This window comes from Malaclemys terrapin, chromosome 1 (assembly GCF_027887155.1).
Source record: "Malaclemys terrapin pileata isolate rMalTer1 chromosome 1, rMalTer1.hap1, whole genome shotgun sequence".
Classification (NCBI taxonomy): Eukaryota; Metazoa; Chordata; order Testudines; family Emydidae; genus Malaclemys; species Malaclemys terrapin.
In genome coordinates this window covers 38,444,469-38,585,818 of record NC_071505.1, presented here as the reverse complement: position 1 = coordinate 38,585,818, position 141,350 = coordinate 38,444,469, and the positions used below count along the sequence as shown (strand labels likewise).

Sequence of the window (141,350 nt, the reverse complement as noted above, 5' to 3'; positions counted from 1 at the left end):
AATAAATAACTGGCTACATTTTGGAGGATTAACAACTGGCTAAATTTTGGGGGAGTTAAACCTAGTCACAACAGCAATACTTTGGAGGGGGAAAATGGCAACAAATCAGCAAATTTCCGATTTTTGTCTGTCCTGGCACACAAGCCTCCACTAGAGGTCAGCCAAGCAACTTTGAAAGGGAATAGTGAATAGAAGGAAATAGACCATTAGAAAAAGAGCTACCTGAACCACACACATTTTTTTCTATAATACAGTTTCAGTAGGGCAGTGTTAACTTTCCTATGGGTTCAATCCGCTTCACTCTGAAGTCAATGGAAAGATTCCCACTGACTTCAGTGGGAGTTGGATTAGGTGCTATGTTATGAAGGGACGATAGTGATGATAGGAGAAAATTAGACATGGAAGACACCTATAGCTTACCTAGTTCTTCCCCCAAGGGACTCTGCTAGTAGTTGATCTAGTTAGTTTTTAAATTTCTTGAGCACTTTTTGAGAGTGATTATTCCACAGTTTAATATACTATTCAATGGCAAAAACTACATCAAAGCAGAGTTGCGGTTGCTTGGTGATAGGTCATTCCCTTGCAGAACACTGAGCTGAGCAACACCAGGAAATGCACAGTAAAGATTGCCCATGCAACATTAACTCCGCCCTGCTTCAGCACGGCCCCATTTTCCCTGTTAATATACAGACCTTTACTCTGCCAACCACACAGCTGCTGAAATGTACAAGTTGTTTATTTCCTTTTATAACCCATTCACTCTCACCCATTGCATTCCATCTAACACTAGTAAACACTAGTAAAGGACAAAAAGAAAAAAAAGTTTCCCACTAATCAATTGCTAATACGTGGCAACAGAGTCCATGCAGTTGCCCTGACCATAGCATGAAATTCTCCATTTTTTTAAACTGTGACCATGCCCTGAATTATGCATAATGTTGCCATGACAAAATGTATCCATAACTATGTTACAGTGGAATAGTGTTGGGGTGCACTGGCAGTGCTTTGTCTCCTTCACCTGAGCTCCCAATCTCATCTCCCCTACCATACATCCCCATTTATCCCTCTTCTCACTGCAGCCCCAAGCCCCTGTCTTCCTATTCCCCCTCTCCTCTGCCCCCTAATAGCCCTCCCCAGAAGTAATCACATGTCTAATTATTTTCACCCGAAGACTTTGATTATATTCCCTGCAAAATAAAATTGCCACCCGTAACTCCAGCCATTGAGTTCAAAACTCGTTTTGCCTTAAACAGAAGCCCCTGGCTAATTTAGTTATGTTAGCTGAAGGGGGAGTTCACAGTCAATTAGAAGTCTGTGATTCATCTAAAGAGACAAGATGGGTGAAGTAATATCTTTTATTAGACCAACTTCTGTTGGTAAGAGAGACATGCTTTCGAGTTTACACAGAGCTCTTCTTCAGGTCTGGGAAATTCAGGGTTGGTCTACACTAGAGAGTTAGGGCAACTTAAGGCAGCTTATGTCGACCTAGCTATGTCAGTGTCTACACTACAGCCTTGCTCCTGCTGATATAAGAGCCCTACTACAATATCATAATTTCATCTCCATGAGAGACATAGGTTTATGTTGGTGTAGTTAGGACGATGCAGTATCTGTGTAGACACTGCGTTCCTTACATCGGCTGTTGGCTGTCATTCCCCTGCTGCCTGTCTCCGCTCCAAGCTGGGCTGCCACCCAGGCTTCTGGCTTAGGCTGCCACCTGGGCTCCCCACTCCCCACAAGGAGCCTTGCTTCCCCTCTGGGTGAGGATTCACCTGCTGGAGATGAGAAGCCCTGGTGGCCGCCTCCTGGCAAGAAGTGCCCTAGGATACGCCAGGGAAGGATGGTGGAAGAGATGGGGTGAGCCATGAAAGTCCCCACTTTCCCCAGCAGCCTGGGTGAACCTGTAGAAGGATCATTAACGGGTTTGTCTCTGGGGGGCAGCTAGGCTCCTGGTGGAGAGTTGCCCTGGCTCTCAGCCCCCCACTGCCCCTCCTCAGTTGGTGGAAGTGCTCCTGGTGAGGATGCACACTACTAACGGGAGGAGGGTAGTGTGGAAGGAGGGTGGTGCACTGGCTGTAAATTGACCTAACATAGGGCGACTTAAGATTGTAGTGTAGACATGCCCTAAAAAATGTACGTTTTCTTAAATACTGTTCTCAGTTCAGGTCCACCAAGGATTTAGTGGGTACCATGCATTACCATATTTAAAACTTAATCGATGGAGACCATTTTGACTTGCACCACATCAATAGTTTGATCTCTAGCTCTGAGCAAAACAAAAACAAAACTCAACCTGGAAACTTTTTTTTAAATGGCTATTGGAGGGGTGGGTTATCTCTGGAACTCCTGGCTCAAATACCTCCAAATTTGGATCACTAACCCCACCTAGACTCCTCCTGAGGCACACCAAATTTCAAAGAAATTTGAGTGAGCATATCAATTTTACATGACTTAAAAATGTTCACCTTTAAACAGATGTCATGACACAAACTTACTATAGTGATACAACCTTAACTACAATGCAGCTAAAGTTTTCCTGATGTAGAATATCAGGGTTGGAAGGGACCTCAGGAGGTCATCTAGTCCAACCCCCTGCTCAAAGCAGGACAATTCCCAACTAAATCATCCCTGCCAGGGCTTTTTACTCTAAAATCCTCTTAATCCTATTTTAATTAATAACCCCTTCTACTGCACTTCTTCCTCCTTGGCATTTATCCCTTTCAAAAGCACAGAGAGAGATTGTCCTTGTTTTCACTTAGCTAAACTGCAGTTACTTTAATCCTCTTCTGTAACTCCCTCCACCCCTGTAGTTATAATTGCTGCTTTACTCTGAACTTCTTCTAATTTCTGGGTATCTGTCTAGTACAGAGAGATTCAGAACTAAAGGGAGCACTTTAGGTGCAGTCTCAGCAGAGCCTTATAGAGAGGGAACTCTCTTTTTAAAGACAAAAATAGCTTTAGCAATTAGAACATAGCTTCTAAAATATGACAGTCAAATGGGTTTATATTTGAAAGGTTTCTTAGTGAGAAAGGGCCAGTCTGAAGGTCTATATATATTATAGTGACCAGCAAAAGCAAGGAAAACCAGTGCTATGGCAGACAATGTGCGTAACAAATGCTGCTCCATTTTTTTCCTAATCACTAAGGATTTGATATTTTGCAAGAAAAATGCATGTGTGAGAGCCACTGCCACACCAGTGCTCTCCATAGGAATATTTTGCACAGCCAAGTTTTTTTTCTTACATATATGCATACGGAAACCTTTAATCATAGGGGATCAAAATGAAAGGCAACCAAGTACTCAAGAACTGAATTATTACAGATTCATAGCGTCCAAGGCTAGAAGGGGCCATTGTGATAATCTAGTCTGACCCCCTGTATAACACAGACCATAGAACTGCCCCAAAATAATTCCTAGAGCATGTCTTTTAGAAAAACATCAACTCTTAATTTAAAAGTTGTCAGTGATGAAGAATCTATCGAAATCCTTGATAAATTGTTCCAATGGTTAATTACCCTCTCCGTCAAAAATGTACGCCTTATTTCCAGTCTGACTTTCCAACTTTGAGTCACTGGATTGTATTATATCTTTCTCTGGTAGATTGAAGAATCCATTATTAAATAGTTGTTCCCCATGCAGATATCTATACTATAGACTAAGCAAGTAACCCCTTAACCTTCTCTTTGTTAAGCTTAATAGAATGAGCTTCTTGAGTCTATCACTATAAGGCATGTTTTTTAATCCTATGATCATTCTTGTGGTTCTTCACTGAACCCTCTCCAATTTAATCAACATCCTTCTTGAATTGTGACCACAAGAACTGGACACTATATTCCAGCAAGGGTCACACCAGTGCCAAATACAGATGTAAAGTAACTTCTCTACTTCTATTTAAATTCCCCTGATTATGTATCCCAGGATGGCATTAGCTCTTTTGGCTACACCGTTGCACTGAGAGCTCGTATTCAGTTGCTTATCCGCCACAACCCCCAAATCTTTTTCACAGTCCCCAGGATAGCGTCCACGATTCTGAAAGTCTGGCCAATGCTCTTTGTTCCTAGATGCATACATTTACATTGAGCTGCATTAAAATGCATAATGTTTGCTTGCACCCAGCTTACCAAATGATCCAGATTGCTCTAAAGCTGGATCATTTGGTTTACCACCCTCCCACAATTTTTGTCATCTGCAAACTTTATCAGTGATAATTTTATGCTTCTTCCAGGTTATTGATAAACTTGATAAAATATGGTCAAGAACCAGTTGCTGTGTGACCCCACTAGAAACAGACCCACTCAATAAAGCTCCTTTATTTACAGTTATATTTTGAGACCTACCAGTTAATTAGTTTTTAATTCATTTAATGTATGCCATTGTGACAGGGCAGAGCAGCTCCGCATTGGTACTGCAGGGGGTTAACCCTTCCTTCCTAGCAGAGGAAGCCAAGCCCCGGAAGCTCTGCTGGGCATGCTCCAACTGGAGAACAGGTATAAAAGCCTGCAGACCTGCTCAGTTTGGGCTGACCACCAGAGGGGAAGGAAGCACGCCACCAGCTCCCAAGGAGGGACAGCCTGCGCTCCAGGATCTGGAGGCTAGCCAAGCGGGATGCACCCTGAGGCCCAGACGGAGTACGTCACAGGAGGGGAACAGACCGGAGGATCTCCCGGAGCGGAGAACCCAGCATTTATGGTGGGAAGTGACCCAGGGGAACTTTAGAGGAAAACGGCATTAGAGCCGCATAGGTGCTTGGCGTGTTTTGGGTAGATCCCTGCCAAGCTGGTGGCAAGGGGAACTTGCCACTACCAGGGTCTTGGGTTGGGACCTGGTGGCAAGGGCAGGCCCGGGTCCCCCTACCACCAACCCCCCCAGCATGGGAATCATATGGACTCTGGCTGCTAGGCCACACTACCTTGTCTGAGAGGAGTGATTATGTGGACATCGGCCAACCTGCACTGCTCCAACGCTGGGAGCGATTTATATGGACCCTGGCCATTGGGCCACACTGCCCTGACACTTGGGCAAGTTATATGGACTCTGGCCGCTAGGCTGTACTACCTTGCCTGTGAAGGGGGAGTTATATGGACTCTGGCCATTGGGCCACACTGCTCCAACGCTGGGAGCAATTTATATGAACTCTGGCCATTAGGCCACACTATCCTGACCAAGGGGTGATTGCGTGGAGAGAGGCCATTAGGCCGCATCGGGCTGGCAACAGAGAGACGAGCACACGAACTTGGGAGTGGCGAGGTTCCGACACCCCATCTCACCCCTGCCACAAAGGGGCAGTGCGGTCCCATGAGTGTGAACATAATGTAACTAAAATATGCTTCATGCAAAAGATCTCTTGTAAGGTATCATTACAAAGCTAATAATCTACTGAGTGTGGTCATCCTATTTGTATGAATGTATCATTCTCGTACCTGAAACTAGAAATAGGAAATATAACTCTGAGGGCCTATTGTAATTATGCAAAGTGTGGGCCATTAATGGTGGTTTGAAATCTTGATGGCTCCCATTAACCAGAACAATTGACTGTAGATGGCTCTGTTTTACTTGTAAGGCTTCCTGTATATCTGTGTGCTGGTAAGTGGGTAATGAAGTCTTACAGTGACATGTGATCATGTCACCTGAACTGGAATCCATCTTTAAGCTGGTGTTTTTCCATTTAGAAGGAGGGGTGGGAATCCAGAGAGGGACAAAGGATTCCCACCTTATGCAAAAGATATATAAGTGGGTGGAACAGAACAAAGGGGGCTGCAGTCATGAGAAATCCCCTAGCTACCACCTGAGCTGGAACAAGAGCTGTATCAGTGGAAAGGATTGTGCCCAGGCTGGGAAGGTGTCCAATCTGTGAAAGAAATTTATTGAAATATCTCTGAGGGTGAGATTTTATCTGTATTGAGTTTTACTCTATTAGGCATAGGCTTGCGTGTTTTATTTTATTTTGCTTGGTAATTCACTTTGTTCTGTCTGCTATTACTTGGCACCACTTAAATCCTATTTTCTGTATTTAATCAAATCACTTTTTACTTATTAATTAACCCAGAGTATGTATTAATATCAGGGGGGGGGGGGAACAGCTGTGCATACCTCTCTATCAGTGTTATAGAGGGCGAACAATTTGAGTTTACAGGGTAAAATGGATTTATTTGGGGTTTGGACCACAGTGGGAGTTGGGCATCTGAGTGTTAAAGACAGGAACACTTCTTAAGTTGCTTTCAGTTTAAGCCAACAGCTGTTAGGGGACGTGATTCAGACCGGGGTCTGGGTTTGCAGCAGGCTAGCAGGTCTGGCGCAAACCAGGCAGGGCACTGAAGTCCCAAGCTGGGAGGGCAGGGAAAGCAGGGGCAGAAGTAGTCTTGGCACATCAGTTGGCAGCCCCAAGGGGGTTTCTGTGATCCAACCTGTCACATACAGCAATACTATTACCTTTATCAAATAAATTTGTTACAATCATTCCAGGGTACAAAATATATCAGAAGGACAGAACAGGTTGTGCGGGGGGGGGGGGGGGGGGGGGGTGGAGAGAGTAGCACTATATGTGAAAGAAAATGTAGAATCAAATGAAGTAAAAATCTTAAATGAATCCACATGTTCCATAGAATCTCTAGGGATAGTAATTTCATGCTCTAATAAGAATATAACATTAGGAGTCTATTATTGACCACCTGACCACGACAGTGATAGTGATGATGAAATGCTAAGGGAGATTAGAGAGGCTATCAAAAGAAAGAACTCAATAATAGTGGGGGATTTCAGTTATCCCCATATTGACTGGGAACATGTCACCTCAGGACGAAATGCAGAGACAAAATTTCTCGATACTTTAAATGACTGCTTCTTGGAGCAGCTTGTTCAGGAACCCACAAGGGGAGAGGCAACTCTCAATTTAGTCCTGAGTGGAGCGCAGGATCTGGTCCAAGAGGTAACTATAACAGGACCGCTTGGAAATAGTGACAATATAATAACTTTTAACATTCCTGTGGTGGGAAAAACACCTCAACAGCCCAACACTGTGGCATTTAACTTCAGATAGGGGAACTATGCAAAAATGAGAAGGTTAGTAAAACAGAAATTAAAAGGTACAGTGACTAGAGTGAAATCCCTGCAAGCTGCATGGACACTTTTCAAAGACACCATAATAGAGACCCAATTTAAATGTATACCCCAAATTAAAAAACACAATAAAAGAACTAAAAAAGAGCCACCGTGGCTTAACAACCATGTAAAAGCAGCAGTGAGAGATTGTCAAAGCTGCTTCCCCACTTTGAACTTTAGGGTACAAATGTGGGGGCCTGCATGAAAACTTCTAAGCTTAACTACCAGCTTAGCTCTGGTCCGCTGCCAGCATCCCAAAGCTACTTCCCTTCCCTGGGTAGCCTTGAGAGACCTTCACCAATTCCCTAGTGAATACAGATCCAACCCCCTTGGATCTTAAAACAAGGAAAAATCAATCAGGTTCTTAAAAAGAAGGCTTTTAATTAAAGAAAAAGGTAAAAATCCTCTCTGTAAAATCAGGATGGGAAAATAACTTTACAGGGTAATCAAACTTAAAGAGCTCAGAGGACCCCCCTCTAGCCTTAGGTTCAAAGTACAGCAAACAGAGATAAACACTCTAGTAAAAGGTACATTTACAAGTTGAGAAAACAAAGATAAACTAACACGCCTTGCCTGGCTGTTTACTTACAAGTTTGAAATATGAGAGACTTGTTCAGAAAGATTTGGAGAACCTGGATTGATGTCTGGTCCCTCTCAGTCCCAAGAGCGAACGACTTCCCAAACAAAGAGCACAACACAAAAGCCTTCCCCTCATCAAGATTTGAAAGTATCTTGTCCCCTTATTGGTCCTTTGGGTCAGATGCCAGCCAGGTTACCTGAACTTCTTAACCCTTTAGAGGGAAAAGGATTTTGGAGTCTCTGGCCAGGAGGGATTCTATAGTACTGTACACAGGACAGCTGTTACCCTTCCCTTTATAGTTATGACAGAGATAAAAAGGCATCTTTTAAAAAGTGGAAGTCAAATCCTAGCGAGGTAAATAGAAAGGAGCATAAACTCTGCCAAATTAAGTGTAAAAATGTAATAAGAAAAGCCAAGAAGGAGTTTGAAGAACAGCAAGCCAAAAACTCAAAAGGTAATTTAATTGGTAAACATAACAGTAACAAGTCACCGGGACCAGATGGCATTCAAGTTCTGAAAGAACTCAAATGTGAAATGCGAAACTACTAACTATGGTTTGTAACTTGTCCTTTAAATCAACTTCTGTACCCAATGACTGGAAGATAGCTAATGTAACGCCAATACTTAAAAAGGGCTCTAGCGGTGATCCCGGCAATTACAGACAGGTAAGTCTAACGTCAGTACCAGGCAAATTAGTTAAAACAATTGTAAAGAATAAAATTGTCAGACACATAGAAAAACATAAAATGTTGGGCAAAAGTCAACATGGTTTCTGTAAAGGGAAATCAAGTCTTACTAATCTATTAGTTCTTTGAAGGGGTCAACAAACATGTGGACAAAGGGGATCCAGTGGACATAGTGTACTTAGATTTCCAGAAAGCCTTTGACAAAGTCCCTCACCAAAGGCTCTTACATTAATTAAGCTGTCATAGGATAAGAGGGAAGATCCTTTCATGGATTGAGAACTGGTTAAAAGACCGGGAACAAAGGGTAGGAATAAATGGTAAATTTTCAAAATGGAGAGAGGTAACTAGTGGTGTTCCCCCAGGGTCAATCCTAGGACCAATCCTATTCAACTTATTCATAAATGATCTGCTTGGCACGTATCGTCTAGACTGAGCACTGAGTCCCAGTGGGTAGATAGAAAGATTAACCTAAATAATCTATACAGAAACCTGTGTAACCCCATAAGATTGGGTCCCTAATCCATGAACTATTAGAACTCATTTACAAAACTTTTCTTAAACATTACATAAATTACGTCTCATACTATAGAGTTAGAATTTATAATCCCTGTTCCATGATGAGATAATGTATCTTAATTAAAACTAGCTTTAGAGAGGTTTTTCCCCTCAAAAATCCAATTTAAATAAAAAATAAATCGGATTTAAAAAAAAAGTCATTGATTTTTATTCACTCTGACAGCAGGGCATGGGGACGGGGGGAAGGATTGGTCCCCAGCTAGAGTGACGAAGAGGCCAGGGGCAAGATGAGCACAGCGGCGTATGCGGGGAGGATTAGTCCCTGTTGACTGGAGCAAGGCAGGGACTGGGGGCAAAAGCACAGCTGGGCGGGAGCTAGGGTTGGGCCCTGGAGCAAGGGAGGGGCCAGGGGAAAACTGCAAGTGCAGCAGGGCTGGGGGGGGGGGTAAACAGGATCCCCCCTCCACCCCTGCCCACGTAGAGCGGGTACCTACCTTCTCCCTGGTTCTAGCCCATTCTCTGTGTCTCTCTGCACTGAGCTGAGGGTCGGGGTTCACTAAGCACAGGGCTGGTGGTGCAGGGTCTGGGAGGGAGTTAGGGTGCTGGAGCAGGCTGGGGTCATGGGCAGGCAGCTGGAGGGGGTATGCCCTGATTCCACGCCCTTTCCCAAGGCCCCGCCCCTGCCTCTTCTCCGCCTCCTCCCCCAAGCAGCGAGCGCTCTGCGGCTCCGCTCCTCCCCCTCCCTCTTGCCAGCAAACAGCTGTTTGGTGGCCGGGAAATGATGGGAGAGGGAGGAGCAGGAAAGGGGCATGTTCCAGGGAAGTGGCGGGGGAGGGGGAAGCTTGGCTGCTGGCGGAGCCTGCCCTGCAGCAGGAGCCAGCAGGACCAAGCTTCTGCCCGCTGCCCCTGCAGGAGAGAGTGGTGGGCAGGGAAGAACAGGATGGGCTGGGGCCCCTTTGAAGTGTGTGTGGGGTTGGGGGGGGAGAGAAAGACAGAACTTTAGGCTGTCATTCACTTTTTGAAGCCACTGAAAGCATGGTGGCTGGTCCTGGAAGACACCTGAGGAGGGTTTCCGGGGCAGGGACGCCAGCTGAAAAGGGTGCTCTTGGTGCTACGAGCAATAGAAGCTGTTCCCTGATATTGGATTAGTTCTGCGTTCGAAGACACCGAACTGCATCAAAAAGAATAACAGACTCCATCAATTTCTACTTCCAGCTGGAATATCCCTGGGGCTCCAAAACTTTGACAAGCCGCTTGGGTCAAAAAGGGCCAACAATACTCTAAGGGAAATGGCCCAGGTCTTGTTTACCTTCTAATTCTGCCTGTTTAGCAAATTAAACCTGGAATTCCACTGATTTAAGTCAACTTTTAATTTGACTTTAAGCAAGAACAAAAGCTTTTAAAACATAGATGGGAAAAGCTGCAGTGAAGTTTGGTGAAGTCATCTAAATAGCCAGTAAACTTTGGGCTCACAACGTGGACTGTTTCCTTTTCAAAAGAGATGGGGACACAGAATCAATACGTTGTCACAGCTTAGTTACAGTAAAGACAGTTCAAGGCAGATATAGCCTTGAGCAGCTGTGCCAATTTACCTACACAGCGCTGCTCTTGAACAACTCTGTGTACTCCTCAGTCTGCACAAGCCTTAGCTGAGTCCCCTTCAACTCATCTCCTTGTAACTGCCCTTTCCATTTGCCCAAACAGGCTGTGCACTTCAAGTCCCCCAACAAAGAACACGTTTCCTGTCATCATTAGCTTAGCTGTTTTACCACTGTAGGTTATACAGGTACCTTACCATGGGCGGTGGGTATAATAGGCCAGGGGAAGCACCTCCGGATACCTGGGCCATGGTGGCCCTGCCAGTACTCCACTCCTTCCCCACGATCCCCACAGGGCCGCCCAGAGGATTCAGGGGCCCCTTCCATAAAAAAAAGTTGCAATACTATAGTAACATGTATTTGGAAATGTAAAAAATAACCAGTGAAATACATTCAAAAATTAATTTTTAATAATTTGAAAATACATGAAATACATTATTTAAATAATGTATACATAACATTAAAGCATTTAATGTTATGTATACATTTGCAATTACATAATGGGCTGTCACTGGATGATGGTGATGGTTGGTGCCAATGGGCTGTCGCTGCCTGGGGGTGGCGCTACTGTTGCCCAGGGCTGGGTGGGGAGCTGGGCTCTGGGTTGGGAGCTGGGCTCTGGGTTGGGAGGTGCCCAGCTCAGAGGGGCTGGGCTCGGACCTGGGGATCAGGGCTGTGGGGGGGATGGGGTCGGGGGGTGCCCGGCTCAGAGGGGCTAGGCTAGGAGCTAGGGGTCAGGGCTGGGGGGGGGATGGGGTCAAGGGGTGCCCGGCTCAGAAGGGCTGGGCTCGGAGCTGGGGGTCGGGAGGTGCCTGACTTACCATGCCGCTTACCACCCTCTCCCAGAGCCTCAGCGAGCTGTGTCCAGGAGCTCCTGCCATTCAGCCCGCCGGAGCTCGCAGCCCCCCCCAGATCATGCGGCTCCAAGCGGGAGGACCTCAGGACCCGCCCGAGCCACGCCGCTACAGGGCTGTCCAGGGCCGCTCCTAGATGCTGAGGCCCCGGGGGATGGGGAAAGGCGGAGGCGGGGGGAGCCTCCGACATTCTCATGGGGGCCCCTCCCCGGGCGGCCCTGGATTCCCAGCACCCACTGCTGCCTGGTGAATCCCTCCTCCAGGGCCGGCTTTAGGAAGTGCGGGGCCCGATTCGAACAGTTTTGACGGGGCCCCGGCAGGGATGACTGGAGAAAAAAAAAAAAACACATAAAAAACACGTGGGGTTTGTACTCACCGGGCGGCACTCCTAGTCTTTGGCGGTGGGTCCTTCACTCGCTCCGGGTCTTCGGTGGCACTGAAGGACCTGCCGCCGAAGTGCTGCCAAAGACCCAGAGCGAGTGAAGGTGAAGTGCCGCCGAAGACCCGGAGCGCTGCCGGGTGAGTAAAAATTAAAAAGGAGCCTCTAGCCAGGGAAGGGATTCTCGGCCACTTGCCCCCACCTCGGCGGCCCTGCCACTGGGCGCGGGGCCCTCTTAGGCGTGGGGCCCAATTCGGGGGAATTGGTGGAATTGGCCTAAAGCCGGCCCTGCCCTCCTCTCTTCCACTCCACCCCACCCCACCCTCTCCGGAGGTCCCCGCCCCTCACCACATTCCTTCTCACCTCCACCCCCCCATGAGAAACCCCCCACACCTGACATGTCCCTCCTCACTTTCACCCCCTTTCTCACAAGGCTGCCTGCCGCATCCCTACTCTCCCCGGAAGCCAGTGGGGACTCAGCTCCAGCTGGCAGGGCTCGGGCTGGCTGGTGGCCCAGGGCGGCTCGGACCAGAGTTCAGGCTGGTGTGGGGGCCAGCAGCCCAGGCTGGACCGAGCCGGCCTGGGCTGGTGAGTGCTCAGGCCAGTGCTCGGGCTGGTGCTCAGGCCAACCCTGGGGCTCGGCCCAGCTTGGAGGTCGGGACAGTTCGGGTAGGACTCCTCTGGCTGCAGTGGGGCGGAGTGGAACTCAGAGCTCCAGCGTGCGAGAGGGGAGAAAGGGGTGGGGTAGTGGTAGGGGTGGGGCCTTGGGTGGAAGGGGCGGGGGCTAGCCTCCACACAGGGAGGTTTCACCCACCGCCCATGTACCTTACTCTATCTAACCTGATTCCTCTTTGGGAGCAGCCATTTTGTAGACACAAGGAAATCTACTTGAAATCAAATATTAAGGAATTTCAAAAACTTCAACTTGTCAATGTCTAGTTAAGGGTCAAGAACAAATATTGCCACTGTATCCAACTGAAGGTTTGCTCGCCTTCCAGAGATAAAATTATAGCTAAACTACTGCTGTAAAGGACACAGGAGATGGGTCATGTTTTTTTTCTTAATAAAACACAAATGACCATGATTGGGAAAATATTTTCACAGTCTAGTTGTAAGTATTTTGGTGCCACAGTAAATTAGTGAGATGGATCTCTAAGAAGAGCAGTTCTCAAAGTCTCTTTATAAATACTTGCTTTCATAGCTGACATCGCAGTTCACAAAGGCCTTGATCCTCCAATCCATTCTCCACAGGAGAACCCTTCCACTTGTGTGGAGCTCCATTGACTTCAGTGGCACTCTCCAAAGGTGTAAGGTATACCCAGACAGATTGGCTTGGAGGTTAGGGGCCACAGTTTGGCTATGGATATTTTTATAAGTGTAGGGCTGTCTGGATCCAGGATTTTGATACAAGGCCTACTCTAGCTGGAGAAATGTCCAGAATTTTTGGATTTGTTCTGTTTGCTGGAACAGGGCTCATGGTGGCTTAAAGAATTTGTAACATTCTTCTGAGCAATCTGAGTACAAAATTAATTTCAGAAGAAGAGATTCCCTTATGACTGTCCACCTATCTAGTGCCAAATCACAGTATCATCTAAACATTCTATCAACACTTATCTAGTGGCTGATACAGAAGAAAAAGTACTACATGCTTTCTAGACAGATGTGAAACATCAGCAATACTGGAAATAGCGTTTTACCTTAAAAGGCTTTGCAACTTTTTCTGGTTTTATCAGATAAACTCCACTTTCAGCATTAGGATTTTCAGCAAATATTTCTGTGCAATTACGTCCTTTAATTGAAAAAAATTACAGGTGAGTTTTTTTGGTTGGTTGGTTGGTTGGTTTTGTTGTTTTTAAAGCTGAGTGAAGTGTTGGGGGGGGGGAAGGGTGCTGTATACTAGCGTTTTTATTACAGCTGGTCAAAAATTTTCCATTGAAACTTTTCTTTGACAGAACATGGCTTTTGATTAAATGGAAATTTTTGCCCCAAAATTGCTTGCATAGAAAATGTTCTGTTTTTTTCATAGAAAAACTGCATATTTGTAGGGCAGGGGAAGATAGTTGTTATGAAAGCCAAAATATTTTGAAGAAAAATGTCAGCAAAAATGAACAATGTTTGTTTTCATCAACAATTTTCACAGTGGAAAAAATTATTTCCTGTCAATCTGAAAACGAGACTACTTATTTTATGAGCCTAGGCGAAATGTTTCAAACATGGTTTATGTGTCAAAGTCCTCTAGAAAAGCCAAGATTTTTTTGGGTTGAGAAGTTTGACATTTACTGCCCTTGGAAATCTGCCAGTCCCACAAACCTTAGGGCTTGATGCAAGAAACCACTGAAGGACTTCCATTAATTTCCTTGAATAAGGCCTTTAGAACACCTAGTTTTCACTGCTGTGGGTGCTATGGAAATAAGTAATAATAATTTATGTAAGACCCATACAATAGAAAAAGAAAGACGCTAAGTTGTATTTTGGCAGTGCTTCCATTCTTAAATTTAACATTACATTGGTCTTGATGGCTAAAACAAATTTAGCTTATCACGTTCGTTATGCAAATATATTTATTTAACTTTGTACTGATAGCTGATTAATATTTGAATTAATAACAGACTAGTGGCTAAAATATTTACTCAAATTCTATCTTACCAGTAGCAGCCTCTGTGGTCATCACCTGCAAAGAGATTGCATAGTGTTTATTTTACACTAAGCTATAACATTAGTGGTACAATGCATAGAAATTGTGCTTAACTCAACAATACAAACAGATTAAAACTAAAAGACTTCCTTCTTTTAAAAGGATTTCTAAGAGAAGGAAGAGCTCTGAAAATGAAACATTCACCATCTACGTTTAAGATTTAATATATGAGAGAGACAAGATGGGTGAGGTAGTATCTTTTATTGGATCAGCTTCTGTTGATGAGCGAGACAAGCTTTCAAGCTACACAGAGCTCTTCTTCAGGTCTGGGGAAAGTAATCAGTGTTTCCAGACCTGAAGAAGAGCTTTGTGCAGCATAAAAGCTTGTCTGGTCCACCAACAGAAGTTGGTCTATTAAAAGACATTACCTCACACACCTTGTCTCTCTCGTATCTTGGGACCACTATGGCTACAAGCCTGCAAACATTTAATATATGAAGTATTTTTAATCCATGCCCACTCATTGCAGCACTCTGTGCACCTTTAGTGGTGGCTGGGCCAAACATAGAGGCTCATAAGCTTGTTACAGCCTGGGCTAATAGACTTGGCTCTCTTACCTTAGGCAGCAGAGGCTCATGCTTAAAGTTCCAGAGGTCCAATGTTCAACTCCCACTGCCAATGACCCACCCAAGGGAAGGCAGTACCAGGTCGGTGAACATCTGTATGGCCAGCCACCACTGGGTTACAGATCATCACTTGACACACAAAGTGGCTGCTTGGTCTAATGAACATGGGATTAGACTGGGAGGCAGGATTTCTCTACACAACCACTAGATTTGAGCAAGTCGCTTAACCTCTCAGTGTTTCAGTTTCCCCATCTGCACAATGGTGATTATAATGCTTACTCACCTTTTGTAAAGCTATTTGAAATCTATGGATGAAAAGTACTATTTAAGTACTAAATATTGTTCTGATCTATTATTAAAATGTTCAATTCACTCTCTAAGTCAGTGTCAAAACATAAAAGCATGAAATAAGTCAGCTTCATTGGTCAGGGAAAACGCCAATTTTCATCAATTTGGGCCAATAAACCTGTGTTTTTTTTTTATACTTATACTGAATTAATGGTAGACCTCACCTTTGCATTTGCTTGCTGAAAGTACAGGCTTAATAAGAATATTGCAATGCTGTTTAGTTAGCAAAGAAGATTCAGTTTCATAACTGAAACAGAAAAATTTCAAGAAATAAATTCAAACTGTTGTGTTCCTTTAGTTAAGACGAGCAGGGGCCAGTGGTCTCTACCATCCTAGCAGAGGATTAGCTGCTGCACATGATAGTGGGCTAAATTCATCCATGGTGTTAGCTTATTTAAGTCAGTGGGGCTCCTTTTGAACCACTGCTTTTATTACTGACCATTTACTCTTGAAAGTTGGAAGATCCCATGTTCAAATACTTTCCCTCCCTCCTGCAGAGGTGGGACTTGAATCCAGGTTTTTGACCTCCCAGGTGACTGTGCTGACCACTGGGCTGAAAGTTAGAATGTGAGCAGTCCATGTGCCTCCTGCTGGATTTTGAATGGTACCTAAGCTAGTCAGTGCACACTGAGCAAACCTACCAGATCAGCTCCAGCAGGGAGTGTAAGATGGGAATGCCTAGCTTCCCCCAGTTTATGGGCCACGCTGGGGCTTAGGCATCCAGAGTTACTCTAGGACTAGAATGAGGCAGCAGTGCACATGCCTGGAAGCAGACACATAGGCACCTATAGAACTTTTATCTTGAAAATTTAGGCATCAAGTGAGTTTCAGTGCTCACAGGGTTAGGCAGCAGATGAGTTGGAGTTTTGGGGAGCTCAGTGAAGCCTAAAACTGGGACTTAGATGCCTAAATTGGAGATTTAGGTGCCTAAGTCCCTTTGTGGAGCTGGGCCTTACTGCAGATTTAGGTATGCAACGTTTCCCTTCAACTTGATTTTCTTCTAAAAAGTGAATCAAAGGCTTGATTAGTCAAAATGATCAGCCTGGAATTTCATTAAAAATGTTGCTGTTGGCTAGCAACAAAACCACCAGGATAGAGTTCCTGACATGAAACTTCTTACGTCCCATTAGAAGATATAGCACAGTGGATCAAGGCACTCCCTCCACGCCACCAGCTATATGGCCATTGTGCTGAAAATGTGACTGTTGGTCCTGTATCATTGACATGTTGGCAATACTGCCTCCGAGATAAAGGGAGCATGGCGTTAACAGTAGTTAGGGTGACCAGATGTCCTGATTTTATAGGGACAGTCCCTATCTTCATGACTTTATCTTATATAGGTGCCTATTACTGAGGCATAAAGCACAAAATCTTGTGGTTCTCCAGACTGAAGGGGAAGCCTTCATTTATTCCAGAAATGGATGGGTCGGTAGAGCCTAAATGCTGCAAATGCAAATTACAGCATTGGTAGATTTTGACTAATATCATTATGTGTAAATTGGCACAGAGCCAGGCAATTTACCACCACCAGAGAAAACACTTTGTGCTTGAACATATTTATTGTCCACAGAGAGCCCTTATCTCCCCATTCCCCAGGCAGGGTTATGCAAGCAAAGGGATTTTTAAAAGGTCTCGTGTCAGGGTTTTATAAACATAAAAGCCAGCACTGCCCAAAGACTGATTTCCAGGGGTAAAGTTTCCTGGACCTTTTCATAGTTTTCTGCTCTTAATTACTCTATAGGTAGAGGAGGAAAGCAAGTGGTTATGGACCTACATTAGCAGGATGGTAGGAAAGCTGTATGGCTATGAGGCAGGTGAGAAAGGAACCTTGATCTTTGGAAGGATGAGGGCAAGGGCTAGAGGAGACCTGCTATGTGGCTAGTATGGGATCATGCTATTTGATCCTTGAATGGACCTGTAGGTGTTGCATTGCCTGCCACCTAGTGGAATCCACAACTCTGAGTTAGGTACCCAGGCTCCCCATACAATGAACGTGGAGTTTTGGGCAAATGAGAATGGAATTCATGGAAGCCAGCAAGCAGAGCAGGGAGCTGTTTAAGCTAGTCAGTAGCAAATACTGGAGAGAGCAATGGGGCCTAAGTTCTGCCCCTCAAAAGGAGGGGAGGGTTGTACCCAGTGGTTAGCACACTCATCTCAGAGGTGGGACACCCAAGTTCAAATTATCACTCTGCCCAACAAGGAGCCAAGACTTGAATCCAACTCTCCCAGGTGAGTGCACTAGGATAGAGAGAGACTATAGGCTACTGGCTGTGATGGATGCCTTTCTCTTACCTTCCTTGCCCCTGGTTTTTTAAGGGTAGGGTAGGGGCTACTTAAGTGGCTGGATTGGCTGTCACCAATCTAACTCTAGGAGAAGGTTCATGGCAGAGAATCCAGAGTGAAAGTAGACATCGAGTGGCCCAGATCCATTATAGTTAAAGATACACCTCTACCCCAACATAACGCAACCCCATATAACGCAGTAAAGCAGTGCTCCGGAGGGGCAGGGCTGAGTGCTGCAGCGGATCAAAGCAAGTTCAATATAACGCGGTTTCACCTATAACGCGGTAAGATTTTTTGGTTCCCGAGGATCTGTCCATAAGCTCCACCCTTTTCTCTGTATTTCATGCCTGGCTAGCTTCTAGTGAGTCCCTTGCTTACATGCTTAACTCTCCCCCTACAATGCACAGGGAGCCCAGGGAGCTAACACTGAAAAAGTTGCACTAAAGATGGGTGCCTCACAAAAATAAGTGTGCACAGGGAGAGTAGAATAATCAGGAAGCAGGAGTTTCATGGAGAAATGTGTCTCTACAGCTGCACCTCTGGAGAACCAGGTCACAACTAGCTTTCCCTCTGACTTCTCTACAAAGGCATGACTGAGCAGGCCAGCTCATGCATATTTAATTTAGTAACTGATGGCAGAAGTTACAACTGTAGCAAATAACATGATGGCCAAACCTCCAGCTACTCATTATTTTCAGTCTCAATTTGCCCTTTCTTCTTGCTAGAACACTCTGCCCCATGGCCAGCGACACCTTGATCTCTGCCCAGGAAGTGGGCACCTCCAACCAGCTGCCACAACAAATAAACTCTTCATGCCAGGTTGTGAACCAGATTCTCCATCTGCACAGTGAAAAGTTTCAAGCTGAGACTTCCAGCCTTGCCCCCTGAGCTGCTGGAATCTCTGCACCTGCTTCAGCTGCTTTAGGGAGAAGTTGGGGGAGATAATATTGCATGCATCTTATCCTAAGATCCTCAGAAGGCAATATGAAAAGTATTCATATTTTTAATCTCATAGCAATGAGCTAGGAGCCCGTAAATACAGCTACTTCTAAAGAAACCAAGCACACTGTAAGCACTGTAGTAAAGAATGCAATAGCATGACAGGAATTAAAAGCATTAACAAGGAAGGCAAAATTGCAGTTTTATCTGGTGGTTCACTTTAAAAAAAAAAAAAAACATTTTTTAAACTGAAAACAAGTAAACATGAATTAATGGCAAAACAGGCAGCTGTAAGTTTACAAGCTTATGAATACAGGTTGGTGGCTACATCTTATTTAATCATGACAGCAAAACACCACTGGCTTTATGCTACTGGAAGCATCCAGAGACTTGCCGTGTCTTAGTTTCTCATCTGAAAACTCTGCAAGCTGCTACAAGGTTACATCTGCTCGGGAGTAGTTCAGTTTTGGGCTATTGGGACTAAAAATGGAACCTAAATTTTTCTATAGCAAAATTTGAACAGCTGGTATAAATGAACACAAATCCCTTCACTTTAGCTGAGCTACACTGATTTACACCAGAGGCTCTGGCCCTATGAAGAACCTCTTGGACATTTTATTTCCAAATGCTACATATTAATAAATTGTATGCACATAGTATTTTACATCAATGCTAATATTTACATTTAACATCCCTGATTTGTACATACAGGAAAAAAAAAAGGAAAAAGGAAAAATTGCTGCCAAATTACTTTAAAGAGGGCTTAGCAGTGCCAAATGTCTCTGAAGTCACCTCAGTTCTACTCAATCAATTTAGCACTCCACTCTTAGCTGACGCATTCTAGCTGAAGCAATTTTAACCCGATGCATCATTTACTGAGCCATCCTAAATGCTGCATTCCAGATAGCCCTGATGCAACTATCTCGGAAAGCCTGAATGTGCCAGAATAGGCACTGTCTCACAGGGTTGCTACCCCAAAGAAGGGAGAATGGAATCATGGAAAGTCTGTAGGTCCAAGATAGTCCCCGGATCAGGGATTTCCACTGGTGAAGGGTGAGGAATTTCTGGACCACTCACCTGCTCTTGACATCAGCAGTTCACATTGAGTAGGCAGAGAAACGAGCTGTGCAGTTGTACCTTTCCATCAGTTAGCAACAGTATCCTGCTGGCATCAACTAATAAAGATCGTACTGTGCTAGGCACTGCGCATACCCAGTAAGAGGCAGTTCCTGTCCAAATACCACAAACCCTTTCACAGACGGGAACCGAGGCACAGAGAAATTAATTCTCACAAAGTCATACATCAAGTCTGAGGCAGAACCAGGAATCTAGGATCAGATTTAAAATATATATATTTTATATATATAATTTAGGTATCTAAAGATGCAGATAGGTGCTTAAGTGCTTTTGAAAATCCCACCAGGCACCAAAATAGCTTTTAAAAATCCAGCACTGAACTTGAGCTCCTGGGTCCAAGTGCTGCCTTAACCACAAGCCTGGTATCCAAATTCAACCACCGAGACACTCAAATAGCCTCAAATTATTTCTTACTGGAAATATTTGTTTTTCATGCTACAGGTGGTCATGGCACCTTGGTTTATCTTAACTTTCTTCCTGAATGCCTTCACCTGTTGGAAGAATTTAGTCCAAAGGGGAAAGGGTTTGTGACATATTTAGACTGACACAGATTCACATGAATGTATCACATCACCTTGGTCTAACCGTGATCTTGTTTGGTCTGAATCTGGTCTAAAAGAAGTAAGTGAGAGTTGATCTGATTTAGAAAGAATCTGAATCAGTTGCAGGCAGAACACTATTTTTGCAAACTTAAGTCAACAGGGTTTTTGCAATGCTCCTCACATTGCCAGCAGCTTTCCTCTTCCCTTTCTTGCTGGGGTGATAGGTACATGGTATTGACTTTGTTTAAACAAACAAAACAAGCTTGGTTGCCTGGTCTGTTTTCAGTAATCTCAGATTCACATATGGAGTGTTAATCCCTGTTGGCAGTCGTTTCACTCATGAGACCAGCAACTGCGAGAACTCACTTGTACAAAGATGAATTCTTTCCAAAAGCAAGAGGAGTTGTACCTGCTAGTATTTTCCTGAGCCGCATGTATACCAAAGCCACTCCCTCCTTCGACTACATCATTCTACCATTGGTCTGATACACGTACAAGTAGATGGTTTTGGATTTATTACTTTTTCTTCAAAGAAAGCCAAAACAAAAGCACCTCTTAAGACAGGGATCTCAAATTCAATTTACCTTAGGGCCAGTGCCAGTCCTCAAATCCTCCCAGAGGGCCAATGTCACTCATGCTGCCCAGAACCCACCTCCCCAAAACTCCACCCCCCCACCTGCCTAAGGCTCTGGGACAGAGTTTGCGGGCTGGGAGAGGTGTGGGGATGGGGAGCAGGCTGTGGGAGGGAGTTGGGGGTGAGAAGGGGTGTGTGGGGAGGGGGTGCAGGCCGTGGGAGGGAGTTTGGGGGTGTGAGAAGGGGTGTGTGGGGAGGGGGTGCAGGCTGTGGGAGGGAGTTTGGGGGCTGGGGGAATGTGGGGATGCGGTGCAGGCTCTGGGAGGGAGTTTGGGGGTGAGAGGGGGTGTGTGGGGAGGGGGTGCAGGCTCTAGGAGGGAGTTTGGGGGTTGGGGGAGCGTGGGGAGGGGGTGCAGGCTCTGGGAATTTGGGGGCTGGGAGGGTGTGTGTGGGGGGGTGCAGCCTGGGAGGGAGTTTGGGGGTAGGAGGGGGGGCAATTTCTTTTGCTTTGTCCCTGATGGTAATCATGCAAATCAAGTTTAAAACAAAACTTAAATACAATCTCCACTTAAAAATATAAAATGCTATAATTTAAAAAAAATAATGATATCAACTTCTGCCCTCCGGACTAAAAAACCTGAATTAAGGTGCCTGAATTGGCTTAGTTCTAGAATACATTTTCCCAGTGTGAGATATGTAAGAACGGCCATACTGAGTCAGACCAAAGGTCCATTTAGCCCAGTATCCTGTCTTCCGACAGTGGCCAGTGCCAGGTGCTTCAAAGGGAATGAACAGAACAGGACAATTATCAAGTGACCCATCCCCTGTCATCCATTCCCAGCTTCTGACAAATAGAAGCTAACAGCAATTGAAGGACCTATCCTCCATGAATTTATCTAGTTCTTTTTTTGAACCGTTATAGTCTTGGTCTTCAAAACATCCTCTGGCAAAGAGTTCCACAGGTTGACTGTGCACTGTGTGAAGACATACTTCCTTTTGTTTGTTTTCTATGACCAATCAGTATCTATTTCTGACTCCCTAAATACTACTTTAACAAAGAACAGTTTCACACTGCAGATATATAATTAAATATTTTTAAACATTCATAGCTCTCCCTTTCACCTCAAACATATTATCAGTATCCATCAAAATACAGAACCAAAACTGCGTAAAGTCAACAAGAGGGGAAATAGGAGCTTCATTTGTTTATTCTCAGACATTGCCACCCCAGATATTAGCAAATAAGAATACTAAAATGGCAGCTTTCAAAGTAACATTTCCAGAGATTGTGATGATGATGGATGGATTGAAGACTAAATTACACAAGTCACATTGAATAATGTTGAACAAGTACACATCTGCCAGTTTAATGTAGAAAGGACTGTGTCAACAGCATAAATAATCATAGATAATGAACGCTTATATTAAGTACTGGATAGTTTATAGGGAACAAGCTAAGTTGGCAAAGTGATCTTGTTTAGGTCAACTGACTTACAAGCTGCAGTCCAAGATTTTAATAAATATTTGTACGTGTGTATCACACACAAACATGTTAAAGCTAAATATATTTTTCTGCTAGGACTTTCGAGTGCAAATAAGTATAGTCCCCCTCAATTCTGATTTCTATACTGCATATTATAAAAAAATTATACTCAGTTGCTTTTCCCCCCCACCCCAGTCTGCAAAAAAATTCTCTAAAAAAATGACTGATGTTAATATGAAGGTTCACAAGAAAGGAACTACTCAGTTAAAGGAATCATAGCTTCAGATAAGCAATGATAAGCTTACTCCTCCATTAAAGAGGATCAAACATCCCTGCAGAGTAAAAGCATTAACCACATTTTGGGAATAAGTACTGTTAATTCATCATCAGTCAAAAATATATCAGATTTCTGATTTGTTATTTTTGTCGTCACATAAAAACAGTTACATTTGGATGTTCAAAGATCACTGTGTGCCTACACCTAAGACATCACTAATTACAATGTTGTGAGGAGAAAAGAAAGTTGTTCAGCTCCCCAAACATTAATCTAACAATGTACATGGACTGTTGATTGTCATTGGTCCATTAAACCTATGATCCATGATTGTGTCAAAATAAGCACTGCTGCTGAAGTGTGATTGTAGATACATCCAAATGAACTGTTTCAATGACTTAACAGCACTTTGATTTTGCCTTGTTTGATTCTCCACTACTGAAGAAGGATCAGCATCTCCAGCTTACAGTGAAAAATAAAACAAGGCCATTATGAAGATCACGTAACACAGAGTTCTGAAGCCCAGAGTGGCGGTTTACTGCTATATGGAAGTCTGCTGCTGGTCACTGGAGCACAAGTGGCAGCTGCTGCAACTGTTTCCTCCTCTTCTTGATCTTCCTGTACCTCAGTGAGATCTTCTGTCTCTTCAAATGGATTTTCCAAGCGTTTCAAAACCTCTCTTACCTAGGGAGAAAACCGCAACGTTGCAGTAAGAAATTAAAAAGTAAAAACTGAACCTTCAATAGGTTCAAATAAATCTGAAAAACTGTATTTAATGGATAAGCAGCCTATGAAGAGCCACAAATGAAAGATGAAATAACGTGATACACTGGTGTTATCTAAACTGAAAATGGAGATCTGCAATTATTTTATCATCTATTGTAGCCTGCATGGAACTCCGTAGGAGTAACAGCAATTGGCAGGCTTATATTATTCAAAATAAAGTACCTGAACACCTTTACATTAGAATCAATACTATACATATGTTAATTGTATCTGGACACTGTAATATTTAAACATAACGTTGAGCTAAATAGGATCAAAAGTTATCACATTTTAAAACTCCATTTGGCAAGTAGGGTTTTAAGTACAAACTAATCCTCAACACTCTTGTGAGTTAAGTATCCATTTTATAGATGCAAAAATGCCCACAGTTCCACAGCCAATCAGTGCAGAGCAGGGGTTGAAAAATCAGAAGTTCCTAGTTCCTTGCCTCATGTTGTAGTCACCAGACCACCTGTAGCTCAAAAATAAAACAAAATAAAAAAAAAAAAAATTGGCCCATCATATTATATTTTTTTCTCTTTTAATCTTGCTGCATGTTATACAACATGTAATCTGGACTGTAAAATTCCTTGGAGGATTTTCTGAAGTATCATGCATATACAGCAATGTTGAATAGTAATACTGTACCTCTGTGAAGTCTCCATTTTCAGCTGCTTCAATGGCATTCTGAGCAATGTAATTTCTCAAGATATATTTTGGATTGTTTGAATTCATAATCTTCACACATTCAGCATTCCAGACAGCAGCATTACTAACACTTTCTATCTCTTTTTCTAATCGGACTCTGAAAATAAGCAAGAAGAAACAAATTAAGAATTTTGTTTGCTTCAAGATTCTGTTTTTAAAATTTGGACCCATTTTCTTGAATTAGCAAGCATAAATGGGAATTTCAAGATGAGAACATGGCCTAGGATCCTCCCTGTTGGTCTGGAAAGCTCAGCCATTTTTAAATTTAATCTACAAAAACTCTACCTCTCACCTCAGTTAAGAGCCTGTTGTTTCACAGTCCATTAGATGCAGCAAATTGAAGTACAGCACGTGCTAAGTGCCAAGCATACACATTTCTCTTGAAGACTTCACATTTTTGAAAATATCATTGCTTATTTGAAGCCTTGGCAGGTAAAACATACCGCATAAGTCATCATATGAATGTTCCTGCACTTTCAGGAATCAACTCTGAAGCTTTTCTATGCACTTGATTGTATAGTTAAGTTTCTTGCATTCTTACAATAGTAGAGAGATGGGATACAGTCAAGAATCAGATCTATGACTGGTACTTACTCCTGGTACAGTTCTCAGCGGTAGTGAAGAGGATCAGTCACGGGAAGCCAGCTGTGACTGCCATCACAAGGTAAAGCACGACTTCGCCTGCCCTAACTCACCCTGCTGGAGTACACTATACCAACCCTACCAGCTCTGGGCCAGCAGAAATTTCTACCTTCACAGGAGGATTTCTCTGTCGGGAATCTCCAGCTATCTTAGTCTTTTGGCACTTCTATAAAGCACCAAGTGGCCTTAGGGGTAAAGAGAATGTGGGCCCCATTGTCTTGCTTTACTTTATGCTCCCCACATGCTTTTCTAAATTCAAATACAATACATCTTGGCAGTAAGAGTATTGAATATTATCTATTATTGTGTGGATTTTTCCCTCAGGCCAAGAAGTATTAGCTGGGTGAACTACCCTAAAGGTTGGACAGCTCTGGTGTAAGTCATGTTTTGGTAATATATTTACTAACTATCCAAACTAATACAATCAAGTTTAGGTATATGTTAGAATTAACAAAGTCAAAATACACAATTTCATCCAAATGTCTGTATGTCTGTGTACCAATGCACCAAACTGGATTTAATACTAATTAACTTATGAAATTGCCACGGAAAATTATTATTGAACATGTGGGTGTTTTATTCTAACTTTTGTAGCTTATTCACATTCTATTTTTTTTTTTTTGGCATCACCTACATCTGTTCTATGTTGTAAAGCTTTTGAGCCTGGGGCCATGCTGTCTTCTATTTGTAGAGGGCTGTGTACTGTTGCTCAGTATAGTAGAACCTCAAAGATATGAACACCAGAGTTACGGACTGACTGGTCAACCGGACACCATGTGGAACTGGAATTAAGCAATCAGGCAACAGCAGAGACCAAAAAAACCCCCCAAAACGAACTCCTCCGCTCCCCCCCAGCGAATACTGTACTGTGCCTATATTGCATCTTAAAGGTAGGCACATCTGGGCTGCCTGTCCCCACCTCCACCCCCTATTCGTCACCCGGGGGGCAGTCGCTTACAGATAGGAGGTGAAGACGCTGAAGTTCACAGGCACAGCTGTGAGCCCCCAAGCAGGAGCAGCACTGGGGTCTGCACCGCTTTCCTGTAAGCCATGGGTGCAGGTTCCCCATACTCCCCCTGTGGTCAGCAGGGGGACAAGCCTGCAAGCTCAGTCCCAGCCTGGGAAAGAAACTTCCTGAGCTCCTGCTGGAACCTGAGCCCAATCTCCTGCCTGCATGCTACACTCTGGATCAGCAGCTCAATTTTAAGGGGCCATAGCCTGCACCGTGCTCCCACTGACGCTGTAGTGCCCCAGGGTGCCTCATTCATCACCCTTGTAGTGAGGTGGCTAGAACCATCTGTCTATCCCCATCCCCACTCGCTGGGCAGCCACTTACAGGTAGCAGATTACTCCTGGGGGAATTCTGCGCCACTGCGCATGCAGAATTTAATGTTGTGTGCACAGAATTTCCTTTTTCTCCCACAGAAATGGGCTGTAGAGCTGCTGCCCGCCACTAGGGGCTGCTGGACCCGGCAGAGCCCAGCTCACAAATAAAAGATGCTGCTGGGGGCAGTTGGAAGGGGGGAGGGTGCGAGTGTCTGAGCAGGGGGGCTCTGTAGCTGGGCTCTGGGGTGTCTGGCGGGGAGACACCTCGCAGCTGGTCTCTGGGGGTGGAGGGAGTGCGGGTGTCTGGGCTGAGGGCATGCCCCACAGCTGGGATCTGGTGGGTAGGGGATGCAGGTGTCTGGTCTCCCTTCTGGGCTCTGAGGGGGCAGAAAAACAGGGGTTTCTTTAACTCCCTACTCCTGGGGGAATTTTTTTTTTTGGGTCAGACAGTCGCTGACAGGTATTTTGAAATAAATTACCAAAATAATTGAAACTGGCCTGATTATATAGTGTTATTTTGACAAATAAAATATGCAGAATTTTAAATACTGTGTGCAGAATTTCCCCAGGAGTAGGAGGTGAAGACGTTGAAGTTCACAGGCAAAGCTGTGAGCCCCTGCTCTGAGCAGTCCACCCTGAGGAGCATCCCAGAACCTCTTGTGCAGTTACGAACATTTCAGAGTTATCGACATCCTCCATTCCCGAGGAGTCCGTAACTCTGAGGTTCTACTGTAGATATGACAGCACAAATGTATTGCAGGCAATATTTAATAATCTCACCTGTACTTCTGCAGCCATTCTTTCCAGTGTCTTTTATTTCTACTCAGTAAGTCAGCTGCTGTTAATTGCTGCAGTTTAGAAAACTGTTCTATGCGTTCTAATTCTTTATTTATATTAGCTTTTGTTCCAATTAATGCAAACAGTTGAGGATTAGACTGAGCCAACATTAGCATCATGGAAAATTGTCTGCAGGGAAGAGGAAAATTATATCAGACATTAAACTCACAGTAACAGGCAAGGACTGGCTTTTTGTAGCCAGACTACTTTAGCAAGCAAGCACAGTAACCTTGTTTTTTGTCAGCAAAGCTAAATACCCTGTATCCCACAATAAAGACTATATCTTATTATTCAAAAGTATATTAATGTTACTGTTATCTCCCTCCTCCCATTTGTTTAATCCACTTCTTGTGTTATGTCAAACCTAGATTGTAAGGCTGAGAATTCACAGCCATCTAGGGGATTTAGATGCACAATTTCCCCCTGAAATTAATGAGTTGTGTGTCTAAATGCCCTAGTCAGCTTTGAAAATTGCAGCCTCGTGTTTGTAAAGTGCCAAGCATAATGGGATTTCATTTTTACATGGGGACCCTAGGTACTACTCTAATACAAACATAGTATCATAGAAAAGAAAGCAAACACACTTTAGAAGAGTGGGGAATTAACACAATGGTATTGCTATATAATCATGCAGCACACAGTAATATAATCTCAGACTTGTTATATTTTATCCTATTCTGCCAGAAAGGACTATAGACAAAACATACCTAAAATATGTAATTCAAACTAATTTATTGGATAATGACTAATGTACTCTGCTAAAAAGATATGCTAATGGTTAACAGGACTAATTTATTAGAGGACAGGAGTTACTATTGTTAATGGATCCAAGTTATTTTGGTGTGGTTTTTATTAGGTTTCTAAAAGCTGTACACTGTTGGATTGTATTAGTGTGAGCTGTCCAACAGTTTTATCACTTATTCAGCTGCCTTCTCCTCCTTCTCCCAGTTTAAGTAAACATTTGTTTTTGTCATGCCACATCAATACAAGTGGAAATCTCAAAATCATTTTCTAAACTTCTTTCATTAATGCACACACAGAAAGTAATTAAAGGACAAAAAAAAACCATCAGCACCTAGTAGCTAAAGGACAACTCATCACTAAAGATAATTAAATATAATAGGATAGCATACATGGGAACATTATCTAGCGGTTTTGATTGTTCAGTCTATATAAATTACCCTCCAAATTTGATCTACATATGCCTAAAGCAACCATCACTGGAGTGCTGTGGTATAACAGTTGTTGCACTCAGTGTAGTACAGTACTTTTTTATTCACACTGACAATTCTGAGGAAAAAGGTAAATGTAATTATGTTGGCTTCTGCAGCACTAGGCACACAAAATGTCTGCCAAATAAACAGGGAAACAATTGATCCTAGAAAAATATATAAAATCTAGCATACTAGAAACAATGGAGAACACTAAGGCCTGGTCTACACTAGCAGGTTATGTCGAATTTAGCAGCGCTAAATCGAATTAACTCTGCACCCGTCCTCACAAAGCAATTTAGTTCGACAGAGGTCTCCTAAATTCGACTTCTGTACTCCTCCCCAACGAGGGGAGTAGCGCTAAATTCTACATGGCCATGTCGAATTAGGGTAGGTGTGGATGGAAATCGACGCTAATAGCTCCTGGAGCTATCCCACAGTGCACCACTCTGTTGACGCTCTGGACAGCAGTCCGAGCTCGGATGCTCTGACCCGACACACAGGAAAAGCCCCGGGAAAATTTGAATTCCTTTTCCTGTCTGGGCAGTTTGAATCTCATTTCCTGTTTGGACATTGTGGCGAGCTCAGCAGCAGTGGCAACGATGCAGAGCTCTCCAGCAGAGATGGCCATGCAATCTCAGGATAGAAAGAGGGCCCTGGCATGGACTGATCGGGAAGTCTTGGATCTGATCGCTGTGTGCGGCGATAAGTCCGTGCTTTTGGAGCTGTGATCGAAAAGACGGAATGCAAAGATCTACGAGAAGATCTCCAAAGCCATGACAGAGCGAGAATACAGCCGGGATGCAACGCAGTGCCGCGTGAAAATCAAGGAGCTGAGACAAGGCTACCAGAAGACCAAAGAGGCAAACGGATGCTCCGGATCCCAGCCGCAGACATGCCGTTTCTACGAGGCACTGCATTCCATCCTAGGTGCGGCCGCCACCACTACCCCACCACTGACCGTGGACTCTGAGGATGGGATATTGTCCACGCCCACTTCCTCTGAGATGGTAGTGGACGGGGAAGATGAGGAGGACGAGGCAGTCGACAGCGCTTACAACGCTGATTTCCCAGACAGCCAGGATCTCTTCATCACCCTCACAGAGATCCCGTACCAACCGTCCCCAGGCGTTAACCTGGACCCAGAATCAGGCGAAGGATCAGCCGGTAAGTGGTTTAAACATGTAAACATTTATTTTGAAAAGAATATTAATATTAACTGTGGCTTTTTCATGATTAGATTGTCCTAGGCACTTAAAGTTCTAGTCTTTGGCAGTGCAATTGCTGCAAAAAAATCTAACAATGTCCGGTATATCTTGATTGGTTTGCCCTAGGCGCTCTACTGTTTAGCCCTTGCCAGTGCAGCTACAGTAAAATTCGGTCAATATGTCCGGGGATAGAGCAGAAATCCTCAGGGGACATCTCCATGAAGCTCTCCTGGAGGTAATTGGAAAGCCTTTGCATGAGGTTCCTTGGGAGAGCAGCCTTGTTGTGTCCTCCGTAGTATGAAACGTTTCCACACCAGGCTACCATCAAGTACTCCGGTATCATTGCCTTGCACAGCATGGCGGCATACTGCCCTGGTCTTTGTAAGCTTTCCCGAAGCATACGTTCTTTGTCGCTGTCTGAAATACGCATCAGAGTGATGTCGCTCATGGTGACCTGCTTTGAATTAGGGGAATGTTAGTATTGGGACTGCTTCCCTGTTCCTTTACAGAACTGTAACCGCCAGTTTACAGCCATGCGTTGGAGGCGGGAGAGGGGCAGCATAGAGGGATCTTTCCCGGGGACAGCCGCGAGGGGGTGGGACAGGGGCAGAGTTCATGCTTGCCGGATTGCTGGCAGCAGGAACTGGCCAACGCTAGGAGCATTGCTTTGAACGTGAAAGTAGGGCAGTGCTATTATTAAAGTTTTAAGCTGCCACAAGTCTACGGCTTACTGTGTCAGCCTGCTACCCAAATTCCGCTGTGCTGTTCCGATTCTGTGATCTGCACTGCAAGACCCCAGGGACTGAATGCGAAGGCCGAAAATTCGACCTTGTCCTGAGTGCGCATGTGATAGGTGCTGTGAATGGTCTTTTTCACAGAGAAAGACTATTTTCTTTGTTCACCCAAAAAGTTATCTTTCTGAGGAATTCACTCCCTTTTTCCCATCCCACAGCTGTGGCTGTCTCTCGACCTACCCTCTCATCAGACCCCCAGAGGCTGTCGCAGATTAGGCGTAGAAAGAAAAGGACATGGGACGACATGTTCTCAGAACTTATGGGCTGCTCCCGAGCCAAGGCAACCCTGCAGAGTCAGTGGAGGGAGAACATGTCCCAATGCCAGCGAGCACACAGCGAACGGGAGGAGAGGTGGCGGCAGGAAGACCAGCAGGCGACTCAAACACTGCTTGGACTAATGAGGGAGCAAAACGGACACGCTCCGGCGCCTTGTGGATGTTCTGCAGGACCGGAGGCAGGAGGACAGAGCCCCGCTGCAGTCTATCTGTAACCACTGTCCCCCGCCACAAAGTCCCATACCCCCCTCACCGAAAGTACCAAGAAGGAGGGGCTGCAGAGCCCGTGAAAACTGTCACTCTACCCCTGCAGACTGCTCAAGTGGCAGAAGGCTGTCATTCCCCAAAATTTGATAAGTCCTTTTCTTCCCGCCTCACCCAAGCCCCCATCCCAGTTTCATCCCCTAACTGTCCATTTGCTAATAAAAAATACGTTTCTGTTAATTCCATCATGTTTTTTTAGAGGACAGTCTGTTTTAAGGGGGGGGGGGAAAAGGTGGTTGGTACACACGGGGGCAGGTTCAGCAGCAGGTCACACACACAGTGCAGTCACTAGGCACCCTGGTCAGTCTGGGAGGTGGTTTTCATTGTCTGGGGGGGAGGGCGGGAGGGCTATGTGACTTTGTGGTGGGGGAGGGCGGTTACAGATCTTATGCAGCGGTCCTTATCCTGGATCACAGAGCCACGCAGCAGGGAATCTGTAACCGTCCTCCCCCTGCCACAAAGTCACATAGCCCCCCCACACAGAGTCCCGAACAGGAGGGGTGGCAGGCTCCATTCAAGCAATCAGTCTGCCAGTGCGGACCACTGTAGAAGCAGGAGCCTGGCATTCGTTGAGTTTAGAAGCGTCCTTTGCATCAGTACACTACACCCGCTCCCCACCACAGTCTGCGTCCCAGTTTCAACACTTTACCGCGAAAACAGTAATAAAGAAAACGTTGTTCATTAACAAATTTTCAGTGATTTTATTTTTAAACGTGGGTTGGAAGGGGGTGAACGGGGTATGAAACTGGAGAGGATAGTGAACAGTAACTGGGTAAAGAAACGGGGGCAGGTTCAGCTTCTCTGTAAACCAACAAAATTGTCACAGATTACCCTGCTCACTCAGGAACCTAGCTTTCAAAGCCTCCCGAATGCACAGCGCGTCCCGCTGGGCTCTTCTAATTGCACGGCTGTCTGGCTGGGCGTAATCAGCAGCCAGGCTATTTGCCTCAACCTCCCACCCCGCCATAAAGGTCTCCCCCTTGCTCTCACAGAGATTGTGGAGCACACAGCAAGCTGCAATAACAATGGGGATATTGGTTTTGCTGAGATCGGAGCGAGTCAATAAGCTTCTCCATCTCCCCTTGAGATGTCCAAAAGCACACTCCACCACCATTCTGCACTTGCTCAGCCAGTAATTGAAGAGTTCCTTTTCACTGTCCAGGGTGCCTGTACAGGGCTTCATGAGCCTTGGCATTAGCAGGTAGGCTGGGTCCCCGAGGATCACTATAGGCATCTCCACATCCCCAACAGTTATTTTGTGGTCCGGGAAGTAAGTACCTTCCTGCAGCCGTCTAAACAGACCAGAGTTCCTGAAAACACGAGCGTCATGAACCTTGCCCGGCCATCCGACGTAGATGATGGTAAAACGTCCCCTGTGGTCCACCAGTGTTTGCAGCACCATGGAAAAGTAGCCCTTTCGATTAATGTACTGGCTGGCCTGGTGGTCCGGTCCCAGGATAGGGATGTGAGTTCCATCTATGGCCCCACCGCAGTTTGGGAATCCCATCACTGCGAAGCCATCTATGATCACCTCCACGTTTCCCAGGGTCACTACCTTTGACAGCAGTACATCAACGATTGCCTTGGCTACTTGCATCACAACAACCCCCACGGTAGATTTGCCCACGCCAAAGTGGTTCGCGACTGACCGGTAGCTGTCTGGCGTGGCAAGTTTCCAGAGGGCTATGGCCACTCGCTTCTGGACAGTCAGGGCTGCTCGCATCCGGGTGTCCTTGCGCTTCAGGACAGGGGACAGCAACTCACAAAGTTCAAGGAAAGTTCCCTTCCGCATGCGAAAGTTTCTCAGCCACTGGGATTCATCCCAGACCTGCAGCACTATGCGGTCCCACCAGTCAGTGCTTGTTTCACGTGCCCAGAATCGCCGTTCCAAAGCATCAACATGACCCAGTGCCACCATGATGTCCATGGCGCGGGGTCCCGTGCTTTGTGACAGGTCTGTGCCACTCTCAGACTTCATGTCCTCATCGCGCTGCCGTAGCCTCCTCGCCCGATTTCTCACCATCTGCCTCTGGAAAAGGTGGCTGATAAGGTGCGAGGTGTTGACAACGGCCATAACTGCAGCGATGGTCGCAGCGGGCTCCATGCTCACAGTGCTGTGGCGTCCGCGCTGTCACTCAGCAGAAAAGTGCGCGAACTGATTGCCCGCCGGCGCTTTCAGGGAGGGAGGGCGGGAGTGACGGTTGGATGACGACAGTTACCCAAAACCACCCTCAACACAGTCGAATTACTGTCCTTCGTGTGAAAACACACGTTCGACTTTGTAATATCGATTCCACATATTCGATTTAAGTGACATGGAAGTACTCTCGTAGTGTAGACATACCCTGAGGGGTAGTTTCACTAGAATGCTCTTTCTACTTTCCACTGTTTCTGTGAGGCAAAGCAGCTGTAATCCTGATGCAACTGGCCACCCTGAGTAAGGTTTATAGCTGCTCTGCTTAATGGTGCAGAGCAGCTGGAGCGTACCAGTGAATCTGGCCCTAAACATGGAAACTGGATAGTTCTGGGGATTTGTAACAGTATACAGAGCATCTAATATATTTAGCACAGTGATTGAAAGATTGAAAGCTGAGATAGCTCAGCTTGTTAACAGTACATGTGAAAGGGGTTTTGGTGATTTAAATCCAGTTCTTAGTGAATTGTATCCTTACCACAAAACTACCAAATTTGACACACCTCAGCAGAGAAGCCAAATGTGGAAAAAGACAACTAGTCTCTCAAGCCAGGGTTAAAATGTCCTGGCAGGGCAACACAGGAAAACTTGCACTGCTGTTGATCTTATATTCTCGGTCTGTGGATAGTCAGACTGTCACTCCAGCACCTTTAATGATCACTAAACTCATTTAAACATTAAAAAGCAAACAAAAACCAGCTATATATTGATAGTATGCCTGAAAACACGATTCAAAATTGTCATTGTTTACTTCAGTCGTACCTTGGATCCATCTGAGGCCTGAAAGCAACTTTTAGTTCTTCCATGGAAGCACACTGTGTGGCAATCTTTTCCAGGAAATCTTCCAATTTTAGAGGATCCAAACTGCCCAAGAAAGAGCTCAGCAAACGGAAAGTATTTGTAAAGTCTCCACCTGCACACAAGATTTTATTGTTCAGACATAAGACAGTCTAATTTAACTTCAACTTAAAGTTTATAGTCTAATTTGTTTCTATTAAATACATCCAACTTTTTGAAGGAAGGTTCATTTGTAGTCAGTGGAATAGGATTCTCTGATCAGTTATTTTTCTAATGTAGGAAACAAGAACCAAGTTATGTCCTGTTTTCATCACTAACCTGTGAGATGCATAGTTTCTAGAAGTTCAGACACCAATTTATCATCATCTTCTAATTCCAAATGAATGAGACCTAGCTTCTTCCTCATCTTCTGCAAATAATGCCTCTCAAATTCTGCATCATACTCCTCTTTGAGAATGAGTTCACTGATCTCCAAGGGCAGTTCTGGGACTAAAGCTTCAGCAAGCTTCCCTAGATTCCACTTGCAGATCTCTGGCTGTTTGTTATAAGCATAGCGCCCTGCATTATCTGAACCATTGCAAATGTGTTCTGGGTCATATCTACAGATAAAAAAGAAAGGGTTAGCAGTCTTCTTCTAGTTAACTGAGAGTGACTACTGTGTTAGATCCTTTAGGAGACTAGAGTGCTTTTAGTTCTGACATTCCTCCAAAACTATGAATCTAAGCATGTGCTTGCATTTTCTTTCCTTAGAGTAAACCCAAGACCTTTCAAATACAGAAAAGAACCATACTAGAAAATGAACAAGTTATACATATACAGATGTGACAACTATAGAAGGTTAGAAATGGTTATGTCAAGGAATATAAAACAATTAGGGCTAACTTAATTGGACTCATCACATATAAGGCGCAATAAATCCACTTAGGAGGATGTTGAAAAGGAATGAAAGCAATCAGGAAAAGCATGAGGATTATTTTGCACAGCAAACACACAGTTGTACATTCCAGGTAATTAAACTGTACTGACCTGTCCATAAACCCAAAAGGGCCATAGTCAATAGTAAGTCCTACTATGCTCATATTATCTGTATTCAGCACACCATGACAAAATCCAACACATTGCCATTCAGCAACCATCCTTGCTGTCCGCTTTGTTACCTAAGAAACAAACACTTCAACTTTGATTACGACTTAGACATTTCTATATATTTCAAGGGATCGATCATTTTAACCTAAACAGTGTTATTTTACAAGATAAGACTGCATTATACTCTAGGGCTTGACATTCAGGGGGGAAAAAAATCTACTTTCACTGAAGTATGTCCTTCTGCTCCACTAACCTAGTTATCTCCCCAAAAGCAAACAGCGATTTAGCCCAAGTCCCAGCAGCAGCAATGTTTTATCAGCATCTCCCCCAAACTAAAGGTCTGCTCCTACTGAAATAAATATCAATAAATAAAATTCATATTGACTTCAATGGAAGCTGGATCTGGCCCTCAGGATGTATAAATAAAATAAGTTTCATTAGCCTAAATGCTGTGTGTCTGTTTCCTTTGTTCATTATAACCCTATTTTCTACTCCCAATTTTTTCCCCATGCCATTTTCTTTCCTACTACATCTATCTTAACTGACAAACCAGCCCATACAACTTGGCCCTATGAGTCACAATGGCTCCCTTATGGTAGCCTGCCAGTGAATTTGTTAATGGCGAGCTGGAAGAAGTGGGAACCAGAGAACGGAGGGAAAAAACAAAAACAGATGCAAGAGGCTAGGAGTGAAAGAACAAGGGAAGTGACTACTAATACATGATGAAACTAAGGGCACCTGTCCAAGAATCACAAAGAGGACTTCTAACAAAAGGTGGTCAGAACCACTAGACTCAGGAAACCCCTTCTAGCTAAAAATTATCCAAATTGAATAAACCTTCATTATTCCAGTCTTTGCAACAAATATCTCCTGTTGCCCACTTCTAATTCCAGAACAAGAGCTATATGATTTCCCCATAAGAGGAAGTGCAAAATTTTTTTTTTTTTTTTTGGGGGGGGGGGGGAGAGAAAAGGGGAGGGGAATAAAACTTACAAAGATTTAGAAAAACAAAGAAGTGTTATACAAGGATCATCAGTGCTAGACTTTTTGGTAGGGGAATATCAGATTCCTTACCTATGCTAACGAAACAATAAAGATGCAAAGTTAAGCAAAAAAGTCAGGAAATGCCAAAATTGAAGTTTCACGTACAAGCTGAACTCTTCCTCATTGTATCCATGCATTATAGTTTTTAATTACTTTTCCATAGTATTGTTTCTGCAGTAAACAGGTTAGATGAGGTATAGTGCATAGAGAAAGGGATGCAATATTTTTAAATAACTTATCAATTTCTTCATTTCAGTACTATCTGCCAACCAAAATTAAGTCTGTTCTAAGAAAAAGTTATTTTCACTTTTAAAATAAAACTAATTTGTAAATCTATTATTGAACTGCTATCATTATAAAATCACATGACATGAACTATGATTTTCAAATCCTCAAAACCTGTTCAAATCAAAACCTATTTGCACCAGAGCACTGACTTCTCCTCCGAAATAGCTATCAACTTGTCAAACATCAAACTTCCTATCCTTCCTTCTAGAGCTGTCTAAGGTAGCAAAAGTGTTTTTATAACAGGAAAGCCATCTTTACACAAACCTCATTCTCAAAAATGGCAGAACTGTCTTTGCTTAAACTTTCATCAAAATCAACCAACTGGGGCAGAAATAAAGCCTGGAAAATTTCAGCCCCAGGAACAAAGTTCCAGGAAGTTAGAGAAACAGAAAGAAGGGTTTAGAATGCCAACATTTTGGAAACCTTAACTTTATGCATTCCCCTCACCACCATTTTTCATGTTCCTCGCTGGCATGCATTATAATGCTTTCAAGCAAAACACTTTATATGGTTTCCACACTGCTCAGATAGGCGGTAAAAAACCATATGACACAAGATACTCCAAGTAGCTACATGTGCACAGAACTGATTAGTAATACGCTATAAACAAGTGCAAGTGGCCATACTCTGCACTATGGCTCTATGCCAGAGAGATGAGATACCACCACAAAGTAAAATGGAGCACAAAGATGAGATCCAGGCTACCAAAAACAAAAGCCCCCATCATAATGATAAAGAAATGTGAACTGCACGGTGTCACTGCATAAAATGATTTGTTATTCTAGCAAAGTTTTGTTAGTTTTTTTTAAACTGCCAATGAAAAGCTTCTAATGCAGTTAAAACATGGATCATTCAAGAAGTGTACGCTGATTAGAATGAGGTGGTCTGTGTTCTAGCTTCATTTAACACTTCTCTCCATCACCAATTTCTACACTTATTGATTTTTACAATAAGAGCTTGGGAAATATGTTATTATACGTAACAGAAACCCACCACTTTAAAATGCCTGTTTACATTTTACCCTTGTTAAAAATGACGTCTAAAACTACTATAACAAAGATTTGAAAAAGAGAGAAATCTGTTTTCTCTATACACAAAGTGATATCAAATGCACACACTTTTGCTATTTCTCTTATTTAGTTGGTTTCCTTCACAGTGTAAAAGAGGTGGCAAAAGCATTTTATATATTATAGGCAGGGCACAAAGTGATGCCTATTAAGGTTGTCCAACACTTCCATTATAAGACCCTATTTTCAGTTGCTTGTAACTGCCAAAACTTTAACAGTCTGGTCTGAAATTTAAATGTCAGGTGCCTGCCTCAGGCTGAATTTTTGTGAAAACTATCAGTCATTTCCAAGGAGAAAAATATGTTGTTTTGCCCTTGTTAAAAAATACTGGTGACCTTTTCTTTGAAAAGTTCTTGCACCCCTATGCTTTGGAGCAGAGACATGAATTTTGGAAGAGGGTGGCATATGTATTAGATGTGCCTTTTGCAATCCCCCGTGAAAACATGCCCAAGTTTGGCCAAGTAATAAGCCTATGAAAAGTGACAGCTGACACTTGGAACAGGTTACCAAGGGAGGTTGGGACATAGGGTATATGTGAGGCATGGGTCTAGGAGCCAGGTGGGAAAGCATGTGTGGGAAATTGGAAGCCAGCAGGTGGGAGCATGAAACAGACTGGATGAAGAGCAAGGTGGTGGAAACAGGGACTGGCTAGGCAAGTTCACTGGCATTGGTGGTGGGAGCCTGGAGGAGCGAGACTAGGATTTACTAAGTCAGCAGGAACAAGATGTTTAAGGAGTGGAGACTGGGATGAGGAGTCTGGGATGGAAATAGACAGGACTGGGACAGTGACAGGTTGGAGAGAATGGAATGGGGCCAAGTTTGGGTGGAATGGGCATAGAGCCTGTGCCCGCCCACTTGAACACAATCCCCTCCAGAGCCTGGAATACAACCCGAGATTCCTAAGCCTCAGTGTTCCTAGGCTGTCACCACATATCTGTGAAACCCACTGGCAAAGTGCCCTCTCTATTGCTGATCCACAGAAATGACGACAACCTATTACTGCTATCATATATTCTATTAGCTCAAGCAACAGAGTCTGTTGGGAATCAAGCAGTTGCAACCCTGCGGATGATATTGGTGTCTATGATGGCATGTGATGGAATTTGTGTTTTCACTTCGCTTTTTTAAAAACCCAGGAAATAAAACACACAAACCAAGTTAAAAGAAGATTAAGATTGCAAAGTCACACATAGAATTCAGGAAATGACAGAATTAAAGTTGCCTATGCAATCTGAATTTGGCACCCTGGTGCAGATTTCATTATAATCTTTAGTCTTTAATTACACGATCCCATACTATTTTCCCCCCCACAGGGCACCTGCCTCATTCAGGACACAGGATGGACCTACTCTAGGGATGAACCAGGATTGTGTAGCAAAGGAAACTCTTTTGTAGGAACCTTGCTTCATTTGTGCAGAAGTAGGAAGATGTGTAGTGAACAAGGAAGGAGACTGCAGGAGAGAAAGGACAGTCATGGGCAATGTCTGTCCTGGAGAACTGAATTTATAAATGTCTAGGCCACAGAGTCCCTGGCATCATATAAGAAAGTCACTTAAACAAAACTTTTCATAGGGGGTCACTAACTGTGTTCCTCAGTGCTGAGCATTCACAACTGCAACTGAAGTCAGTGGGAGTTGTGCTATATAATACTAAGTACTCTGAAAAATCAGCTCATAGGCATCTCAAACTGAGTACCCAAAAGGAGTGAACTTTTAACCTTAGTTCCTATGCCTCAGTCCCCCATCTGTAAATTGGGGATAATTATATTCCCCCATCTCACAGGTGTGTTGTGAATATAAATTAATGTTTGTGAAGCATTCAGATACAATAATGATTAATGCCACAGAAAAACCCATGAGGAAATTAATAATTCTGTCTTCAAAGCAAGGTTTGAATAGTGTGCAGCTAATAAGGCCTGGGGCCACACATTAATTGACAAATGAGGAGAAAAAAAATACTGAATAGCAGTCACCAAGGGAGCACCATCCATCCTGTGCACTGAATGAGACAGGGGTCCTGTGGAAAAAATAGTATGTGATCACGTAACTGAAGATTATCGTAATGCATGTGCACAAAGGGGACAAATTAAGTTTGCACAGGCAACCCGAATTCCGGAATTTCATAACCTGAGAACCTGACATGCAATCTTAATGTTTTAATGTAGTTTTTTGAGTGCAATATTATATATAAAATGACTAAGACCATAATAATTGGCAGGTGGGCCAGAGGTAGATCTACTATCTCAAACTAGTTTTTAAACTTTTTCCACTGACTAGATTTAAAGTAAACTGTCTAAGGCTTGAGACCTGACAAGAATCAATGATTAATCCAGTAGGGGGGGGGGGGGGGGAAATCAATTTGCGGGATCTTGTCAGAACACAGTTCTGTTTGTAGCATTTACAAAAATTATTCTAAAACTGAATTTTTGTTGTTCATTTTAAGCTTCCCAAAGTAGCTGCTGGCTAGTTCCTGCTAACCTTGACAGCTCAAACAAACCCTTCTGGAGCAGGGAACCAGGTGTCAAGTAAGTGAAATGGCTTGTTTTGTTTTACTGGCAAATTCCTCTTCTTTCACATACACCTCCTTATGTTGCATCATGTGGCTGGGCTAAGACTTTTTATTCTTCCTTTAAGAAAATCAGAAAAGCCCAGGAGGCAAGTCCTATGGCCGCTTTCCAGCTTCCCAATTTAGGTATAGTATTTAAATTGAGTGTACTGGACAGAGCTCCAGAAAACACATAATATTGGAATGTACAATTACTGAAATAGAAACAGAAGCATTTCATCTTCCTTAACCCCTTATTTTGCTCATTGAAATAAAGGAAGATACACTTATTTCCACCACCTTACAAACAACTAAGTAAACGGTGTGAAAAGCGGGGTTAACACAAAATCAGTGTTTTGATGCATAAGCACACAACAGTCAGGAAACTTAAAGTTATAATTCCCACAACAACTTTAGCTCATCAACATTACATATTTCTATTAAGGCATAAATTTAGCAGTATATATACACACCAATGCTACATATCTGCTAACAGCTCAAGTAATGATTATTGAGGAAACCATAACTGAATGTTCTGACTTTTGAGCATTTAAATTGTGAACATTTAATTTACATTCTTCTCAGTCAACATCCTTTTTTCCACCTTTCATATTACCAAATGAGAAGAGACCTTTATTACATTCTAAATCATTACCTCATCATCAGCCAATCAGGGTCCAGAACTCCCCAACACTCTGATGCACTCAATTTATTATGCGTAGTCTTTTACAGCTCTTCAAAAGCCAGGGGAATCTTGATTTGCTGGTAAGGAGGTAACTAGTCTCTTAGATACATTTCAATATACAGTTCTATCAGGAGTGTTTTCTCCAAAAATAACAATTAAAAAGTCAAGATAACCAAAAGAAAAAACAATTATAAAAAGTTCTCACCCCATATTCTTCACAAGATGAAGTTCTTGTACCCTACTTTTACAAATACTATAAAAGGAAAGAATTATCAGCCTCATACCTCTCTGAAGAAAGCAGCATTCCTCTGAACACTGTTGTCAGAGTAAGCCTGCTGGATTTCTGGATAGAAAGTGCTGATCACATAATTAAGCATCTGTATACGAATATCATTTCTGTTAACACTGGGACCTTTGCGTCCTGTGTGTTCATCTGTAGGTTTAAAAATTTCAAAAGATCCAAACCTGTTTTAAAATAATTAAGACACTTCTTATTCATTTATATCACAGCAATAAGAAACTACCACTTAGAAATTTTATTACCATAGTACCATCTCCTTAATTTAGGCCCCAGTTCTGCAAATGACAGAGATCATCAAAATAACAGAGCCCCATTGAAGCGTCACGCAGCAAAGGTGTGCATCCATGTGCTGCCAATTGAAGGATCAGGGGCCCTAGTGAGCATTAATGGCTAATTCTTAAGAGCGTCTTAAAAATATTCAACGGAAGACAATGATTATATGGTGAACCTATTTTAAAATGTAACAGCAAATTGAAATAAAATACTGCCTATACAAATGAAAGACATCTTGCAAAAAATTGGAAAAGAGATTTTCCAAGCTTTATATAATTTCCAACTCCTCAGCCTTTCATTAGGAATTTGTTACTTTGTAATGGATCACAGATCTTCCATAGAGTCCTAATATGGTTTCAAGCAGGAACTACCATCCATCTCCAATATGTAGAGTTACATTTATCACAATAAGAAGAACAGGAGTACTTGTGGCACCTTAGAGACTAACAAATTTATTAGAGCATAAGCTTTCGTGGACTACAGCCCACTTCTTCGGATGCTGTAGTCCACGAAAGCTTATGCTCTAATAAATTTGTTAGTCTCTAAGGTGCCACAAGTACTCCTGTTCTTCTTTTTGCGGATACAGACTAACACGGCTGCTACTCTGAAACCTGTCATTTATCACAATCTAGATTTTGACCCTTTTATTCCTTATCCTAAAACCCTTCATTAAGTGGCCTTTAAAATAGTCCTCTCCCACATAATAGCCACCCACCAGCATCAGGAGTATCATAAAGAAGGCTTTTCTTTGCCAGGGCTTGAAAATAATTTTTTTTAAAATGTATGAAGCTTAAAAAATTCGACAAAGATGCCGGTGCATCCCATGTACTGGATGGAAAACACAGAGTTCCACCAGTGTAGCACTGAAGAACTAAAATCCCAGAATGAGAATCATACATAGATTGTCTTGTTAGGGAAATAGTGTATTTCAAACAGGATGCTGGTTTTAACAAGAAAAAATTTGAAAACAGGCTTTTCTTTACCTTATAAATGTGGAAGCTATTCTCAGGACAATTGTGCATCTTTCATTTTTTGGATTTCCATCATAGAATATGTCCCGAACAACTTTTGAATCAGATGTTACACACGTTCCAGCCCTTGTTGTAGGTATACCTAGATGAAACATGGCCTCACTACACAGGAATTCTCTTATACTTGACCGCAGAACCTTTCGACCATCAGCTTGTCTATAAACCAAAACAGTAATACTATTTAGCTTTTGTGTAATACTTCTCATTTCTAAATCTCAAAACACTTTACAAAAGCAGGGTATCATGACCCCCATTTTCTAAATGGAGAAACGAAGGCCCAAAAGTCAAGTGACTTGTCCCAAGTTGCCCAACATCTCCTCTAGCATTACACATTGTAAATTGAAACTATCTTCTTAATGGTAACATTTATTTTTGGTATTAATACCAACATTCATAGTAGAAATAAAGTTAACATATATAGCCTCCTTCCCAATCATCTCTTCTGTATACTCCTTAAGCTTATCCCAATATTTAAATTCTGTAAAACACATTGTTAATGGAACACAAGGGCCAGCAGAAGTGTTCCCATCATTTTTAAATTTTAATAAAGAGCTTTTAAAACATGTAGATAGTCTTCTGCGACTTCTGCATTGCAGAACTTTACCTAGTATTGTAACTGCCTATAAACAAAAGTGAAACTGGCTTCCTTAATTTTCATTATCCAAACTGCAAAAAAACCACAAAATATAAACAAGTGAAATGAGTTGACTGAATTTTTAAAATTTAGTCACTTAATCTAAGGTTTTATTAGTAATGTCTACTACCAAAGTTGACTGCGTCTCTTTAAAGAAATTATTACAACTTTGGAATTAACTGAAAAAGTAACTTCTTTCCCCATTCCCCCTTTAAAAAATGGACATTAAACATTCACAGGGTTTAGTTATCTCACACCACTGATAAACAATCTAGTTTGTATATTAGCTACCACTGAACACAAGTTACTGCAGTAGTTTTCAAACTGGCCCCTGGCCCAGATGTCTACAGCTTCTGAAGCTACCGGTAGTAGAAGAGGATATAAACTGAGATTCCTTCTGCTAGCGGTAGCCTATTCCAGGACTTCAATTTTCAGAGTTCGTTTTTTTTTTGAACCAGCTGAACTTTAAAAAACCCTTTATCCTGCATCACTGTTTCAGATCTTGCTTTGTCAGATGCCTTTAATGCAATGATTCTCAACCCATAGTCCATGGGCCACTTGCGGCCCGAAGAGCACACAGCTGCAGCCAATATGACATCGTCAGGACCATACATGTAGTGTGTATATATATTGTTTGGACGCACCCCACATAACACAGAGAGCTACATATGTGGCCCACAATGGTAAATAAGTTGAGAATCACTGCTTTAATGTATACAGTTAAATATAATAAATTTTTTGACCATCACCAAAATTAAAGAGATAGCAAACAAACAGAAACAGGACCAAACTGCACAATGACCGGAAAGTATAGAACAATAGGAGCTAAAAATCAATGACTCAGTCTGTGCAGGTAATCCACTCTAGCACCTTTTGACTTGTTTACCTATTGTTTCCCCCCTCCTTCTCTGACTAACGCTCCACACTAATGCAAACAACAAGCTGGCAGCTACCAGTATTTTAACTACCAGGAGAAGATCCTGGCTGAGCTTAGTTAAACAATACAGCAGAAAAAAAATTGGTGGCTGTTACACACTAGCACCACCACTGTTATCAAAGCTCTGGCAATAACAAAGGTGGAAAATTTGAGGGAGAATGTCTACTGGGGATGGAAGGAAAAAACAAATGCAAAATGCAGGAAACGTAATTAGTTTCATCCTTCACACTAAAATATATTTATTTTCGTCTCAGCTCTTTTGTACCACTCCTTAAAGTTATCTTTTTTAACCAAACATTATGATAGCTGTAGGGATGATGAAAAATCAGAGTTAAGAGTAGGGCCCTACCAAATTCACAGTCCATTTTGATCAATTTCATGGTCACAGGATTTTAAAAAATCATATATTTAATTTAAATCTGAAATTTCATGTTCTTGTAAGTGTAGGGGTCCTGACTCAAAAAGGAGTGGTGGGGGTGAGCTGCAAGGTTATTGTGTGTGGGGAGGGCTGTGGTACTGCTACCCTTACTTCTGTACTGCTGCTGACAGCAGCACTGCCTTCAGAGCTGGCCAGCTAGAGAGCGACGACTGCTAGCCGGGATCCCAACTCTGAAGGCAACATTGCCGCCAGCAGCAATACCGAAGTAAGGATGGCATGGTATGGTATTGCCACCCTTACTGCTGCCTGCAGAGCTGGGCTCTCTGTCAGCAGCTGCCACTCTTCGGCCGCCCAGCTCTGAATGCAGCAGCGAAGAAGTAAGGGTGGCAATCAGGGCCTGTGCAAGGAAGTTTCGTGCCCTAGGCGAAACTTCCACCTTGCGCTCCTCCCTCCACAGCCCCCTCCGCCCTGAGGCGCCCCCACCTGCGGCAGCTCCCCACCCCAACTCACCTCTGCTCCGCCTCCTCCACTCTAATTCTCCTCCCCTCCCAGGCTTGCGGCGCCAAACAGGTGATTGGTGCCGCAAGCCTGGGAGGCAGGAAAAGTGGAGCAGCCACTGCGCTGGGAGAGGGAGTCTGAGCCGCACGTGTCAGCGCGCTGCCGGCAGCCCAGCCCAGGAACACTGTAAAAAAAAAACCTGGGGGCACCGCTTTTTGGTGCCCCCAAATCTTGGCACCCTAGGCAACCGCCTAGTTTGCCTTAATGGTAGCACCAGCCCTGGTGGCAATACCATACCATGAGACCCTTACTTCTGCACTGCTGCTGGTGGGGCACTACCTTCAGAGCTGGGTGCCTGGCCAACAACTACCGCTCTCCTGCCATTTAGCTCTGAAGGCAGTGCAGAAGTAAAGGTGGCAATACCGCCCCCCCACCCCGCCCAAAAAAAACAACCTTGCAACACCCCTACAAACCCCTATTGGGTCAGGACCCCCAATTTGAGAAATACTGATCTCGCCCATGAAATCTGTATAGAATAGAGTAAAAGCACACAGAAGACCAGATTTCACAGGGGGAGACCACATTTCACAGTACCCGTGAAGTGTTTTTCATGGCTGTGAATTTGGTAGGGCCCTAGTTAAGAAGTGTACATTACAGGGTCTGTACCTCAAAAATGTGGTCCAGAACATGAAACAGATTGAAAAATCACTGACAATGTAATTAGACAATTATTCATGGCTGATTGAGGTGCAAAGAAACCATCTTTCCTTGAAGTCTCTTTCTAAATTATTACTTAGTGAGCTTGTGGATGCACAAAAATATTTATCTTTGCTAAGCTAGTATTACACCAAGTTTAGTAAAGTGTGCATTGGAATCATTCTTTCAGGAGTTTACTTGACAGGAGACTGCTAGATAACTGACTTTGTAAAATAGAAACCGTGAAACAGTAAGATTATGACAAGGAGTATACACAGATTAAATAATTTGGTGTGGGAAATCATACGTTGACTGGTTAACTGGCACTGGCCCATATGACAGGCCTGCCAAACATATACTGAAGATTTTATTTATAATGGGATTTACAAACGTAAGAATCACACTCATAACAGATTTGGCATATGGAGTTCTTTAGCTCCTTAGTGAGCAGCTGGTTTGGAAAGGTATGATTGCGGTCACTGAGTTGTCTATAACCTACCCAACCATTTTTTATTTATTCTCTGAACTTTTTTTTTTTTTTTTTTTTTTTTAAGAATACAAGTGGAAGCTATTAGCTGTTGGCTCAATCCTTTCATAAAGGTCTGGACTATACCAACTTTTCTGGGGACTCGCTCACCATTGCGGCTCCACTCATGAGCACGCTAGTTAGACAGGGCCATGGGGTACTGGGAGACCCGTTAAATGGGTCCCATTCTTGGCCCACCCGTTACCAGAATAGGCCAACAATGCAACCATTTAATCTCTCTCTACAGGCACCATCATATACCCCAGTGACAACGTGATGGGGCAAGGGGAAGAGAACGTGAGTGCCCCGTCTACACTAGCATGCACCTCCACTTGTCCTGGGCATTGAGGAGGCATTTCCCACAGTGGCAGGCAGGCAAAGGCTTCTGGGCTGGGGACACTGTGGTCAGTACAAAACGCATGGCGGAATGGGCTGCCCAGGGGTGAAGTGACTGGGGGGGAGGAGAGAAGAAAAGACTGGGAATGGCAGAGGCTTAAAGCCACTTCGCGGAGCTCCCCCGCTGCAGTAGCCCCTGGCGCCATCTCCCAGCGGGACCGGAGGTGCTCTGGGGCACTGAAGCAGTGGGCCAGGTGGGAGGGGAACCCACAAGCTCCAGGAACTGCGGCCTGCAGCTGTCCCCACGGACGGGTGCAGCGCGCCCGCCAGCCCGGGCCGGAAGAGGGGCAGGACTCACCCGCCCCCGGCGCCTCCCCGCGAGTGGTTACCGGGAGAAGGGGGTGAGCCCGGCCCCCTTGAGCTGGATCTCCCAGCGCTCGCCCCGCGGGCTCAGCACCTCGCCCAGGTACATGGCCGCGCCGTCGCCCAGCTGCCCGGCGAAGCTGCCGAACTGGTGCCCACAGTAGCAGTGTGCGGCGGGATCCGCGCCGGGTAGCAGCCGGTTCCCGCTGAAGTACAGCGCGGCCTCGGCCTCCAGTTCCTCCAGCGCCCCGGCCGCGGGGGGCTCCAGGCCCAGCAGCGTCAGGGCGGGCAGCGACATGGCCACCAGCCGCGGGCTCTGCACCGGGCTGGGCCGCACCCGCGAGAAACAGGCGCCGGGCACCTGCCGCGGCACGTTCTCCTCAGACGGGTCCAGCGGCAACGAGCGCAGCGCCCGGTTATCGAAGCGCAGCGCTCCGAGCCAGCCCGCAGCCGTCCCCGGGGCTGCGCTGGGGCCCGGGCTCTCCGGCCGGGCAGCGAGGGGCGGGGATGGCGGGGGCTCCTGCATGGCGCCGCTGCAGCAGCCGGGAGGGCGCAGGCCGCGCGGGACCGGAGTGGGCAGGAAGAAGCAGCGCCCACTCCGCAGCACCGCGGCCATCTACCCACCGGACCCGGGGAGGCGCAGTGACCCCGCCCCTACCGCGGGGACAAAATTGTGATGTCACGCCCACCGCCTTATCACAGGGCGAGCTTCCTCCAAGGCCCACCACGCCATCCTATGACAGGGCGAACTGCCCGTAGGGCCACGCCCACCTCCCTGTCCTATCAGGGCGCGCTGCCGCCAAGGCCCCTCCTTCCACCCCAAGCCCGGGGCGGTGCCTAGCCCGGTCCCCTCCACCCAGTCACAGGGCGAAGTCATATCAAGGCCACGCCCCTCCTCGTTGGCCACGCCCCTTCGCTGTGACCATTGGCTACCGGTCCAATGTGAGCTCTGGAGCCGCGCTACTGTTAGGGGGGAGGCCAGATAGATCCGTGCCTGCCCCCTCTGTCCAACCCACTCCTCTCTCTGTCTGGCCAAGCCCACGCTGGAGGCCGTGTGCAAGAGAGCAGAACCAAGCTGACTCTCCAGCCCGAGGCAGAACGTGTTACGTCTACATTGCAAACATAGAACCCCTGCAGCCTGAGCCCCGGGAGCCAGCCTGCCGATGTTTTACTGCAGTGTAGACATGCCCTGTGAGAGCATTAGAAAGGGAACAATCCTGCACTGGCAGAGGCATGGACTGGTTGCTAGAGTCTTTTCCATCTCTCGATTTCCATAATTAAAAAATCCACTAGTGCACTGCTTAGAAACAAAATGTTCTGGTGGAATATACCTTACATTGCACTTTTAATCCAGCTGCAGTGAATTAAAACAAATGATGATTACTATGAATCAATTACCGTTATCTTCTCACAGACACAGCAATGATTCACCTTTTGATTATATTCTGCAGAGGCAAAACCCCCATTGTAAACAAACGGTCAGTCTTTAACTAAGACTTTTGTGAATATGTTTATAAATGGCTTCAATTAAATTGAGGGCCAAGAAGATGGTTTAAAGTTGAGTCGAGTTTATATTGATGGTGGTATTTCTCCAACACAGCCATTTATTTAAAAGACCCATATTTTGTTACATGCTTGAAACTGTGATATAAAACAAGCCTCTGTAAGGAATTCAAATTAATGTGATTGTGTATAATTTTGGAGGGATTAATCTACTGTCATAACAAGTTCCCAACCAGAGATACGCAGAGGTCTTCCAGGTGGTACATCAACTCATCTAGCTAGTTGCCAAGTTTTACAGTAGGCCACATAAAAACATTAGCAAAATCAGTACAACCTAAAAGTTCATACCGACAATGACTTTGTGATATTACACTCCACCTGTTTATGGAAATATGCTTATGAGTGTAAATATAATGTAACAGAAATATGCTTCATGCAAAAGGGCTCTTGTAAGGTATCATTACAAAGCTTATAATCTACTGAGTGTGTTCATCCTAGTTGTGTGAATATCATTCTTGTATCTAAAACTAGAAATATGAAGTATTACTCTGAGGTCCTATTGTAATTATGCAAAGTGAGGGCAATTAATGGTGGCTTAGGATCTTGATGGCTCCCAATAATTAGAACAATTGGTTGTAAATGGCTGTTTACTTGTAAGCCTTCCTGTGAGTCAGGCCAGTAAGAATGGAGGCTTGTGGTCTCACAGGACATGAATCTTAAACCTGGGGCTTTGCCATTTAGAAGGAGTGATGGTGACACAGAGAGAAAAGATTCCCACCTTGTGCCAAAGCTATAAAAGGGGGTGGAACAGAACAAAGGGGGTTGCAGTCATGAGAAATCCCCTAGTTACCATCTGAGCTAGAACTAACAAAAAATGTACCAGAGGAAAGGATTGGTCGCAGACTAAGGAGCCTAGTCTATGAAAGAAGCTTATTGGAACATCTCTGAGGGTGAGATTTACCTAGGGTTACCATACATCCGGTTTTTCCCGGACAGGTCTGGCTTTTTGGTAATCAAACCCCCGTCTGGGGGGAATTTGCAAAAAGCCAAACCTGTCCGGGAAAAATACTCCCAGCTTCCGGCATCCCTGGCTTACCTTAGAGCGGGCTCCAGCGGCTGCTCTGCTCCCTGACTCCTTGGCTCTGTAAGAGCCGAGCTGCCCGAGCACTACCGGCTTCAGGCAGCCCCCAGACCTCTGGACCCTGCACCGCCAGCCAGGCACTTCCCCTCCCGGGCTCCAGCGGCGGCTGCTGTGCTCCCTGACTCCTTGGCTCTGTTTAAGAGTCGAGTTGCCTGAATGCTACTGGCTTTTGGCAGCCCCCATGCTCCGGACCCTGTGCCGTCGGTCGGGCACTTCCGCTCCAGGGGGCACAGGGTTCAAAGGCATGGGGGCTGCCCGAAGCCGGTAGTGCTTGGGCAGCTCGGCTCTTACAGAGCTGAGGAGTTAGGGAGCAGCATGCAGCAGCTGTCACCGGAGCCTGGGAGGGGAAGTGCCCGGCCGGTGGTGCAGGGTCCAGAGGTCTGGGGGCTGCCCGAAGCTGGTAGCGCGCGGGCAGCTGTTTCATGGCTGGGAGGGAGGAGGGGGAATGCGGGCGCTCAGGGGAGGGGGTGGAGTTGGGGCAGGGAAGGGGCAGAGCCGGTAGGGGAAGGGGCAGAGTTGGGGCGGGGCCAGGGCCAGGGTCCCGGCCCCGTGGAGTGTCCTCTTTTTTTAATTTTTAAAATATGGTAACCCTAGATTTACCTGTATTCAGTTTCTTAATGTATTAGGCTTAGACTTGCATATTTTGTTCTATTTTGCTTGATAACTTACTTTGTTTTGTCTGTTATTACTTGAAACCACTTAAATCCTACTTTTTATACTTAAATAAAATCACTTTTGTTTATAATTAACCCAGAGTAAGTGATTAATAGCTGGGGGAGCAAACAGCTGTGCATATCTCTCCATCAGTGTTATAGAGGGTGGACAATTTGTGAGTTTACCCTCTATAAGCTTTATATAGAGTAAAACAGATTTATTTGGGGTTTGGATCCCATTGGGTGCTGGAGATAAGTAACTTGAGCGGTTTTCAGTTAAAGCCTGCAGCTTTTGGGGCGTGGTTCAGACCCTGGGTCTATGTTGCAGCGGAGAAGCTTGTCTGACTCAACAAGACAGGGGTCTGAAGCCTCAAGCTGGCAGGGAAAACGGGCTCAGAGGTAGTTTCAGCACATCAGGTGACATTCCCAAGGGGGTCTCTATGACAGAACCTATCACAAACTTATTTATACTGGTCTATATACAATACACTGAAATGTAAATAAAATATTTATATTCTAATTGATTTATTTTATAATTATACGGTAAAAAGTAGAAAAAATTTTCAGTAAGAGTGTCTAGTGACACTTTTGTATTTTTATGTCTGATTGTGTAAGCAAGTAGCTTTTAAGTGAGATGAAACTTAAGTGTTCGAAAGACAAATCAGACTTCTGAAAGGGGTACAATAGTCTGGAAAGGTTGAGAGAGACACACAATTGTTGCCAACTCTCATGATTTTGTGATGAGCCTCATGATAATTATTGTTTTCCTTAAAGCCCAAGCTCTGGGAGTCAAGTGGATATCGGATGATTTCAGCCTTAATTCTTAAAGAAAAGGCAAGTTTCTAGCTCTCATGGCCATGAAGAATACTTTAAAATGTGACCCCAGTGCATCCTAATGGCTCAAAAAGCAGAAGGCAAATAAAAAAAATCTATTATTTTTACATTCTCTCATGATTTGAAAGCCAATCTCATGATTTTTGAACATTTGGGAATACTGCAATAGAAAGCTCCTTTTATCACTTTTGAATGAAATATTCAGATTAACACAATTACAGTTAAATGTCACACCATCACTGTACGTTAAAACCATAACAATGTGTTAATCACCAGTAAATGATATGAGGTGGACAGAGTTATTTGCATAATGTGAAATTGCCCACTGGCTTACCTGCTAGAGAAGGGTAAAAATAAAACTCCAACCAATCACTCTAAGACCATGTCTACACTGCCATTTATGTCGGCAAAACTTATGTCGCTCAGAAGTGGGAAAAAAACCCCAACCTCCTGAGCAACATAACTTTTGCCACCATAAGTGGTAGCATGCACAGCGCTCTGTCAGCGCGAAGGCTTCTCCCACCAACATAGCTACCACCACTCATAGAGGTGGTTTTATGATGACGGGAGAGCTCTCTCCTAGCAGCATAGAGTGGCTACATGAGCTTACATTGGTACAGCTGTGCTGCTGTAAGCTTGCTAGTGTAGACATGGCCTTAGTTGCCTTTCTTCAAGGCTCACTTGATTTGAGCAAAGAAAATCCCTAACAGAGAGCAAATCAACACAAAATATTGGGATAATAACTACTAGAAGCTTTTCCAGCTTCAGTTATCTGTGAAAGTAGAAGACATATCATTCCCCTTTAGTAGCTTCATCCATGGTCTCCCCTTATGCTGATGAACTCAGGGCAAATATCCATACAGTAAGTTCCAGAAATGGACATCTGATTGCTGGTCACATGACCTCTGGACTCGGTACCTTCCTAGGAATGATAAGAACTGGCATTCTGGGAGTTGAAGGCTAAAGGGTCATAACAAGTACACATGCATGCACTCCAAGCCCCAGTACCCCATTGTATTAATACTTGCATTGGTAAAGTTCTGAGGTCTACTTAGTGCCGTCTTCTACCTGCTGAAATTTATATGTAGGAGCTGTTCCAAGGCACTGAAACTTAAGTCCAAACAAGGCTATACTTCAGCTTCAGAATTCCTTCTGAGATTTCAAAAACCAGCTGTGTCAGATCATGCCTCTATTTATATACTCTCCAGCCAGAGACAGATAAATCCTGTTTGTATTAGTGTTAGTTGGACAACATTCAGTGGTTTCAAGTTGCTGGGTTTCACTTGAAACTCATTAGGCCCTTTTCCCCCACTGCAAGTTCCATAGAACTTCCTTTAACTAGGTGCTAACTGTGCCCAGCTGTTGATGCTTCTAGGTCTTCAGGTTGTGCTTGGAAACCCACAGCAGAGATCTCATTCACTGTTGGGTTCCTATGTTATAAATCTAGAGAATAATGACAAACAGTGATTCTAAATTAATGAATTAATATTGTTTGGCTTTCTTATGTATATTCCTGAATGCTACTAAATGGATGTAAATGGGGAATTTAAAAGGGACCACTCTCCACCAGTGTTCCCTCTAATTTTCCCCACACATGTGCAGAATGAATTTTGTTATGTGCACCAATATGGAGGTGAAGTAACAAAATTCATGTGGTGGGGCCGTGGGGTTTGGAGTACAGGAGAAGGCTCAGGGTTGGGGCAGAGGGTTGGGGTACGGGGGTGTGTGAGGGCTCCGGCTGGGGGTGCAGGCTCTGGGATGGGGCCAGAGGGGTTGTGTTCAGGCTGCCCCAGAGCTACGGTGGGAAGAGAGAACTCCCTCCAGCTCTCTCTTCCCGCAGCAGCACCTGGGATAGGGGGAGAGGTGCCTCTCCCTACCACGGCAGCTCCAGGGTTGGTGCTGCAGGAGGGGCGCCTCTCCCTCGGCCGCGGCAGATCCGGACCAGGGCTGGGGCCACGGCAGGTCCAGGACTGGGGGAGAGGCATCTCTCTCCATCGCAGCCCTGAGCTGCTAAGTGGTGACACAGCTTAGAGGGAACTAAACTCTCCACCCAATTTCCTATTGTGTGGACCACCTCTCTTTGCATTCATGGAGCATTAGACATCCCTGGATGTTCGCATGGAAAAACATTAGGAAAATATGTATTTTTAATTATCCTAATGTGACTCAGCTATTACCTTGTCCTCATCTTAATTTGTTTTATATATTACCAACTTCCACACAGAAGTTCTTTAGTTGTTGTGTGCCAAAATGTACACCAACATGATACTCCTAGGGTTCTGACCCAGTTTGGATGAGGAAGGCATCAATGGAGGGGGTTGGTTGATCCCACTATAGGACAGAGAAAGGATTGAACAGGAGGAAGATGACAATTGCTTAGATTTATGTCTGTTGTCAGTCACAATAGGGAGAAGATGGAAGAGATATGGGCAACCATTGCATGATTAATCAAAGTAACACTGGTGCTATCTGGACAGCTCACTAGATGGTAACAAAAGGTTGAGGGGAAGAGAGAGAAAGAACTGCACTAATTATACCTGTCCTGGGACTGACTACTAGGCAGTTACTATATAGGATGCTTGTATTGCTAATAATTATGATTATGTCTGGATGTAAGTTTAGTACTAGAACAGTTTCCATAGTCAAAAAATAAAAGTTGCACATAGTTCTTAATTTGCCATCACCGGGGAACATTTCAAAATACTACTATCCTTTTATTGTAGTCCATTAGTTACCTCCACTTTAAAAATATATTGCTATTGTCATACCACTTGCAGCCAGTTGATGGAACTAAATATTTTAAAGCATGCAGAACACAGCAGTTAAAGTAAAATACGGCCAGATTCTGCCAGCATTACTCATATTGAGCAATATCTTATTCTGGAAGTAACCCCACTGAAACCAGAGGGGCTGCTTTTGCAGTTATGGGTCTCTGGTATAAATCAAACACCAGAGGGTCAGAAACTAGCCCTTAATTATTTTGTGCACACTTTGTGTGTTAGCTGATAGTTTGTACCATTGTTTGGCATGGAGTTTTACTTTGCTGGGAGGAGATGCATTTATTTAAACAAAAGAATGATGTGTACATTTTTTTTAAAAGCTGAACTCTCACTTCTTCCCTCAGCACAGCACACATCTAAAATATTTTGCATCAACACCGGGATTGCGTAGAGGCGGTAGTGATGGTATGATTCTGTTTGTTTATCCAGATCAGCAATCAGAAGTTTTCCCCTTGCAGTATTTAAAAAAAAAAAAAAAATAAAGAACACTCCAGATAAGTGAAAGGAAAGTGCTTACTTCAGAAGCTATGAGCTCTTAAGAGCTGCCCTTGCACCAACACAGCCTTTTGGAACACAGGGGCCAGGCATCAAGCAAGAGGCATGGCTGAAGGTCAGGACCTGTGAAGAAAAACATGGTACAACCTCCTTGCTACTTGTGCCTCCCAGTTACCTCTTTTCCCCCCTGCTAATAGGGGCAGAAAGGATAACTCCATTTCTTCGCTGCCATTGGCTCCCCCAGTAGAGGAAGCTCTCATCTGACTCCCTCCCAATAAGAATACAGCAGGCAAAAGAAAAACAATATACACGGCAATTTGACAAGTCACACATCTGCCTCAGCATAGAAATGCTGAGCAGAACATCTGTTCAATCTATTTCCCCTCCATCTCACATAGCTGGCACAAAGGGCTACACAGTGCCGTGGGAATCTACCACATAGTGGTATTTCCCCATTTTAGCAGCTGTACAGCGTTGTGAGGTAAACCTGTCTTCGTACAGCTGAGTAGGGAAAAGCGCTGCAGTCTGTCCACACTGACAGCTGCCAGCGCAGTGGTGTGGCCACACTTGCAACATTTGCAGTTGTGTTGGGAGCGGTGCATTATGGGCAGCTATCCCAGCATTCATGTGGCTGCAACGTGCTTTTCAAAATGGGGGTATGGTGGATTGTGACAGGGAGTGTGAGGGGAGAGAGAGTGCTTTTTGGAGCGTGTCAGCACTCTATTTTGCAAGTTCCAAACTCCCGGCCCCCTGCTCATTCATTTACTCACTCAAAGCAAGCTGCAAACTGTTTGCTTTTCTCTGTGGTACGAGCTTTGAAACTGGCACTTCCGCATTCCTGCAGCCGGTCACAACAATGGAGAGGATTGGTGACAAGGTGATTAGTACAGCGCTGCAAGCATTTACACTCACACCCGTGAGTCGTAGCCACTCCGCTGCAGCTGTTATTCCTCTCGGAGATGTGGCAGCGGTGTACCCAGGGAGATACAGCGCGGTAAGTGCCCTGCCAATGTGGACGGGGAGTGAGTTACAGTGCTGGGGGAGGCTTTACAGCGCTGTAACTTGCAAGTGTAGCCAAGACCCTAGTTGACACTCAGCTGCTCCCCTCTATAGCTCAGGCCTTGGCTACACTTGCGAGTTACAGCGCTGTAAAGCCTCCCCCAGCGCTGTAACTCACTCCCCGTCCACACTGGCAAGGCATTTGCAGCGCTGTATCTCCATGGTTGCAGCGCTGCATGTACTCCACCTCCCTGAGAGTAATAGCAAGTATTGCACTGCCGCTGCAACGCTGCGGCGCCAGTGTGGCCACCCAATGCGCTGTGAATGACCTCCAGAATTATTCGGCAGTATCCCACAATGCCTGTTCTAGCCACTCTGGTCATCAGTTCAAACTCTACTGCCCTGGCCTCAGGTAACCAACCATGTGACCCACCCTTTACATTCCCCAGGAATTTTAAAAATCCCCTTCCTGTTTGCTCAGCCCGGCGTGGCATGGAGTACTATCAGCAAATCTTTCCAGGTGACCATGCCTCCACGCGCCAAGCAAGCCCCAGCATGGAGCAATGGCGAGTTGCTGGACCTCATCAGTGTTTGGGGGGAGGAAGCTGTACAGTCCCAGCTGCGCTCCAGCTGTAAGAATTACGATACCTTTGGGAAGGTATCAAAGGACATGATGGAAAGGGGCCATGACCGGGATGCCCTGCAATGCAGGATTAAAGTGAAGGAGCTGCGGAGTGTCTACTGCAAAGCCCGCGATGCAAACGGCCGCTCGTGTGCTCCCCCCACGACCTGCCGATTCTACAAAGAGCTGGATGCAATACTTGGGGTTAACCCCACCTCCACTCCAAGCACCACCATGGACACTTCAGAGCCGGTATGAGGAGGAGGAGGAGGAGGAAAACGGGAGTGATGGTGGTGGGCTGGATGAAGACACCCCGGAATCCCTGGAGCCATGCAGCCAGGAGCTCTTCTCGAGCCAGGAGGAAGGTAGCCAGTCCCAGCGGCTGTCCTCCACCAAGTACCAAACAGAAGAGCAGGTTCCCAATAAGCGGGTTTTTTTGGGAAGGAATTTTTTCGGTGCAGGCTCCTTGGGAGAGGAGGGTTAGGCATGCATGCCTAGATGCGGAATAGTGCATTGATGTGGTTTATCACATCGCGGTAATCGGCCTCAGTAATCTCCTCGCATGTCTCATCCAGAACGTGTGCAGGTTTATCGGGAGGGCCACCATGGTCCTTGTCCCAGCCAGGCTAACGTGTCCGCGCCACTGTGCCGCGAGGGGTGGGGGGACCATTGCTGCACACAGGCAAGCTGCATATGTGCCAGGGCAGAAGCCGCATTGCAGTAGAAGACCCTCCCTTGCTTCCCAGGTCACCCTCAGCAGCGAGATATCGTCCAGGACGAACTCCTTTGGAAAATGTTGGGACAGTGTTCAGTGTAGGTGCCCCCTGAAGCTGTTGGCTCTCCCCAAGGCACAGAAACCCAGAGGACAGTGTAGCCCTGAAACAATCAGTCCCCCTTACTCACCATTTTGAGACTCCCGTGGGATGTGTGTGCTCTGTTTCGGATGGGAAAATTATGCTATTGTGTGGATCCTGTGTATTTTCTACTCCTTAAGTGCGGGGGGAGTCATTACTCTGTCTGGTATAAACAATGCTGCCTCTGTTAAATGTTGCATTTTGCCTATACAGCTGCATCAACCTTGAGACCTCAGCCGTCCCTCTTATCGCCTGCTCAGAGACTGCAAAGACTCAGGAAGAGACCGCAAAAAAGCAAAGAAGACATGCTGCAAGAAGTGATGCGGCAATCTATTAAAGAGAATGAGAAAGCACAGAACTGGAGGGAGAGAGAAAGCAGGATCCGCCAGGAAAATGCAGTGCACCGGCGGCAAAGCACCGCACACCAGCAGCAAAGCACTGATAGGCTCATAAGCATCCTGGAGCGCCAAGCAGACGCTATCCAGGAGCTGGTAGCCATGCAGAAAGAGGAGCGGTACCGCAAACACAAACGCCAACCCACCTACAGCCCTTGTCCCAAAACTCTTTCCGTTGTGCCCCACTGTCACCTCCAACCCACTTTCCCCAACTTCCGTGTTCTTCACGCCAGCCGCTGCCTCCAACACCAGTATCCTCACCACCCAGCCCTGAAGACCACGACCCTTACCATCTGCACTCAACCCCCATCACCATGCAGTATAGCTATCATGAAGTGCAGCACTCACTGCACAGCACACCAGACAGGATATACGCGAATCTGTGATTGTTCTGTTCCCCACTCCACCCCCTTGTTTCTTTTCAATAAATGGATTTTTTGGCTTTGAAAACATTCTTTATTATTGCAAAAGTAAAAGACTCCTTAGCCCAGAAAATAAACAGGCACTGCAAGTCTGCTTGTCTGCTTCGTAAACACTGATTCCTAAAGATTGGAACTACTGCACTTCACTCCCATGCAGGGCACCAGATATCACTGCTGGTTTTCAGCCTCAAATTGCTCCCTCAAGGCATCCCTAATACTTGCAGCCCCGCGCTGGGCCCCTGTAATAGCTCTGCTCTCTGGCTGTGCAAATTCAGCCTCCAGGTGTTGAACCTCAGAGGTCCATGCCTGAGTGAAGCTTTCACCCTTCCCTTCACAAATATTATGGAGGGCACAGCACGCAGATATAACCGCGGGGATGCTGTTTTCAGCCAAGTCCAGCTTCCCATACAGAGATCGTCAGCGGGCCTTTAAACGGCCAAAGGCACACTCCACAGTCATTCGGCACCAGCTCAGCCTGTAGTTGAACCGTTCCTTGCTGCTGTCAAGGCTCCCTGTGTAGGGTTTCATGAGCCATGGCATTAACGGGTAAGCGGGATCTCCAAGGATCACAATGGGCATTTCAACTTCCCCTACTGTGATCTTCCGCTCTGGGAAAAAAGTCCTGGGCCTGCATCTTCCTGAACAGCCAAGTGTTCCGAAAGATGCGTGCGTCATGCACCTTTCCGGGCCAGCCTGTGTTAATGTCAATGAAATGCCCACGGTGATCCACAAGTGCCTGGAAAACCATAGAGAAATACCCATTCCGATTAACATACTCGGATCCTAGGTGGGGTGGTGCCAGAATAGGAATGTGCGTCCCATCTATTGCCCCTCCAGTTAGGGAACCCCATTTGTGCAAAGCCATCCACTATTTCCTGCATGTTACCCAGAGTCACGGTTCTTCTGAGTAGGATGCGATTAATGGCCTTGCAAACTTGCATCAACACGATTCCAACGGTCGACTTTCCCACTCCAAACTGGTTTGCTACCAACCGGTAGCTGTCTGGAGTTGCCAGCTTCCAGATTGCAATAGCCACCCGCTTCTCCACTGGCAGGGCAGCTCTCAATCTCGTGTCCTTGCGCCGCAGGGTGGGGGCAAGCTCCTCACACAGTCCCATGAAAGTGGCTTTTCTCATCCGAAAGTTCTGCAGCCACTGCTCGTCATCCCAGACTTCCATGACGATGTGATCCCACCACTCGGTGCTTGTTTCCCGAGCCCAAAAGCGGCGTTCCATGGTGCTGAGCATGTCCGTGAATGCCACAAGCAATTTCATGTTGTACGCGTTACGCGGCTCGATAGCATCGTCGGACTCCTCACTCTCACTGTCACTTTGGATCTTAAGGAATAGTTCGACAGCCAAACATGACGTGCTGGCGAAATAAGTCAGCATACGCCTCAGCAGTTCGGGCTCCATTTCCCACAGACAGATCGCGCTGCACAGAAACAGTTGATAGATGGCGCCAAAGGTGGACAGAAACAAGGGATTTCTGGGATGCAAAGCGATGCATCCCAGGGCGTTGGGACAGACCCAGAATGCCCCACACCTACGCCCCCTTCCCACAACCCACGGCGCCAGAATGGGAAGAGGTGCTCTGTGGGATAGCTGCCCATAATGCACCGCTCCCAATAGCGCTGCAATTGCCGCAAATGTGGCCACGACAGTGCGCTGGGCAGCTGTCAGTGTGGACAGACTGCAGCGCTTTGCCTACACAGCTGCACAAAGTCAGGTTTAACTCACAGCGCTGTACATCTGCAAGTGTAGCCAAGGCCTCAGACTTAGTCAATATCAAAAGGCAGGTGAATGAGCTTAGCCCCATGCTGGATATGACCCTTCATTAGTGCAACTGTAAATATAAGTTATTAGATAGGAGTTATTAGACTTGCAGTAAAGAAACAGTCCTGCAACACCAAAGTCTAAAATTAAAGTTTATTTTAATTTCAGAGGGAAACAGCAAATAACTACAAGTTTGTCTTAGAATTACACAAAAGACACAATTTTCCTCTTTTTTAATGTGCAGTTCCCACTACTGTCTGGCACTTTGAGATAAACTTGTTATATTTCTCATAACTGGCACTTTAAAAAGGGTTTTACATTTCACATGCATAGCTTCAAATAAGCAACTCCGTGTGCAACTCTGGGTGATTTTTAATTCAATAATTTAAATTTGATTCATATTATGTCAGCATCTATTAAAAAAGACCGTTCATCATAAATACTATCTTGGCCAAATGTATGTATACAGCAGTGATAAACAAACAATAGATTATAAAAGCAGATGGCTTCTATTCCTACACAAAAGAGTAGATTAAAAACATACTAGAAGGGATGTGGGTGGGAGGAGAGAGAGCATGGCATTCCTTTGATTTAGCTACCTCCCCTCAGCATTTTTGTATACCGAATTGCCCAATCATTGTGTATTATTTCTATTGGGTTAGCTAACTGATTATCTTTTCCGGAAGTGTAGTCATTTTTGTTTTACTTTAAGACTTTTTTTTGGCCCTGGTACATTTTTTTTAGCCGCAAAATGAAGATCCAATTCTGGAAGGTAACAAGGATCCCGCTCCACTCAACATCTTACCAGACTGGGCCCCAACTGAGACAGTACTTTCAGAACTCATTTAACTATTTCAGTGGCATGTCAGAGGGAAGTTCCATGGCCAGCACTTTTATTTTAACATTTATTTAAAAACAGCGTCTGCTTCTCATCTAAATGGCCTATTCAGCACTCATTCAGTCAAAGCTCACATTGCCATCAGCAGGAGTTTTGCCTAAAAAAGGATAATAGGACTTAATGCTTATGTCCAGAGGGCTGCATAAGCTCCCTTTCTCCACAAGAATGTATACAAAGAGTATAGGCAGTTGAGTGGCAAATCGCATAGAATATTCTATTATCAGTAAATTGACTATTATATATATCTAACTGTTACAAATGGATTTATTTTCAATATGAACATTATCCTGACTTAAAATTAAAGCTTTGCACATATATTTTTGCACGGGTTATTTTGATTAACCTGGTCCAATTTTCAAGATTAAATAAATTCTTGTTTTATTTTGCCACAAATTCATTCACCTTTAACCTCTTATGAGGCTCAGTCCTTCAAACCACTGAGTGTTCTGGTTCCGATCCAAAGCAGAGCACATAACCACATGATCTACTTCGTATGAAACTACTGATGTGCTCAAATTTAAGCATGGATTTAAGTGCTTTGCTGGATTTGGGCCAAGCTGTTCAGCACCATAGTCATGGTTTAGAAAAATACATTAGGTGGTGTGCATATTTTGCATCTACTTTAGTTAACCAGTATTTGTTTTTTAAAAATGATGACTAATACCAAAAATAAATGGCTTCAAGAGAAACAGTGGTTAAAATATTTTATTTGGATAACATAGAACATACTGCTGTTTACTTGAAACTGTTGTAGACTAAAAGGCACACGCTTGTTAAAAATACTTCAAATTTACATAAGATGTACAAATGCATAAAGCAAATGCACATTTTACCAAAAAGTACAATATGGCTTCACAGGGTTGAGTGAGGGCTGGGACAATTCAACATATGTTTAAATTTCACTGGATGTTGTTAACACTTAAAGGATTGACTCTAGAACACAGAAGGAAATTAATGGAGGGTAAAACATTGAGCATGTTACACAGATAGTATAGCACATCAAGTATACAACATATACCACTTATATGTGGATTCATAGGACTGTTAGGTCTGCAAATTCATCAGGCATTTGATTGCCCCAGGATAAATACTTGGGGGTTTTGATGATCTGCCAGTTTGAGAACAAATTCTTCATCAACAAACAGCTTGTTTTAAGAATCTGTTTATATATTTTAAGAGTCAAAGAGGGGGAAACAATACACTTTTAAAAACAATACATTTTGGTAATAATCAAATTGTCATACAAATCAAAGAGTAACTGACATTGTAACCATTTTCCAGGGGTGCGGGTAATTGTGCGCATGTGGAAAAAAATTACACACTAAACATGTGAAAATGCTCCAAGACAATCATTTAGTGCTAGCCCCACCCAAATTTAAGGCTCATTTGTCTGCGATTTTCCTTCGTTTTTTTCTTCTTTTGTGTAAAATTACCTGAGCACAGATATGTTCACAGATATTTTAAAGCAAAACATTAATACATTGAACTAAACCTCCTAGAGAAATCTCAGGAGGGGAAAGAACTCCCAATCTTTTGGTAGGTCACGAACGCCAGGAGAAGAATGGGCTTAAGCTTTGTCTTTAAAAATGTACATAAAAATGTACATAAAAATGTAATAAAATTATTCAAACATGACTGCTAAACAGTTTATTAAATTATTACAAAAAATCAAGACTCAGAATTCAGGTGGTCACTCTAGTCAGTTATTTGCTAATTCTGCCTTCAAGCTCAATGCAGATCACTGCTTGTTTCAAACATTAATAAATAGAAAACTGAAGACGAGGGACCCAATTCCGCTGTGTCCTGCATTGTCACTTACATCTGTGAAAAGTGAGTATGAAATACAGCCATTCTGAGTAGGCAGTATTTTACACTCCCTTGCACAGGTGTACGCCCCAATTCAGAAAAGCACTTAAATAAGTAAAGTGTTTTAATCAGGATAGATTTAAACACATCCTTTAAATTAAGCATCTCCATAAGTGGTTTCCTGGATTGGGATCTAAATAAGTACACAAGGTGCAAGGCACTGGAGTACCAGGCCAATAGACATACCAGCTCGCCAGTGATGTCAGTGGCATAAATGCAAACAGGATTAGGCCATTCATTTCTTTAGGGTTAAAGAGAAAAAGCTTTTAAAAAGACACTGCATGAAGGATACGCACACAAAAATCTTGGGCAAATAATAGATTGTGTGAAGACATTTCCCCCACCCAAGACTTTGAAAACATATCCTACTAATAACCAAGCACAGTTTGTTAACCTTATTGAACTGTATGAAAACCAAAATCAACCTCTCCTTGCTGCCATCCCTTAGATTCAGCTCCTCCTCCCCACGTAAAGGTATCAGAACAGACAGGGCCTGCTCCTGCTTTTTTGCCTCCCCAGACAGCGGGGGGAGGGGAAAAAAAAAAAAAAAAAAAAAAAAAAAAAAAGATAAAGCCGCAATTGACAGCACTTTGGCAGCAGCTCTACCGTGCCGCTTCATTCTTCGGTGGCAAGTCCTTCCCTCCGAGAGGGAGTGAGGGACCCGCCGCCGAATTGCCGCCAAAGACCTGGACGTGCCGCCCCTTTCCATTGGCCGCCCCAAGCACCTGCTTCCTTTGCCGGCCCTAAGAACGGATATGGACTTCACTTCAACCAATTTGCAATTGCATACGAGCTCCAGTAGCACATGGACCTCTTTCACACAAAATAAAGAGATTAAAACATTATCGATATGACAATTATGATTGCTATACCATTGGGGAGGGAATAGTTTGTTTCCAAGGGCACTTATAATTAAGGGCAATCCTGTCTAATGTATACAGAAAGAACTATAAAACATAATGAACATAGGATTAGAAGTAGATGTACACTTACAGTAGTGGAAGTTATACCCATAATTCTATAAACAGCAAAGAAAAAAAAACTCCAAACCCCATAGCTAGTTAAAAACATTAATTGATTTTTGCTTTTCTTTCTATTAAATAGATAAAATACTCATCCACTGAAAAATTATACTGATAAACAAAACATTGCATGTATGGGGGGAGAAAAGTAAAGTCAAGTACTACATATCAACCCCAGACATATTGTCCAAATAAAGAAAGCTTTGCGACATGAAAAGTAAATTAGACAGTAGTTCTAGCCTCAAAAGTTTACAATACTGAACTTAAAGCCAACAGGATTTGGCTAACTAATATGGTTAAATAATTGAATCCAAAAGGAACAGAGTGCCCTGTAAACACTGGAAGTTAACCAACACCTGCTGATAAAGGTACGTACCTATCCAACAGAGGAGAAAACGATTACTGATGTCTCTAAGGTGAGATGTAATTCTAAAGGCAACGTTTCAGTTCTTTAATAAGGCTCAAAGAAACTTGGCGGTGTACGTCTGACAGCCTGTACCATTCTGATATTTTTTTTTGAAAGCTCTGAAGTTTAAAAAAAACCTAAATGTATACAAAATTTTCTGTAAGAAGATGTCCTTCTAAATCATTTTATAGGTGCTTAGCACCAGGACTGATCCTTTGGTATTATTATACCGAACCACTACTCAGAGGTGTCCTTGCGCTGTTGAGCGGAAACATAATTAAGTTACCTTATGTTGCTCTGTTCCTCTGAAAAAAGTCAAGAATATACACTCTTTATGCTGTCTGTACTACATCATCATAAATATATATTATATATACACATAATATATAATATGATATATAATATATATGTGTAACATATTTCATTTACCTCAAACTGGAATCATGTACTTTCATACCACACACTTATCGGGAAGCAGACTTATTCATTAGGTCACAGCTGGTGTAGCTTTTAATAGCAACCCATTTACTTCACAGCAATTCAGCACTGCTCAGCATCAAATGGAACCTATGACAAGAATCCTCAGTCCCTCTTTTTCATCCCAATTAGCATGTGTTGTCTTTAGAACTCTTTTCTGCAATTATCTCCAGACAGTATTTCAACTGGGCCTTCAATGTCGAGGTCTAATTTCCGTCAGCCTCTGAAGACAGTTCTGTGTTGTTGGCATCGAGAGAATAAATTGAACTGTCCTTTGTCCTACCCGGTAGCAGCCGTATCCCATCAGTCCGAAAACTGTTGCCTTTATGACAAATCTGAGAACCTTACTCGAAGTTGACGGTGGAGGCACACTGAAGTAAAGGTGATAAAGACAAAGTTATCATCCACATAGCTGGAAGAAAAAGATCCTTCCCTATCTTCATTAAACGCTGATCATTTCTGCCACAATGTTTGTCATTACAACACACTTCCTTACTAGTACCAGGAGCCCTTGCATGGAATAGGTATATTAAGACAGAGCAAATGATTCTTTCAAGGTCATAGATTACATCCAACATCTTATTCCAAATCTAAGGGTAATGGCCCAGATCCCAAAGTATTTAGGCTCCTAACTTCCACTGAAATCAGTAGAAGTCTAAATACTTTTGAGGATCTGGACCAATGACCTTTCCAGTCATGTAGGGCACAACTTTTAATTCCCTAGGAACTTGACCTCTTTTACCATCAGAAACCCTAACAAACACAAAGAATGTTGTCAGGAGTATTGTGGAGAAATTTAAATCTATACAGAATTGTTTTTAATGTGACTATTCGTCTAACTACCAAGAACCAAAATCAAAGGTGATGTGTGAGGTGGCATAAGTTAAACATCAGTATGAGGATTTAAAGAGGGTCAGGACTTGCCAGTACTAGAAAAGTTTCATTGGTATAAATAAGTGTATTTACATTTAGTTCTGTTGGTGCAACCCTGTAATACAGACAAATTGGTTTAAATTGAAACTATATTACCATGATTTAAACTGGGTTAAATCTGTACATATATTAGAGATTTGCACAGGGTCATTAGGTTGATTTTAAATTAATTTAGTTACAAAGATAAGTTTCCTAATATAAACAAGATCTTGTATTTTGAGGGGTTGGAAAAAGGTACAACTTAGAAAGAGAGAGCATGGCGGGGGGGTGGGGGGGAAGGAATAGAGATACAACTACTTTAGCTTCCATCTTTTTACATCCTCTTAGTTGCTTTTCCCTCTTTTTCAGCCTCTCAACTAATTTAAATCACCTTTGAATATAAACCCAAAAGTGGTTGCACTTAACAGTAAGTTCAATATGGGATGATCCAAAAATCTGTAAATGGAAATACATGTTTGGATTCTGAATCCTAAGAAAGGTTATTTCCAGAGCACTTTGCCCCTCATGAAGCATAATAAAGGTATCTGCAGTACAGCAAGAGAACTTTAAATCTAGGATGAATACTCAGAGAATACATGGCCATAACCCCACAGACTGTGCATCTCAAATATGCTGAGAAAGCTGAAAGTTCATCCTCCAGCCAAGAAGTCGGGGTTTGAGAATGGTTGTACTCCGAGGGTTATTACTTGCTTTATACTTAGGCTTGGGAGGATTCGATTTTTATCGGTAAATGGTTGTAAACATCAATTTCATCATACACACACAAACTGACAAAACTATTTCCATTATTTGGTTATAATTAAACCTTACAGATAGGCAAAGTAAGAAAAATGCTGCTTAAATCAGAACTCAATTTGAAGATATTTACTTCGTATATCTTGACATGTGACGTTGACAATTTGTGTTTCAACAGTTATAAAGCTTTCACTTTTTGAATCGATACCCATTGTAATTAAATAATTTTTGTCTGATCCATACCACAATTTCCCGCAACCGTTAAAGTGTAAACTGATAAAAATTGAAAAAATGCTTAAAAATTATCAATATCATAAAAATTATAAAAAAATTAAAAAACCAAATTCTGCCACACCTATATATACTATTAAAAAAATGGGAGAATTTAAGCAAACTTAGTGCCTTATGAAAGATGCTAGACTGACAACTCCTCCACAGTCACAGCCTTGAGTAGTGTTAGTTCAGTCAAAATGTCTTATGCCTAACTTAGAGGGATCCCTTGTGTAGGCATGAAGATAGGTAGGTCAGTTTCCATGCCATTCAGCCTTCAACCTCACTAATGAAAATGCAAACAAAGGTACCAATAATGCCAGTTACTGTAACTCTTATCTGGATCTCTGTCCACTAGCAACTGGACTGAGACTACTAATCAGCCATCAAAAGATATGGTCTAGTTTTTAGGGCACAAACCTAAGATTTGGAAGGCCTGAGTTCAATTCCCAGACTTCCTATGTGATCTTGGGCAAGCCTTTGCATGCCTCAGTTCCCCTTCTGTAAAATGGGGATAAAAGGATTTCTCTCCCTCATAGGGGTATTGGGAGGATAAATACATTACAGAGATTGAGGCACTCAGGTACTACAATAACGGGGCATGATAGATTCAAGGGTGGGGGGAGGGAATCAAATGGTAAATTCTGGAACCTGTTGATCTGGGCTGAATTCCAAAGGTACTATGAGTAGGTCTACACTGCAAATCCGGAGGTGTGACTGCAGCACATGTAGACACACCCATGCTAGCTTTGAAAAATTAAAGCTAGCTTGAGCGACAATAGCAGTGAAGCCATGGCAGCATGGACAGCAGCTGTCCAAGATCCTGAGCAGGTGGGGCTAGCCTTTGTAGTCTCCTGTTCTGCCACAGTTTCACTGCTATTCTTAGTAAATGGATTATGAGAAACTGATTTTGCACTTCAAGAGGCAGTGGTGCCTGAATACAACCAAAGCCCAGAGGTCAACAATGTCTCACTCTTTGGTTAAGTTATATTTGAAGCTTCTTGTTTCACATACTGCAGGTTTCACCTCTGAATCATGTACCCTACATTCATTTTAAAAGCACTAAACACAGGTAAATACATTTTCTTCTATGGCAAGACCGTTTTCTGATCAGAAGCATCACCCCGGAAATCCAGCTATGTTCATTTTTTTTTCCATTTACAGCTTCTCTCATCTTTGTTGTAAGAACAATCTGCAAGTATTATACACCGTTTCACTGCTGTAGCATTGTGACCCACAGCGCCCCGCAATACCAACTGGCAGAAGGCACACCATACCATTACTCACATCAGGCCTGGCACACACATTGCCCTACCTCACTGTTGTCATAACTTGTATCTAAAAAGTGTTATGTAAGGTATCCTACCCAAATATGAATGACATATTAGAATCATCATAGAATATCAGGGTTGGAAGGGACCTCAGGAGGTCATCTAGTCCAACCCCCCGACAGATTTTTACCCCACTTCCCTAAATGGCCCCCTCAAGTATTGAACTCACAACCATGGGTTTAGTAGGCCAATGCTCCAACCACTGAGCTATCCCTCCACCCCCCTGCATGTACATGCAGAGTATAAAGAATTATAGATGTGTGCTGCAAATATGTTTGTAAAAGGTGTTTGTCAAGCATGCATAAGCCCAGCCTGTCCTAGAGTACATCTATACTTACCTCCGGGTCCGGCAGTAAGCAATCGATCTTCTGGGATCGATTTATCGCGTCTTGTCTAGACGCTATAAATCGATCCCGGAAGTGCTCGCCATCGACGCCGGTACTCCTGCTCCGCGAGAGGAGTACGCGGAGTCGACAGGGGAGCCTGCCTGCCGCGTGTGGACCCGCGGTAAGTTCGAACTAAGATACTTCGACTTCAGCTACGTTATTCACGTAGCTGAAGTTACGTATCTTAGTTCGAAGTGGGGGGTTAGTGTGGACCAGCCCCTAGACAAAGAAATGTTGTTTTGCCTGCTTGACTGTGTCTCCAATGTAAATTGAGACTGATAAGCCCAGAAACAAGGGAAGTACATTTACACATACAGTAAACGGAGCTATCAAACTAGCAAGCAGGGGGGATGATCACTTAGCATTCACAAGAGGGATGGAAGCTATACCCCTAGGAAGCCTTCCTGGCTCTTGAAACAGAGAGAATGGACTTTAGGAATTATAAGTAGAAACAAAAAAACATTTTGACCACTAAAGGACACAAGAGGCCAGAGCTCTAGAAATCTGAGAAAGGTGGATCCTTCAACCAAGGGGGTTGACGTCTCTGGGAACGGACTATAGATGAGAGACCTGCTTAGACAAGGATTGTAACTTGCCGACATTAAGTTTTAGTCACTAGAAAGCATGTTTTGTTAGTAATCTTTCATATCTCTTTCACTCTTACCTGAAGAGACAAGGTAGATAGTATCTTTTATTAGACCAACTTCTGTTGGTGAGAAACACAGGCTTTTGAGCCGTACAGAGCTTTTCTTCAGGTCTGTCCAATAAAAGATATTGCCTCACCCACCTCGTCTCTAATACCCTGGGACTGACATGGCTACAACAACACAGCATACTCTTACTTGAAATCACTTAAGCCTATGTTCTTTGTTAATAAACTTATTCATGTATTATTACAAAACTTTCTCAGTGCTGCTGTGAAGTGTGGATCTTCAGCTAACTTAACAAGCTAATGTGGGCGCCATCTCTTTGGAGGCAGTGAACTTAATAACAGCATCCAGTGAGAGGGACTGGACACTCCAGAGAGACGTCTCTCGGGAACTAGGGTTCACTGATTGTTACCTACAAGGCAAGGTTTGGACTGACAAGAGTCCTGAAGAGTTTGCTGGCAAGGCAGACAAGCTGGTGAAGAGGGGAGCGGACACACAGCTTAACAGCAGCAAAGCTCACTCTTGTTGAGGCAGACTGGTAACAGTGTAGCTCACAGTTCTAGGTGACCTGAGCAAGATGTCATAAGCATTAAAAACAAAGGCTACTGCAGATTGTAAAGCTGAGGAGCTACAAAATCAACATACAAAAAGGAGAGACAGTTACCTCATAATTTCCTGGATGTTTAAGTCAGTGTTCCAGTTCTTTTCTATTCCAGGAACATGACCCATCCCAACCACTCCAACTACAACAGACGGGATACATTTTCTGGGTTCAGCTAAGAGAGAAGAGGGGAAAAAAAATACATCAGTCTCTTCTCCAGTGAGAAAAACATTGCCAAACTGTAAGCAATCTTTACTTTTTATTTATTTTTTTTTTTAATCTCATATATCAAGGCAACAATTTCAAACAATTACCCCCAGTAAACATGAACCACATTTTTTCAAAAAGTTAAAAAACACATGAACATTTTTGAATGACAAAATTCTCTTTTGAACTCCCCCCCTCCAAAAAAAATAAAAAATAAAATAAAAACCTACTTATTTTGACTACCTCTAGTGGTACTCTAAGTCCTAGAAGCTCCAGCTGGGGCAGAATGCAGCTCATCACCAGTACGGCTTGCCGTGAGCACATAAAATTGGGTGAAGTCTTTGCATTGCCTTCTTATTTGCTTCGAAGGGCAGAATTCAAGGTTTTTAGCAACGATCCATAAAGCCCTGAATGATCTCACACCTTGTCCCATGAGAGACCTCCTCTCCTGTTACACCCAGCTGTGGGAGTCAAGGTTGACCAATAAGCACTTGGTGTTGGAAGCTCACATACAGTGGAAAGTCCCTCTCCATTGACCATCTTTGGAATTTGGGTAACCTAGGTCATCTGAGTCTAGTGGTCATCAGGGTACAATGCAAAACGCATTTGGGTCCTGAGCCTGCAAAGGGAGCTCTGCAAAACTGGACCCCTCTGTCTACACGGAGTGCGACTGATTTCAGTGGGGATCCTAAGTAGTACAGAGTTTGGCCCACCTGGTTCTCTTTGCATGACTGGGCAATTATCCTATTTTTAAAGCATCTGACGGTTGTCTTTACTTTTGTTTTGGGAGTGACATTTCCAAGTTGTGTTTCAAGCACTTAGTATCCCTCGCTCAAAAATAAATAAAAAGAGACTCAAATCACCTTCTAATATGCACTCACTATTTAGCCCATCAAAGTTACAGGAGCAAATTTTGAGGTCCTATTTGATTAGATGACCCTCAAAACATTGCATAAGGTTTTAGCCCTCCAACTTGAGTAAATGCTGCAGCAACACTTCAGAAACATAATTAGTGCCATTCTGGTTCTCTCTGCCAGGTATGGTGGATCAGCATAATGGGGATAAATCAACATATAAAAAATACACAAACAAGATTTTCCTTTTTGCCTGATTTACTAAGGAATTCACACGCTAGTGTTTTCTGACACCATAAATTGCTTGTGACATGCACTTGTGTGCACACACACGCGGTCTGTGCGCTAGACTTCTTCAGCTAACAATTCAATAAATGAAAAGCCTCAGATACAATCTCCTTGAAAATCCAGCTGCTTTCTTCTATCCCCTATGTCTTTGCCTCGTCTCTCCCCTGAATTTTCTCTCTTTGTTCCCAATAGCTTTTATCTGTCCTCCCTACTGTTTTCCCTTTCCACTCTTTGCTTCATTCTCTCTCCTTTCTCTACTCCATGCTCCCCCCCATTTTTATTTCTCTTCTCCCCCTTCACCAGCAGGGCCAGATTAGCGAGTTTTGGGGCCCTGTGCATTATGGAATGCACATAAACTAAACAAGAGCACGAGATATATAGTCTGCAAATAAAAGAAAAATCTACATTTATTTATTATTATATCAGAGGAGACTTTAAAAAAATCAAATATGAAATATATTAATAGAGATAGAATATTTAAATATACATGGCAATTTAATTAAAACAAATCTAATACCCACTCTCTCCTTTTTGTCTAGGAAACGTTACCTAAGTAGGCTAATCACTTGGCTACATTTATGCAACATGATTTAGAAATGAGCTGGACCATGCTCAGCTGGCTCTGCAGCTCTAGGGAAAGTGATCCTGATGAACACAAAACTTGCTGGAGACCGTACAAATCACACAAGAGCAAGTAGTTTGGTACATTGGGTTTCGGAGGCTCTTGAGCCAGAGAAACTCTGCTGCCTTTTGAAAAACAGGCAGAACTAAGAGGAACTTTACCAGCTCCTAAGGGGAAGGGGCATTGAGTCTTAGCTGGCTTTGGACGCAAGTTTGGTCCAAATCAATACAAATAAGGGACAGACACTGATTGTGGGATTGGGCTTCAGCAGCTGAGGGAGCAGGAAAGCTGGTTCTTTACCCCTGGGAAGAAACATGGGTGCCATAATGGCCAGCCACCAGGACCCCAAAGCAGACATCTGATGGTCATGACACCAGTGCCAGCAAGGAGGCCCAACAAGTCACGGACGAGTTGAATCCTGAAAAGGGACTTGAGAAACCAGACCCCACCCAGAAGTTCCCCATCTCTTCCGTGGCCCTGATCACCATGGCCATCCCAGAGACAGCCAAGAAGCAGCCCAGCTGCTAGGGTGCCAAACCTGTCTGCATCGACCTAGGGTACCAAACCTGAGTGGCACTGTGATGGTGTGCCACTCACTGACATTTGCCCCCCTCTTCCAGTCATGAGTCATGGTGAGGGGGGTCAGAGGGCAGCTGGGCCAAACCTGGTCAGAACCCAAATAGGGCTGTGACCTTTAAGAGACCCAAAAAAAATGGCCACTGCCTTCCCTGCTGATTCATCTCCCAGGTGCCACCCCCACCCCCAAGTACCTCCACTCACAAGCCTGACCCACTTTCCCCTCCCACACACCGCCATGTACACATCCTGACCCCCTGTTCACTCTCTCTCCCAGGTGTCCCCCCATCACCACAAGCCTGACCTCTCTTCTTCCCCTCCCAGGAACCCCACCCCCACCAGCCTGACCCTCCCTTGCCCACCCTCAGCCTGACTCCTTGGGCCTATAAGCCACTACACCCACCCCCTGCCTGGAGCCCCAGCCCAGGGAGCCCCCAACTATACCCTCCCAAACTCCAGGAGTCCCTGCTTCCCCCACCACAGTCCCTGCTCCTTACCCCTCCCCAATGGTAAGTCTTGGGCCCATCCTGCTTTCCAGCACCAAGAGAAGCAGGAGCCACCATGTTGAGGGCCCAGTATGCAGAGCAGGACCTGGGTGGAGCCCCTTTCTACTCATGTCCCTTGTAGCATCTCCTTTTCAGTGATGGAATCTAATCTCCCATCCCCTTTACCTCTATTATTTCTCATCACCAGGCTCAATCATGCATGAGGCCATTGCTGTGCTGTTCTTGCATAGCGCGTTTCTAGCAGCAGAACAAAACTGATGTGATCTTGAGCAGTTTCACTCTGGTCCTCTTGGGTCACATGGGAAGTGCCATGCAGAGAAACTGCACAAACTATCCTCCACTACTGCTGAGGTATTTGGGAGGAGAGTGGTGGTAAGTTTTATCCCCCTTTCTGCTTAGAGAACTCCAGACCCCACAGTAGAAGGAGACCATTCACATGTTGCTTTGACACCTACTGCTTCCCTCATGACCCAAATGGGACTGACAGCAAAACAGTTTCACTCTACTGCTTCTCCAGCTAGTAGCATGGAGGAAACACCACGTGAGTGAGCAGCAGGGACCCAAGTGCAATATTTGTGAAATTTTAAAAACAGGAGACAGTCTCGGTGGACCTACACTAAAGTTACATCTAATATCTTCTTAAGATATTGGATATAAGATAACCCATAACTTATTATGCTTATGCAACCCAAGGGATTATGGATCACAAAAGTGACAGCCAAGTGCCTTTAGAGACTAGAGTATTCAGTCTGCCCACCCCTCCTGAAGTATATTATTGCTTTTATAAAAAGACTTGAGTCCCATCCTGTGCTGTAATATTGATGCCTGCATTTTTCAAACTTTAGCAGCCTAATTAGGATTTTCCTGTTTTGACAGAGGCATGATGGGAAGGAGGAATCCATTATTCAAAGCACTCTCATAAAGCTAAGAATTTCATTCTACTGGTAGAAGAGGCTGTCATACTAATCTAACAATATTCTCCCTTATTTTTTAAGCATTATAATTTATGAAGACATCTCATTTATTACACATGGTACGTGTCTACAAAGCAAGACGGCAAAACTTTTCAGATTTCCCGGGAGGAAGGAAAATCCTGGAGTACTACATTAAGAACATATTGCTTGCTAAACACAAGTTATATATCTGCTTGAAAGCAATTACTTTCTGAAGCACGAGGTAGTTCTATTCGCTTAGCTGCTTGCTTCAACATGTAGGTCAAGTAAATATCTCGCTCCGATACAATTGTTCGATGGAGATCAGGAAATTCTCCAATCATTTCAGCCATCATCTGCTCCAGTAAATCCTTCTGTTTACACTTCTCCACGTCATCTTTACTGAAAGAAAGAGAAACAATCCCAATGTCTGTATTATGCTCTCAAAGTCCAATATAGACACGCTGACTTGTAAAATTATACGAGTCCTGTACCTCCTAAGAAAGCAAAACTACCTCCCTATGGACTCATATTCTAAGCAGTGTGTCTGAACTCAGTGAAAGGGAAAGAAAGTGGTCAATCATGTAAGAGCTATTCAATAGAAGTCATTCATTACACCTTACTCATGGGAAGCTAAACAAATACAGTAACTCCTCACTTAATGTTGTAGTTATGTTCCTGAAAAATGCGACGTTAAGTGAAACGATGTTAAGCGAATCCAATTTCCCCATAAGAATTAATGTAAATGAGGGGGTTAGGTTCCAAGGAAAATTTTTTTCACCAGACAAAAGACATATATAGATATAGATATAGTGACAAAGTTCCTCCTCTATCTTGGTGGGTCCTGCGCTTATTGGCGGATTTTCTTGTCGCAGAGATTCACCATGTGGGTTGGGGAACAGCCCAGAGACCTTCCCCTCTGGAAGAACCCACAGTCCAGGTCAATTGGGAGGTTTGGGGGGAACCCGGGCCCGCCCTCTACTCCGGGTTCCAGCCCAGGGCCCTGTGGACTGCAGCTGTCTATAGTGCCTCCTGTAACAGCTGCATGACAGCTACAACTCCCTGGGCTACTTCCCCATGGCCTCCTCCAAACACCTTCCTTATTCTCACCACAGGACCTTCCTCCTGGTGTCTGATAACGGCTTGTGCTCCTCAGTCCTCCAGCAGCACACCCTCTCACTGCCACCTCCACACACTCACACCACAAACTGAAGTGCGCTCCTTTTTAAAACCCAGGTGCCCTGATTAGCTTGCCTTAATTGATTCTAGCAGCTTCTTCTTAATTGGCTCCAGGTGTCCTAATTAGCCTGCCTGCCTTAACTGGTTCTAGCAGGTTCCTGATTACTCTAGTGCAGCCCCTGCTCTGGTCACTCAGGGAACAGAGAACTACTCATCCAGTGACCAGTATATTTGCCCTCTACCAGACTCCTGTACCCCACTGGTCTGGGTCTGTCATATTATATATATATATATATATATATATATATATATATCATATCTCACTCACACACACACACACACACACACACACACACACTATACGTTTTAAACAAACAATTTAATACTGGTACACAGTGATGATGATTGTGAAGCTTGGTTGAGGTGGAGGAGTCAGAGGGTGGGATATTTCTCAGGAAATGCCTTACTGCTAAATGATGAACTAGCAATTGGCTGAGCTCTCAAGGGTTAACTCTCACACACTACAAGGCAGCAGGAATGGAGGGAGGGGAGACAGTATCACAGACAGAGACACAGACCGTCTGTGAGAGAGAGATGCGCATTTCCCCTTTAAGTACAGCTGACCCTACTCTTAAGTACACTGCCTTATTAATTAGATCAGGTTGCTGAGACCGCAGCTGCTGCCAGCAAGCTCCCTCCATCCTGAGCCCTGCCGAGTAGGGTTACCACATTTAACAAATAAAAAAGAGGACCCTCCACGGAGCCCTGGCCCCACCCATTTCCCCCCTGCTCTATGGAAGATGGGGTAAGCAGGGTGCAGGGCGACACCCTGACAACCCCCGTCTTCCTCCCCTCCCCCCCGCAGAGCAAGCAGGAGTCTCGGGGAGCAGCTCCAAGGCAGAGGGCAGGAGCAGCAGATGGCAGTGGGGGGAGGGACAGCTGAACTGCAGGCAATTGATAGCCTGCTGGGCGGCTGCAGCACAGGGAACTTAGGGGAGCGGGGAGCTGATAGGGAGGCTGACGATCCACCCTGGTTCCAAGCCCCCACCAGCTAGCTGCAATGGGCTGCTCTTCCTGCAAGCAGTGGACAAAGCAGGCGGCTGCCAAACAACGTTAGAAGGGAGCATTGCACAACTTTAAACGAGCATGTTTCCTAATTGATCAGCAACGTAACAACAAAACAACGTTAACTGGGACGACTTTAAGTGAGGAGTTACTGTATATAAATTGGCATCACACCTGATACAACGAGCCAAAGCTTTGAGGGAAGGAGCTACCATCACGGCCCAGTTAAGGAGCATTATTGACACTGCTCCTCCTGGGGCCTGTCAAGCAGCCCTGAAGCAGCAAGATTGGTCACTACAACACAGAGCATTTGAGAGCGTGCACAGGGAGAGGAACAGAAGGGCACCTCCAAATGGATCCCCTCAAAGCAATGAATCGGAGGAAACAGGTAGAATTCCGTATGTCCCCATTATACATCTGCTGGGAGCACAAGTAAATTGCCAGGGCATCTAGGAATGCACTCCTGAGCCATGCAAATTAATGCTGCTTTTGCAGAGTTATTTGGCCCCAAATAAGGTGGAGCCAAATTTGACCCTACCCATTTTTTTGGAGGGGGAAAAATCCACAGACAGAATAATGGGAATGGGAACCACTGCATTATTGTAACACTTCCTGGAAAGCTAACAAAAACCCTTTATAAAGGGGGATATTAATGAACAGAACAGTCAGACATTTAAAGGTTACAGACCATATTCTCTCCTGTGCCAAGATCTCCTTGCATAGAGAGCTGGTAATCATATCTCAGTTCTCAAGCTGAAATAGGACAGCAGGCTATGGTCCCTAAGGAACCATAAAACAGCTGCGAATTGGCACAGTGCAACTCCACTTTGTCCCTGTCACAATCCCTCCTTCTACCAAAGGGTGCAGGGGAGGCTGGACAGGAATAAGAAGTTACGGATCATTCTTCCTTTTGGCTGATTTCGGGCCCAATCATCTCCGACAGATTGCGGAGGACTTTCAGCTCCGACTGAAGTGAAACTGAGGATGTTCAGCAACATGCAGGAGTGGGTACTTACAATCTACTTTTCAAATAAAGCTAAAAACACTTATTCATACCTGATTGGGTCAGATAAGAAGCAGAGGCCCCAAGCAAGCTTGACTTTTTGCCAGAAAGAAAGTGCAGCGATGGCTCTCTTAAACGTAACAGGGATGGGTCTGTCCCCAAGATGAAATTTACAGAAAGGTACTTTACCAGCCTGCAAGAGAAGGTACACATTAATTGTTAGTAGATTGTTAGGACACCATTACTAGTTACACTAACCTAAGTGTTCTAAAGAACACTAAGGAAACAAGGGCAAATATTGTCACACTTAAATATCAGGTAAATGGAGGTTACTTACAGGTGAGTGGAAGTTCTTTGAGATGTGTGGTCCCTACCTGTATTCCACACATGGGAACGCATGCGTGCCACATGCCAGAAATTCTGACAAGCAGTGGCCATTGGCCCACACATGCACAGAAGATCTCCTCATGCTCCCGACCAAGAGAACAAGAGGCAGTGCAGGCTGATGCCTCTCCTGTTCCTCCTCTTACCTCAAATCCAGCAGGATCCAAAGCAGAGGGGACAGTAGATGGGTAGTGGAATACAGATTGGGACCACATAGCTCAAAGAACAGCCAGTTACAGGTCTGTAACCTCCATTGCTTCTGGAGTGCTAGTCCCATGTATTCTGACAAGCAGTGCTCAGATATGAGCAGGGTGTGAGGAAGATGCTTGCAGTACTGCAGTTCCCATTGCTGCATTTGCAGCAGAGGCCTGAACTAGCACACAATGTATAGAGAATGTATGGAAGGAGCTCCAGGTGGCTGGTCTGCATATATCTAGTATTGGAATGTCCTGCATGGATGCTGTAGAGGTGGCTTGTGCCCTGACTCCGTCAGGAGGAGGTATGTGTGCTAACCTGTAGCACTCGATGATGCATCCAAAAATCCACTTAGAGATTCTCAGAGAGGATATTGCTCGACCTCGCAATCTTTCTCCTATGGTGAGAAAAAGTCTTGGTGATTTTCTGATAGGCTTGGTCCTCTGCAGGTAGAACACCAGGGCATATTTGATGTCGAGGGAATGAAGTCTTGTCTCCTCTGGCTCCTATACACCAGCGCCAAAGCCTGACTGCCTCTAGGCAAAGGGGAAGAGATCCTGCTCTGCCCTGTTTGTTTATGTAAAGGACCACGGTGATGTCTGACATCACTTGGATATGGAGAGAATGCATAAGCAGGAGAAAAGGTCTGCAAGCCAGGTGGACTGCTATCACTTAATACATTGATGTGCAGTCTGGCCTCCTGTGGAGTCCAGGTACCTTGTGCAGTGAAGTTGTTCAGGTAAACATCCCACTCAGAAGGGAAGTGCCTGTTATGTTGGTGGCTCTGGGGGTAGGAGCATTGGAGGGAATGCCCACTCTCACGCTCTCTGGGTTCGACCACCCAGGTGAGGGAGGCGATGACTCTGGCTGGAACGGTCACTCTGGAGTTAATGTGACCTTTGTCTGCTGAGTAGGCCAACCAGAGCCAGGCCTGTAGACACTGTAGATGAAGGATGGCAAATGGTATCACGAAAGCGAAGCCATGTGGCCTAAAACTGAAAGGCACATTCTGACCACATTTCTTGGTCTGTAAGTAATCCATGCTATCAGGCTGCTCATTAACTGAAGTCTTTCTGTTGGAAGGAAAGCTCTCACAGAAACAGAGTCCAGCATGGCTCCGATGAAGGGCTGCTAGAAGATGGAGCAGATACACCATCACCAACTTGACCTCTTGGCAGGAGCGACCTGCCAAGAGCCAATCACTCAGATATGGGAAAATTGTAACTGACGTCTCATTTAGGCTGCCACCATAGAAAAAACCTTTGTAAACACTCTGGGTGCTGTTGCTATCCCAAAAGGGAAAACTCTGAACTGGAAATGTTCTTGGACCGCCATAAAACACCAGAACCTTCTGTGGGAGGGATGAATCTTCACCTGAAAGACCGCGTCGTTCATGTCAAGAGGTGAGAACCACATCCCCTCTTGCAGGGAGGGGAATTACTGACACTAATGTAACCATCCTGAATTTTGACTTTTGAATAAAGGTATTCAGTTGCTGAAAGTCCAGATGCGTATCCACTTCCCATCTTTTTGGGGGCTAGGAAATACAGGGAATAGAACCCTCTCCCTTGATACTGAGATGAGACACACTCTATTGGCTCTCATTACAGGAGGAAGTCTACCTCTTGATGAAGAGCAACCTTGAGAGAGAGAGAGTGGTCCCTGAAAGAGGGCTGGGAAAGGGGGTTGTGACAGGGGAAGGAAAGGAACTCAATGGAGTATCCTTGATGGATAATCCTTGATGGATAATCCTTGATGGGTAACAACTGTCTGTCGTGATCAAGTCGAAATTGTGGGTGAACTGTGTGAGACAGCCCCAAAATATAATGGGGGAAAGGGTGGGTGGCATCAGGGTAGTAGGCAGCTCATAACAGATAGAGGTCGTGATGCAGCATTGTATAAAACATATTTGGTCAGTTGTGTTTCATTTAAACACACACTGGATTATAGAAAAAAGAAAAACTGGAAAACATTTTTCAAATGATGACATTAAGTTTCCTTGAGATTACTGTGAATGCAGATACTAACATCAGCATCCCTGCTGACACCGTCTTCCCTCTTAAAGTATTTCAAAAATCATTTTTATATTACAGCCTGTACAAAACTAGATTTACAATAGTACTGGGAGTATAATCCATTAGGTGTTCCAAAGATAACGGGCATAATTCCCCGCTACCTTGCGCTTTGTGTAGTCATCAACACCGACATATTGATTTGATACCATAGTATTTTCACTTTGCATAGGAGTAAACGACTACACTAGGGGCAGGCAGTGAGGAATCAAACCAAATGTGTTTACAAAAAACAGAAACAAGTCTACTGGCAGGATTCTACTTTTCTCCTTCAATTGATAACGGACTTGCAGAAAAAAAGGAGGTCTCAAGTTAGCAGCATTATTAAATTTATGTCTAAAACAGAGATAGATTTCTGGTGGGCTGACAAGGGTTCTGACACTGCAGAGTATCTGGTAGAACAGTATGGGTATTGTTAGCATATTACTACACAACCTTCTTGCTACTTTCCCTCTCTATTCCAAAAAAGGACTGGACACACACAGTTCCCATCAGATTAGCCTTCAGCTTTGTGCCTCGTAGCACAACCCAGACGTAGCATGATCAGTGTAACTGTATTACTTACTAATTATTGAACTAAAGCTCTGCAGTAAATGGTACTATTCAATCAATTTGACTGCATCAAAACAATTCAACATTTAAAGATCCATGTATTAAAACTGAAATGTCAAGAGACACTGAGTGGAGTAGGTCTGTGCTTAGTTTCCTAACACATCCAATTCACTCCTTTCAAAGTCTGACCTTCTACCTAGGACTCAGACTGTATTTTCCCATGAATTATAGCATATAGCTAAAATGCAGTTTCCTGGCATTGTGAAGCTGCAGGAGCACCATGAAATCTTTGTAGCATGTTCATGTTACTATCACACAAGTTTCTGTCCTGGCACTGACTGCTTAAAGTGAACTGCAAACCAAACAAAAATGGTGTATGTGCCCTTTCCCTTATTACTACTATTTAGATAGCTGCAAAGATTTTTTTTTTCAGTTTGTCTTTTTATAATGGAGATGAGACATCTTGAATCCCCCCCAGTTTTGGCTGGAGGATCCTCTGAACTGGGGATTCCCAAACTTTCCCGTCACAACCCTATTTGACTCTCCTCATGTTTGTGGGCCCCCGTAAGCTCTATTTATAACAAGTTTCAAAACAGGCCAGGCTCATGAAGAGACATCTTGTCTCAGCCAGCTTAGGGGAGATTTACCCCTCTACAGGACTGGCTACATTCTTCTCTTGTAGGTGGTGTTCATAGGGTGGCTGGTTCTTCCTGCTACTGACAACAAAGGGAAATAAATGGTGGCAGTGGGAGTGGAGCAGCAGATTTTCACGAACACAAGTGTAGCAGAATCCATCCCTTATTCTTAGAGTGACAGCTCAATACTGAGGCTGTCCTCATCTGTGTTCATGCTGCCATGTTCCCCACATGGTTCTACTGCCAGTTTAAGAAGCAGTTTTTCCTCTCACACCCATTACATGTGTGTTCAACGTTTGGATCACCAGAGACACAGTGCTGTCCAGCCTGCTTACACACCTTCTCCCTCTCAAATGAGGGATAGGAAAGACACGGATAAAAAAAAAAAAAAAATTAGTATTCTCCCAACAGTTACCACACAGTGTTATCTGAGATAACATTTTACATAACATGTTAGCCTAAACAGAGAAAACTGTGGGGACTGTTGATTTTAATAGCCACCACTTCATATATTTAATTCATTAAATTAGGTTTTTGCTCATTGCAAAAGTGGTACATTTTATTAATTCAAAGTCTCTGGCCCTATCCCCACCTCTCCCATAGAGGGTTCCAACGCAGTTGGGGAAATGATGATCCGGAGAACTAGAAGGACAACACTGTCACCAGGACATATTGAAACCTGAGCTGCAGCTCTCTCGCCAGGAGATGTCTAGTCAGACAGGGGTGTTTGTTTGAAATACCTATGCAAATCCTTTTGACTCCAGACAAAGGCCCCAATTTGCATGGGAACAGGGTTCCACCTATGAGGAGTTCATTGAAGGACCAGGGCCAAAACTGGGAGAAAAGCTCTATGTGAAATGTTTAGCATCCCCTCTCTCTCAGCTGGAGATCTACTGTGATTTCACTATCCCCCAGCAAATACAGAGAAGTAAGAACTGAATACCACTATTTCTAGGGAGAAGACAAAAGCTGAAAATATTTTTCAAGTCTTTATGGAACCATCCATATATACACCAGAAAGGGGCAGTAAGGGGGCAAAAGCCACCATTTTCCTTTCCTCTTTGCAGTTCCCCTTTAAGTAAAAGATCTTTAGTTCTCCAGCCTCACCATGTATAAGACAGGGATCAGAAAAGAGAGCTCTGGCCAAACACATGACTTTATTTAGTTTGACTGAGGTACAAGAGACCAATATTTTTACCTTAGAAACAACCAACTTCCAGCCCCTACCTCTTTGAAAGCCTCCCTGAATTCCCCTCCTGGGGCCATTCCCAGCTGTTCTGTGATGTGAGCAGAGACCTTCAGCAGAAGCATTTGCATTAGTCCTGACATGACTCCATTCTAGCAGAAAAGGGAAAAAAACATTAAACAGGAACCATCAAACTGTATGGATTACTAGGAAGTACACACAGACATTGTGCCATTAGCAATCACTGAGAACCATCAATTATTCTGATGAAGAAACATTGAAGCCACCCTCTGGAGCTGATTTGCTGCTGAACACCGCTCCCATTATTTCAGCTTTCATCATTTATATGTGGGATCATTGTTAAAAATGCTTTTTGGTTACACACCAGATTGTTTGCTCAAAGAAAAATGTGTTTAAGAAATAATTAAATAAGCCAGTCTTGTTTCAGCCCCCCTTCCCAAAGTGAGACGAAAGCATCTGTCCATGTGAATAGCAAGAGGAGCTCATACCATACATTTGTAATTGAATAAATTAGAACAAACACTGCATTCTCCTCCAAATATAAGTAGCACTGAACATGACCATATTTGCTCTGCATTTGCCCTGCTAGAGGGATACTGGAGTGGGGTACACCTCGCAGTGTAAGCATGAAACAGCTAGATTCTTCAAACAGTGCTGAACACTGGCTGAGTCAAATCAGAACTTCCTCTTTCTAATCCAGAAAAACTGAGCATCAGGCAGTTTCCTGTTCATGGACTTGCAGATGAGATCTTAAAGAAAAACCCTGAGTTTGATTCACCCTGTGGGCATAAGAAGGGATCCAACTTAGGGGGCTGGCAACTGTAGCACTGCCAGTTTCCATGAAGGGAAGACAGCTTTAAACTCGACCTGGGGCTGCAGAATAAGGGAGGAAGGGTAGTGAAAATGAGTGTTTGTTCACAGAACACAAAGGACAAATGCTTCCACAAATTCAGGAGAGATCCCTAGCAAGAGAAGAATTTTTATTTTTTTTTTTTAAACTAATGTACTTGTGGATAGACAATAAATACAAGCTCTCATCCTTAGGCTATATTTCAGTAATCGCTGAGTAGCATTTTACTCACATAATTATTTCATTTATTTAAGACTTTCAATCTCTTTGTCTGGACTTGTGCTGCTATCCGCTTCAGCCTATCACCTATTATTTTCTTGATTCTAAGCAAATAGGACAGGCACTGGGTTTTGGGCAGATTAAGAACATGATTGACTGAAATACACTGCAGTCATGTCCTTCTGCTACAAAGCAGGATGCAGTGTTTCCATCACTGTGCAAAAAGAAAACCCAGAGCACAAGCTTAAATTAATTACATCTGTCCTAAAGGAGCAAACGGCAGCAAGTGATCTCACCAGGAATCCAGCCTCATCCGCTTTAGGTAAAAAAACAAAACAAAACAAAAACAAAAACAAAAAAAACCCCTATTTTGCTGGGGATCTCTCCTGAATTCATGGAAGCATTTGTCCCATGTGTTCTGTGAACAAACACTCATTTTCACCACCCGTCCTCTTCCCTCCCACTCTCCCTGCTGGCCTGATGACTTCTCACTCCTGGTGCACTTCACTTGGTAGTTCCTCGTGACCTAGCCTGGCCTCACAACACCACCCCCTGGACACCTCCCTCTGGCCAATTTCTAGCTTGAGGAAATAAATAGGCACCTGGCATCAGGGAGGGTGGGTCAATTCAGGCACAAGGTGGGGGAGAGGGGAAATCAGGATGAGAGGTAGGATAGCTCTTGGTTATAGGGTTTGGCAGTTTGGAATTTGTTCCTTTCCAAGAGTCCCGAACTGCCTACTTTTCAGAAACCCCAGCACAGCACTCCCTATCCGTTATTGCTAAAGGATCCTGGGATGATGACTGGATGGCTTTGACCCTTCGACTGAAATCAAGGCAAAGTTCTACTGTTTAGGTTGAACTTTGCTTTGTGTTTTGGGTCTCCATTGCAAATCAAAACTTGGGATGTGAACCAAGAAGAATTGAAACTGGAAAAGAGGCCTCAAAAATCCCTGCTAACTAAACCAGGGCGTTTCACACTGCTCTAACACCACATCATGCTGTCACAAACAGGGAGCAGGTTGTTGAGAACAGCCAGTGATGCTGTAGAGTAGGTGGGAAACTGTCAAAAGCACAGATGGCAGTTAGGGGGCGAGCTCTTGTTGAGAGTCAGTGGGAGTTGGGTGCCTTTGAAAATATCCACTCAAGGCAGGCTTGATTACTATTGGGAATGGGTAAAATGCACAGTGTTTCTACATACAAAGGACCCTCCATCTATACGTAGCTTTAATTTATTGACCTTAGTTTTTGAAATGGTCATTCAAAGAACAGCACAAGAATTATAATAATTTAAATGGAACAAGGTCCAATATTGAGTTACTCGCACTGCCACCAAGCGGCACAAAAGGAGAGTCACCCCAAGTCCTGGCAGGAACTGCTGACTACACGACACTACAGAGCTGCCATCATAAGCTTTCATAAGTCTCCTATTCAGGAAAAAATGTAAAAAGTCTAACAATGATCTGAAATCAGTTTTCTATAAGATTTTCATTGGTCTTTTCCTCTAATAAAGTTGCAAGGCAAAAATGGTTGCATTCATATTTAGATATACTAAGAAAAGAGTGATGTTTTGTTCCGGTTTTAATTGTTTAAAAACTTTGATGATCCCTTGATTGCACAGAGGCTGTGTCATTTTGGTCATTGCTTTAAAGAAAACCTTACCAAAAATGTAACCTTTAAATATGTTGCAATATCCTGGTCTTTGAGACTATATAAATACAAAACAGGAAGGACTAGTTATTGCTCTAGCTACATGAGTCAGAAAGAACTTACTGAGAGACCATACACACACACAGAAAATTACTAACTTCTTATTCACCACATGTGATTTCAGATTGGGAACAAGTGTTCTTGTTTTGGGACCAAGCCTGTAAATATCAACTCACAAGCAGTCTCACTGATGTCAATATGACTACTTACTTATGCCAAAGGTTCAGGATAAAATAAAAATATCTGCAGTAGATTATGAACCTGTCCTTTTAACTTGATTATTTAAGACAGTATTTCCCAAACTTGGGACGCCACTTGTGTAGGGCATCCCAAGTTTGGAAAACACTGATTTAAGACACCATTGATTGGTGACCCAATGCTTGTATAGTCTGTTCAAGTTATGATAAATATACCATTTAATCAACTTTTATTTGTTGCCCAGTGAGTAATTTTAACTTCATTAAACACAAATACAAGTTCATTGTTCGATACAGATAATAAAGGACTGAATTTATATTTACACACACATCCACACATTAACAACCAGCCAGTTTGGATATGACCTGAATGCTAATCCACTGACAATTGATCCACAATATAACACAAATAGCAAATATTAACATGATATAGAATGGAATTAATAACGAAGGGGAAAAGCAACCAAATACACCACTCAGAAACTATATAAAAATTAAATACCCAGAACACACACATAAACAAGATGTAGGACTAAAATTCCATAAGACAGTGTCAAAAGAACATTAAGGTTGCAAAGTTATTCTCCAATCCTGCAACAGGCTCCATATGGTGAAACCCAGGCAGAGCCCTGCTGACATCAAAGAGGATCCCTGTACAAATCCAATTGTAGAATCAAGGCCGTAAGCACTGAAAAGCCAGGAATTGCCGAAACCAAGGCTTAACAAACAACTTTAACTCTGAGGGTTTGTCTACACAGTGAAGTTATTACAAAATAAGCTAGGTCGTGAACTGAAAGTGCAGTAGCTATTCTGCACTAGCTCCCCATGTAGACACTCTTATTTAGCACTAAGGCTATGTCTACACAGCCCCACACTTCGGATTAGGGGAGTGTGAACCATAGCCCTAACGGTGCTTTTGTGCAGTTTAGTTTAATCCACTTCAAGAGTGCCCATATGGGGAACTAGTGCAGAGTACCCATTCACAACAGCTATTCCAGGCTATTTCCCCATGTAGACAAGCCCTGACCATTGTAGCTATGCTCACACTAGGGCTGAAGTGCTAGTAGGCTTGGTAGAAGTTGGTAGCAGCCATGTTTCTGTTTGCTGAATTACCTTTTAGCACAGATAGATTTAATTTTCACTGAGGTAATCATACCTGTTTTATAGCTTGCTGAAGTTTCTCCAGATTGATTTCTTTGGCTTCCTTTAGTAATGTATTTTCATCCATCTTTAACATAGAAACTCTGTATTGGCAAAGCTCAACCACAACCACATCAGGCTGTACCTCCTGTATTGTCTGAAAAAGATGGATTTATTTACATAAATGTGGACAAGATGGAGAGGTACTGCAGCAAATATTGATTTTTTTTTTACAAGAGCAGTTTGTAAAGTATGGGGCTTAATAGGAATCCACTCCACAAAGAATTTTCAATTAACATGACAATGAAAAATAAACTGCTTCAGGCCATTGATATTGCTCTGAGTTATCACATGCTTTTAGCACCTACTTATTTGAAGAAAAATAAGGAAGCCAATGAAAGGTATTACCTGCCAGCCCTCTGGGGACAGGAACATGGAGTAACAATTGTGCTGGAAAAATCTGATTTTAATGTTTTCCCTACTTTAGCAAAGTTCATTGTAAATGGTACTTTATGACCTTCTGCATCACAAACCCAGCAGGGACAGGCCTTTCCATCAGCAAGGCCTAAATCAAGAGCCCAAAGTGCTGGAGGGACTGATCCTAGCACAGGTTTCCTCCTGCTCAGCTTCCAGTGCCAAGCAGGGTGGTAAGGCCATCTATATTGCAGAGTCTGCATGGGACATGGAGCTCTGCCAGCTTTTCAGACCTGTCCTGATTCAGTTATTTCTGCCCCAAAGTTTGAGAAACAATCCCAGTTTTTACAGGTCTGTTCTGCTTCCCATAGTCCTAGCACCTGTACTATACCTGCATCTGCCCTAAAAATATACCATTAGGTGCTTTTATGTCAATTACTGATAACATTTGGGACTTGCTAGCAGTTCACTTTAATCAAATTATTGTTTAAATACTATGGCTTACAACTTTGCTGAATGGCTCCACCTGTGTGTTTACCTTCGCTACATCTCTTTTGCTGCTGTCACTGAAGTGGGCAGTACCAACCACGAACACCTTAGACCCTTCCTCAGTGACGAGTTCAGTCACAGTGCTTGGTAGATTGGGCTTTTTCTGTCTCTTCTTCATCTTCATCTCCAGGAGAATTTTAAATGCATCTGCATCAGCTAAAAATTTTAATAAAATATGCATGTCTATAAGCTGCATGTAAATGAAACAATTAAAAGAAATAAAATACATAGGTGACTCAATAGCTCAGCAGAATTAATATACCATTGTTTTAACACTATCGTCCTTGTTTTAATCCTGGGACCGTATCGTTACTGAGATCTAGGTGTTGAGGGGGCACCTCTATGCATGAATCTCGGTGCCTCCCTGTTGAAGAGGGGCTCCGGTGCCTCTGCGGTACCAACCTCACCCCCCTGGGCATTGAAACTGGTTCTCCATGCAGTTCAAGAAGTAGGGAGGGAGGGAGATGTGACAGGTAGAATAGGATGGTGGGTGGAAAGGCACATCATGCCCTGCAGAGATTACAGCCTCAGGTAGTATTCACTTTTTGCAGATTCTCTCAGGTTTTCTGGGAAAAAACGGTTACTCACCTTCTCGTAACTGTTCTTCAAAATGTGTTGTTCCTATCCATTCCAATTAGGTGTACACGGACTGCGTACACAGTCGTTGGAAAGTTTTTACCTTAGCAGCTCCCGTTGGGTTGGCTGTGGAGCCCGCTGGAATGGCGCCTTCATGGCGCTCAATATATACCCCTGCTGACTTGGCCCCTCCCCAGTTCCTTCTTGCCAGCTATTTATGACAGAGGGGAAAGGAGGGAGAGTATTGGAATGGACATGAACAACATCTCGAAGAACAACAGTTACAAGAAGGTGAGAAACTGTTTTTACTTCAAGTGATTGCTCATATCGATTCCAATTAGAAGAGTCGCAAGCCCCACCTAGGTGATGGGGTCGGAATTATGGAAACGCTGACTGGAGCACCGCTCTGCCGAATGCGGCATCATCTCTGGCGTGTTGGATGATGGTGTAATGAGAGATGAACGTATGCACAGAGGACCATGTTGCTGCCCTGCAGATCTCTTGTATCGGAACCTGAGCCAGGAATGCCACCGAAGATGCCTGCGCCTTTGTGGTGTGTGCCATAAGGAACCTTGGCTGGCTCGTAACATATCTGGATACAGGACGTGATCCACAATGAGATCCCCTGAGATGAAACCGGGAGGCCTTTCATCTGGTCCGCAACCACCACGAACAGCTGATTCGACTTCCGGAACGGTTTCCTGTGCTTGATGTAAAAAACTAGCGTCCGCCGAACGTCCAGTGAGTTGAGCCTCTGTTCTCAGACATTAGCGTGAGGCTTTAGGGAAGAAGACAGGCAGAAAAATGTCCTGGTTGGTGTAAAAATATGAAACCACCTTTGGAAAGAAGGCCTGGTGAGGTCTGAGTTGTACCTTGTCCTTCTGGAAAACCATCTGGGGGGGTTGGAAGTGAGGGCCTTTAACTCCGACACCGTCCTGGCTGAGGCAACGGCGACCAGAAAGACAACCTTCCGTGAGAGGTAGAGAAGGGAGCAAATCACCAATGGTTCGAACGGGGGCCACATTAGCCTGGAGAGGACCATGTTAAGATCCCATGCAGGGAGCGGTTGTCTAACCTGTGGGTATAGTCACCCTAAGCCCTTGAGGAAATGGGCAAAGACTGAACATCCGGCCACTCCCGGGTGGAAGGCTGAACTAGCAGCAAGGTGCATCTTGATGCACAACGCTGCAAGACCATGCTGTTTCAGGTGCAGCAGGTACTCCAGGATGATTGGTATGGGTGCCTGGAGTGGAGGTGTGTGATGCTGAGCACACCAGAACGTGAACCTCTTCCACTTTGCTAGGTATGTGGCCCTAGAGGAGGGTTTTCTGCTGCCAAGCAGGACCTCTCTTACCAGTTCCGAGCACAGGAGCTCCATGGGGTTTAGCCATGAAGCTTGCAGGCTGTGAGGTGGAGGGACTGGAGGTTGGGGTGAGGGAGGCAACCGTGGTCTTGAGTGACCAGGTCCAGAAGCAGTGACAGTGTGATTGGGGCATTCACCGACAGCTCCAGGAGCATGGTGTACCAGTGTTGGCAAGGCCACGCCAGTGCCACCAGAATCATCCTTGCCATGTTTCTGCAGACCTTGAGTAGGACTTTGTGCATGAGAGGGATCAGCGGAACAACGTACAACAGACTTCCCATTCAAGGGATCAGGAATGTGTCCGCAAGCGAGCCCGGGCTGCATTTCTGGAAGGAACAGAATTGTGGGCACTTTCTGTTGCTCTGGGTGGCAAACAGATCGACCTGGGGAAACCCCCACCTCTGGAAGATGGAGTGTATGATATCTGGGTGGATGGACCACTCGTGGTTCCGAAAGGACCTGCTGAGGTGGTCTGCAATTCATTCTGTGATCCTGGGAGATAGGATGCCTCCAGGTGAATGAAGTGGGCTATGCAGAATTCCCAGAGCTGGAGGGCTTCCCGACACAGTGGAGAGGAATGGGCTCCACCCTGCTTGTTGATGTGAAATATGGCCGTGGTGTTGTCTGTCATCATGGCCACGAACTGCCCTTGTAGCCGGGCCTGAAAGGTTTGGCAGGCTAAATGCACAGCCCTCAACTCCTTGACATTGATATGGAGGGAGAGTTCGTGCTGCGACCATAGGTCTCGCGTTTGGAGGTCTCCCAAATGCATGCCCCATCCCAGAGCTGACGCGTCTGTTACCAGGGACAAGGAGGGGTGGGGGCTGTTGACGGGGACTCCCTCGCACACCGTCCAAGGGTCGAGTCACCATCGGAGAAACTCGAGTACTTGCTCCGGGACAGTGAACACTGAGTCCAGGTGGGGAGTGATGCCGAGCCGGGGAGGGCGACCATCATGGCTGGCTTGCCTCTAGATGGAGCTGGTCATTGTGGCACCGGAGGCTTTTCTCTGACTGACAAGGGCTGAGGAGCTGTCATGGCAATCAGATCACTGGCAGCTTCAAAAGTGTCCGGGGTGGAGAGCAGCTCCAACTTCTCCACCTGGCACTGTCTTTCAGGAGTGTTGCTGGGTGCTGGACTCAACGGTCCCCATGACAGGACCGAAGTCAACAGTGCCGACTCCTGTGCTCTTGGCACCGAGTGCTCCTGGATAGCTGCCACGTCTGCCGGCACTGCTGTCTTCAGCACAGGGGAATGACCCTTATCAGTGTTCCTGTGCCTCTTGTGCGGCACAGGGGAATGGGAGTGGTGCCGGGTTGTCAACGCAGCCTGCGGTGCCAGGGAGCACTGATGCCAAGGGTCTCTTAGACCAGAGTCCTTCCTTGGCACTGTGTTGCATACGGAGGCCGGGGCGCTCCACATGGACACGCTCGGTGCCTGGTCCTGATGATCCACGGCAGGCTGGGGGTGAAGAATGGACTCCATCAAGAGATGTTTTAGCCGAAAATCGCACTTTCTTAGTCCTGGGGCGGAATGCCTTGCAGATCCTGCACTTCTCAGTCTGATGAGTCTCCCCCAGACGCCTTAGGCATGAGTCATGGGGGTAGCCTGTTGGCATAGGCTTACTGCAGGTTCCGCAGGGCTTAATCCCTGAGACCGAGGCATGCCCTGGAACCCGGGGAAGGGATTGGGGGTGAACTACAACTATATACACAACAACAAGTATATACACAAACTAAACTACTAACTACAACTACAGCTACTAAGCACGCTAAGGGAAGCATTTGCTACGCAAGCAACTGCAGTTCCAACGACGGTCACTGGCGGCAAGAAGGAACGGGGGAGGGGCCAGGTCAGCAGGGGTATATATTCAGCACCATAAAGGCGCCACTCCAGGGGGCTCCACAGCCGACCCAACGGGAGCTGCTAAGGAAAAAACTTTCTGACGACTGTGCACTCAGCGTGTGCACACCTAATTGGAATTGATGGGAGCAATCACTCGAAGAAGAACGACTGTGCCTTGGGGAGGGGAGGAGTCAATGCTACTCTAGTGAAGCTGTGATGCTAGGCAGCCATTTCAGGACTACTGGGCCCCTGCAGGGATGGCCCTGCGATCTGCCAGGTTAGTGGGGAGTTTTTCTGTGGGGACAAAAACCTTGTTGAGATTTCCCAGTAAAATGTCCTATCCTGTAAATTTTGCCTCTGGAAGGGGTGATGTGGCCCCTTTTAATGTTAGGCACAGGATTAGATATCATCCTAGTTCTTAACAGATATTATTCAAGTCACAAAACCACCTCCAGCTGGGCAGGCTCTGTTCAGGAAAGGCTCAAGGTGAGTACTGACCAGGACTAAAATGCATTGGCAGAGATACTGTGGAAAATTTACCACCTTAATTATACCACTATAATTCCTATGTGGACACTCATATTCCAGTATGTTTGGAAGAGTTGCTTCGGAAGCAAATAAACTAAACCAGAAGGCAGCATTCTTACTCTGAAATATAACTCCCTGTGTGGAGACTACCAGTATAACTAGAACAGTAAGTTTCCTCATATAGACAAGCCCTGTACATGGGGGAACATGTATAGTGCAGTCTAGACTAGCAATGACTCCAAATCCTAATCTAAGCCTCTTTAGGGAAGATCTACATGGAAAATTTACATTGGCATAGCTATGGCTCTCATGGGTGTGAAAAATTTACACCCATGAGAGACCCTGTCAACACCAGGGTTTCGGTCAGCTTAATTATGTCTCTCGTGTGTGAATTTTTCACTCGCATGAGACACATGAGTATCCTGATGTAACTTTTCAGTGTAGACCAGGCCTAATTCATGAAAGCAGCCTGTGAAGAGCCAGGAACTGAGGTAAAGAGTGATTCTCACTGATTTCAATAGGAAAAGCAAACTGCTTCGAATGATGCTTTTTAAGTAAGATTTAATATGTATTAAAAATAACTGGAAGAGGTGGATAAGTGTAATTTTGTTTGCAACAAACTTGCTTTACAAGCCAATAGGAAATATTTCTCTGGCAAGTTGCTCTACAAGTTAGCAGCAGTTTGAAGTTGCTCAGAGGACTGGAGTATTATAATAGTCCAAGGGAGAAGGATTAATCAGAGTGCAGGTAAAGTGTCAAAGACACAGAAACTGCAGAACCATGTAATAGATTTTATTTACCTATGGTTTAGTAATTTATCGTATGGCTTTCACCTCCAAATGTGTTGTGTGTGTACATCTCAGACATAGGATTTCAGAGAAATCCTCTGGAGTTTTTCTTTAACTGGAGGATATTTCTGATAGTCTCCTACTTCATGGTCAATGCCAAGCAACTTAAATCAGCAGTACTTTCCCTTACACACACCTTCAAATATAAATTCAGACAATTTATATTTCATGAGGAAAAAAAAAAAGTCATAAAAGAGTCCCCCTATTTCCTCAGGCAGATTTTCAGTTATTCACTAAACTGACCCAGTGGCTTAGTACGCAGGTCAGGACTCTTCCTACGTTTCACCGGACAGTCCTGATCTAAAATGGCACGTAAGCCTATATTTCCAGACAAAAAATTATTTTGGCCATTGTAGCAGGATAACATCGCATCAGTGACATAATGTCCTCATGACCTAGTGCAACATCACTGTTGTTGTGGTGCCATGATAGAGAATCCAATATGTACATACCCAAGTATTGCCTAGAGAGAAGGACCCTGCTTAAACACAAGCTGGATATGACTATGATCTCAATAACAGAACATATTTACGTTAGTTTTAAAATATGGGAGTAGATTACTGACAAAAAAAAACCCTAAACTAATAGCAAGGATGAAAAAAAAGGCATGTTTTCTGATTTGGCCTTTACAGTAGAGCTTTGGCATAAATGATAATCAAATTTCCCCACTTACATGTCTACCTTTTTTATACAGGGTCATTAGCTTCTTTTTAGACTAGTAACCACATTCTTGCTAGCAGTGCAAACATTTAGCTTTACATTCTACGATTATGACGTTTCTTTTTTTCCGATCAAACTAACACATACAAATATTCGGTGATGCGTCTGAAGTTTCCTTTTGGTCATCTTCCAGTGCATCGGAGGAGGACATTGGATCTGCAGCAGCCTGCATGAAATAAGAATTCAAAGGACAATGGGAATTATAATAAAATGGTTTATACTCCTCTCTCCTTGTTTTAAATATTATACATGGATTCAAACTAACTAAATTAGTTATACAGTGACAGAACCCAAAATCTGATTTTTCAACAGCTCTTTTGTAAGCTGGAAATTTATGATACAAAAAAATATATTCAAAAGACATTTAAAATCTCTTTTGAAAGAGAGAGTATTTATAACTAATACAGAGCTTACACAATCTGATTAGACATTCTAATCGAGTAGACTACTCTCTTTAAATCATTATAGAGAAGAATCGTGTGAGTTAGAAACCACTGTGCACAGATGATTCTAAAAGCATTGCTACTTATGGGAAACATATTTCACAGCTTTTTAACTTGTGTACCACTGGAAGTCTGAGAAGAGTGCAAATCAGATATCACAAACTATCTACATTCATTCAAAAGGGTCTGTTATGTATTTATGCCATTTTAAGTTATATGTATGAGAGAGAGAGAGAAAGAGAGACTACAAAATAAGGCCTGATCCTGGAAACACTTATGCACATGCTACTTCCCACACATGAATAGTTCAAGTCAATGGGACATGAAGTCAAGCACACATGTAACTCTTTGAAGGATTGAGGTCTATCTGACTTGATGTCCAAATATTTACTTGAAAATTTTACAACTTGTGATATTTGAGACAGCTCTTGACTAGCAAAATCCCTTTGATTCATAGTTAATATATAAGCTTTAACAACACACAACTACAGACAACACTCCCTGTAATTCAACCTGCAGTGTTTTGGGACTGACCAAATATCCAAGCAAGTCAGAGAAATATAATTAATGCCGAAAGATACTACAAACAAAGTAAAGCCCAACTGCGAGCTATGTTTACGCAAGGGCATTGATTTCAATTCTTTCTGGTAACTGTTGGGAGAATCTGGAATTCTTCCTCAACATGTTCACATGCCAGTGACCGGATGTGGATCAATAATTATTTAGAGTTCCTTCCAAATGAAAGCGCTGGGTAATGAAATCAACACCTACCAATATTTACTTGATAACCAAAGTAATTTCCAAAAGGATGTACATTTCCTATTTTTAAACCTTCAAGTTTGTTAGTTTCTTCCTACAAAAAACCAAAACAATGCCTCATAGGAGGTTTTCACCACCTCTAACCTTATTCTTTCGTACCACAATATTTCTGCTTACAGAAATTCTAGCACAGTTTATATGGCAGTTTCAACAGCCTCTACCCCATCACAGATCCCATTGAATTCATATTTTTACCTAGAGGTGCCTTTTTTGGGGCACTTTCATTGATAAGACCTAAAATAAGGACAGACAAAGTGTATCTGATGGTTGAAAGCTTTATACTACTTTTAGCAAGGAAGTTTTACTTCTCAAATCCTTGGGGCATTTCATTAGTCAAGTCAGTAATTCTCAGTTGTTAAATATTAGGGGTGAAATCCCGCTCCCAGTGAAGTCAATGGGATTTTTGCCATTGACTGTGATGCAGCAAGGCTCTCAACCCCAGCCAGCAGCAATCAAACTCCCCACCAGTTTTCTGACTTAAGTAATTTAAGTAATTCAAGGCAGTGCACAACATACTTGTTCTGCAGTAAAAGAATTTATAGACAGGATACAATCATCAATATAATCAAGTACTCACTCAGCCTCTGAGTACCCATTCTCTGAGCCTTCCAGAGTAAGCAACTCTATTCAAACATTAATAATATTTCATATTATATTTTTCAAATATGAGGCATAAAAAAACCTAAATTCTGCCATTTGTAATGGCTTTATCAATATAATGAGGTTGAATGGGTAGGGTGTGGGTAAATACTATTTGCCAGATGAAACAAAGTCTTAATTTTATGATTATTACACACACACACACACACACACACACAAACTATCTTCCATATCAAAGTATTTGCAGGAACATGGGAAAGTGAGTTGAAAGAGAAGAAGGGAAACAGTAGGAATTCAAGGATGGCAAAAGGCATTGAGGCCATGATTCAGCAAGGTACTTAAGGTGCTTACAATGGAACTGCTCACATGCTTGAAGTTACTCTTACAGTTTTACCATGAGCCCTTGAAGTCAGGTAATTAGGTGAGAATCTCAGCTTTTACTTAAAAATAAAAGGGTACATTTCTACCCCTCCCAGTTGCAGAGAAAAGCCTGAAAATAAACCCTAGGGGTCCCAAATCTGGACATCAAATAACAAGAACCCACGGTTAATCTAATTATTTTTAAGACAATCCTATGATTTTTGAATGCTTGGGGCTGATAACAGTGGGCATGTGCTTAAGTACCTTGCTGATTCTGGGCCTTGTCAAGTGCCTTCTATCATCACTACTGGGGAAGATGTTATTCCCAACCCTACCTCGGGCTGTTGCTCCTCCTGCATTACTGACGTGTAGTTTAATTTCACCAATCCGAAAAGGCCTGTAAAAAATTAAAAGGTGGGTGGGGGGAAATAAAAGATTAAGGGCTGTAACTAGCAAAGGTTGGAGCATTTATGAAAAAAAATAAAGAAAAATACTGAAAAGTATAGGCATTTCTATCCCCCACTTTCTCCAGATAAATAGAAAAGATAATAGAAGCAACCTAAAGATATTGCACAAACTTGTTTATGGATATCTGGATCAACGGGAGTTGGAAAAAATGGGAATTTGGAGTTTGCCAGCCCAGCTACCCAGGGTTCTGCAATGTACAGGGTTATACCAATTTCTGCAGATCAGCTACACACAAATGGAAATACAAGGGACGGTGTGGGGGAAGAAGAAAGAGTTCTTGGTAATAGGAAAAGTGTTGTTCCACTGTATGTGCTTCTCTACCTTTTTCCTGACATGACCCATATCACAACAGAAAAGAGTTTCATGCACCATCTCCTTTATTTTGGGGACACCTCTGACACCTGGCTAAAGAACAGGAAGGTGATCACGAATGCCCACACCCTGGACCCAATTGGTGGACTCACAAGCCCTAGGCTGAAAAAGCAGGCATTAGTTTTTGCCTCCCAAAATGAACATTTATATTGGTATCATGCATCACACAAAACATTATGAACAAAGAGGCATGCCTCTCAGTAGCACTAAGGCCCCTTCGCACAGTTCTCTTTCTGGATAAAGAGACCTTAGTGTAACTTAAAATCAGGCTGTTTAAAGGTTATGGTGACCAGATGTCCTGATTTTATAGGCTTTTTCTTATACAGGCGCCTATTACCCCCTCCCCTACCCCTATTTTTCACACTTGCTATCTGGTCACCCTATTAGAGGCTGCTGAGATAAGTTTGCCTAATTTGTCCCACGCTTGTTTTCAAGCTTCATTCTTCCACGCTGCAGCATATACCCAGAAAACCTTCTTTCTCCCTGGACCCCAATCATGCAAGGTTGATAAAAACGGACTTCAGTTATAGTCTAGAGCAGGGGTTCCCAAACTATGGTATGTGAACCCCTGGGGGTATGCGAGATGCCTTTGGAGGGTGCATGGGAGAAAATACGTAATGGTCACTTTTATTTTATTTATTTTATTTATTGCATTTTCATAATCGGCTACTCAGACAAAGCTTTAAAACACTGTGGGAATTTGTTATATAAAATACGGTATTTACTTCAAGATGTACCAATGAGAACAGATACACAGAGACACTGATGTACAGAGCCCTCACCTCTAATCACCGTACACCACGGGTTCAGTTGCCCAGCAACTATCCAGTCTAACTGAGCTCAGAACTTGGGGTGGGTGAGACGGTGTTTGGTTGTATTTGTCACCTTATAACTATATCTGTATGTAACAGTGAAATATGGACAGATGGCTAAAGACAGTGTTAAGAAGAACACACACAATAACAGTGATGAGAAGGGTAGGAGTACACAGGCTGCTGGTAGATCTGGAAGGCAGCGTGCAATAAGAAAAGTTGGGAACCTCTAGTCCAGGGCATGCGGCAGACCGTAAGAACTATTGAATTAAATGACTATTCCTTCCTTATGCAAACTTCTTCCACAGAACCCATCATTGTTAACCCACCAAAGTAAATGTTAATAAAATAAAGAAATAACAAGCATGCAGGGCCTTGGAATCAGAGTCTTCTGTAACCTGGTTCATTGAGACAATACTGTTCAGACATACACTTAGAATGCGAACTTTTTGGATCAGGGGCCAGGTTTTACTTCATGATCTGTACAGCATGCAGCGCATTGATGCCATCTAATAAAATCAAGCATGACTTCACCCTCCATCAAGTCAGTCTACCTGAACAGATCATGGAAGACGCTCATCTAAGATTATCTTATTTTTTGCACACAGGGATGTATGAGACACAGACTGTACATATGCCTTCACCGCTTTTGCAATACATTAAAAGGACAACATTCTAGTCTTTTGGTGCATGCCAGATTTCTAGTTTTAATTCAAATGGATTTTTATTGCTTTCCAGCTGCCACTTAAAATTGGATATTGGAAGAAAAAAATATCCAAAAGGGCAGCAAGAAGCATCAGCATGTAGCTCAGACAGCTGCCCATATGTATAGACCAGCCTTAATGATTCACACGATAGGGCTGTCTACTGCTACTGGTCACCCAGCAAACTGGACGGGGGAGCAGGGAGAACAATTGCAGTTCAGGCAACAAGACAATTCCAATGAGACTAAAAGCCTGACTCTGCAGACTCTTTGTAGGCAGAATTCCCCATGAAGTCAGAGGGATGCTATGCGGAGAGCAGCTACAGATCAAGCTCTGACCCTGTGGGGCAAACTACATTAACAAAACAAAAATTACTTACAAAGACTCCAAGAGATTAAGTTCCTGATGATTTGTCCATACACAGACAAGAGTTATAAGTATGCCTTTTTGCTAACGTTCTTTCAAGAAGAATTATTTTTATTATAATAAAAAGAACAGGAGTACTTGTGGCACCTTAGAGACTAACAAATTTATTAGAGCATAAGCTTTCTTGGACTACAGCCCACTTCTTCGGATGCATATGCATATGCATCCGAAGAAGTGGGCTGTAGCCCATGAAAGCTTATGCTCTAATAAATTTGTTAGTCTCTAAGGTGCCACAAGTACTCCTGTTCTTCTTTTTGCGGATACAGACTAACACTAACATGGGGGGGAGGGATAGCTCAGTGGTTTGAGTATTGGCCTGCTAAACCCAGGGTTGTGAGTTCAATCCTTGAGGGGGCCACTTGGGGATCTGGGGCAAAATCAGTACTTGGTCCTGCTAGTGAAGGCAGGGGGCTGGACTCGATGACCTTTCAAGGTCCCTTCCAGTTCTAGGAGATAGGCTATCTCCATTAATTTCTAATTTCTAATTACTCTGAAACCTTTTATTACAATGTGCAGTTAAGAACAAAAACCCCACAATTCCACCTGCTTTTTCTTTTAAAAAAAACATATGCAAAACTTGGACACCAACAGGGCAGGAAGAGACTATAAGATAAAGGGATGAGTGAAGCGGAAATGCTATTTTAACTTTCACCTGTCTTTTATGCCTCAGTAGCATCGTACGTAAACATAATGAAAGGGAAGTATCAGGGGGTAGCCGTGTTAGTCTGTAGTCTTTAAGGTGCCACCGGACTCCTTGTTGTTTTTGTATAATGAAAGGGAGTTCCTGCTTTGAATAGCTTGCATGCTAAATAGACAATGCAGACAAGCATAACTACAAATTAGCTGTGCCTTAGTTACTGACCTATTCCCCTGTAGTAGATCAACTTAGCACTTGATTTGCTTATTTATGTACAAATAACCAGAGTTTTTCCAGCATCCTCATACATCTGAGCTCTAGAGTCAAACTGAAAGGTTTGGTAAGTTTGAACACATGCCTTTTACCTACAGTTGGGGGTTAAAAAGAGTAAATTACAAGCTCCAGTTAAAAAGCAAACTCTTATACACAGGCTTGGAAGGATTAGATTTTTCATCAGTAAGTATCACTGTACACACAAAAAACAATGAAAAACTATTTCCATCAATAATAATTGAAATGTACAGATAGTCAAAGTAAGAAAAATGCTGCTTGAGAACTAGACTTTGATTTAAAGATATTTACTCTGTATATTTTCACATGTGATGTTGACAATTTGTGTTTTAGCAATTAAAGCTTTCATTTTTTTGAATCTCAATGTCTATTGTCATTCATTGTCAGACCCCCTCCCACTGTCTGACACACACCCACATGCATAATTTTGCATAACAGTGAAAATTTAAATTGATAAAAATTGAAAAAATGCTTAAAAATAAACATTGAGATTATCTGTTGAAATTATTTAAAAAAAATAGAGTTCTGCCAAGCCTCGTTATACAGAAGCACCAAGTGATTCTAAATCATCACATAGATAAAATTTAAAATGACCATCTCCAATTCTCACCAAATTGTGGATGCCACTAAGCACAATTAACGGAAAAATATTCTCTTAACTTTACCTAGTTAATTCTAGCCTCAACAGCATCCCTTGTCTGTCCTGTCTGTTTGGAATGTAAGCTCTTTTGGGCAAGCACCGTCTCTCACTGAGTGTACCATGCCCACCAAAACGGGGCTCCAACCTCAGTTGGAGTCCTCTAGGCAGTACTGCAATACAAATAATGATATGCAGCACAGTATAGTTGAGGTTGACCAATGCTTTCCATTTTAAGATCCTGTTTTCAGTTGCTTATAACTTTGCCAAAGTTAATTGTTTGGGATGAAATTTATCATGCTGGCTGTCCACAATCTTTTTTTGTGAGGGGATGGGAGAGAGGAAGATTTCAGACAATGCTTCAACCCAGGAGCGCCACCAGCTTTTCTGCCGCCCTAGGGCGGCAGAAGGTACCACCCCGAAATGCCACCCCCCAGAGGCGGAGGAAGGTCCCGCTGCTGAAATACCGCCGCGGTCGCCGCCCCCCAAATTGTAGCACCCTAGGCAACCACCTAAGTCACTGAATGAGTTGCGCCAGCCCTGCTTCAATCATTTCCATAAACAAGATCAGGGGAAAATATATTGTTTTTCTCCATGTTAAAAAATTCGTCCAACTGTATTGTTAAGAAGCTCTAACACTCCCATGCTTGGGAGCATGGACTTGAAATTTGGCAAGGGTGTTGCCATAGTACCAGGTCATGCTTTTTGCAATCTTAGTGAAAAATCTGCTCAAATTTGTCCACGTTCAGAGCCTCTGAAAAAAATCTCAGTTTGCACATGCTCATTAGAGACTTGAGAGAGTGGCCTGAAGTTCTCCAAAGATTCCATCTGTACTGATCATGCTCTGGCCCCACACAGCTCCTATGGTCTGACCACATTTCACATGCACCATCCCTGTGACTCAGCATACTCCACCCCAAGGTTGCAGGAACCTAGCAGGACTTTCCTTGCAACTGCTCCTTTCACCGACCAGCGACTGCTGCGGCACCAAGCAGAAGAACTGAGAGTAGGGAGACTGTCTCTCCTGTGCTCACAATACTCCTGTGATGGCCCCCCACGCCCTTTCACGATGCCACCTGGAACTGGGGTACCACTGAGCCCGCCTGACCCACTAGCCTGTATTGCTATACGCTATATTGCTGAAGCAAGCCAGTCAAGCCTTCCCCCAGGCTTCAGACTGCACTTTACCAGCACACATACAGGTAGGGACACACACAGTTGCAGCTATACACACAGATGCTGAGATCAGCTCTGTATGGGAAGGCTCAGCTAAGGAACTGCCCAGTACTCAAGTGCACACCCCCTCTGGAGGGTAAACCCAAAATTATACTATCTTGCACTACACAGAGAACTGTACAGCGTAAGCTCATGAAATTCACCCCCTCCCTCAACGTGGAGGGGAATATACACAGCTTTCTGCCCCAAGTTATGATTTCCACACACACACACAGGTTTTAAACAAAACAAAAACAAGTTTATTAACTATGAAAGACAGATTTTAAGTGATAAGGGATAGCAAACAGATCAAAGCAGATTACCTAGCAAATAAAACAAACACGCAATCAAAGCTTAATATACTAAAGAAACTGGTTATAAGTAGCAAATTCTAACCCTAAATGTTGTTTTAGGTAGATTGCAGAGATTCTTGAAGACAAGCTGCATTTGCTTGCAGCTTAAAACTCCAGATCTTTCTTTCACAGGCCAGACAACACTCTCACCTGGGCTCAGCCCTTCCCCCCAGTCCAGTCTTTTTGTTCTCAGGTGTTTCCAGCAGTCCTCTTTCTTGGGCGGGGAGTCGATGAAGAACGAACCACAATGATGTCACTCCCCTGCCTTAAATAGTTTTTGCCTATGGCGTGAATTCTTTGTCTCCCAGTTTGATTCCCACCTCCGGTCAGTGGAAAAATACTAGTATTATCATGGAGGCCAGTACCAGATGACTTGGTCACACATCCCTGCAGCCATAACTCAGAGGCTGTTTGCAGCATCCCCAGGAAGGCTTCCCAGTGGGAGATTAGCATCTTCAAAGACCTACTGTTTTCCTTAATGGCCCTTCCCAACCGGCCATCCACACTGATTGCATTCTGTCTAGTGGGCATTCCCCAGGTGTAAACACATTTGTAATAGATTCATAGACAATATTCCTAACTTCAGATACAAAAATAATACAAATAGGACAATCATATTCAGTAAATCATAACCTTTCCAATGATATCTCACATGCCTTATCTTGCATAAAATACATCATAGTTATGCCATAGTCATATCATAACAATATCTCCAAGAAGAATATGGGGGTGTAGTGCCACAACTCCCATTACTGGAGCCCAGGCAGCAAGGGGAAGAATGAGGGAATTGCTTGAGTGGTAAGGAGCTGGGCTTGGGGAAGGGCAAGTAGGGAGACTGGCACCCAGGGAAAGAGGCAGGTGGGGAGAGGGAAGGCGGGAGTTTGAGACTGAGATGAGGAGTCAAAAAGAGTTGGGAAGGGAAACTAGGTCAAGGAGACAAGAGGGGCACGTGAGGGAGGTGAGACTGGTAAAAACTGGAGGGGCCAAGGGCAGAAGGGTCTGTAACCACTAGAGAACACTCTCCTCCATAGCATGGAATGGAACACAACATTCCCTAGTCCAGGGGTTCTCAAACTTTTGTCCTGGTGACCCCTTTCATACAGCAAGCGACCCCCCCCATAAATTAAAAACACTCTTAAAATATATTTAGCACCATTATAAATGCTTGAGGCAAAGCAGGGTTTGGGGTGGAGGCAGACAGCTCATGACCCTCCATGTAATAACCTTGTAACCCCCTGAGGGGTCCTGACCCCCAGTTTGAGAACCCCTGCCCTAGTCTCAAAACTCCTATGCTGTCAGCAAATAGCTGTGAACCTCCCCCCCCGACAAAGTGCATGCCTCATCGCCCTCTCTCTGCTGGCTGGCCTACACTGAAGATAACCTACCAGTGCTATAAATTACTCATTTAGCCCAAGTGGCAGAGGTTTGTGCTCTGGATCTAAAGGTTCCAACTCTGCTGGTGATCCATGTGAGAGTCAATATGGTTCCATATAAAGATATTTGGTTTTTTCAGTTTGCTTTTTAAACCCTCCCCCTCCCCCCACCACCACCCAAAATGAGATTGCAAAACCCAGCCCTCAGAAATTAGGACCTGCCAGCATGAAGGTTGTCTGTGCAACCTTAATTCAGCCCACTTGTTCATAGAATCATAGGGTTAGAAGGGACCGCAAGAGTCAGCTAGTCCAGTGGTTTTCAAACTTTTTTTCTGGGGACCCCATTGAAGAATGCCTGCAACCCAACGGAGCTGGGGATGAGGGGTTTGGGAGGGGTTCAGGGTTGGAGCACAAGGTTGGAGTGCGGGGGTGAGGGCTGCGGGGTGGGGCCAGGAATGAGGGGTTCAGGGTGTGGGAGGGGGCTCTGTGCTGGGGCTGTAGAGATATTAAAGAAGGTACTAACAGTGATTCCCCCAAGTGACAGTGACCCCCATAATTTGTCCCCCACACTTTAAAATCCAACAGTTTCACCAAGTACAAAAATCTCTTGGGTCTTCTGTTAAAACTTGTAAGCTACTGTCTGTAGAAACCATTGATTGTATCTATCCTGTGAAAGATACTTTATTACTATGTAAAACTTACAAACAAATTAATTGACTTTGTTCTTGAAGTGAACACTGTTATCACCCCTGCTGTGAGCCTCCAGCCGTTCGTTGTAACAGCAACCGCTCCTAGGAACAGACCCCCACCCTCTGTGATTAAAGGGCCCGGAGTCTCAAATGAATTAGCACACACCCCAAAAGTGGTGGAGACAGTAAATTAAAATATGGTTAAGATATGGAATGTACGTTGATGAATGCGTGATGTACATGAATGGTTAAGGCGGTGCCAGCCTAGAAAGGGAGTATCCATCAGCCGAAGAATGTGTAAAGTGGACCACCAGAACCCCCGGAGGGTAAACTGGGATCTACCCCATCACCTGGAAGGATGAGAAACACAAACTTTGGACAGTTTGGAGCCACCAGGAATGTGCCATCTGCTGATTGAGTCAGCAACAGCAGAATGAAACAGCTCCCATAGACTAACATAGGAATTAAATCCTAGAAGAATGAACTCTCAAGACTGATGACTTTGAGTCTCTGGTTCTGCTGCCAGCCTCCAGGAGCATCAGGTGCACCTGACACAGACGCCGCTCTATCCTCATGACCAAGATACCTGGCCAGTAACTTGGCATGAGCAACTTCTAGGCTGGTAATTATAACACCTATACAGAACTTGAATGAGTGATTGTGTGAATGAATCTATATATATGTATATGTATAAGGAATAAATAGTGATAGGAATAAGTGGTCAAACAACATTGTTTACTTTTATCTTTTGCTTTATCATTATATTTACAATAAATGTGGCATCTTTGCCTTATCCCTCTTAATAAGATCCTGCTGGTTTTTATTCTATTGGTATAACAGGGCAAGGGGTTGGGGTGTAGGAGGGGCGTCAGGGCTCTGGGCTGGGGGTGCAAGCTCTGGGGTGGGGCTGGGGATGAGTGGTTTGGGGTGCAGGAGGGGCTCCATGTTTAAGAGGGCTCTGGACTGGGATGGGGGTTGGGGTGCAGGAGGGAGTCAGGGCTCTGGGCTGGGGCCATGGATGAGGAGTTTGTGGTGCAGTAGGGGGCTCTGGGTTTGGCGGGGCTCAGGGCTGGGGCAAGGGGTGCAGGAGGGGGCTCAGTGCTGGGGCAGGGGATAGGGGTGTGGGAAGGGGCAGGGCTCTGGGGTGGGGCTGGGGATGAGGAGTTAGGGGTGCAGAAGGGGTTCCAGGTTTGGGGGGGCTCAGGGCCAGAGATTGGGGTGCAGGCTTACCTCCGGTGGCTCCTGATCAGCAGCGCAGCCGAGGTGCAGAGGCAGGCTTCCCACCTGTCCTGGCACTGCAGACTGCGCTGTGGCCCAGAAGCAGCCAGCAGCAGGTCTGGCTCTTAGGTAGAGGCGTGCAAGCAGCTCCGCTCGGCTCTCGCCAGCAGGCACTCCCCCCCTTCCCATCCCCATTGCCTAGAACAGTGCTCTCCAAACTTTTTTGATCACGCACCCCTATCAGTAAAAAAATTTTGAGCACGCACCCCCTGCTGCGCCGAAGCAAAAAAGAGCCACTTGGACTCTTGCTACATGGGCAACCTTAATTCAGGCTTTTCCTAACTTTCCAGTGCTTGACTTTTCAACTTTTAACATTCTTATATTGTAGTTTCTTTTTGTATGTAATACAGTAACATATATAACCACATAATACTGGGTAATTTCTTGAGATTCCCTAATTTCTATTCATGGGTCTCAGCACTGCAACAAAAGAAGATTGGTATTTCAAATGTATGCAAAGCCTTCCACAGGTCAAAGACCCCAGGGTCAGTGCAGCCTATAGCAGCAGTGAGACAGGGACATTTCTTTAACCACAGCAGTGTTTCCTAGTGGAGAGAGCATAGGATTAGGACTCAGGAGACCTAAGTTCTTTTCCTGGCTCTGCCACCGGCCTGCTGGGTGACCTCGGGCAAGTCACTTCACCTCCCTGTGCCTCAGTTGCCCAATCTGTAAAATGGGGAAACTGATTAAAGTTCCCTCATGAAAAGCATTGCATAAGATCTAGGTGATGGTATTACTATTTTCATCCTCCTGCTGCAAGACAGCTGGGCAGGCAGCCATCTTCACTTACATTTCATGGATTGGGGAGAAGAGACTGCAATATCTTCCCCTAAAAGATTTGTGGGAGGGGGGGAAAAGGGAGGGAAAGGTTGGCTACCCAGATTTCCTTGAAGATCTTTGAAGGAAGGGACATACTTTTCCAGTAACTCCTATCCAGCATAAAACGAAATGAAAAAATAAAGGATATAGTGAAAAAGCAGATTTCTCCAAAGTAAAGGCTGGCACTGTATTGCACCAGGCCTTGTATTCTCCAGGCAGCCTCATCAATGGTGGGTATTCCAAGGTCAATTCAGGATGGCATCCAGCATGTTTAGCCAGTGTATGATGCATAACACTGCAGGTACACTGATGATGGGGAAAAGGAATCAGCGAGAGTAGGAGTGTCAAAATGCTCGCTGTTAACTTGGATGGAATCTATTAGTAAACTATTGGTTGCAGATTAGGTTTTTTTCCTAGCATGTGGTGTCTTAGTTCACTACACTGTTTCAGTTCTTGTTGTATAATTAGGTATCTGAAACTGTCTCTGATCTGTTATTCTCCCCACTGCAAACAGAGGATAAACACACAGTCATCAAACATATGAATGCAGGGTTCAGATAGGACTTTAATTGAAAGACACTAAAAACAAGTTACTATTAAAGACTCATTCCTCACCTCCTCTGTTGTTACTATCACTTTTTAGGAACATATTTCAAGCATAGCATAAGAAGAAAGGACTTTTAAGCAGATCAGTAGAAATTGCTACCTCCCCCCCCCCCCCACATTAGGATTGAATTTGGCCCTACATCTTTGTCTGAACACACCCGAATATTAAAGAACTTGTTCCATTCAGACAATGAATTGGAGTCAAACAAATTTTTTTTTTTTAAATTCTCTCTCTTTCTATTAATGATGTGATGTGGTCAACTACTTTTTTGAAAACAGGTTTTTTTAAGCCAATATTTATTCTTCACTATTATCTCTGCAGAAACTTGAAAAATAGCTTACTTTCCCCCAACATTTTATCATCATTATCTCCATTAGGGAAATACAGTAGCTTTTTCTCTGTTTCTAGAACTGCTCTGTGTTTATTACAGTCTATGCATAAACATTATTGGTATAACTGGTCAGAAACAGTGGGAAGGAACTTGCTACAACTTGTTTTAATTTTTCATTGAAACAAACTTTCAACAACTTTTTATAAACATGTCTAATTGTCTGCAATGTCTATCTAAGGTATTCATATGGTCCACTATTACCATAGTGTCTGAGCATCTCACACTCTTTAATGCATTTATCTTCATAAACCCTGAGGTAGGGAAGCAAGATTAGCTGCATTTTACAGATGGAAAACTGAAGCACTGCGAGCCCAAGGGCCAGATTTTTAAATATATTTAGGCACCTGATGGGATTTTCAAAAGCGCCTAGGTGCCAACTCCTATTGAAACTTCCAATACCTTTTATTTTTGCTGAGAGAATTTTGTGCCAACAACCCTTCAGTCTGAAGTCCTCTTTACCCACAAACAGGGATAGCACATGTCCTTGTTAGCCATGCATATTTCCTCATGCCAATATCCCTCAGCCCTGCTCTTTTGGGATCAGTGCTAGGGAGGAGGGAATGCAAGAAAGAGCATACTGGGTCAGACCAATGGTCCATCTAGCCCAGTATCCTGTCTTCGGACACTGGTCAGTGTCAGGTGCTTCAGAGGAAAGACGATCAGCCTTGATGCACATTCAGTCCCTGGCCTCTCTGCCAAGACTGCCAATTAATGCAAACTGCAATATGAACGTTCATCCTATGGACACTAGACTGAGACCACTACAGTACTTCACTTAGATCATAGAACAACCATGAAATGTAACAATGGTCATTAGTGACCAGGGCTGGATCCAAACCAGCAACCACATGTAAAAGGCTCTGTACTCCATTAGCAAACCCTGAGCCATCTCACCCCATGACACTCCAATATTCTTGGACAGAACACAATTTGTTTGTTTGTTTTCAATGAAAAAGTGTAATTAAAATCTCACTCAAGTCTACATACATTAAAATCTACTGCATTCCTTTTGTATACTAAAACTGTAATTTTGTCAGAGATAGCTTACCAAGTTTGTCAGGTACAGCCAGCTTATTGTGAATCCATGTTGCTTATGTAATATGCTGGATAAGTATGTCCCATCCCACTCTAACAAGTGGTCCACAGAGGATAAAATCCTACTACTACTCACTAACCAAATAACTCTTTTTGCATAAGTGGTAGGCGCAAACCTGTGTTTTGGAGCTGAAGATACAGGGTTCCTCGTGACCAATTATACTTATCACTCATCTGTTGCTCCCTTTTGTGTACCTACGATTCCCTTCCCCAACCTAATATTTTACCCAGTATGAAAGTTGAGCCAACCAACTGGTATGTTCCTATGTCTCTTTTTACTTTTATCACAAAATAACATAACGGTACGAAGGATTTAAGGCTGATACAATTTAAATGCTTATAAATAAAATCTTACAATATTTACAGACAACTCATCTTCATTTCCAAGTAGTATCTCTTTCCCATTTACATACTGCAAATATCCAACATGACACATCAGCTGAAATCTGGTGCCCAATGATGCAACAGACACAAATTTAGGAATTGGAACTTGTTTCAAAACCGTCACCAAGGTGACCTACTCTATGTCATACACATTTCCCCAGAACCACCCACACCTCTGAGACTTACCAGGAGCAACTAGCTCTGACCACAGTCGGTTGCAGATCACGGTTCTGCCTTCTTGTGTGTCAGGGATTACTTGTATCAACATATTTCAGCAGTTGAGTTTAAACTGATTGGAAAATGCACACCCCTGAGTGACATAGTTATACTGACCTAATCCCCAGTGAAAACAGTGTAATGTTAATGGGAGGGCTTCTCCTGTCAACATAGCTACGACCTCTCAGGGAGGTGGAGTATATCTACGCTGACGGGAGAAGCTCACCTACTGGCGTAGGTAGCATCTTCACTAAGCGCAGCAGCTGCACCACTACAGCGCTTTAAGCCTAGACAAGCCCTAGGCTCCTGCATAGCTGACTTTGCTGCTATTCACTACCCACATTCAAACACCTGGAAGCGAGATCCAACGTTCACTTGCACACTTCAGAAGTGAGAAAATACAATGCAGAGGTGTTTAACATAGGGCAGGACAAAGCACCGCAGATTACATGTCAAGAAAAAAAACCTGTGCTGCTCCATAGGGATTGGCAACAAGAAAACCTAGCAAGACTTTCCCATCTCCAAGTTCTAAGGTTCTGTAAAACTGCAGCTCACCATTTATTATCATCAGACAGATAATGAGGCAGCAGGCTACCTGGGCCTTTCAGTGTTTTAAATTATTGCCACTTACATTCATTAGGGTCACCACGTACACTTGAATTATGATGAACAAAAACCAGGTTGCTGGAGAAAATAGGGACCGAGAATAATCCTCAAATCAACCCTGCAAGATTAGAAGAGATTTAAGGAAGAGACAGGTTGCCAGATTTGGAAAGAGGTGATAAAGAGGCAGAAGTAGTACAGTCCAAATCTGGTCATCTGTTGAGGAATCACATTATCTCAGGGACTAAGTGCCTGCCTAAAGACCATGGTAAAGATATGACTTTACCAAGAAGAACCCGTCTTAACTGGAGCTAATATTCTAGACTTGTCACAATCTGGATTCAGGCCATGACATGGGACTGAAAATGCTTTAGTGGCACTGATGGATGATCTCCTGCTGTCAATGGATAGAGAATAGGCATTTATTCTCATCCTCCTCGACCACTCTTCAGCATTCGACATCTGCTGTATCACCTGAGAGAGGTAGCAGGGGTCCAGGGTATTGTGCTAAGATGGTTTGAGTCCTTCCTGGAGAGATGCATCCAATGAATAGTGATGGGAAATTGCACCTCTACCACTAGACCCTGTAGTTACAAACACTACATTGCACACACACACTTCTCTCTCCTGGAGAGAGCATGACAGAACAAGCCACATGTGATAGATATTAGTCATGTAGCTTAATGCACTACTGGAAAGAGCTCAGTTATTAAAGTGATAAGCATGGTATAAGAACCTATAGCCTTCTCAGAGCTCTATCTGCTAAGTGTTAGTAACCTCTGGCCTACGGATGTTTTGTGGGACTAGAAATTAATTATTTGTGTTTGTTATAAAATGTTAAATATGTAGTTGATGAGTGGAACTGGAGAAAGAGGGTCAGGGTCTAGGAGGAACCTGGTACCAAACTAAACTAAGGATGCAGGAATGCATGCTGATTCCACTCTCCAGGCTGCTAGTTCTCAAATTCTGTGGCCCTAGCAGAGCTATGATTTCTTCGTGCTTTCAGCTTTCCTTGGAAATAATTCTGCCATGAAGAATGTGTGTAGTATTTTATATTCATAAAATCATAGAAGATCAGGGTTGGAAGGGACCTCAGGAGGTCATCTAGTCCAACCCCCTGCTCAAAGCAGGGCCAACGCTACTAAATCATCCCAGCCAGGGATTGGTCAAGCCAGGCCTTAAAAACCTCTAAGGATGGAGATTCCACCATCTCCCTAGGTAACCCATTCTAGTGCTTCACCACTCTCCTAGTGAAATTTTTCCTAATATCCAACCTAGACCTCCCACACTGCAACTTGAGAACATTGCTCCTTGTTCTATCATCTGCCACCATTGAGAACAGCCTCACTCCATCCTCTTTGGAACCCCGCTTCAGGTAGTTGAAGGCTGCTATCAAATCCCCCCGCACTCTTCTCTTCTACAGACTAAACAAGCCCAGTTCCCTCAGCCTCTCCTCGTAAATCATGTGTCCCAGCCCCCTAATAATTTTCGTTGCCCTCTGCTGGACTCTCTCCAACCTGTCCACATCCTTTCTGTAGTGGGGGCACCAAAACTGAACGCAATACCCCAGATGTGGCCTCACCAGTGCCAAATAGAGAAGAATAATCACTTCCCCTCAATCTGTTGGCATTGCTCCTACTAATGCAGCCCAATATGTCGTTAGCCTTCTTGGCAACAAGGGCACACTGTAGACTCATATCCAGCTTCTCATCCACTGTAATCCCCAGATCCTTTTCTGCAGAACTGCCTCTTAGCCAGTCGGTCACCAGCCTGTAGCAGTGCATGGGATTCTTCCATCCTAAGGGCAGGACTCTGCACTTGCCCTTGTTGAACCTCATTAGATTTCTTTTAGTCCAATCCTCCAATTTGTCTAGGTCTCTCTGGACCCTATCCCTACCCTCCAGTGCAGAGGTGGGCAAACTTCAGCCCGGGGGACACATCCGGCCCTCCAGACGTTTTAATCTGACCCTTGAGCTCCCGCCGGGAAGTGGGGTCTGGGGCTTGCCCTGCTTGCTCCACTACGCATGGGTCCCGGAAGCAGTGGCACATCCCCTCTCCAGCTCCTATGTGTAGGGGCAGCCAGGGGGCTCCGCACGCTGCCCCCACCCCAAGCACTGCCCCCGCAGCTCCCATTGGCTGCAGTTCCTGGCCAATGGGAGCTGCAGGGGCAGCACCTGTGGACAGGGCAGCGCACAGAGCTGCCTGGCCACGCCTCCATGTAGGAGCCAGAAGGGGGACATGCCGCTGTTTCTGGGAGCTGCTTGAGGTAAGCACCACCCGGATCCTGTCATCCTGACTCCCTCCTGTGCCCCAAACCCCTGCCCTGATCCCCCTCCTGTCCTCCGAACCCCTCAGTCCCAGCCCAGAGCACCCTCCTGCACCCCCAATCCCTCATCCCTAGCACCACCCCAGAGCCCATACTCCCAGCTGGAGCCCTCCCGCAGCCCAACCCCTAATTTTGTGAGCATTCATGTTCATGGCCTGCCATACAATTTCCATACCCAGATGTGGCCCTCGGGCCAAAAAGTTTGCCCACCCTTGCTCCAGCGTATCTACCTCTCTGCCCAGCTTCTGTTTATCTTACTGTTAGAGATAGACCCAGACCAGAACACTGGATCTCGACACCCCCTGAAATTTTGGATCTGTCCACTCAATATACTCAATAAAGATCTCTTTCCTACAAGTCTGCCCACCTGCTTCAATATTATTGCTCAAGAAAGAACACTGACATTTGATGCATAAGGCAGACTACATCTCCGTATTTAACAAAAAAAATTGTAACCATCCCCCTCCCTTGCCCAAAGACATTTTACATTTTATTCCTATTCCAGGTGGTTCCCCTCCACACTCACCTCCCTTTCCCAAAAAACAAGAAAGGCGTTAGATCAGTGCCTGACTTATAATTTTTCAGCATGTAGCAGTAAGAATACACCCCCCCAAAAATCGATTTAACACTGTCATCACTGAATTAAACAAGACATGAGTATACAGTTAGAACACTGGGATGCTAGGGTTACAGATGCTGATGTTACAGGTATAGGGTGACCAGATGTCCCGATTTTATAGGGACAGTCCCGATTTTTGGGTCTTTTTCTTATATAGGCTCTATTATCCCCCACCCCCGTCCCAATTTTTCACACTTGCTGTCTGGTCACCCTATACAGGTAGCTCTTCCCCTCCCCCAATCACAACTCAAAACCTAGAAAAATCAAATTGCTGAAACACAATAGAGTCTGCTTAATCCACAAACAGAAAAAGGATAAGACAATGAATTCTATAACCATTTTTTGACCAAGAAACCCAATCAACCCACTATAATCAAGCAATTTAAATATCTAGAGATAATATTATGTAAATGTATTTTTCCCTGTAAGTTTAATGTTTGTTGAAAATGCTGGACTGAAAGTCCTAGAAGAAAATTTCTTTTATTTTGTGCGTTTGTTTTGTTATTTTAGGTTCATTAAAAGGAACAGAATCCATCTTATTTACTCAAAACACCAATGCAAAATGAACATTCTCCAGGCATATAGTTAAACTTGATAATTCTTGGGGAAAACTACTGACAGTGCCATGCATGCACAGGTACAGTGTCACTTTGCAAAGTTTAATCTCTTGGGCATTTTTCCTCCAGAAGCAACAGTTAGCAGTTGTCAAGTTGTTTTCTACTTCAGTAAATACAAAATGAAAGTCTCTCAAACAGGTAAACCCTTATAAAAACAAGAAACAAAAACATCCAAAAGTCAAACACTTTCCCTGGAAACTGGTTAAAAATAAATACCCCAATCCTGCAAACAGCAACACACAGGAGTAGTCCCAAGTGTAAAGTTCAGCATGTGCTGAAATGCTGGCAGGTTTGGGGCCAAAAATTTGCTACCAAGGTCTGTGTGAACCACGACTACTTTTAGAGCTTAATTCAAGCACTTTATTTTACAGGAGTTTACTGTAAGTTATGGCACAATACTAATATCTGACAAGAAAACTGGAGTATGAAGCAGGGCCGGCTCTAGGCACCAGATTAACAAGCAGGTGCTTGGGGCGGCCAAGGGAGAGGGGCGGCACCTGCGGCAATTCGGGGGCAGCAGGTCCTTCACTCCCTCTAGGAGTGAAGGACCTGCCCCTGAACTGCCACCGCCGATCATGGCTTTTTTTTTTTTTTTTGCTTGGGGCGGCAGAAATGCTGGAGCCGGCCCTGGTATGAAGACAAAAATGTGAGGGGAGGGAAAGTGGTTGTTGTTGGTTTTTTAAGACTGAAGTAAAACAAAAACAAACAAAAATCACAGAAGTGTAAAAAGCTCTTAGCACCTTCTGTTTTCAAATCACCACACAACCACCACAATCCTGATCATGCCATACTGCTTGTTAATACAGACTCATGCACCAGGATGCAGACCTATTGAAGCCAACGAGGATTTGTACAAGGATTTGTGCAACCATTTGCAGGACCACTGTCTTAAAGATGGATTTTTTACTCTAAATTGGGTTTATGCCCACTCTTGCTCTATGAATTATACTGAGGAAGTTCTATGGCCACTGACTTGTGTTGTACAGGCAATCAGACTAGAGGACAACAGTGGTCCCATCTGGCCTTGGAAACTACAAAGCTATGATGTACAAAGAAAGCCTTTTTAAATGCTTCATGCTGCTTTGGCTCTGAATGCAGCTCAGGGGACAGGTGGTGGGGAAAATGGCTTTTTTTCTCTCCTTTATATATCTCCTTTAAAGTCCTGCTCTGAGCTGAATATCCTTATCTCCGTTTTACAAAAGTGGGAATGGAAGCACAGATAGTTTAAAGCAACTTGCATAAGGCTATCTAGCAAGGAAGTGGCATATTCTGGGTTAGAGTTCCTACCTCCCAGCCATGTGTTCAGTCCATGAGAACATGCTACTTCACTTACATTGCTTTGCTGACAGCAAATCTGACAGCCACTCTATCTGGTTATTCACACTCCCCAATAATTGTATCTTTATCATCTTCTACATCCTCACGCAGAACTTAAGGCTTACAGCTTATTTAAACCTAATATTGATTTTCAATTATTTTCTCCACTACATAATGACGTGGGGAGGGGGAACCCTGAAAGTTGTTCGAAGTTATTCAGCAATAGATATAACAATTTGCAACCTTTGGTTTAAATCGATGCACTTTTGCCCCTTCATGACTGTTTCTGATTTTCTTTTGAAGTTTGTTAAAAAGATAACTCTCCACAAAGCTCCAGAACTTTGCTGACTAAGAAAATAACGCCAAAGAATTCTGCTTGTGAAGGGACTTCTCCCATGGAAAGAACTGTTCATACATTTAAATAGTACCTTGCATAAAACTTTCTAGTAATTATAGGTTTAAAAGTTCCCTGTTCCTAATTACCTGACTGCCATGAGCAACGTGAGCCACCCCCGGCACCTGGGAAAGGAATGAAGAGTTGAAGGAGGGCAGAGCAGGAAGTGATCAGAAGAAGCTTTTACCTCACACAAGTACTTTGTGACACATACGTTAAATATTATGGTGTGGTCAGTTTCTGTCGTGTCACAAGGCCCCTGGAAAGATTACAAAAGTTCCACGGTATGAATTTTCTCAGTCCCCCACCCCATATGCTACCAACTTCCTGATCAAACAAAAGCTCGGCAACTATGACATTTTCTGAACTCTTCCTTCACACGCACTCCTCCCTTCGCCCAAAGAAGAACCCCACTTCAGGGTGGAGAATCACTAAGAGAGCAGATATTTTCGAGTGAAACATGTTTCGTGGAGACCGGAGGGGAAGGGGGCAAAGGCGGATATCCTGGATCTTAATATTAAACTTCCCTCCTGGTAAAATCTCTGTAAAGAGCCTGGAATACGCGAAGCAGGAGGAACAATGTGACATCCCCCACCCCTCTCCGGATTCTTGGACACATTGTCGCAGGCAGGCACAGTGTAGCTGCCGCATGGACCCCGGACTCCACAAACTGTGCCTGAGCCCGCCGCACAGCTGCAACATGGCAACAACATGCTGCTGCCGCCGCCGCCGAGGAACAGCTCCCGCCTCGGTGCATTTAGCCCGGACGAGCCGGGATGGAGAATTAAGCCCCCGCCCCCACTGACTTACTTTGCGGGCCCCGCTCGCGTGTGAGTGCCCCGGGAGGCAGGATCGCGGCTGCTCAGACACCGCCGCAAGGAGGAGAAGAAGGAGAAGCAAAGGCGAGCGGCGGTCTCCGGCTCCGAGGGGCACGTTAGCCGCCGGACAACATGTTGTATTAGTCATTCATACGGGGGGGGGGAGGAGGAGGAGAAAAGCGGGTCGCTCTGCACCCTGGGAGCTGTAGTTCCCCTTGGCCGCCCCGGCTGCGCCGTACCGGGAAGCGGGGGTGAGCAAGGGATGATAAACTACAGCTCCCACGGTGCACTGCCAGCGCATGTGCCACGCTGCTGCTAGTGGTTTCCCCTCTCCCTGGCTGGGAGCTGAGGCGTGTGGCTGGTGCTGCTGCCCGATCCCTTCTGCCCAGTGCGGCCGCCGGGGCAGAAGGGGCGGGTGTTGTTGTGAGATGTGGCTGGCTCCTCTGCCCATAGCGAAACCGATGGGAATCTGGGGCTCAGCAGAGCCCGCCTCTCTCCTTAGCCTGTTGTTGCAGATCATAGAATGTCAGGGTTGGAAGGGACCTCAGGAGGGCATCTAGTCCAACCCCCTGCTCAGAGCAGGACCAGCACCAACTAAATCAACCAACTCGATGCTGCTGCTGCAGTCACCCAGTCCTGCCCCTGTCCCTGCTCCTACTTCCCTTGGAGCAGCGTTGGGGCAGTAGGCAGAGTTTAAAGTGTGTGTTTAAAGGTTATAGCTCCTACTCAGGGGCCACCTCCTGTCTCCCCATAAAACAAATCTATGGAGGTCTCAGTGTAGAGTTTTCTGACATTTAAAGTCTTGTTGGTATCATTAAATCACCAGCTTAGACTGAAGGCCTGTGCATCGTACTGTATTTCTTCAGACAGAAGTAGGGGAAGTTTAGAGATAAGCCTGAAGCAAAGAGAGTAAATTTTTCAAAAAGTACCTAGGTGACTTAGGCACTTAGGAGCCTACATATCACAAAGGCAATGGGATTTAGATTCCTAGGGGCCTAAGTTACTTAGGGCCCCTGAGTCATTTCAATGCTTTTGGAAAATTTTACTCCTAGTCTTGCTAGACCCACACATCCAAATCCGGTCATCTTAGCCTTTCTTCCATCTGACTCAGACTAATCATGTTCTTTCCATGTGGTCTTTCTTTACTGTCTACACGTAATAGGGTGAAGGGTATATTTTGGTCAAGATCTTAAAATCCAAGGTCCATCCGCTCTCCATTCTCCATAGACTTTAATCACATGGCACTTACTATATGAGCAGCATTTTACTCCGGTGTCCTTAACCAAAATGTTCTTTCACATTAGTGTTGGTCTCTGGCTGGCCACAGGGCTATCACCCTTCGCCCAGAGGTGTTTAATGACTTGTTTGTTTTGGTTTTCACCAAGAAGGTTAGTGGAGATTGAATGTCTAAAACAGTGAATACCCGTGAAAATGAGGTAGGATCAGAGTCTAAAATAGGGAAATTTAGACAAGTTAGATGTCTTCAAATCACCAGGGCCTGATGAAATGCATCCTAGAATAATCAAGGAGCTGACTGAGGAGATATCTGAGCCATTAGCAATTATCTTTGAAAAGTCATGGAAGATGGGAGACATTCCAGAAGATTGGAAAAGGGCAAATATAGTGCCCATCTATAAAAAAGGGAAATAAGGACAAGCCAGGGAATTACAGACCAGTCAGCTTAACTGCTGTACCCGGAAAGATAATGGAGCAAATAATTAAGCAATCAATTTGCAAACACCTAGAAGATAATAAGGTGATAAATAACAGTCAACATGGATTTGTCAAGAACAAATTGTGTCAAACCAACCTGATAAACTTTCTTTGACAGGGTAACAAGCCTTGTGGGTAGTGGGGCAGCGGTAGATGTGGCATATCTTGACTTTAGTAAGGCTTTTGGTACTGTTTCACATGAAAAAAGCAACAGAGGGTCCTGTGGCACCTTTAAGACTAACAGAAATATTGGAGCATAAGCTTTCGTGGGTGAATGCCCACTTCATCAGACGCAAGTGGGCATTCACCCACGAAAGCTTATGCTCCAATACTTCTGTTAGTCTTAAAGGTGCCACAGGACCCTCTGTTGCTTTTTACAGATTCGGACTAACACGGCTACCCCTTTGATACTGTTTCACATGACCTTCTCATAAAAAAAAAAAAAAGAAAAAACTAGGGAAATACAACCTAGATGGAGCTACTATAAGGTGGGTGCATAACTGGTTGGAAAATCATTCCCAGAGAGTAGTTATCAGTGGTTCTCAGTCATGCTGGAAGGGCATAACGAGTGGGGTCCTGCAAGGATCTGTTCTGGGTATGGTTCTGTTCAATATCTTCATGAATGATTTAGATAATGGCATAGAGAGTACACTTATAAAGTTTGTGGATGATACCAAACTGGGAGGGGTTGCAAGTGCTTTGGAGGACAGGATTAAAATTCAAAATGATCTGGACAAACTGGAGAAACGGTCTGAAGTAAATAGGATGAAATTCCATAAGGACAAAGGCAAAGTACTCCACTTACGAAGGAACAATCAGTTGCAGACATACAAAATGGGAAATGACTGCCTAGGAAGGAGTACTGTGGAAAGGGATCTGGGGGTCATAGTGGATCACAAACTAAATATGAGTCAACAGTGTAACGCTGTTGCAAAAAAAGCAAACAACATTCTGGGATGTATTAGCAGGAGTATTGTAAGCAAGACATGAGAAGTAATTCTTCCATTCTACTCCGCACTGATTAGGCCTCTAGTGGAGTATTGTGTCCAGTTCTGGGTGCCACATTTCAGGAAAGATGTGGACAAATTGGAGAAATTCCAGAGAAGAGCAACAAAAATGATTAAAGATCTAGAAAACATGACCTATGAGGGAAGATTGAAAAAATTGGGTTTGTTTAGTCTGGAGAAGAGAAGACTGAAAGGGGACATGATAACAGTTTTCAAGTACATAAAAGGTTGTTACAAGGAGGAGGGAGAAAAATTGATGTTCTTAACCTCTGAAGATAGGACAAGAAGCAATGGGCTTAAATTGCAGCAATGGCGGTTTAGGTTGGACATTAGGAAAAACTTCCTGTCAGAGTGTTTAAGCACTGGAATAAATTGCCTAGGGAGGTGGTGGAATCTCCATCATTGGGGATTTTTAAGAGCAGGTTGGACAAACACCTGTCAGGGATGGTCTAGATAACACTTGCTTTGAGTGTAGGGGACTGGATTAGATGACCTCTCGAGGTCCCTTCCAATTCTATGATTCTACAATTCTATGAAGAGCTGACTGTATTTCAGTGTTGCTGTATGTATAAAACTATACAGGAATAAAAGGTGCACTGTAAATGTAAGGTATCATTATTATGACATGTCCAGATCAGAACTATGACCACCGTGAATATGCCTGCTATTTGTTTCATTTGTCTCCGTCCCCCTTCCTGACTCTGGTTGTCTCCTTCATTCCATTTCCCCTCTTTCCCTGTGGTCCGTCCTTGCCTTTGTGGTTGCATAGTTAACGTTTTACTTGTAAAACCTGGAAAAAATCAATACCTGTTTAATCACAGGCTGTATAATGCAATACTTCAGAAACAAAAACTGGGACTAGACATGTACAAATGTCTCAGGGAGAATACGTTCTGGGCCAGAAAAACCTCTTCCTGTGGGGCCAGGTGTGAGAGCTCATTATAGGAACTGATTGTTTACTAATACCTTGTCCAGCCCCCTTTTCCTGTGCCTCCTCCAGGTCATTGGCATTTATATATTCAGAATGGACAATATTTCTTCTTTATCTGGAGTTTTTACTAGGACAGAGTTTAACACAAACTTTACAGTGTTCCTCATCTGTTTTTCTTCTGTTTTTCCACTCAAATATTTTACTTGATTAACATATTATAGCTCAGAGTTGGGCTGAATTGGTTAGGAAATATGTAGTATGTGGAAATCAGGTACAAACATAGTGGTGTTTCTTGATATGGCAAGGAACTACACTTTCCATTAAGAGTAATAATAGTTTGTACTTACCACGCAACCAAGGATTAGACACTGACATGGAAGAGAACATGAACAGTTATATTAGATTTGATCAACTCAATTTATAAGGGGTATAACTCTTCTGCTTCTGGACATAAGCCAACCACTGACCAATGGGTTAGGAAGAAACATCCCCTATGAGTGGCTTATTCCAAAGATGTCCATTATAGGTTTTCTTACACCTTCTTCAGAAACCATCTGGTACAGATCACCATCCAAGACAGGCTAGAGAAGACCTAATGATCTACTCTGGTCTGACAATTCCTACATTCGTTTGAGATAGTGTGAGAGCCTGCTAACCTATTGTTCCCCTGGTTTACGACATTGTACCCTGGTTATGTCAACAGGGGCATATGCTTCCACTTCTGATTGTTTTCACTCCTACTTCAGCAAGAGCAGAATGGTGGTTGAATGTGCCTTTGCAAGGACGAAGGTAAGATGGAGGGGCCTTCTGCAGAGAAACAATGTTATTGACTGTACCTTCTGTATTGTTTCAGCCTGCTCTATGGTGCACAACATTTTTGAAAGCAAAGAGGAAGTGCTCCAAAGGGTGGGGACCAATCAGGCAGAGGAAGCCGCAGCATGGCTACAGTCAGGGTCCCAAGGGTTGCAGGACTCAGCAGCTGCTGACAAAAACAGGCTTGCTTGTGTCATTAGAGATGCCCACCGCAGGAACTTTTCAAGTGACATAGTTGACAGCTGTGCTTTTTTTCTAATTTTTTTTTGTAGTTTTGAGGAAGAGAGGGTTGTAAATTGAATGCTAAATTCATTGAATTGAATTAATTAGCAGCTACTAGATAGGTTATTGCTGTCTGCTAAGTAGCTTATCATAATAGATCTATCTGGCTTTTTCAGTTGGCCTTAATACCATGCATCTCTTTTTGAGAACTTCATTGTTGACCTGGAACAATTTTGGTGCCAGTGACAAGAGCCATTGGGAAACAGGGAGGCAGCAATAGGGGGGCTGATATATGCTTTTTTTCAGGATGTCACATTTCAGATTATTTTAAAACTCCTTAACATGTGTAGGTGAAACATTGGGCACTGTTAGCAAAATGAAAAAAAAAACCAAAAAAACAAAAAACAAAAACAGAGTAAACTAATGTTACTTTCTTCCCAACTCTGTAGACCACTCACAGCTGTTGATTTTGTGGAAGAACTTTTCCAGATATAGGATCCATGCAGGACAGCTACTCCAGTGCCTAGATTGTATAGAATATTTCAGTAGGGGGCTCCAACCTAGCACCAGCAGAAGAGCTTCAGTGACTAGCCATCAATCACCGTAGAGCACTGAAGAACATTTTTGAAGTGTCTTTAGTAAAATGTACATGTAACCCCTTTGGGGTTTAGAGAGCATGGCCCTTTAAATCTTTTTCCTAAGGCGGAGGGGGAGAGTAAGAAAAAAGAAGGGAAACTCCAGGGAGAGAGAGAGGCAGCTTGAGGCCCTGGAAAAGTGAAGTAGCAGAGAACCTGCCTGAGGCCGGGGAAGGACAGGGCTGATCGGGGACAGCCCAGGACAGGAGCCAGGAGGAGCACTGTGCCAGGGAGGAATCGCCGGAGAAGGACAGGCCGGAGCTGGACCCAGTATCACTGCTGCCCAGAGCTGCATCAGGCTGTGAGTACTGGGGCTTGTGACTCTGCATTTGGGACAAGGAGGGAGGCTGTAGCTAGTTAAGTGGGGAGGGGGTCGCTCTGTGTGGCTTTGCAGAGAGCGGCAGAAGAGGGCACCGGAGGGGTTTATTGGGGGAAAGTTAGGGTTACCATATCTAATAAATAAATAAAAAGAGGACCTGCCACGGGCCCTGGCCCCGCCCCTTTCCCCACCCCTAGCCCCACCCTAATTCCGCCCCTTCCTGCCCTAACTCCGCCCCCTCCTCCCTCTCACTCCCAGCCACGGGGAAAAGGCTGACCCAGCGCTACCGGCTTCCCTAGCGCAGCTGGAGCCTGGGAGGGGAAGCGCCCAGCCGGGGGCGCAGGGTCTGGAGGCTGCCCGGCAAACCGTGAAGCCAGTAGCGCTCGGGCTTTGGGCAGCCCCTATGCCTCCGGCCCCTGCGCCCCCAGCCGGGCACTTCCCCTCCCGGGTTCCAGCGGCGCAGGGTCAGCAGAGCAGAGCAGCTGGAGCTGGGGAGGAGAAGTGCCTGGCCGGCGGCTCGGGGTCCGGAGGCAGGGGGGCTGCCCGAAGCCAGTAGCGCTGGCTCGGGCAGCTCGGCTCTTAAAGTCTGAGAGGGGAGGAGCGGAGCAGAGCAGCCGCGGGAGGGGAAGTGCCCGGCCGGCATTTTCCCGGACATGTTTGGCTTTTCGGCAATTCTCCCCGGATGGGGGTTTGATTGCTGAAAAGCAGGACATGTCCGGGAAAAAACGGACGTATGGTAACCCTAGAGAAAGTTCACTGGCGCCGAAGACGACCAGGAGCACCCAAGACTCACCACTGGACTGGAACTTTGCTCAGGACTCCTGAGCTCTGTGTGCAGACACATAGCACAGTCTGGAAGGGCAGACATTGAGCAACCACTGGGCCTGTGGGGCCTTGGCTTGGATGCAGCCCTGTCTTACTGCTCCTCCTATATTTCCCCTTATTGTTTTTCTCCTCTCATCCCTCTGTAAATAAATATTTCCCTTGTTATATCCACTGTACTTTTCCTGTGGGTGTGCGTGTGTTCACTCTGGGGGGTTTGGAACAGGTGCCCCTGGGGTGGAAGGGATTTCTCCTGCTGCATTCCTGCGCATGCCTTCTCTTGGCCAGAGCTGCCTGCAGAGCAGACTCCATCTTGGCCACGAGGGCGCTAAAGTTACATACACATTCCTCTAGGGGGCTCCAAAGCAGGACCTCACTGATCAGCTGCTGTGTCTGCACTGCACTGCACAGAGGAGACATTAAAAGGACCACACACACACACAAATCGAGCCTGTGCTTTTTTATGTTTCTTGATGATGTATACAGATAATCTGAGTAGTGCTGGTGGCTTGTGTGTGTGTGTGGTCTTTTAAAAAAGAACTGCAGGAAGGAGGGGGTTACCTGTGTTTTACATTAGTAATTCAGGTTTTGCCTGCCCTGAAAGACTTCATGGAGACTGGAGAACTAGTGAAGTGATGGCATCACAAAGTCAAGCAACTGAAAGTTGAGAGGGGATGTGGTTTTCATAGAGTCATAGAATGTAAAGGCAAAAGGGGCCATCAGATCATCCACTCTGACCTCCTGTATACCACAGGGCACCAACCCCACCCAACACCTGCATACTACACCCAACAACTGAAATTAGAACAGGGTATTACAGCTCTCAGGAGACCAAACTATTATGTGCTACAAGCAGAGAACAGAAGGGACCAAAGTGCACCAGTGCCAGTGGCCCCTGCAATGGCAGGAAATTGAGTAAGTGAGATATACCCACATAATCCTGACAAACAACCAATGCTCCACACTGCAGATGCAGAGGAAGACAAAAACTCCCCAAGGACACTTCTAATCTGACCTGGGGAAAAAATTCCTTCCTGACCCCACATACGACCCTGAGCATGTAAACAAGGACCAGGCAGGCTATAGGCCCCGAGTTTCTAATCTGCCGGGGGGTGCTCCCATCAGCTCCGCCCTTCCCTGCTCCCACTCCACCCCTTCCCCCAAAGCCCCACCCTTGCCCTGCTTCTTCCCACCCCTGCTCTGCCCCCGCCCCGCCTCTTCCCCACCCAGTTCTGCCCCCTCCCCCGAGTGCGCTGCACCCTCACTCATCCCCCCTCAGTGCCTCCTGATGCCACGAAACAGCTGTTCCGCGGCAGGAGGCTCTGATCAGCAGGGCCCACTGGTGGGCAAGAGGCACTGGGGAGAGAGAGAGAGAAGCATTGATAGGGGGGCTGCCAGTGGGTGCTGACCATCCACCATATTTTTCCCCGTGGGTGCTCCAGCCCCAGAGCACCCTTGGATTTGGCGCCTATGAGCCAGGCAAGCACCCAGGAGAGAGAACGCTCAGTGCCACCTCAGAGCAGCAGCCCACCTCATCCAGTTTTAATGGATTGTTTAAAACTCATTGGGGAAAATCCTGGCTCTATTGAAATTAATGGCAAAACTCCCATTAACCTGAGTGAGCCAGGATGCCACCCACTGTTCTGTTTGTTCTCGTCAACACCTATTTAATTTCAATTAAACAGCATTATGGGTAGAGATTCACCATGTCGTCCTTCAGTTAAGATGTAAGAGCTCCCAATACATCTTATAATTATAAGATTAAAAATCAAGCAGAAAACCCCCTTAAAAGCCTTTTAGCCCTTATTTATCAAAAAGATGTTTTAATTTTTAAAAAATCCTATGCATTTCACCTCTAAAATCTTACCTCTAGGGTTCTGAGATCAGTCCGAGTTTTGTCACTGACTTCATTGGGTGCAAGCACAGACCTTAAACGAGCACACACCCAGAACTTAGCCTTAAATACTGGCCTGCCAGTGGTTACTGGTGCACTTAGGGAGAGGGGAGGATTTAATAGAAAAGTAATTTTTATTAAAGTAATGCTTTTAATGCACCTTTAAATCTAAGACTTTGAGCTCTCCTCTCCCCCTGCCTTTCTTATGCAGTGCATCCAAATTTTCCATTGACTTCAATAGGAGTTCTATGCCCTCAAAGGCATTTATCCTTAACTCAGCTATTTCCCCCCCCCCCCCCCCCAAGAATTACACCAAAACCTCCCATGGTTTTCTTGCCATGTGTCAGAAAAACTTGGGCTACGAATGGCATTTTGGCATTAGCTCAGGTTCTCCTTTTCTTCTGGTTTAATTCAGACTCATTATTTGAAGAGAGCACCCTGTGATTTAATTGTTTCTATGCAGCAACAGGACTCTAGATAAAAGCAACATTTTCATCTTATCTTCCTCAGCTTTGTTCCATCATGGAACTTCTTTGTGTCTCTGGTGAACAGAAAGATTAAATTTTGCATGTCACACTGGCATTCTTTAATTTCTAACCTACAAAACTGTAGCAGAGTCTACTCACAGCAGGTGTGCCGTGGATCCCTGGATCCAGCATGGGGTAGCTGCTCTTCTCCTCCTTTGGTGGTCCCTGCCAACAGCTGCCCTGGCCCTGTAGTGGTCTGCCTCTTTCTGCGACTTGGCCATCCAGCCAGCTTACTTTTAGTCATGCCTCCTCTGGAAAAAAAAAAGCCATGCAAGTCAATGGTTTGGCACCCTCACACTGGAGGTTCACCCCAATGTCAGGCTTTTAGGGCCTGCCAGCCCTTGGCTCCAGGATCTTCACACTCCACCCTTTGTGGGCTGGGAGCGGAACCCAGGCCCACCCTCTACTCTGGGTTCCAGCCCAGGGACCCTGTATGAAGTCGAGGAAGTCTGTTTGTTCAGACCCTCTGATACATTCCTGAGCTACTTCCTACCATGACTAGTTAGGCCTTTCTCACAGTCTCTTCCCCCACTGACTCTTCTGCAGGTCTCAAAACAATAGGGGAGCCAAATTAGCTATAAAAACAAATGAAACAGGCCTACCTGTCCCAACGTGGCTCTGATCCTTAAAGGTATCTACATAGGCTCTATCCCTAGCTGGTTCTTCCTTCCAGGCAGCTTCAAGGACAACCTCTAGCCCCAGGCAAGCCTTCCTTCCCTGGGCTAGCTAAGGAGGTCTGTTCCAGCTCTCAGTGGGGGCTTGTCTACACTTAAAATGCTGCAGCTGCACTGCTGTAGCACTTCAGTGAAGACATTACCTATGCCTATGGGAGGGGTTCTCCTGTAGACATAGGGTACGCCACCTCCCCAAAAGGCAGTAGCTAGGTTGATGGGACAATACTGTATACAACTGGGGTTAGGTATCAGAGGGGTAGCCGTGTTAGTCTGAATCTGTAAAAAGCAACAGAGGGTCCTGTGGCACCTTTAAAACTAACAGAAGTATTGGGAGCATAAGCTTTCGTGGGTAAGAACCTCACTTCTTCAGATGCAAGTAATGGAAATTTCCAGAGGCAGGTATAAATCAGTATGGAGATAACGAGGTTAGTTCAATCAGGGAGGGTGAGGTGCTCTGCTAGCAGTTGCTAGCTAACTGGGGTTAGGTCGGGTTAACTGCATTGCTCAGGGGTCTGGATTTTTCATACCTTTGAGCGACATATCTATACCAACATAATTTCCTAGTGTAGACCAGGCTTTAGTGACCACTGAACTGAGCTTTTCCACTTTTATATCCTCCATCCAAGCTTGACACCTTGCACAGGTGTAACTAGGTAGGGCTGCTTGGGCCCACATTAACCCCTTCATGGTCAGTGTGGATCTTTATACCCCAGCAGACACCCTCCTCCTCAAGACAGTATCCAGGGTACTGGTATAAGAGGACAGATTCCTCTTCTCCCCCTGAAAAAAAACCCTGCATTTTGGTGTGCTTTCCTGCCCAGTCTTGGACCCAGAATGAGAAGGGCTTGAGGGACAGGTACCACTGCATTAACCAAGGGTTTGTGTCCATCCTGGGATTTATCCACCTGAGGGGGAAGTGATCTATAACTAGGAGGAACTGTTTTCCAAGGAGGTAATAGTGGAGCACAGCTATGGCAATCATAGGTGCTGACTTTCTAATGTGCCAGGGGGTACTCCCCCCGGCTCCACCCCAGGCCTTGTCCCCCCTCTACCCCTTCCTCCAAGGCTCCACCTCCATCCTGCCTCTTCCCACCCCTGCCCTGCCTCTTCCCACCTCCTTCCCCACCTCTTCCCCGCCCTGTTCCGCCCCCTCCCTTGAGCGCATCCTACCCTCGCTCCTCTGCCCCTCCCCCCCAGCGCCTCCTGCACACCGCAGAACTGATACGCAGTGGGCAGGAAGTGCTGGGAGGGAGGGGGAGGTGCTGATGGGGGGGCTGCCGGTGGGTGCTTAGCACCCACCATTTTTTTTCTGTGGATGCTCCACGGCTGGAGCCTCCCCAGAGTCAGCGCCTATGATGGCCATTTCACCACCAATCAATCTTTCTCAATGACGGAGCAGGCATTTCCCCAGGAAAATAGTTTCCAGTAATATACAGCACTGATGCTCCTCTCCATCTATTTCTTGGGACAATATTGCTCCCAATCCTACTTCTGAAGTGTCTGGTGCCCTACTTAGGCAATCCTTCAGTGGCTGGAAGGCCGTCTCATATTTCTTCAGATCAGTGACTCTTCCTAGGGTCTGCAAGAGAGGCCGCTACTGTGGAGAATCTATGTACAAATCTGCAGTAATACCCCATGATCCTGAGAAATCTCAGAACCTGTCTCTTCATTGTTGGACCAGAGTAGGTTTTAAACTTAGACATTGTCAGTCAGGGGCCAGACTTGGCTTTTCCGCAGTGCATATCCAAGTAAGTCATCTTCTACCTTCCCATTTTACAGGGTTTGCCATCAACCCAGCCTCCTTTAGAGACTGGAGGACTGTAACTTCTTGTTTTAGATGGGTTTCCCAGTCCCGTCTACAGATAACCACGTCACCCAAAGAGGCGTCATACAAACCATGAAGAGGGAGCCACTGGAAGGTGGCAGAAGCTCCATGGACACCAAAGGACATAGTTCAAAACTGGTATAACCCAAAGGCTAGAGAGAAGGCAATCTTCCCACAGGACTCTGGCATGAGTAGGATCTGCCAGTACCTCTTTGAGACAGGGTATACAAAAACCTGCACCAGAAAGGAAAGGGTTAAAGAGTTATTTTGGGCCCAAGCAGCCTCACCCTGCCACACCTGTAAAGTATGCATGGGCTGGAGGAGGAGTTTAAAAAGGGGACCAGAACAGCTCACTGGCAGGCAGCCAGTGGAGGTGAACAGACCTACATTCCCAGCTTCTCAGAGGAAGCACTATGGGAGGTTCGGTTGCCTGGGGCCACTGGCTATTGAGTCTCTGCCTGATCTGTTGAGGGAAGAAAATTCTGGACACCTGCAAGGTCTGGATTTATCCTTTGATTAATTTTGTTTAAATGTTTTCACTTTGCCCTTTTGTATAAAGAGACTGGTAGAAAGCAATCCAGGGGAAAAGCAGTACACCACTTTTGGGGTGCATAACCTTGCTGCCTACCACAGTACCCTGGATTTGAACCTGTGGGAGAGGGTGGGCCCAGGTTCCCCTGCCAACCTGCAGATTTGGCTGACTATGGAAAGCATACCCCAATATAAAGAATCTGCACCCTATAACAAGGAGGGTCAGAACTATAGGACCGTGATCCTATTGAGGCCCGGGGCCCCTTGCCTGACAGCAAGGCTATCCTTTGTTGGACTATTTGTACTCACCCAAAGGGATGAACGTAGTTTGTGACATGGCCAGAAGGCTGAGTCATGAAAAAGGATAGATCATAGCAAGGTAGGAGCAGCATGGAGTGGGGGTGCCAGGAATGAAGAGAACCTCTTACACCCTTGCCCAACTGCAAGGGGGTGCCTGGAGTTAGTGAACCCCCTTCAGAGGATTAATGTGGTGATATACTTCTCTGCATCCAGGCAGTCTAGGAATTCACTGACCCAAGGTATGTGATTCACATCAGACTTGGAAATGTCACTAACCTTCTGGAAGGAATGCAGAATCCATCTGGTTTGGAGACTGGTTCTACTGGGCTTCAGTAATCACTGTGAGATTCCTCAGTGACGCCCAATTCCAACACAGCCTGGAGCTCTTGCTTCACTATCTCATGCATCTTCCCCAGACTTGATGCCCTGGCTCCATCTGGACATAGTGCTGATTAGGTGGGTCTGGCCTGGCAGGGACAAAAATACTGTCAGGAAGGCAGTGACTACCTGCTTCATTTTCTCAGGGCAACTATATGGACTTTGGCCCCAATATGGTGGGTGCTTGTGGATTGAATTCTGGCTGTGTTGGACATGGTGCCATAAATAAGCCTTCCTGGGCCTTTCAGAGCTTCAAGAGATTTCCATAGTAAATTTGCATAATCTTCCACTTACCCAGTATTCTTATTTTATAGTTGGCCAGCCCCACATAATGTATTATTTCAGTGGTTCTCAACCAGGTGTCTGGGGCCCCCTAGGGGGCTGCAAGCAGGTTTCAGGGGGTCTGCCAAGTAGGACCAGTATTAGACTTGCTGGTACCCAGGGTAGAGAGCCCAAGTCCCACTGCATGGGGTTGAAGCCTGGAGCCCTGAGCACACCAATAGTCTGGCAACGTCACACTGGAGGTTCAGCGTAACTTCAGGCTTTTGGGGCCTGCCAGCCCTTGGCTTCAGGATCTTCACACTTCCACCCTTGGTGGACTGGGAGGGGAACCCAGGCTCTGGGTTCCAACCCAGGGACCCTGCAGAAGCAGAAGTCTGTTTGTTCAGATCCTCTGCCATATCCCTGGGCTGCTTCCTGCTAAGGCCTACAGCTCGGCTTTCCTCACAGTCTCTTCCCCCACTGATGCTTCTGCAGGTCCTAAAACAAAGGGGAATTAAACTAGTTATGCTAAACAAAAGAAACAAAGGTCTTGCACCAGGCCTACCTGTCCCAACATGGCTCTGACTCATAGGGGACCAGGGTACTGGAACAATTTATAGTGGGGGGTGCTGAGAGCCATTGAACCAAACTGTGAACCCTGTATATAATGAAAACCACTTCAAGTCAGGGGGTGCAGCAGCACCCCCTGCACGCCTAGTTCCAGCACCTATGTAGGGGCCTCTACATAGGTTCTAGCCACAGCTGGTTCTTCCTTCTCGGCTGTTTCAAGGTAGTTTCTGCTGAAGGTCTGATCCAAGCCCAGCCTTATTTCCAAACGCTAACTCAAGAGGTCTATTCCCTCTGTTAGTCAGCCACCACAGAACTGGGCTTTTCCTCTTTTATCTCCTCCCTCCAGGCTTAACACCTTGCACAGGTGTAATGGGGTGGGGCTGACTGGATCCACAGGCTCTCCTTAACCCCTTCCTGGTCAGTGTGGGTCTGTATATCCCATCGCAGAACACATACTCTAATTCACTTCTCTGTTGATGTAATTGACTCTGCACAATTCCTGGGCTAGAATATACTGAAATGCTGATACACCACTGCATAGGAAATCCAGTTTGTTGTCAGGTTTCCATATATAATAAATCCAAGTTATCATTTTATGTTTTCCAGGACAATGGCAATTCATAACTCCCTTCTGACTTGGTAAATGCAAGATTTTAAGGGTAAAATCCAGAAATGGGCACCCCTGCTGAGAATCTGCCACACAGCTTCATAGATTTCATAGGGGTTAAAGCCAGAAGGGACCATTCGATCATCTAGTCTGACCTCCTGTATATCACAGGCCATTAAATGTCACAATTACTCCTGTATTGAGTCCAATAACTTGTGTTTACATTTGGCTAACACATATCCTCCAAAAAGGCATCCAGTATTGAGTTGAAGACATGAAGAGATAGAGAATCCATCACTTCTTTGGTAGTTTGTTCCAATGGTTAACCACCCTCATGGTTAAAAAATTGTGCCTCATTTCTAATTTGAATTTGTCTGGCTGTATTATTGTTACATGTGATTCAAAATAATTAGATTGCATAAGAAGTTAGGGCAGAAAAGAAAAAGGTTATCCCTCTCTGGGATAGCTAAATATCTTGTTAAAAAAGAGATTATTAGAAGACTAAATTAAACAAAATTAAAATAAAGTTACATTAGCATCATCTTTCTGCATTTTCTCACTTGGCTCTCTTAATAGATACACTTGTACTCGACTGAACCTTTTTGCTTTTAACCTTGCTTTGTTTGTACACAACAAATAAGTTTTGGATCAAATCATAATTTTGTCTTGACTAATTAATTAATTATTAAGTTTGCCTTCTGAGGAATACCAGATATTAACTACTCAGTTAATGATGAAAACCAACCAGAAATGAGATCAGAACCCACAGCTCTCTGTACTGAAGAGAGGCATCTCCAGGCAGCAAATATAGTTGTTTTTTAAAAAGAAATGTTTATCTTAAATTAGCCACTAGAGGGAGCATAAACCTCCCCTTAAATGTAATGGAAGCATTGTAGAGCAGGGGTCACTTCAGGCTGAGAGAAAGCACCTTTGACATGATCCCTTGTCAACAAATTGTTTCATCCTTTGAGACAACATGGCATGCTCTCCATCTGGGATTTCTAGCAGCATGACTCCCACTGGACAGCTATCAGTAGCAGCTCTCCTAATGCTAGGCACCAGACCTGCTAGAATCTACAGTTAGAGATGATTGGTGGGTGAAGACAAACACAGGACAATGGGAAATGGGGGTGAGAGAGGGTAGAGGGCAAAAGTGGAGAAAGAAAACCAAAGAACACAAGACAGAGGAGAAGACAAAAAAGGACAGAAGAGGCAGAAGGATGAAAGACAAAACATACATCCCTCCAGTCAGCCACAGACTAGAAAAATTGCCTCCAGAAAACTGAATTGAGGTATCAGAGGTGGCAAGAGTTTGTGGACAAACTGAATAGTTTTACGGAAGGTAAGCGAACAAACAAATCAACTGGGACATCAGTTATTTTTTTTTAATTTACCCTGTTTGTCATCACTAAGAAATGTCTGAAGTAACCCCTGATATACAGTAGCATGTGGTCTCTGCCAGCATTGTGGTAAACAATGTCAGTAAACGTTAGGCAGGGATCTACTGCTACTTAGTCCTGAAAAAACTAGGTTATCTCAATCTGCCTATAAATATCCATGCACATCTGTAGGAGTGTATAACTATTCTGTGTATAGCACAATTGGGCCGTGGTCCATGACTGGGGTTCCTAGGCACTATCACAGTACAAATAAATAAATAATAATGGGATTACTCATATGTTTAAACTTACAGATGTGTTATGTTTCTTCCTGAATCAGGGCCTTAGGGCTTGATCCAAAGCCCACTGAAGTCAATGGAAAGACTTCCATTAACTTCATAAGTAGGCTTGGCAGCATAGGATTTTATTTTGTTAATAATTTTGACAGATATCAATGTTTATTTTTAAGATTTTATTTCCCTATTTTTATCCATTTAAAATTTCACAGTTGAGGAAATTAGGAAGGGTGTCAGACAACAGTGGGGGGTAAAACAATAATTTAATGACAATAAATGTTGAGAAACAAAGTGAATGCTTCATAAATTGTTAAAACACAAATTGTCAACATCACATGCAGAATATACAAAGTAAATATTCTTAAAACATACTTTAAGTTCTCAAGCAGTTTCTTACTTTGCCTGTCTGCGACTTTTGAGTATCATCAATGGAAATATTTTTTCATCGGTTTATTTGGGTACAGTGAAATAGATGTCTTCAGCTAAAAATCTAATCCTTCGTGCATATTCATAATCTTTTATTTACATACAGCAATATTAAATGAAGCTCTATTGTTTTGACAGTATGGGCCACATTTATGCAAACATTTACACACAAGAATAACTTTCTGTAGGTGAAGAGTCTCTGTCTCATGAATTCCATTGGTTAGTAAATATAAACAGGGATACTTGAAGGTTTAATTGTTTTTAGCTAGCAATAATTTAGTCATTGGACTTTTTGTACAATAAATAAGAGAAGATTGGGGAGAGCCAATACTGTTAGAATGGCACCTTTTCTAAATATTTATTTTCACTTTAAGAACGATTGGTGAAGAGCTCCCTGTTACTAACCAGGAGTATTCTGATCCATAAATCCCAACTTTTTCCCTGTTCTATTTTAAAGGGTCACTTGATTCTTGGTGATAGGATCATGTAAACCAGGAATGTATGGAACAGATGTTTTATTGCATCTGGGTGCCTGAGCCTTGAAAGAAGACTGGAAGAAAGGTTGAATTTGCTGCTGATATTTATATTTTACTCTTATTTTTTTGTCTCAATCTCATGAGATAATCACACACACCAAAATTGGAACTTTGGGTGTGAATGTCAGGATACTTGATTAGTTTGAGCCAGAATGTTAATTCCTATGTTCCCTCGATAGATCCTGAGATAAAGAGAGACTAGCTTCTGCAGGAGGTACTTATTCCATAGACAAAAACTGTTTCTGAAAATCCTAAGAACTACACCTTGGAAAAGAACTGTAAGAAAACCTACTGATTGTTATTATTATATGTATGACCTTCTTGACAATGTGAAGCTGCTATCAGTTGCTCCTTATTTGCAGCTCTTTGCTAAAGGCAATCACATGTAAGCTGAAGATGTGGAACAAGAACATTTTCCATCTGAAACCACTGGACCAAGAAAACTGTGAATTGCTTTTTTTGGTGGTGTATTTCCTGAGAAAGGTCAGGATTTATAAGGGGAAGGGGGGAAAAAAAAAAAACCCTGTTGGAAAGGAATCATACTATGGAAAATGGTGAAAAGCTACCAGGTGAACACGAAGAACAGGTGCCTTCTAACAGTGACAGAACCTTTCTTCCAATGAAGGCTTGAAAAATAAGGCAAGACAAGTTCAGTTGCCTTCCAAACTTGCTGCACTTTTTAGGAAATGAAGGCTACAAATGGACAGCAATGCATGATGTCTATTACACAAACATGAATAATTGCTTTAAATCCGTGTTCACAGACTGCGTACCACAGTTAATGAAGATGCCCTCTAAGTGCTTTGCTAAACACATTGACCTGGCTGCTAACAAGAAAAATGTGACACTTACCTACTTAAGGAACCATACTGAAGATGTTAATAAAGAAGACTCTGCAGACACCGTCCATTGATGACAACGATCAACAGCATTTCTCAGCAAAAGTCAACCAAAAACCTCTGTATATGAATTCTGTTGTTCACCTAATAGCTCACTAATTATGAAGTGGAATAATTGGCAATGGAATATTTGAGTGCTTGTAAATTTGACCAAACCTAGTTTAAATTGGGAACTTGTGTTCATAGAGTACACATGTGCTGGTTCCCTATCACAAGGATAAACTAAAATCAAGTTCTGTACAAAATGACCTCTCCTAGAAGTGGTAATAATGACTGGAACTGTTTTACAGATGATTCCTGTGCTGCTCTGCTAGCTGTACCTGGAATCATTCCAGCATGCTTTGAACTGCTGAATGTAGAGCCGTGAGATGAGGCATTTTTGTGCCAAATTATCTCTTTTTACTAGATGGTTTTCCATCAGCCATCAGAGATATCATCAAGGAACTTAGACTCTAGCTTACTGAATATACCAGATTCATGACAGAAACATGGAGCTCTGCAAGGTCTACGATAACACACTTGATATTATAATAGAGTATGCAGAAAAATGGGCTGAGAAGATGCAGAATGAGAAGTTCCTCTGTCACAACTCTCAAGGCTTAATTCTTGAGTCCACTCTTACTGCTTTGTACCAGCATGGTTGCATTTTATATCCATTTTGCACTGCTGTAAATGATTATACAAGGTGCAAAAAAAATGGAGAATCGGGCACTATGTATTATAGCCCCTGAGGCTAGTCTGCTAGCTTGCTATATTGCCTAATGTGTTTTCTTCATTGGTTTGATTATATTGTTAGGGATTTTGTTTATACCAAATTCCAGTATATATTCTCATAATATTTAGCTGTAGCACAAGGAACCTACAGGTATATGTCCTGTATGATTAAGCTAGAGTAAGTTAGCATAAGTGTTTGTAACCTTTGGCATAGATAAATGGCCTACCACTTTTTGTCCTTGAGGAACTGCATGGAAAACCGAACAGAGAACTGCATGTGTTTACCATGAGTCTGGAACAGACCGGTAACCACAGGGAACACTGCAGAACATGTAAGTCATGATTTAGGCCAAAGGTAACGGTTTTGGAGATGAGATTCATACATATTAATATTGATTATATGTCATAATGTGTTAGCCTATAGAATAAGTGTATCCGAAGATTTATGAGGAAATAAGATTTGGGCATGGTAGGTTGGGCACTGATATGAATATTCAGGGCATTGCCAGGACCCTATAAAAGGGCAAACAACAATGCAGAGGGGATCACTCTTTCTATCAAGCTATCAGCTCAGCTTTGGCAATATAGCTTAGCTACTCAACATTCGAACCTGATCTCGACCAACTTGGGGAGCCTGGACCATCAAATTCATCGGTCATGCCAGAGATGAGGCAGACACCTAGTATGGAAAATTTCAGCCTAAACAGTTAAAGTTTGGCAAAGAACGACAAGCAACTGAAAAGTGTCTTATAAAGGGAAGTATTGGCCAGTCTTAACTACGGGTGATGCTACCAGCAGCCTCTAATTCTTGTACAATGCTGTGGTACAAAATTATGATGATAAGCACTTGATTAATCATGATAGACTGTGATCCTGAGTGACAGTTTCCAAGGACAGGAATAACAACATTTAAGAAAATCATTAAGGCTGCCAGGGCATGGGCTGCATACCTAGTGGGTGGAACAGGACCTTGCCTGCTGGTTGTAGTGGCAGTTTGGAGTAATGGCAAGCACAGAGTCAGGGTAAAGAAGCCAGCCAAAAGTGAGAACTGGAGCCATGATTAGGGTTACCATATTTCAGCAAGCAAAAAAGAGGACGGGAGGAGCCCCGCCCTAGCCCCGCCCCTGCCCCTCCCACTTCCCGCCCCCCCAGAACCCCAACCCTCCCCCCGTTCCTTGTCCCCTGACTGCCCCCTCCTGGGACCCCTGCCCCTAACTGCCCCCCAGGACTCCACCCCCTATCTAAGCCTCCCTGCCTCTTGTCCCCTGACTGCCCCAACCCTTATCCACACCCCCACCCCCAGACAGACCCCTGGGACTCCCACGCCCCATCCAACCACTCCCCACCCCCTGACAGCCCCCCCCAGAACTCCCAACCCATCTAAACCCCTCTGCTCCCTGTCCCCTGACTGCTCCGATCCCTCTCCCCACTCCTGCCCCCTGACAGCTCCCCCCAGAACTCCCACCCCCCCACACCCCCCGCTCCTTGTCCCCTGACTGCCCCCTCCTGGGACCCCTGCTCCTAACTGCCCTCCAGAACCCCACCCTCTACCTAAGACTCCCTGTTCCTTGTCCCCTAACTGCCCCCTCCTAAGACCCCCCCCAACTGCCCCCCAGGACCCTACCCCCTACCTGTACCCTGACTGCCCAAAACTTTCTCCACTCCCCCCAAAAGCCCCCCCATGAACTCCCCCATTTCTTGACTGCCCCCTCCAGAACCTCTCTGCCCCTTCTCCAACCCCCTGGCCCCCTTACCCTGCTGCTCAGAACAGGGTGTTGGGCTCTGTGCGAGCCGGACACGTGGCTGCGCTCCCCAGCACAACAAAACCCAGTCCCTGGCCCTGCACAGTGCTGCCGGAGCCGGGCTGCAGGGGAGAGCTGCCGGCTCAGAATGCAGGGCGGCGCTCCTCTACAGCTGCTCCGGAGTCCAGCCCGGGACTTTCCTGCAGCCCTCCCAGCCGCTCGCTCTGCTCTGCTGGGGGAGGGGGGAAATCCTGGACATTTTGAGTTATTTACAAATTCCCCCCGGACGCTATTTTTAGCACAAAAAGGAGGACATGTCCGGGTAAATCCAGACGAATGGTAACCCTAGCCATGATTGGGAACGCCAACCCGAAAGGTAAGCCAAAGTTAGGGTCAAGAAGTCAAGCCAAAGGTTGGAGCCTGAATCAGAATCCGGGCAGGGAGGCAAGGATTAGACTGAAGCAGGCAGGAATCAAGGCTGGAGCAAGGAACGAAAGCAGGGTAAGTTCAGCTACAGGTGTGGTACTGGCTGAGCAGCCACTGTGCTGCTGCCACTGCAAAGCTCAAGTAGCAGGCTGCTGGCTCCCCTGCCCAATCAGGAAGTGCGACCATTTGAAGAAGGTTCATTGGCCTGTGCTCCTGACAAAATGCCCTTATTGGGCAACTAAGCAAGATTCTCCATCGCTGAACTGTACATGAATATTGTTGGCAAATTAGTGCAATGACTGAAGGAAAGATACTAATGTGAGGTACTGCTTGTACACAGTGTACTGTCTTTGACTAGTACTTGACATATTAGTGATGTTTTGCTTGAGGACAGTGCAGTTTTGCTCCAGTAATTCAAAGCAGCCATAAAGTTTGATAGATCTGGACACCCAAGGATTGGGAAATCCTCTGGTAATGTAATGTCATGATAGTGATTCCTACACTATGTAGCAATTCCTGTGGTGCAGGAAAGATGGCTGAATTAGAGGGGGGCATATAGTGGAAATTCCCATGCTGCGGTTATCTAAAACTCCTGGAGTAGCCCCTTAGGATCCTAAGGCTGTTATAATTTACACAGGAATCCACCAGGGATCTTATACCAATTCCTGGCCAGCTCCAGGATTGAGAAAACAGAAAGGTGGCTTAAAACCAACTTTTCCTTTCTCCCACATCCAGTCTTATCCCAAGCACAGCTCAACTGCACTGGTGAGAGGAGGGGAGGATGTAGGCCTACATGTATACATGCTTGTGACACACTCATTGACCAGCATCAAATATAAGTTCACATATATCATTATGAGGAGGTGGATGAGGCTTTTTTTAAACAGCTAACAAAATCATCCGAAGCACAGGACATGGTGGTGATGGGGGACTTCAACTACCCAGACATCTGTTGGGAAAATAACAGCAAGGCACAGATTATTCAAGAAGTTCTTGGAATGTATTGGAGACAGTTTTTTTATTTCAAAAGGTGGAGAACGCTACTAGGGGAGAGGCTGTTCTTGATTTGATTTTGCCAAATAGGGAGGAACTGGTTGAGAATTTGAAAGTGGAAGGCAGCTTAGGTGAAAGCGATCACGATTCTAAGGAATGGTAGGAGAGAGAACAGCAAAATAAAGACAATGGATTTCAAGAAGGTAGATTTTAGCAAACTCAGGGAGTCGATAGGTAAGATCCCATGGGAAGCAAAAGGGCAAAAACAATAGAAGACAGTTGGCAGTTTTTCAAAGAGACATTATTAAGAGCACAAGAATAAACTATCCCACCGCATAGGAAAGACAGGAAGTATGGCAAGAGACCACCCTGGCTTAACCAGGAGATGTTCAATGATCTAAAAATAAAAAAAAAATAAAAAAAGTGTCCTGCAAAAAGTGGAAACTAGGTCAAATTACAAAGGATAAATATAAACAACTAACACAAGTATGTAGGGACAAAATTAGAAAGGCCAAGGCACAAAATGAGATCAAACTAGCTAGAGACAGAAGGTAACAAGAAAACATTCTACAAATATATTAGAAGCAAGAGGAAGACCAAGGACAAGGCTCAGGGCTTGTGCGAAAGCCACAATCTAGCCCATTATGACATCTGTTCAGGATCAAGTGAGAAAAGACAACGGATTTGAAAGAAGCAAGTCTTTTAAATTCAAATAGTTTCAAAACCAACAAAGGTAAAAAGATGGCAGACTATTATGACAATCAAGTGGAAGAGCGAATAGATCTTTGCTGGGTGACCTTTCTAAATGCAACAGAACATGGAAATCCCATTTATGCATATGTGTATATAGGTAAATATAGATTAGTGTCATGTGACTTATGGACTGTCAGTATGCCTGGCTGCTGACAACACTCATTATTACATAGGACCCAATTCTGTGAAACACTGAATGCCCTCAACTTCCAATAAAGTCAGTGGGACATGAGAGGGACCAGTAATTTGTAATCAGCACTTCCTGATTACAAATTAGGCCAAGAGTCTGGTAAATGTTTAACATGCACTGGTCTTCCCTAAGCTGTTTCCAGGCCAGGAAAAGAGAAGCCTAAGTGTTTTATTCTTTTTTTACATCTGGGATTTATATTACCAGCTCTTGCCAGCCATTTAACTATCCCCTATGTGGTTGGATGGGCTAGCATCCAGATGTATTTGAAAATGTCCAGTGTTTAAATAATTGGAAAGAGCATTGAGTTTGCCTTGATTGTTAGACTTGCTCAAGGCATTGATCATGGATATTCTTTGGAGCTGTTGCAAGGCTTATACTTTACATCCAGGATTTAATGTTGTATTATATTTTAAGGTTAAAGAAAACATTACATGTAAATCATTAATCCTCAGATTTTCTTGTATTTGCTATTAATAGTACAAGCAGCTGATCTACAAGGTAGATTGCTATTTTTTTCAGGTCATTTCATTTAGCTATATGAGAAACTGAGGTAACCACTCTTTTTATTGCTGCTTCTTGAGGCACATTACCAAGGAACTTAAGGCCAGGCTCTGCCCGAAGATCACACTTGCTCTAGGCAAGGTTGTCAAACCCCCTGCTCAGCTGTGCAGGGTAGAAGGGTCCCCTTCACCCTCCTGCTCAGATTGTCAATCTAGCTGTCAGGACCAGATCTGACACCCAGTACTCTCCTGTGCAAACAAGTGGGCAGGGAGATGGCAGAGGGGATGGAGAGTGAGTGAAAACCCAGCCTCCAACCAGCCCCGAGTGCATACAGCATAAAAGCTGCTCCATGAAAACAATTGAAGTAACATAAGACTTTTCTGTACTTGAAACACTCACTATAGCGTAGTGGTTCTCAACCTCTTTACCATCGTGGGCCACACATGCAGTTCTCTAGGTGTTATGTGGGCTACATCCACACAACATATATACTCCCTGTATGGCCCTGAGGATGTCACGTGGGCCACAGCTGGGTGCTGATTGGGCTGCAAGTGGTTAAAAACCACTGCTATAGCAACAGGAGCGGTTCTCCTGTCGGCATAGTTAATCCACCTCCCTGAGAGGCAATACGTAGGTCAATGGAAGAATCCTTCCGTCGACCTACTGCTGTCTACACCAGGGGTCAGGTCAGCTTAACTATGTTGCTCAGGAGTGTGGATTTTTCATACCCCTGAATGGCGTAGCTGGGTTCACTTAACTTTTGTATGTAGGAAGGGGGCCTTACTCTCACCTCAGAGCAATGGGAGAGCAGGGGAGCAATTGAATTCTCTGAGTCACACTTCGTTCTCTGGTGTGTTCTGGGCATGGTGCAGCTATGTGGTACCACTTACTCATTGGGAGATTGTAAAGTTACAACAAAGCCCCCGATAAATAGTCCTGTTTTGTTCAATTTTGTACAAAGGTATCACTCATCAGATCTAAGGGGAGCAGAATATGATGTAAACAATCAAAGGGGTCAACTCAAATGAAGTAGTACCTTCCTATGGGCCTACTTTACTCACACTGCATAGCATGTTGCTTCACTAATAGTTCCATTGAAGTCAATGGGACTTGTGGAGTTAGGTGGTACCCAACATGAGTAAGGGTATCACTCATTCTCAAAATGTGGACCTGTGATGGGTTCGGTCACAGAGACCCCCTTGGGACTGTCACCTGATATGCTGAGATTACCTCTGAGCCAGTTTTCCCTGACAGCTTGGGACTCCAGAACCCTGCCTTGTTAACCAAGACACGCTAGCCTGCTACACAGACCCAGGTCTGGTCCACACCCCCAAAGCTGCAGATTTTAACCAAAAACTGTTCAGCAGGTCACCTACCTTCAGCACCCAGACACCCAGTTTCCAATGGGATCCAAACTCCAAATAAATCCGTTTTACTCTGTATAAAGCTTATACAGGGTAAACTCATAAATTTTTGTCTGCCTTCTATAACACTGATAGAGAGATATGCACAGCTGTTTGCTCCCCCAGGTATTAATTACTTACTCTGGGTTTACTAATAAACAAAAGTGATTTTATTAAGTATAAAAAGTAGGATTTAAGTGGTTTCAAGTAATGACAGAACAAAGTAAAAAGAAGAACAGGAGTACTTGTGGCACCTTAGAGACTAACAAAGTCACCAAGCAAAATAAAGCAAAAACATTCAAGTGTAAGCCCAATACATTAAGAAACTGATTACAGGTAAAATCTCACCCTCAGAGATGTTCCAAAAAGCTTCTTTCATAGACTAGACTCCTTCCTAGTCTGGGCCTAATCCTTTCCCCTGGTACAGTCTTCGTTAGTTCCAGCAGACATCTTGGGTGGAAAACAGGGGCATTCTCGTGACTATCAACCCCCTTTGTTCTGTTCCAGCCACTTTTATAGCTTTGGCACAAGGTGGGAATCTTTTGTTTCTCTGGGTCCCCACCCCTCCTTCTAAATGGAAAAGCACCAGGTTTAAGATGGATTTCAGTATCACGTGACATGTTTACATGTCCTGTGAGACCTCAGCCTCCATTCTTCCAGGGCTGGCCTGCACCCACCCAGGAAGGTTTGCAAGTAAACAGACCATTTACAACCAATTATCCTAGTCAATGGGAGCCATCAAGCTTCCAAACCACCATTAATGGCCCACATTTTGCATAAATTACAATAAGACCTCAGAGTTATACTTGGTATTCCTAGTTTCAGATACAAGAATGATATATTCATACAAATAGGATGAACATACTCAGTAGATTATAAGCTTTGTAATGATACCTTACAAGAGACCTTTTGCATTAAGCATATTCCAGTTACATTATAGTCACACTCATAAGCATATTTCCATGAAACATTATGGAGTGCAAGGTCACAGGACCATCTTTTTGTTCTGTGTTTGTCCAGCACCCACCACAATGGGGTCCTGGTCTGTGACTGTTGCTCGTAAGTGCTTCCATTGTACAAATAAATAATATCAGCAATATACAGTGATGGCATAGAACAACTTGTCAATACCTCAGGATTTACAGCATTCCTTTGTAAGTAACTTCATGAAAATCTTGTTTTGTGACCTAAGTGAACCTAGTTTGAGGATGTGAAAGTGCTTTACTAATTTAATTAAGCCTCACAAAATCCCTATCATGCAAGGAAGTATTATCATCCATATTTTACCGATAGATTAAATGAGGCACAAAGTGGTTAAGTGACTGCCAAGGGTCAGACAGCAAATCAGTGGGAGAGGAAGGAAAAGAATGCAGATCTCCTGACTTCCAGTCTTATATTCTAACCACTAGATATTCTCCTGTCATAGCAGTTAGAGGTTACATTTCAGATAAATAAATAGACTGAGTAAAGAAAAACACTATTCACTTCTTGATTATATCAGTAATTTGGTAAGTAACGGAAGAGATTTGAGCTATATTTTACAGCTGTTTCTCACAAATGCTTTGGTTTAGATCACTCTGTAAAACTAGTCACTTTACAGCATTTAATCTTACAGCAGTTTCCTAAAATGGTCAAAAGAAAATGTGGGTTTTCCCCCAAATTATTGAAATAAAAAAAAATCTGCATGTAGTAAACCAAAACTTTAGAAACTGACACAATATCATAGTTACAGTCAGCCACCCATGAAGCTTGAAATCTCATTTATCCACCAGATATTGTCAATATTCAAGGAAATGTAAACATGTAGACACTGTGTAGACTGACCTTCAAGGGTTGTGAGTTCAATCCTTGAGGGGGCCACTTGGGGATCTGGGGCAAAATAAGTACTTGGTCCTGCTAGTGAAGGCAGGGGGCTGGACTCAATGACCTTTCAAGGTCCATTCCAGTTCTAGGAGATGGTATATCTCCATTAATTATTATTATAGACCAAATCTCAGGCCAAGTGGTTTTGAGGGAGAAAGAAATGATAAAACTGTTGGAAAAAACTGCTCTGAAGACTGCTATAGACTGCTGAGAGAGACAAATGAGTCATAGAAGAGCTAATTGTTAGTTATGAGGAAAAAACAGTTCTCCTGACTGTGACGAACTGGGACTGTTCTTGCTGGGGTGTGGGAATGCTGACAGGGGAGTGTGACTAGGATGGTCTGCATCAGAGGATGGGAGTCGGCCCGAGGGAACATACCTGAGCTTGTAACATGAGAACCCAGGAGGGGGTTGGAGGTCAGGTGACTCCGGGGCCCGGGAAACTGAACAAAGGCTGTGGGAGGGGTCGCTGAAAGCAGAGTGCTGGAAGCAGGCTGGAGAGATGGCTGGGAGGCAGAGATGGCTCTGACCCCCCAAGGGGGGTGGGCTGGCATGCCCTGGGACCCCAAGCTGGACCTAACTGAGGGGGGCCCTGTTGTCTGTGCCTGCAAGACCTGTCTTGGACTGTATTCCTGTCATCCAAATAAACCTTCTGCTTTACTGGCTGGCTGAGAGTCATGGTGAATCGCAGGAAGCCGGGGGTGCAGGGCCCTGAGTCCCCCAATACTCCGTGACAACTGGTGGCAGCGGTGGGATCTACTGCACCCCGTGGACGGCGCTTCCTGCAGTAAGTGACTGGGGAGCAGTAAAACGAAGGGGGATTGACGGAGACCAGGCCGGCTGAAGAGTGGGAGAGAGACGGTTATTACCCCTGGGAGTGTGTGACCAGCGAGAAGGACTTTTGCAGTAACAGGGTCCCCCGGGGGGATCGCAGCAAGTGGTCCCAGGGGCGGAGGAGTCTGCAGCTTGACCCTGGCAGAGAGGCGGTGACCTCGAGAAGGGCTGGCACACTAGGGGTCCCCCTGGGAACTGTGGGGAGCTGTGAGCACACAGGCCGGTGAGTGGCCAGCAGGAAGATGTATGCCAAGCGGCTTAAGAGCGACCTGGTGGAGCTGTGCAAGCAGAGGCGGCTGCGCATTGGGAGGCTCACCAAAGAACAGCTCATTGCCCAGCTGGAGGCGGAAGATCGCGCGAATGAACTGATCCCTGTGTCTCAGGGAAGCAGCCTGGCAAATGCAGCGCAGGCACCAGTGTCTGTCCCAGCTGGGAGTGGTCAGCCGGCTGCTGAGGGCTTCCCGAGACCCCTCCTTCCTATGCCTAGGGGAAGGGTGGGGAGGAGCCCAGCAAATACCGAAGGCGCCGTGACCCCCCCCAGCCAGCAGGGGATCCCCCCGGCGAAGCCCGCCGGCCAGCAGAGGATCCTCCTGGCGACGTTCGGCATCCGTGGAGCGGAATTGGCTGGAATGGGAGAAAGAGCTAAAACTGAGAGAGCTGGAGGATCGTGAACAACAGAGACAGCATGAACGGGAGGAGAAAGAGAGACAGAGACAGCATGAACGGGAGGAGAAAGAGAGACAGAGACAGCATGAACGGGAGGAGAAAGAGAGACAGAGACAGCATGAAGAGAGACAGAGACAGGAGAATGAGAGACAGCGTCAGCATGACCTGGAACTGGCGAGATTGAAGGGCAGCGAACCCCCGGCTGCGGTGAGTGAGGGGGGACCCGGGACTGCACGGAGCTTTGATAAGTGCATCATGGCCCCATACAAGGAGGGGGAGGACATGGATGACTTCCTGGAGGCCTTTGAGACGGCCTGCGAGCTGCACCGGGTTGATCCCGCGGACAGACTCTGGGTCCTTACCCCCTTACTGGACCCCAAAGCCGTGGCATTGTACCGCCAACTGGGAGAGGCAGAGAAAGGGGACTACGAACTATTCAAAAAGGCCCTGCTACGTGAGTTTGGGCTGACTCC

The 141,350-nt window shown here is 44.5% G+C and overlaps 2 protein-coding genes and 1 pseudogene across 6 annotated transcripts; 1 reads left to right on the top strand and 2 right to left on the bottom strand.

The window, feature by feature from the left end:
* Positions 1 to 21,986: 21,986 nt before the first annotated feature.
* Positions 21,987 to 46,898, bottom strand: SELENOO (selenoprotein O). The gene is made up of 9 exons (XM_054022414.1): positions 46,290 to 46,898; positions 41,847 to 42,050; positions 40,574 to 40,754; positions 34,602 to 34,732; positions 33,894 to 34,174; positions 33,540 to 33,690; positions 26,775 to 26,960; positions 23,967 to 24,123; positions 21,987 to 23,237 (listed from the first exon to the last, which is right to left on the bottom strand). Exons 1-9 carry the CDS (start codon positions 46,877 to 46,879, stop codon positions 23,043 to 23,045), a joined length of 2,076 nt encoding a protein of 691 aa, XP_053878389.1. The 5' UTR covers positions 46,880 to 46,898; the 3' UTR covers positions 21,987 to 23,042.
* A 13,423-nt stretch (positions 46,899 to 60,321) lies between these two features.
* Positions 60,322 to 122,323, bottom strand: TRABD (TraB domain containing). Of its 5 annotated transcripts, XM_054022318.1 has the most exons (11): positions 113,220 to 113,261; positions 112,499 to 112,534; positions 94,102 to 94,163; positions 91,632 to 91,710; positions 85,654 to 85,820; positions 84,718 to 84,858; positions 80,609 to 80,719; positions 75,597 to 75,736; positions 72,526 to 72,698; positions 68,375 to 68,486; positions 60,322 to 63,776 (listed from the first exon to the last, which is right to left on the bottom strand). In XM_054022318.1, exons 3-11 carry the CDS (start codon positions 94,123 to 94,125, stop codon positions 63,599 to 63,601), a joined length of 1,125 nt encoding a protein of 374 aa, XP_053878293.1. In that variant the 5' UTR covers positions 94,126 to 94,163; positions 112,499 to 112,534; positions 113,220 to 113,261; the 3' UTR covers positions 60,322 to 63,598. The 5 variants fall into 5 exon arrangements, with proteins under 5 accessions (XP_053878293.1, XP_053878303.1, XP_053878285.1 ...); XM_054022328.1 differs by lacking the exons at positions 112,499 to 112,534; positions 113,220 to 113,261 and adding an exon at positions 122,210 to 122,323; XM_054022310.1 differs by lacking the exon at positions 112,499 to 112,534 and having other exon boundaries at positions 113,220 to 113,310.
* Positions 122,324 to 130,286: 7,963 nt separating this feature from the next.
* On the top strand, positions 130,287 to 131,523 carry LOC128830453 (kinesin-associated protein 3-like; annotated as a pseudogene).
* The last annotated feature ends 9,827 nt before the right edge of the window (positions 131,524 to 141,350 follow it).

Coding starts and splice junctions, on each gene's coding strand:
- TRABD (XM_054022300.1), bottom strand. CDS start 113,375: ATGACTAATACAACATGTTGTCCGGCGGCTAACGTGCCCCTCGGAGCC. Junction 85,821..91,631: donor AGACGCATCACCGAATATTT/GTATGTGTTAGT, acceptor TAAAATTTTTAG/CTGATGCAGATGCATTTAAA. Junction 63,777..68,374: donor AACATCCAGGAAATTATGAG/GTAACTGTCTCT, acceptor CCTTTACTTCAG/TGTGCCTCCACCGTCAACTT.